At 43.2% G+C, this 144,179-nt stretch overlaps 1 protein-coding gene and 1 pseudogene across 1 annotated transcript; one reads left to right on the top strand and one right to left on the bottom strand.

The window, feature by feature from the left end:
* The first annotated feature begins 70,374 nt into the window (after positions 1 to 70,374).
* On the top strand, positions 70,375 to 79,233 carry LOC135554349 (neuronal pentraxin-1-like). The gene is made up of 5 exons (XM_064986612.1): positions 70,375 to 70,903; positions 71,328 to 71,535; positions 72,622 to 72,866; positions 73,167 to 73,346; positions 77,116 to 79,233. The coding sequence occupies exons 1-5, from the start codon at positions 70,442 to 70,444 to the stop codon at positions 77,335 to 77,337; spliced, it is 1,317 nt and encodes a 438-aa protein (XP_064842684.1). The 5' UTR covers positions 70,375 to 70,441; the 3' UTR covers positions 77,338 to 79,233.
* Positions 79,234 to 114,468: 35,235 nt separating this feature from the next.
* LOC135554348 (SEC14-like protein 1) lies at positions 114,469 to 137,143 on the bottom strand (annotated as a pseudogene).
* Positions 137,144 to 144,179: the final 7,036 nt, after the last annotated feature.

Here is a 144,179-nt window from a genome sequence, read left to right as displayed (position 1 = left end):
CTGCAAAGAAACCACTACTAATGGACACCAACAAGAAGAAGAGATTTGCTTCGGCCAAGAAACACGAACAAGGGACGTTAGACTGGTAGAAATCTGTCCTTTGGTCTGATATCCAAATTTGAGATATTTGGTTCTGTGTCTTTATGAGACGCAGAGTCGGTGAAAGGATGATCTCCAAATGTTTACTTCCCACCGTGAAGCATGGAGGAGGAGGTGTGATGGTGTGCAGGTGCTTTGCTGGTGACACTGCCGGTTATTTATTTAGAATTCAAGGCACACTTAACCAGCATGGCTACCACAGCATTCTGCAGCGATACGCCATCCTATCTGGTTTGCGCTTAGTGGGACTATTATTTGTTTTTCAACAGGACTATGACCCAACACACCTCCAGGATGTGTAAGGGCTATTTGACCAAGAAGGAGAGTGATGGAGTGCTGCATGAGATGACCTGGCCTTCACAATCACCCAACCTCAACCCAATTGAGATGGTTTGGGATGAGTTGGACTGCAGAGTGAAGGAAAGCAGCCAACAAGTGCTCAGAATATGTGGGGACTCATCCAAGACTGTTGGAAAAGCATTCCAGGTGAAGCTGGTTGAGAGAATGTCAAGAGCGTGCAAAGCTGTCATTAAGGCAATTCATTTTAATTTCATTTAACCTTTATTTAACTAGGTGTCACTGGGTGTGCACTGTAGGTGAAGTCAGGTGCAGGAGAGCAAAGTGAAGTGAACAGGCGCATACTTTATTCCGGAAAAATATCAAAAGAACAAACAACGTACCCAAAACTCGGAACACAGACAAATGTCTGGTGTGTAACAAAACACCAATAGACAAAATACATGTAACACAAACAATCTTACACGAAGATATGATGGGGAACAGAGGAATAAATACATGTAGATTGATTGTGGAATGAAAACCAGGTGTGCAGGGAACAAGACAAAACAAATGGATACATAAAAAAATGGAGCGGCGATTTCTAGAAAGCCGGTACGTCGACCACGGAACGCTACCCGAACAAGGAGAAGAGCCGACTTCGGCGAAAGTCGTGACTCAATGGAAGTCAGTTTACGGCCTACCCGTCAAAGGGTGGCTAATTTGAAGAATCTAAAATGTAAAATATATTATAACACTTTCTTGGTTACTACATGATTACATATGTGTTATTTCATAGTTTTGATGTCTTCACTGTTATTCTACAATGAAAAACATGTAAAAAGAAAAAGAAACCCTTGAATGAGTAGCTGTGTCCAGACTTTTGACTGGTACTGTATCTTTCTAGACACTCCTCAGACATTCCCAGACACTTGCAATCTTGTTTTTGCCTCTATTCAAGGTCATGTTCTATCATTGTTGCAGTGAAGTACTATTTGATATTTGTATATTATATACAGTACCGTGAAAAAGTATTTACCCCCTTTCTGATTTTCAAAATGTTTCCATATTTTTGATATTGAATGTGATCAAATCTTCAATCAAAACCTAATATTGGATAAAGGCAGACTGAGTTTACAAATATCCCCAAAAATGTATACTTATTTAACAACATTATACAACATTATACAACACCTGTGTTTCACATTCCCCTGTGTGAAAAAGTAATTGCCCGCTTACACTCAATAACTGGCTGTGCCACCTTTCGCTTCCATGACCACAACCAAATGCTTGCTGTAGTTATTGATAAGTCTCTCACATCTCTGTGGGGGGATTTTGGAACACTCTTGCATGCAGAATTGCTTTAACTCAGCGACATTTGTGGGTTTTTAAGCATGCAACTGTTCGTTTCAATTCCTGACACAACATTTCAATTGTGATTAGGTCTGGACTTTGACTAGGCCATTCCAAAACTTCAAATTTGTTGCTTTTTTATCCATTTTCATGTAGACTTGATTGTGTGTTTTGGATCATTGGCTTGCTGCATGACCCAGTTGTGCTTCAGATTCAGGTCACAGACAGATGGCCTGGCATTCTCCTGTAGAATTATCTGATACAGAGCAGAATTCATGGTTCCTTCTATTAAGGCAAGTCGTCCATGATCCATGGCTCATTGGAGAGGGAGAGAGAAGTCATATCCTGAAAGTCCATACCCTAAAAGTCCCTGGGGTAGAGAGAGAAAGAAAGAGGGAGAGTATATCTCACCAGCACAGATCAGGAACAATGAATACCTTTTTATTAACATTTGAGTTGTTTGGATTCAAAATCTGAGTTGTTGACCAATTGCATTACTGTTGAGTTAACTTCCAACCAGATATCAGACCTCCAGGATGTAAAGACAACAGAACTTCTGCTACCCAGAAGTGTGACGAAATGGAGGTTGGCAAGAGCAACACAAAGAATGCTGAATTCCTAAAACAACACAAATAAATTCCTGAATACAGTTGATAAGAGTCACTTTGGGGTCCTGGGTCGACCTACACTGTCCCCATGTTCAATATTAGCCAACGTCTGTAAGGACTCATGTCATGTCATTCTGATTGGCGATATAATATTGAGACTCAGAAGAATAACTTGCCTTTGAGCCCTTAGGGCCTTTGAGCCATTTGGCTTCTTAGGCATCTTAGTTTCAAGTTTTAATGTCACATGCACAAGTACGGTGAAATGCCTTTCTTGTAAGCTCTAAACCCAACAATGCAGTAATAAATAATAATGTAACAATAAAAATAACAAGGTGGAAAAAAACACAAGAGAAATAAAAATAATAGCAATTGTATCAGGTCCTTTTGGGAGGTTAAATACATTTTCTGAACATGATGACCTCTGTCTGAATTGTCTCTTTGTACCCTGGAGCCTTCACTATAGAGTATGCATTTGACCCGATTGTATACTATGGTCCCCACTTCAAACAGTGGAAGATACCTCTCTGCATCTTTAATTCTCTACAGGCACTAAAAAAGAGCTGAACCTTTTCTCCAACTGTCAGTCTATCCTTCCCTTTGTGCACACTATGCATAATCCATTTGTTTAATACATTACATTATTCCATGATAAAACCATTTAGCCCTGATGCATCTGTGCAAATAGGAGATTAGGAGAAAGGCAATACAATGGTGCATACAAAAGGCAGCCATTCAGCCCGCTACAATCGCTCACACAAAGCCAAGCTGTCAGGGTTTACGACCCTTGGCAAGGCACTTCAGCTCACATCTCCAGCAGTACATTGTTAAAAAGTCTGCTGCAGTTAACGCTGCGTAAACAAACAATCATGTTGTTGTCGGAGGTAACACAGTTCCTTCAGACCAGAATCATGGATACTGGCATTCTCTGGCAGAATCTGGGGAGTGATTGCTCATGTGTGCGGCCTGAAATGGATTTTAGGTTGAAATATAACAGTGTGAACAAGCATTCCTCTACCTGTCTCATGCTGCCTGCTCTGTCAGACCTCTTTTGATTTTAAGCTGTTACTGATAGTCAACTGAACTGGCTTTTGCCCAATACTCCTCTTTAATTCTGATCCCAAATCCTGACTCTTTTCCACACGAAGAGCTCTTTATCTGTGATGTGGCACAATTTAATCCTCGAAACCAGACGGTGTAGCAGGATTACCGCAATTTCACTCGTGTTTTCCATGTTGTCTGTTAAACGCCACAGAGAATAAAAGGCACGGATGGTTGGTGCGGAGTACAGCATGAGCAGACGGTGAACATCTGGAAAGGTTTATTTTATGCTTTCTCTTCCTCTCAGAGTGTTTCCGAGATCATCTACTACATTTTCAAACTTTCCTATCAATTATTAAAGTTGGCTGTAGCTATAAAGAGGATTTAAAAAAAGAGTACACAGAGGATGTTGGGCTGGAGGAAGAAGAGCTAGTGTGGAGTACAGGGAAGGGACACAAACCAAACCTTACCTTATTATTAATTCATCTGATTCCTACTGCGCAGATATTTAACAGGGACATAGAATGAAAACCACTCCAAAGTCCTTTTTCTCTACGTCAGCACATGTATTTGTGTCTCTCTCTCCCAGGACCTTTTCCAGGCATGTAGACGGGGAGAAAACACACTGGCTTCGGGGTTCACACAGTTCAACATACGTAGCACAGTGCCTGCATTGACGTTTCAATATATTTCATATGGGCTTAGAATGTCTGGAATTCCACTTTTTGATGGAAAACAGGAACCCTGAGATGAAGCCTTAACACCTATCTTTATCTCCGATTAAACACCCCATTGTGTGTTTCCCAGTGTGTACCTACCAGGGTTAAGATCACTTTTAAATGTCGGATTGAATTGTATTCCTGTGGAGAAATTCCCATGTTCAATTCAACAGACAATGGATTTGCCCTTAACACTGGTCCTTTGGTCAAGCATTCCCTCAACTCTCACAAACAATGTGCCTGTTACAAATTCAATCATCGAAACCATGCCCTTCAAGATTCTCATCTAATATTGCACTCAGGACAATACTTAAGCCAGCCCAAGGACAGAGGAGTGAAATAGAATAGAAATGGACCCAGGGGCCTCATCCAGTAATGTCTCCGCTGGTGGAATGAGGGTGGCTGGGGTACAGACTAGTCACAGATGGGGACTCTCTGGACCAGGCTGCCTCTGGCTCAATGACACACACAGATACAGAGGCTACAAATCCCTTCTCCACCTGCTGACAGTCTGTAACCTGTTTGCCCCACAGTCACATGGCAACAGGCCCCATCCAGTGCCTAATGGACTTAATAACCTGCTCTAGATTTGATACCACTGTTTGGATTTAATCACCACTGAGAGTTAACAACCCAGAGGGAAAAACGGGGTGGTTTTAATCTGGTGGTAACTATGTCAGCCTTGATTGTAGTGATGTCATTTGAACCAGTTTTACCAGCTGGGAAGTCGGTGCTAAGGCTACAATTCATTTCACCATATGTGTGTCATATCTGAGATCTCTGCAGTTAATTATGCACGCTCAATTATATAACAATAAATTCCTATTAGATAATAATTACAATGTAATGATTATGAGGGGCACTCTTAAATGTTTTTCCTGAGGTATACCTTTCCTGACCCTGTTATGATAAAGTGCCTGTAAGCTTTACCATTATTGTAAATCATGACACTTAGTACCCAGTACTATGCAGCTTGATCTAGGCTGAGCATCGGATCAATACCCTCTTGGCGAAGAAGCATGTTACCTGTCAAGGCTTTATGGGTGTCTTGATAATGTGCCGGAGGTGAGAGGAGCTCAGGGGGATCCCAGGGGAGGAAAGGAGGGTGGGGCATCCACATGCAGTGGTGGAAAAAGTACCCAATTGTCATACTTGAGGTAAAAGTATAGATACGTTAAAAGTTACACAAGTAAAAGTGAAAGTCAGCCAGTAAAATACTACTTGGGTAAAAGTCTAAAAGTATTTGGTTTAAATATACTTAAGTATCAAAAGTAAATGTAATTGCTAATTTGATTTGTCACATGCACCGAATACAACAGGCGAAAAATGCTTACTTTACAAACCCTAAACCAATAATGCTTAACGAAGTTTTAAGAAAAAATAAGTGTTACGTAAAAATAAATAAAAAATAGAAAATAAAATTAACAAATAGTTCAACAGCAGCAGTAAAATAACAATAGCGAGGCTATTACAGGGGGTACAGGTAGAGTCAATGTGTGGGGACACCAGTTAGTCAAGGTAATTAAGGTAATATGTACATGTAAGCAGAGTTATAGTGACAATGCATAGATAATAAACCGCATCAAAAGTAAAGGAGAAAGTATAAATAATTTAAAATTCCTTGAATTAAGCAAAGCAGATGGCACCATTTTCTTGTTTAAAAATGTACAGATAGCCAGGGCCACACTCCAACACGCAGACATTATTACAGATAGCCAGGGCCACACTCCAACACTCAGACATTATATACAGATAGCCAGGGCCACACTCCAACACTCAGACATTATATACAGATAGCCAGGGCCACACTCCAACACTCAGACATTATTACAGATAGCCAGGGCCACACTCCAACACTCAGACATTATTACAGATAGCCAGGGCCACACTCCAACACTCAGACATTATATACAGATAGCCAGGGGTACACTCCAACACTCAGACATTATATACAGATAGCCAGGGCCACACTCCAACACTCAGACATTATTACAGATAGCCAGGGCCACACTCCAACACTCAGACATTATTTAGAGATAGCCAGGGCCACACTCCAACACTCAGACATTATTTACAGATAGCCAGGGGTACACTCCAACACTCAGACATTATTTACAGATAGCCGGGGCCACACTCCAACACTCAGACATTATTTACAGATAGCCAGGGGTACACTCCAACACTCAGACATTATTACAGACAGCCAGGGCCACACTCCAACACTCAGACATTATTTACAGATAGCCAGGGCCACACTCCAACACTCAGACATTATTACAGATAGCCAGGGCCACACTCCAACACTCAGACATTATTTACAGATAGCCAGGGCCACACTCCAACACTCAGACATTATATACAGATAGCCAGGGCCACACTCCAACACTCAGACATTATTTACAGATAGCCAGGGCCACACTCCAACACTCAGACATTATTACAGACAGCCAGGGCCACACTCCAACACTCAGACATTATTACAGATAGCCAGGGCCACACTCCAACACTCAGACATTATTTACAGATAGCCAGGGCCACACTCCAACACTCAGACATTATTTAGATGCATTTGTGTTTAGTGAGTCCGCCAGGACAGCGGCAGTAGGGATGATCACGTGTTCTCTTGATAAGTATGTGAATCCGACCATTTTCCTGTCCTGCTAAGCATTCAAAATGGAATGAGTACTTTTGGTTGTCAGGGAAAATGTAAAAAGTACAATAGTTTCTTTAGGAATGTAGTGAAGTAAAAGTTAAGGGAGTCAAAAATAGAAATAATAAAGTAAAGTACAGATACACACCAAAAAATGACTTAAAAGTACTTTACACCACTGTCCACATCCCACACCACTGTAGAGCAGACAAAGTAGCCATCTCACTGGTCCTGGCTCCTAGCTATGGCTGGGGGTTGGGATCATCCCTCCCTGATACCTGACGCTTCAGTAAGGAAAGAAAACAGCGACACAAAGATCCTGTCATGGATCCCTCTGGAACTTTCATTGTGCACACCTGGCCCCTATTCCCACTGATTGTATTTATATATATGTGCCATTTGTTCACCAAGGTGCTGTTGATTATTGTTACTATGTCTGTTGGTCGTGTGAGTACCTGTTGCTGTGTGTGCTTTCTTGCCCTTGTGGATTGCGCAGATGATTATGGGTCTCGTCCCGTGTGTTTATTTATTCAAGGTACACCTCACTCTTTTGCTTTGGGTTTCAACCCTGTGTTTTTGTTATGTGTTTGTTTGGTCTTCGTCCCCGTGCCTTTAAACGGCACGTTGTAATTTGGGGCTTAATAAAAAAACTAGTACGCATTCCTGCGCCTGTCTCTCGAATCTTCATGCCGACGTGACAGATCCACAGAGTATTTATGAGTCATACTAGATTCAATATCCAAGGATTATACAGTAACTAGCAACATAAATATGATAAAGAGAAATCACAGTATTACCCAGACCTGACTTGTTTAATGCCCACCTGATGACACAGCTGAATGATAGTGATGGATGATGATGGAAATGGAATCAGCTGCTGAAGAGTTGAGTGGATAAGGGGATTGTAAAACCCATTCCCCCTCATGAGACTGAAAATATTTGGCATGGGTTCTCAGATCCTCAAATGGTTTTACAGGTGCACCATCGAGAGCATCCTGACGAGTTGCATCACTGCCTGATATGGCAACTGCTCGGCCTCCGACCGCAAGGCGCTACAGAGGGTAGTGGGTACAGTCCAGTACATCACTGGGGCCAAGCTTCCTGCCATCCAGGACCTCTATGCCAGGCGGTGTCAGAGGAAGTCCCTAAAAATTGTCCAAGACTTCAGACACCCTAGTCATAGACTGTTCTCTCTGCTACTGCACGGCAAGTGGTACCGGAGTGCCAAGTCTAGGTCCAAGAGGCCTCTGAACAGCTTCTACCCCCAAACCATAAGACTCCTGAACAGCTAATCAAATGGCTACCCAGACTATTTGCATTGTCCCCCCCTTATACGCTGCTGCTACTCTCTGTTATTATCTATGCATAGTCACTTTAATAACTCTACCTACATGTACATATTACCTCAATTACCTTGACTAACCGGTGCCCCCCACATTGAGTCTGTACCGGTACCCCCTGCATATAGCCTCACTATTGTTATTTACTGCTGCTCTTTAATCATTTGTTATTCTTATCTCTTACTTATTTGGGGGTATTTTCTTAAAACTGCATTGTTGGTTAAGGGCATGTAAGTAAGCATTTCACTTTCAGGTCTATACCTATACCTGTATTCAGTGCATGTGACAAATACAATTTGATTTGATTTGATTTGATTGGCTGGATTCAGATCAGAGGCATCAGCCTGATTTGTGTGATCATGCCGTGTGGATTACGGGTTCAGGTGGGAACATGTCAGGAGGGACCACAGAGAGAGAAGAAAGGAGGAGACAAGAGAAAGCAGGAGGGGTTAAATCAAAACAGATTAAACTGATATAATTTGTGAGATATAGTATGAAGAGTAGTGAAGCGAGGTAAAAACCCATCGTAAAGAGCAGTGAGGTAGACCTAACAAAATGCAGTCCCTATAAAACCCATCGTAAAGAGCAGTGAGGTAGACCTAACAAAATGCAGTCCCTATAAAACCCATCGTAAAGAGCAGTGAGGTAGACCTAACAAAATGCAGTCCCTATAAAACCCATCGTAAAGAGCAGTGAGGTAGACCTAACAAAATGCAGTCCCTATAAAACCCATCGTAAAGAGCAGTGAGGTAGACCTAACAAAATGCAGTCCCTATAAAACCTATCGTAAAGAGCAGTGAGGTAGACCTAACAAAATGCGGCCCCTATAAAACCCATCGTAAAGAGCAGTGAGGTAGACCTAACAAAATGCGGCCCCTATAAAACCCATCGTAAAGAGCAGTGAGGTAGACCTAACAAAATGCGGTCCCTATAAAACCCATCGTAAAGAGCAGTGAGGTAGACCTAACAAAATGCAGTCCCTATAAAACCCATCGTAAAGAGCAGTGAGGTAGACCTAACAAAATGCAGTCCCTATAAAACCCATCGTAAAGAGCAGTGAGGTAGACCTAACAAAATGCAGTCCCTATAAAACCCATCGTAAAGAGCAGTGAGGTAGACCTAACAAAATGCGGCCCCTATAAAACCCATCGTAAAGAGCAGTGAGGTAGACCTAACAAAATGCGGCCCCTATAAAACCCATCGTAAAGAGCAGTGAGGTAGACCTAACAAAATGCAGTCCCTATAAAACCCATCGTAAAGAGCAGTGAGGTAGACCTAACAAAATGCAGTCCCTATAAAACCCATCGTAAAGAGCAGTGAGGTAGACCTAACAAAATGCAGTCCCTATAAAACCCATCGTAAAGAGCAGTGAGGTAGACCTAACAAAATGCAGTCCCTATAAAACCCATCGTAAAGAGCAGTGAGGTAGACCTAACAAAATGCAGTCCCTATAAAACCCATCGTAAAGAGCAGTGAGGTAGACCTAACAAAATGCAGTCCCTATAAAACCCATCGTAAAGAGCAGTGAGGTAGACCTAACAAAATGCAGTCCCTATAAAACCCATCGTAAAGAGCAGTGAGGTAGACCTAACAAAATGCAGTCCCTATAAAACCCATCGTAAAGAGCAGTGAGGTAGACCTAACAAAATGCAGCCCCTATAAAACCCATCGTAAAGAGCAGTGAGGTAGACCTAACAAAATGCAGTCCCTATAAAACCCATCGTAAAGAGCAGTGAGGTAGACCTAACAAAATGCAGTCCCTATAAAACCCATCGTAAAGAGCAGTGAGGTAGACCTAACAAAATGCAGTCCCTATAAAACCCATCGTAAAGAGCAGTGAGGTAGACCTAACAAAATGCAGTCCCTATAAAACCCATCGTAAAGAGCAGTGAGGTAGACCTAACAAAATGCAGTCCCTATAAAACCCATCGTAAAGAGCAGTGAGGTAGACCTAACAAAATGCAGTCCCTATAAAACCCATCGTAAAGAGCAGTGAGGTAGACCTAACAAAATGTAGTCCCTATAAAACCCATCGTAAAGAGCAGTGAGGTAGACCTGACAAAATGCGGCCCCTATAAAACCCATCGTAAAGAGCAGTGAGGTAGACCTAACAAAATGCAGTCCCTATAAAACCCATCGTAAAGAGCAGTGAGGTAGACCTAACAAAATGCGGCCCCTATAAAACCCATCGTAAAGAGCAGTGAGGTAGACCTAACAAAATGCGGCCCCTATAAAACCCATCGTAAAGAGCAGTGAGGTAGACCTAACAAAATGCAGTCCCTATAAAACCCATCGTAAAGAGCAGTGAGGTAGACCTAACAAAATGCGGCCCCTATAAAACCCATCGTAAAGAGCAGTGAGGTAGACCTAACAAAATGCGGCCCCTATAAAACCCATCGTAAAGAGCAGTGAGGTAGACCTAACAAAATGCGGCCCCTATAAAACCCATCGTAAAGAGCAGTGAGGTAGACCTAACAAAATGCGGCCCCTATAAAACCCATCGTAAAGAGCAGTGAGGTAGACCTAACAAAATGCAGTCCCTATAAAACCCATCGTAAAGAGCAGTGAGGTAGACCTAACAAAATGCAGTCCCTATAAAACCCATCGTAAAGAGCAGTGAGGTAGACCTAACAAAATGCGGCCCCTATAAAACCCATCGTAAAGAGCAGTGAGGTAGACCTAACAAAATGCAGTCCCTATAAAACCCATCGTAAAGAGCAGTGAGGTAGACCTAACAAAATGCGGCCCCTATAAAACCCATCGTAAAGAGCAGTGAGGTAGACCTAACAAAATGCAGTCCCTATAAAACCCATCCAATAAGGCTGAGGATCTGGAGGAAAACCTGCATGCCCAACAAATGTTATGAAGCCCTTTCACACCAGGGTTTCCCATACCACTCCTGCATGGAACTCTTCCATATGGTTCTGGCTGAAGACTGTGGGTTGTTTGACCCTTATTTACACTCATATCATACCTGTAAACCCTGGGTTGAGAGGGGCAAAGCTGCACCAGACGGTGGACTTCAGCCTTCTGACACTGACTGGGATCTAGGTGCTCAGCTTAGTTGAGCCAAAGCAAAGAGCCTCAAACAGGGCCCTGTGTTTGTAGTGCAGCCAGGCAGCTATGGTAAGATGACTCTGTGGGTCAGAGCAGGGCTAGTGAAGATGGAAGTGCATCTATCAGATCCGTGTCAAACAGCTGAGAGAAAGAGTGGGAGAGATGACAGATCCCCAAAAAGTAGCTCAGCAGGGCAGAGGGCATCCCTTAGAGGAGAACAGACAGACAGAGGCTGGAAGAGAGAGAGGATGAGAAGATATTGGTTAAGTTTGTTAGGCACTTCTCTGGGTCTGTCTGGTCTGTGTTGTTGACTTGGATCAGATTGTCGGGATGGAATAGATAAACCCTGGCTAACAGAGGAGGAGAGAGGGAGGAGAGATGGAGGGGGCTAAGGGGAAGGTGGATGTGGTGGGTTAAAATGATTGATGATGGCCTTTCTACTGCTCTGCACAAACTTCACTTCAAATAAAAGAGGAATGGTGAATATTTTTTATACAACGGAGAGAAGTTGAATTCTATCTGATCTAATTTGTGACAGTATACAGACATCATGCTGACTTCAAACACACCCCTTGTCACACCCTGACAATAGTTTACTTTGTATGTTTCTATGTTTTGTTTGGTCAGGGTGTGATATGAGTGGGCATTCTATGTTGTGTGTCTAGTTTGTCTGTTTCTGTGTTTGGCCTGATATGGTTCTCAATCAGAGGGAGGTGTTAGTCATTTAGGTAGCCTGTTTGGTGTTGGGTTTTGTGGGTGATTGTTCCTGTTTCTGTGTTAGTTTGCACCAGTTTAGGCTGTTTCGGTTTTCACGTTACGTTTCTTGTTTTGTAGTGTTTGTGTTTATTTGTTTTATTAAACATGAATCTAAATAGCCACGCTGCGTTTTGGTCCGACTCTCCTTCACCTAAAGAAAGCCGTTACACCCCTCCTTCTCTCTGTCTCTCTCTATCTGAGCCTCTGGCAGAGCAGAGAGGTTTTTAATGGGATACAAATAGGTGGCTGGTGGGTGGCTGACTCCGTATCACATCCTCATGGAGAGCCACTTAGCTGGAATTGTTTCTCACTAAACCAATTGTCCTCATAGAGAGAACAATTAACACAAGCCACTGTCAAGGTCAGATCCTAAGCTGTGCTTTTGCTTCTGTTTCTGCCTCAGTAGTCTAGGGATTTATTAAGTACTGTACAAAAGCTATGACGACAGGCCCATGTCTGCATGTCCTGAATGTTAGCAGGGGAATTGGCATGTTTACAAAGTGTTGTTGTTCCACAGCCACACCTGCAGGTTGAGGGTGGTAGGCTACTGTACTGTTCTGTACCATTTCTGCACCTAACAATGTGTTCAAGCATTATTTTACTTGCATGTGCATTCAGTATATTAAGGCAACAACAGATCTAAATATAGCAGTTGCTTTCCCCTCCTTCTCATCTTTCACTGTGATTCAATATTTTGTGATGTGATAAATCACATGTTGCTTTCCCCTCCTTCTCATCTTTCACTGTGATTCAATATTTTGTGATGTGATAAATCACATGTTGCTTTCCCCTCCTTCTCATCTTTCACTGTGATTCAATATTTTGTTGTGTGATAAATCACATTACCCATTTAATGTGATTCATTGGTTTTTGCTCCTACTGCCAATAAGAATGCGGACATAAATGAAAAACATTTGTTTTCTGAAACTTAGACCGTCTTTGAAATCGAAGGCTCAGGACTGAAAACCAATTTCCCTTTGAGCATGTGAGAATCCCCCAAATAGCTGGGAAGTATCAGTTTTCACCTAGACAATCACATGCTCCCTTATTCTGTTCCAGCTCTAAGGTCCTCTTTCTTTGATGTTTGATGATAGAATGGACCATAGGGCTGGAAGGACCGTGTCCCTTATCTGTCCAATGGCAGATCAGTTGCTCAATCATGTCCATATCCTAGATTCTCTATAATGTTCTCTTAACCTTCACCTACAATGCCTCGTCCACTGCTGCTTAGTTGTACGGTACCTCTACTTGGAATTTTTCCATTACTACCTCCATTTAAATTTATTCTTTGCTCTGACTGCACTAATCTGATTAAGGCAGGCTTATCACAAATGCATAGACAATTTAGGAAATATGGGATGGCTTTATATTTCAGAATGTGTATACTGGAACAAGTAGAAAGTCATGCAGCCAAATGTCCAGTCTATTGAAAGTATTAGCAATCATTTTATAACTCATTAGCATGTACATACACACACACACACACACACTTCCATGCTTGTGCACAACATGCATACATGCACACGTGCACACACACACTTACGCACACATGCATACACGCACACACGTGTGTCTGTGCACAGCATTTTTAATCTATTACATAACTGTGTCACTCCAGCCAGTCTCCACAGTGATAGTGGAGGGGGGAGGATAGGGGAGGCTCAGGATTTGGTTCTGTTTAATCCAGGGTCTTAATCTAATACCTCCTGGCTGGCTGTGTGGTTGTTTGGCTGAGTGTGAGAGTCATCCAATAGAATCACTGACATGGAGCCAGACCCCCTGTTCTTATAGAAAACTCTGGAAATACGAGCCAGTGAACACGCAACCACACTCTCACATCCTAAAGAGACACACTCAATTACTCTCTCTCTCACTGTCACAGATAGGACAGTGGAGCCCTGCTGATACTGTCTACATGCCAGGGGGTTAATGTTACATCATCGGCTTACAGTAGGGCACACTGGGGGTTCAGAGCATACTGAAAAAGGCAGGGATACATTTTGTCATTATGGGTAATCCTGAGAGTGAACAGCAAGTCAAGTATAACACACACTATTGTCAATCTTAAGACTCACCATCACAAACAAACTACACATACATATGGAAATGCAGGTTATAAACTAAAGGTTATAAACTAAATCTATCTGTTTACTAGGAGACTCCTGCTGCTGTCCTTTTGATCACACGCATGGCAACTTAGAGTGGTGTCATGAGCAGTAAGCATTCCCTTATGACCTTTAACCTTTACCTTTTGACCTTGGACTTTGACATTTACCACAGGTCACATCCTCTCCCCTCTCCCACTCGGTATTTGTTATCTCAGCAGTGTGATTCCCTGAGCTCTTTATTCCTCCTGTCTGTCCCTGTGCAAGGCGGGGCCCTCTGAGAACCAGGCAGACTCATCAAAGGCTTTGGGAGCTGGGTGAGGCAGGGAACGAGAAAGGGGGGAACTCAATTTGGAGGCCTAATTTGGTCTGGTCAGGTCCATGTTAATGCCTGGTCCCTCCTCAGGTCCATGTTAATGCCTGGTCCCTCCTCTGGGCCGCCGCTAACAGCTCATCATAATCTCTTCATTCCAATTCCCCACCACGGCCCACTGCACCAGGCAGCACAACCACCTCCCTGTACTACCCTGCACCCAGCCCAGGGAGGCCCAGCAGGGGAGGGAGGCTACAGCAGCCAGGGCCCTGCCTGGGAGGCTGGAGGAACAGCTGCACAGACAGAAGTGTGTTTCTAGAGATAGTTAGTACAATAGTGTTGGGAGTACTGAGGGCAGCATTTAAAAGAAGGGCTCTAATAACCAGCATACAAGTAAGTGGCCAAAATGGCTATAGAAATGAACAGCTCCTGCAAATGAAAAAATACTTCAAATTCACATTTTCACATGTGAAATACCCGTTTTCATATGTTGAGCTTAAATTTCACATGAAACAATATTTTCAGATGTATTACATTTTGAGTTCACATGTTCCCTCGTCAGCCCACACAACTACCTCATCCCCATATTGTTATTTATTGCCTTTACCTCCCTAATCTTACTACATTTGCACACACTGTATATAGACTTTTCTATTGTGTTATTGAGTGTACGTATGTTTCACCCATGTGTAACTCTGTACCTCATCATCAGTGTACCTCATCATGCTGATGTCTGGGAGGGTCCTCGCCTGGGCTACGGGCCGCTTGGGAACAACAGTCGGCCGTATGCTTCAGTCTGGAGGGATTCGTGGCGGAGGTGTCTAGGAGAGATGCTGCCCAGAAGTTATTCTAGCTTCGGGCAGTACTCTCCCAGTTTAGCAGACTATGTGATGGATTTCCGCACACTAGCAGCGGAGGGTGCCTGGAACCCGGAAGCGCTGTTCGACACGTTCCTGCACAGATTATCGGAGGAAGTAAAGGACGAGCTTGCAGCCTAGGAACTACTGACGGATCTCAACTCACTCATCGCTTTAACAATCAAGATTGATGGTCGGCTACAGGAACATATGAGGGAGAAGAGGTCTGATTGCAGTCCCAATCACTCACTCAAGGATCCCACCTTGCATCTGATGAACTCCGGAAGTCCCTGGCGTCTACGTCCCCGAGAGGATCCAAGCTTACCCGAGTTCCCAGACACAGTCTGCATTTGGGTCTTACAAGAAACGTGTTAGTTGCAGTAGAAATGTTTCCACATATGGGATTGCACATTTTGTAATGCGATTCTGTAAATAATTATAATAAATAAAGTGTATTTCTGAGCCATCCATTCAGAGTGTTACTGCTGCAGGCACATGCCTCTTCTTCATATGTTGAATGTGGAATATATGGAAGAAGCCCAGTGAAAATAACAGAGGAGCTAGCAGCGGTCTATACTACTTAAGTCGTTTGTTTGGGGTATCTGTACTTTACTTTTATTTTTTACAACTTTTACCTCACTATATTCCTAAAGAAAAGAATGTACTTTTTACTCCATACATTTTTCCTGACACCCAAAAGTACTTATTACATTTTGAATGGTTAGCGGGACAGGAAAATTATCCCATTCACACACTTCAAGAGAACATTCCTGGTCAGCATTACAGCCAGATTCACTAAACACAAATGGTTCATTTGTAGATTTTTTAAACCATTTTTCACCTTTATTTAACCAGGTAGGCTAGTTGAGAACAAGTTCTTATGTACAACTGTGACCTGGCCAAGATAAAGCAAAGCAGTTCGACACATACATCAACACAGAGTTACACATGGAATAAACAAACATACAGTCAATAATACAGTAATACAGATGATGTCTGAGTGTTGGAGTGTGCCCCTGGCTATCCATACTTTGCAATTACATTAACCTTTAATACTTTTAGACTTTTACTCAAGTAGTATTTTATTGAGTGACTAACTTTTACTTGAGCCATTTTCTGTTAAGGTATCTTTACATTTACTTAAGTATGACAACTGGGTACGTTTTCCACATCCGCCTATGTCACACTTCCTCATCTGCGGTGAAAGGTGACAGAGCTAGAGGGGTGTTTGTCAGACCATGAGACATAGGTCTTCTCACAAAAGAAGACTCTGTAGCATCCAAACGGTTTGGCCTAAAAACGAAGACTCTCACAAGCACGATGGTGTTCTCCATTTTGCACTATGACATTAGGACTCGTCTGAAGTCTGTACAGCTGATCTGCCAACTTGTGTTTGTATCTTCCGAACAGTTTGGGCTACTCACCAATATGACCCCACTGTGCAGAGGTGATACTCTCACAAACACGTATATTTGTTTTGCTCTAGGATGCCCACAGGCCTCACAAGACTCATCTGTCCCGAGGTGCCAGTTAAAAACATTAGGGAAGTATTTACGGAGACTGTTTACTGCCAAAGGGGTTAAATAAATAAATAAAAACTAAAATAAATGTTTCCTGGTATTATATATCTCTAAGATATATGACAGACACTTCAGAACAAACTTCCTTAAGATATTTTGGTGGGACTATCTGTTGTTCCATGTAGGGAATATGGTTTTCAATGTGTTTGCATGCGCTTATAGCAGTAAAGCCAAATACATTTTTTTTTACGGGTCAACTCAAGTTAACTTTTTGTAATTTTGTGCACAATTTCTCTTTCCGGTTAATTGTGATTAATGACAGAAAATCCTGCGATGAACTCGATAAAACATTTTTTATTGTTTGACAACACTAGACATTAAAAGTGAGAAAATATACATGTGAAAGTGTTGTGAACATGAGTCGGTCATGGTTGCTCATGGTAACACGATGAGGTAGCCCCGCCTTCAACCTCAAAATTATTGTTTGCCCTCTTGATCGAATGGTCAAGACATTGCTCCCGTGGGAGACCTGGGTTCTAATTCCGCAAGTTATAAAAGCACACGTGTTTTTGACATTGAAAATGTCACGTGTCAATAAAACATAAAAAGTAAATGTAACATGTGAAAATGTTGTGATTTGTTCACACGTGATATTTTGTAAGGGAGGTGCAACAGATGCATTATTTCAATGCATTCCGGTGCAAGCACATGCTGCAGGACTGAACAACTGTCACGTGACTACAACTGAAAACCAAACAATAGAAAATTGGATTTCAATGAAAAGGTACTATGTGCTTGTCAACACATCAGCTCCAGGAAAAGCTATGGCTCGCTTCAAAGAATAAAAGGACATTTGAGTTGAGCTGTATTCCTTGACTACAGAGTATTTCTCAGAAACACAGTTGGATTGGTGACTTCACCTGGTGTTTATCTTTCCATCGCCCGCCCTCCCTCGCTCCCTCCCCTCTCTTCCTGTCACCATCCTTTCTCCTTCTCTCTCTGTCCCTCTCTCACGCAGGCAGGCAGATCGGCCACATGACAGCCCTGCTGAGTCGGTCAGGTTGTTGTGGCAGTTGGATAGGAAATGAAAGGAGAGAGGAGGAGAGGAAGGGATCGCAGGGGAGGAAAGGGGAGGAGAGGAAAGGAGAGAGGAGGAGGGGATTGGAGGGGAGCGGAAAGGAGTGGATTGGAGGGGGAGGAGAGGGGAGAGGAGAGGGGAAGAGTGGGGAAGAGAGGGGAAGAGTGGGGAAGAGTGGGGAAGAGAGGGGAAGAGGTAGGGGAAGAGAGAGAAGAGGAGGGGATTGGAGGGGAGGGGATGAGAGAGGAAAGGGGAGGAGGAGAGGAAACCGCCTGTATGCCATGGCTCAGAATCCAGGAGCAGTCTATGTATCCCCTGATGTACAGTAGCAATGCTTTGTGCTAAAGTCCTACACAGGGGTGTTTAAGTTGATTTGTGTTGAAGGCTGGGTTAGGGGAAGTTGGTTATGTTTTTTGTATATATTGCATTACATTTATTGTAGAGCCAGAAGATCTCTAGCTGTAGGCCCTGTTGACTCTAAATCAGAGTCACTGAGACAAGTCGTCCCTCTCATCATTCGTGACAGTAAGAAACAAACTCAGTGTTTGAAATTCAAGCTCAATATGAATCTTTTCTATATACACAGATGTACTAGTGGGTTGACTGTCGTTGAATGTTAAGACTTGTCGTCTTGACAGGCAATATGCAAAATCTTACGACAGCAGCAATTACATCTAATGGCCACCACTTCAAACTTAGTGTTCAGAGTAAAAAAAAAATAGAAATCACATGGACTCTCAACAAACACAACACTCCATAGATGGGTAGGTTGGCTGACAACGTCACAAAAATTATGTGTGCACATCGATGGGGCCCGAAGCCGTACTTTGTTATGATTCTGAACGGTCAGATGGCTAGAAACAATGACAAGAAGCTTCCATGTGGGGAATGGTAGGTGGCTTGTTTCAGCTAGTTTTATCTTGTTGTTAATACAGTGTCTTGTTTTGAGGTGTTTTGACTGATTTCATGTTCATGTGAATATGGCTAAAATTCACTAGCTAGCTAACCAACAACTGTAACGATGTATTTGAGAGACAACAAGTCCTCATTGTGCAAATGTTTTTATGTTTTCAATAAACATTCGTAGACTAAATATAGTTTACATGGTGTCAACAATCTAAGCCAACCCTGTCTGTTTTGGCCCATAGTTGCGAACGTGTGGGTTTTGTTGCTTAACAACCAACCTGTCTAGGGCACATGAACTGAGAGAGAATGACAACTATGAAAGTCTTTCAAGACAAATAAACAACTCTAACTCCTACCACACAGACAGCCATGGAGCTGGTTCCATCGTACTGTTCCATCCAGACTCCCTATAGACAATCGCCATCTGGGAGAAACAACACAGCTGACCCTTACCTAAAGGACTTCTGCTGCTGCCTACTCCACTTTCTATTAGACTGTTGTTCTTTGTCTTTCCCAGCCCAGGGAGAGATAGTACATGTCCTGACTGGACTGGGCCGGGCTCAGGACCAGGCTGTGTCTGTGTTGCTGACCATGCAGTGTTGATCAGGGGCATTCTGTAGGAAGGGAGCGCTAGGATAATCACAGACTGCAGGCTGGTGTTTAGAGGAGGGACTGAGGTCAATGGTCATGACCCTGAGAGTTCAGGAGGTTACTTTCAGTGTGTCCTTTCCGACCTGGTTAGAGTATTACTACTGATAAACAGACTACAACCTGAAAGGTTTTCTAGTGAGCTAAAGCTCTCATCAATTAAATCACAAAGCACCCAAAGACATTGCTCAGTAAACAGAGATAAGGTCAATTAGATTTCTTTTTTTAGGTTATTGTATTTCATCTATTGGTGCCTTTTCTCTCTGTTTGTCTGGTTCTTTCCCCGGTTGGTCAAGAATGAGTTGTCTCTACTGGGACCCAGTGACTTCACAGCCTCTCTTGATTTAAGAACTACTTTAATTAATATCCATGAAATAATTCACATCAGACAAATTAAAAAGAAAACTCCCACCATTTTTCTGCTATGTAAAGTTACTGCTGAACAGTTGATGTTTTTGAGAAGGTCACAGAGAAATAGGTGTATAGGTACAGTGTGTACCTTTATTGTCCCGGGTGATGATGACAGTGGGGTTGAACGACAGCTGACTGACAAGGACAGGTTATGTGAAGGTAGGAGAGAATGGTGTCTGTCACATACGTCACAATGGAGGACACAGGACAGGGACACAAAGTCACAGTGACATCAAACAGGTGATCAGCAGATCACATGTTTTTGTGTGTGTGTGTGTGTGTGTGTGTGTGTGTGTGTGTGTGTGTGTGTGCACGTACATGGACATGTGTGTCCCTTTCCCCTCCCTCTTCCACCAAACCTGATTAAACCTCATTCCATCACTCCATCTTTCCCCCGTATTTGAGGATTTTCCTAATCATGTTTGGATTACTTCCCCGAAAGAAATAACGTTTGATCAAGGCCCAGTTTCATCTGTGAAATTAGCCACAGGAGTTGAAGCTTACCAGTCTTCTGTCCATATGGTAATTTGTTACAATGAATAGAACACACACTTTTAATGCAACAGTCACAGGAACAATTATGGAAGTGTAGTGAAGGGATTCAATTGTGTATTATTATGGAGGGCCTGGAAAGAGAAGTGTGGTGAGCACGGGGTTAATGGCAGGCCAGAGGTGTGCTTAGAGAGATAGAGGTTGGACCATTAGTCTGCCTCCCTGGAGAACAGGCACGTAGCTCTGCTGTGGATGGAGTGAGTGAGAGAGCAGGAGATAGAGATATAGAGAGAAGAGGAGTGTGGCAATGGCAAACCATATCTCTAGGGAACCAAAGGGCAGGCAAAGGCACCTGGGATGTCCTGAGGTATGGGTCAAATCTCAAATGTACTGTACAACGTGAGGGAGGAGGAGGAGTACAGAGATGGGATAAAAATGCTGATTTAGGCAGACTGTATTCTTCATTAAGCCTACACTAAAGTAAACAAGTAAATGTTTCATATACTCACGGTCTAGGGCAGGTAATCCTTGTAATACATTAAAGGATGGCTACAATAAAATGTATTTCACAGTCTGAGATATATAATGAGGTCTCACAGTCTGAGCAGCACTGTGTGTGATCCCTTCCTCAAAGAAAGACAGACAATGTTGTGGACAGTCTCTGTCTCCCAGTGGGTATCTTTCCCAACAGCAACAATAACATGGTCTTGCAGCTGGCTGGTCTTCTACGCCGCCACCCTGATGACCATGCATGGTCACTTCTCATTACAGCTCCGTACCTGATTGTCTCATTTCCTGTGTCCTGCAGGGCCTCTGGACCGGCGGCAGCAATAAGCAGGCTGCTACAGTAATCCCTGCTGCTAGAGCCCTGACTCACACACACACACACACACACACACAACAAAGACCTTACAGCACATATGTCAGAGTCAAGGCCCGCGGGCCACATCCGGCCCGCGAGAAGGTTTTTTACGGCCCCTGGGATGATCTTGATTTATTATTAGAACCGGCCCGCAGACCGCAGCAAGCCGGCAGCCCGCAGATCTTTTACACGCACCAATACTACATTTCCCACAATGCAACGGTGACGCACCGAGCAGTAGGCTGCTTCATTTCAATATTTATTGGCACAGCAGTCGTCAGCATCACAGTAAAATTAACTTTCAGATACCCATCAAAAATGGCAAAACGGAAGGTGGACACTGAGAACCGGGGTTTCAAACAAGGTGGGAGTCGGAGTATATGTTCACGGAGGTAGCTGGAAAACCTGTGTGTCTTCTGTGTGGAGAAAGTGTGGCGGTACTGAAAGAGTATAATCTGAGACGACATTATGAAACGAAACACGCGGACAAAAACAAGAATATGGACATGGAACAAAGGCTACAAAAGGCAGAGGAATTAAAACGAGGCCTCAAATCTCGACAGGCTCTGTTCAAAAAAGCCAAATCACAAGGCCAGGCTGCTGTCAAGGCCAGTTTTATTTTGGCAGAAGAGATCGCTAAATCAGCCCGGCCATTTACGGAGGGGGATTTCATCAAAAACTGCATGATTAAAGTTTGTGACGAAGTTTGCCCAGAAAAAAGGCAACTCTTTTTAAATGTGAGTCTGAGCAGAAACACCATTGCCGAGAGAGTAGACCAGTTGTCCATCAATCTAAAAGAGCAGCTTGTGAAAAAGGGAAAAGATTTCATTGCATATTCCTTGGCTGTGGATGAGAGCACCGACATTTCTGACATTGCCCAGTTGTCAATTTTCATCCGCGGAGTGGACTCCAGCCTAAGCGTGACAGAGGAGTTTTTGGCTTTACGTCCTATGCATGGCACAACTACGGGGCATGATTTGTATGAAGAGGTGTCAAGATGTGTAAATGAGATGGAGCTGCCTTGGGAAAACTCGTGGGTTTGACAACCGACGGAGCACCTGCGATGTGTGGACACAGGAGCGGACTGGTGGCGAAGATACGGGAAAAGATGCAAGAGGAAAACGCGACAGGTGAGCTGACAGCTTATCATTGTATCATACACCAGGAAGCGTTGTGCGGTAAAGCCTTGAAAATGGAGCATGTAATGAGCATCATCACGCGCACAGTTAACTTTATCAGAGCCAAAGGTTTGAATCACCGCCAGTTCAAGGCATTTCTGACGGAGTTAGAAACGGAGCATGGTGATTTGCCTTATCACACAGAGGTGCGATGGCTAAGCTAGGGAAAGGTGCTTCAAAGATGTTTCGAGCTTCGTGAGGAACAAAGTGTTGTTTTTGATTAATAGATTTTTGCACTTTATTTTATTGTATTTCAATCCAATTATATTTTAAAAATATTTCAGTTGAGTGGATGATAGAAAATTGCTATTATTGTTTTTTTCTTTGAAGTAAATTTAGCCCACTTTTGCTAAAATAGAAAATATAGGCTACTGATGGTGCCTTGAATACCGGTTTCTTTCATTTAATGTTCATGTTATGGGGATTTTTATATAAAGGAAATTTGTCTTTTGTGTCTGTTGAAAATTAAAGATTACTGACAGAGCCATAAGAAAATATTGCTTTATTTATCTGATCATATTGGAATATATTTGTTAGGTTTTCAGTAGGTTCAATTAGGTTCACTAGACTATATGCGTCATTTAAAAAATTTTCAATGAACATTCGAACAGTCCGGCCCTCGGCTTGTAGCTAAAATTTTTATTTGGCCCTCCGTCCATTTGACTTTGACACCCCTGCCTTACAGGATATGGATAAAGAGAAATGGGAATAGCCTTATTTCTATCTCTGTTTTATGAGGTGTGGGAAGATTTGGGATGCCATTAAAAAAATGTTTGAGAGACATGACATGGGTGGTAAATACATGAATACACATGAATACACATGAATACACATGAATACACATGAATACACATGAATACACATGGTTTTACAGGATGAATCAGGATGATTTGGTCTCTGTACTTTTAACATGGGAATTTACAACTTGAAATTAACCTCCCAGTTTCAAGCATAGCATAATTTAATGTATGGCCTGCTGTTATAAGCACACTGTGCAGTTGATGCAATATTTGATGGAATTACAACTGCGGAAAAACATATAGGCCCACCGGCTCTGTTGTCAAACTATTTCAATGTCATTTTAGAGGCATTTTCCCCTCTTTGATTTGCTCTTCCCTCATTCCTCGTAATGTTCCCTTCTCATCTCTCTCTCTCTGTTCCCTTCTCATCTCTCTCTCTCTCTCTCCCACTCTCCCACTCTCTCCCACTCTCTCCCACTCTCTCCCACTCTCTCCCACTCTCTCCCACTCTCTCCCACTCTCTCCCACTCACACTTTTCAGCTCAAGCATTCATTATGTTGCAGTGGTGTCTCAAGTGGAATGTACGTTATTAGAGCAGTCGAGCTTTGCACTCCCCCAGGAGCCATCTACAGCACTGCACTCACTCTCTGGGCGGCACTCTGTCAGCACTGCTGCTGTACTGTGTGTGTCTGAGAGGGAAACATTTACAGCATCCATGAATATCAGAGAGAGGCGGGGGGTGGGGGGTGGGGGTGGGGGGGCAAAGCTTTGTGGATGAAGACGTGAGCATCAAGCACCATTTCTGAGGAGGTTAGGGAAAAGTGGCCTGTTTTGAAAAAGAAACAAACCAGCCAGACTGAGCGAGAGGGAGTATAACTTTTGTGCAATGGAAAAATGTTTGACACACATATTTTCTAAAACAACTTTGATGATGTCAGCATGTGTTTGTTGGACACTGAGAATAAACACATGAGTCACGGGTGAGATTGAAAAGGAACATCATTCAAGGTTGTGGATGGAAAGGTTAAGCCGCTTTAAAGTGCCAGCCCAGGACGATGTGTCTAAACCGCCTTAAAACAGCTCTCGACCTTAGACACAACCTTAAACAAATCCATACTAGTGTTTAGCTAGCAAGTAAACAACATGTCTATTTACAGAGAAGCAGAAACAGGCTACGGTGAACTATATATACAGGACAGTCGTTGAGTAATGGTACAAAATAAAACGCAACATGGACATCCTGTATCTTCAGCCCCTCTAGTCTCTCCAAAACACACACTTTTAGACCTTCTGACTAAACCATTGCCAACACACATAAACACAACAACACACACAGTACAAAATGAGAGATAATGTGAAAGTCTTCCCAGAGCATATGTAGTGGTATTCAGTCATTCCGGTATGGACACATTTGGTGAAACTGTTTTTGCATACAGACAATAGTAGTCATTCTTCATTGTACACTCTGCACCTTCAGTGTAATTCACTTCCAGAGCGAAGCGTCATAAAGATGATAATAGAACTATGGGCAGTGAGCATGTTATGCTACATCAAATTAATAAAGAAACACAGTACCCAGACAGGTGGAGGCCAGAGTGGTGGTGGAATATCAGAACAGCGAGCATAGTTAGTAACAGGCAGGAAGAGACACCAGCGCATATGACATCTGGCATTGAGGAAGCATGTGTAGAGCTGGTCAACTTAAATAGACAGCATGTACTGTAAGTAGAGTGTGATTCCAATTGGTGCAATATCCGCTGATGCGATCAGCTGATGACACCACACTCGCATGTCCCTTCTGTTCCGGTTTCGCTTTATTTCAGAAAGGCAACACCACCGTTTAAGAGCTCTCAATAGACCAGCGAAGGTCATCCTACCACACATGTGTTAATGCTAACTATGTGTAGCATGAGCTAACGCAGCCTTTTTACTTTCACATATGACACACCGTTGGGTATCCTCGATGAGGCAAGATGAGCAGTCATCTTGGTACATGGACAATATACTACCAATCTAATTAATCAACCGGAAGTAGTATGAACCTGCCTGCCGTAGTGAAGCCCTGCTGTTGCCCTCACTGAGGCATGATGGGCTGTCATGAGAATACTCTACCTATGAGCCCAGCCAACCACCTGCAAAATAGATGAACCGCTGGGTGCCAGTCAACCTATAGCCAGAAAACAGTGCTATATCAGCTTGCGATGCAGAAGAGAGATGCAACATAGCTACTGGATCAAGAGGCTGACACAATCATGATCATATTAGCAATTATTGCAGGAACTCACATAGGCTCCACACTCTTAGAATTCCAATCGAGTGTAACATTGTAGGCAACAGAGGATTATGGGCCCATAATCTTGAGAGTGAAGCCGTGAACGATTGAGAAGCAGTAGCAGCACCAATACAGTAATGGATGGCCCATAGCTCAGAACTACCCTGCAACGCGGATGAAGGAACCAGAGCTGTGAGGAGATCCAGTATCTTGTCATTGGTTGCCAGCATCAATGTTGAACAGTGCTCTAAAATGGCGCCGGAGCAGAAGACAGACATTTTATGTGCCCCTAACCGATTGTGTTTCTTGTTCGTTTATCTGCGTTGTTTGTAACTTATTTTTTTTACTCTTTTTGTACATAATGTTGCAACTACCATCTATTATGACTTAAAATAACTTCAGGACTGCGATTACTCATCACGGACTAAACCCCCACTTCCCTCAATTCTGCTTGCAAATGGGCAATCTTTGGACAATAAAATCGATGAGTTACGCTTAAGGTTAACTTTTTAAGGCTAGGTGGCAGTATTCGGAAGTTTGGATGACTGAGGTGCCCAAAGTAAACCTCCTGTTCCTCAGGCCCAGAAGCTAGGATATGCATATGCATGGTAGTATTCGATAGAAAAACTCTAAAGTTTCTAAAACTGTTAAAATAATGTCTGAGTATAACAGAACTGATTTGGCAGGTGAAACCCCGAGGACAATCTATCCAGGAATCAGGAATATTTTGTTTTTAGGTCATAGGACTTTTCAATGCTTTTCTATGGGAAAGTTCAATAATTAGGACCCAGATTGCAGTTCCTATGACTTCCACTAGATGTCAACAGTCTTTAGAAATTGTTTCATGCTTGTTTTTTGAAAAATTAAGAAGTAATCGCATTCTTTCGAAGTATCCCTCAGAAGGACTCTAGTATTTTGGCACACGTGAATGAGTGTGCGCTCCTTGTTCTTTTTCTCCATTATTGAACACAGTATATTCCATCTTAAATTTGATTGATTATTTACATATTAGGGTACCTGAGGTTGGATTAGATTCCTTTGTAGGCATATTGGGCAAGTTGGAACAGGGGGATTTCTGAATCAAACGCGCCAAATAAACGGGACATTTTTGGGATATAAAGAAGGACTTTATCGAACAAAACGGCCATTCATTGTGTAACTGGGACCCTTTGGATTGCAAAAAAATGAAGATCTTCAAAGGTAAGTGATTAATTTTAAAATATTTTATTTTTTAGTTTTGTGACACCTGTGCAGGTTATGAATTCATGTTAATGCAGGAAGTGGGTAAAGCGGTTCTCTTACCAAGATTCCAAGCTAAAGAATGGTGTATAACATTTGTATTTTTATGAATGTATAATATTACTGCTTTTGTATTTTGAAATTCGCCCTCTGCATATTCACCGGACGTTGTTGAGGTGGAACGTTAGCGTCCCAATGATCCGAAAGAAGTTAAACTACCAACGGGACATTAAAAACTGTAACGTCTTATGCTTCACGGAGTTGTGGCTGAACAACGACAACATCAACAAACAGCTGCCTGGTTATACAATGTAAAGGCAGAATAGAACAACGGCGTCTGGTAAGACGAGGGGCGGCGGTCGATGTATTTTTTAAAACAAAAGATGGTGCACAAGCTATTGCTCACCAGAGGTAGATTTTCTCATGATAAGCTATAGACCATACTACCTACCAAGAAAGTTTTCATCTGTATTCTTTGTTGCTGTTTACATACCACCACAGTCAGATGCTGGCACTAACATAGCTTTGAATGGGCTGTATTCCACCATAAACAAACAAGAAAATTCTCACCCAGAGGCGGCGCTCCTAGGAGCCGTGGACTAATGCAGGGAAACTTAAATAAGTTTTACCAAATTTCTATCAGCATGTTAAATGTGCAACCAGAGGGGAAATAACTCTGGACCACGTATACTCCACACACAGAGACGCATACAAAGCTCTCCCTCACCCTCCATTTGGCAAATCTGACCATAATTCCATTCTCCTGATTCCTGCTTACAAGCAAAAATTAAACCAGTGACTAGATGAATAAAAAAGTGGTCAGATGAAGCAGATGCTAAGCTACTGTTTTTCTAGCACAGACTGGAATATGTTCCTGGATTCCTCCAATGGCATTGATGAGTACACCACATCTGTCATTGGCTTCATCAATAAGTGCATCGATGACGTCGTTCCCACAGTGACCGTACGTACCCCAACCAGAAGCCATGGATTACAGGCAGCATCTGCACTGAGCTAAAGGCTATGAGCTGTCGCTTTCAAGGAGCGGGACTCTAATCCGGAAGCTTATAAGAAATCCCGTTACGCTCTCCGACAAACCATCATACAGGCAAAGCGTCAATTGGACTATCGAGACGTACTATACCCGGATCTGTCGCTCGTCGGATGTGGCAGGGCCTGCAAACCATTACAGACTACAAAGGGAAGCACAGCCGAGAGCTGCCAAGTGACACGTGCCTACACGAACTACTTCTATGCTCGCTTCGAGGCAAATAACACTGAAACATGCATGAGAGCACCAGCTGTTCCAGAAGACTTTGTGATCACACTCTCCGCAGCCTGATGTGAGTAAGACCTTTAGACAGGTCAACATTCACAAGGCCGCAGGGCCAGACGAATTACCAGGATGTGTACTGCGAGCATGCACTGACCAACTAGCAAGTGTCTTCACAGACATTTTCAACCTCTCCCTGTCCCTTTTCTGTAATACTAACATGTTTCAAGCAGACCACAATAGTGCCTGTGCCCAAGAACACTAATGTATCCTGCCTAAATTACTACTGACCTGTAGCACTCACGTCTGTAGCCATGAAGTGTTTTGAAAGGCTGGTCATGGCTCACATCAACACAATCATCCCAGAAACCTTAGACCCAATCCAATTTGCATACCGCCCCAACAGATCCATCTCTATTGCACTCCACACTGCCCTTTCCCACCTGACAAAAGGAACACCTATGTTAGAATGCTATTCATTGACTACAGCTCAGCATTCAACACTGTCATGACGTAGGCCTGGGGGTAGGTTTATGACAGTCATAAATACCTCTTCCCCCTTTTTCCTCTCTCTACCCTACTGAAGTTACATTTGCAAAACCCTTGGTTAACATAGAGATTCTCGGAACATCAGAAGGTGGGGGGAAATTAACTATATTCTGGTAATCCGACCAATTGAACATATGCGGTGGTACTTAATGAATATGATGTCAGTTCGGTTGTCATCTGAGACATTCTCATCAATGATAACATGACATAAACTCTACAGTGAAAAGTCTACACATCAGAGTTATCGGATTCACATGGAATTGTTGTTCAATTTAAATGTTTGAATAAGAAATTATTCGTGATGGGATGAAATGTGATTATAGCTTCTAAAATGTGAGATTTGGGTTTTCATAAGGTTCGGGCTCCGCTCAATCATTGGCCCGCCCCTGTGAAGGGACATGGGCTATAAAACCTTTCAAACACGCCCTCCACTCCCTTCCTAAATAAAGCCTTGACAACAATATAACCTCCTGTTCCGAGGACGTGAGGACGACAGTCCAATGTCAGAATGGTTCAGATAATAACTACAGAACGAAGCCAACATCAGCGTGCGCTTTGGTTGCGAAATGGTATGAACGTTGAACTCTTATTCACTACTGAAGTGATACCTCCTAGCCGTTGAGTTAGCAACAGCCGCTGCAAACGTGGGTTTGGAAGGAACAAACAGTGTATCCCGTCTACCACACAATGACGTTACTACAACGTATTCAATTTACCAGCAGAGACATTCTTCAAAGGACAAAGGACTCGGTTGGGCAACACAGCCTTTCATCTACCACCAACCTACCGAAGCGCAGCTCAGAGTAAATATTTATTGCATTTTCCTTTTCCAAAAGGGCGGTAATTTAGAATGCATAAGATACTGTATTTACGATAGCACAGCTTCACCCTTTGTTCCTCAGTCTTCCCGCTCTTTCACTCAAACCCATCCCCTTTTCTTTTGTGCAACCAGCTGTCATATCTGTTCCGCCGCTAGAGACGTTAACCTTTATTACGTAACTTGTAATCAAGTTATGATTTAAATATGTGTATGTGTATGTGTAATTCTGTGTGATTAGTTAGGTATTTAGTAAATAAATAATTAAACACAATTTTGTATTGCTGATTCAACTTGTTAGCCAGGGCTCGTGCAGATAACCAAGAATTTACAACTTTCAGACAAGAATGAATTAAGATGACGATTAATATTGACTGCTATTGATGTAAAATATTACTAGGTCTTTAAGAGTTTATTTGGAAGATAACAGCTCTATAAATATTATTTTGTGGTGCCTGACTCTCTAGTTAATTACATTTACATGATTAGGTCAATCATGTAATATTAATTACAGATAAATTATTTCATAGATTAGCATGTCATATCACTTAATCCGGCATAGCCAAAGACACGACATCAACATAGTGCCATCAAAGCTCATCAATAAGCTAAGGACCCTGGGACTAAACACCTTCCTCTGCAACTGGATCCTGGACTTCCTGATGGGCCGCCCCCAGATGGTAAGGGAAGGTAACAACACATCCGCCACGCTGATCCTCAACACAGGGGCCCCTCAGGGGTGCATGCTCAGCCCCCTCCTGTACTCCCATTTCACGCATGACTGCACGGCCAGGCACGACTCCAACACCATCATTAAATCTGCCGATGACGCAACAGTGGTAGGCCCGATCACCGACAACAATGAGACAGCCTATTGGGAGGAGGTCAGAGACCTGGCCGTGTGGTGCCAGGACAACAACCTCTCCCACAATGTGATCAAGGCAAAAGGAGATGATTGTGGACTACAGGAAAAATAGGACCAAGCACACCGCCATTCTCATCGATGGGGCTGCAGTGGAGCAGGTTCAGAGCTTCAAGTTCCTTGGTGTCCACATCACCAACAAACTAGCACAGTACATGACAGTGGTGAAGCGGGCACGACAAAACCTATTCCCCCTCAGGAGACTGAAAAGATTTGACATGTGTTCTCAGATCCTCAAAAGGTTCTACAGCTGCAAAATCGAGAGCATCCTGACTAGTTGCATCACAGCCTGGTATGGCAACTGCTTGTCCTCCGACTGCAAGGCACTACAGATGGTAGTGCGAACGTTCCAGTACATCACCGGGGCCAAGCTTCCTGCCAACCAGGACCTCAATACCAGGCGGTATAAGCAATGTGAACATGTAAGTGTCCATAATGAAACAGAATTTGAGATATCATGAATAATCAGCGAGAAAGTTGGACTCACAAATATCATATCCCCAATCTAAATGAACCTCTCACCATGACAATAACAGGGGATGTTAGCATTTTTTTAGGGGGGTATGATATGTGTGCCTCTGTAACTTTCTCACTCATTATTCATGATTCATTCAGGACTATCCGTAGTCATGGTAGCATCCACATTAATGTAGAAGTGTTTAAAAACATATTCTATCCTTTTTTACAATAAAAGTGACTCCAAAATGACACGGGCATTTTGGCATGAAAGAAAAACAGATGACCTAATAACTAAGGAAATGGTCAAGAAATGGGTGTCAGGTAGTCTAGCGATTAAGTGCGTTGGTCAGTAACCGAAAGGTTCATATGGTTCATATCCCCAATGTGCCCTTGAGCAAGGCACTTAACCCTAATTGCTCCTGTATGTTGCTCTAGATAAGAGCGTCTGCTAAATGACTAAAAGGTAAATGTTAATAGACCCCATAGATTACTAGAATGGATATAAGATTGTCTGAAATAAGCTCTCAAACAGAACGTTTCCATTAGAGGCAATGAAGACTTGATCGCCAACAGCTCATCACAATGTGGGTGTTTAGCAAGCCCACATAATGCTAGGTAATGCTAGTATCACCAGCCAATTCATCGTGGCTGGAAGCAAGTCTTGATTGGTCATCACACCACGATACAGCATCAGCTTCTCCACTAAGGCCAAGTGTGATAATTTGAAATCTGAGGAAAAAAGGTTTGGGTTATTGTTAACAGTAGTAATCAATCATGATGGAAAGATGAGCCGGTGACAGACTGACACCATCTGAGTAGCACAAGATATCACACTGCTCGACTGTTGAACAGTGCTTGTTGCGGCCCACAGCATTTGGGCCAGCATGATTTTGGTAGATAATAGTCACGCTCAGCTAAAATGATGAGCTGCATCATGGTATGCATCATGGTATAAGATGCGTATTAGATACCACTATTAGATAACTAGCTGGGGAGAAGCCAGAGAAGTGGCCACTTAATGTAAAAGACAGCTATAGATAACAGTACAACCAGATAATGCATTAGTAAATTAAATAAGATACTTATTAATAAGTAGTTATTAAATTTGATCGCACCAGCTCATAAATACACCACAATCAATACACAACAAAACACAGAAAAACAAACAGACACTAAAGCAGCACATCATTAATGAATGTAAACTAGGTGTTCATGCTAAAAAGCCTTGTGGGTAAAGAATCTGCAAAAAAGTCCTGTTTTGCACCTGGGTAAAATGAATCTGTCTGCCAAGCAGATGTGATGTTCCAAGCAGATGCTGTGGAAGGGGTGGCTAGTGTTGGCCTCTATGTCACTACAACCTCACTATGTGCTCTTGACAATAGCAATAATAGTAGCAATGCCATACGATGTGTGCAGACAATTTGCATTGACCTCACTTTTGTACACTGCTGATACTTGTTGTTTATTATCTATGCATAGTCACTTCACCCCCACCTACAAATCACCTAGCCTGACTCGGTACTGGTGCCCCCTGTATATAGCCTTGTTATTCTTATTGTGTTACTTTTTATTTTTACTTTTTATTTTAGTCTACTTGGTAAATATTTTCTTAACTCTTCTTGAACTGCACTGTTGGTTAAGGGCTTGTAAGTAATTTCACGGTAAAGTGTACACTTGCATTCGGCGCATGTGACGAATCAAGTTTGATTTGAATATCGGCCGCCATGCCATAATGCAAAACTGTGTTCAGATAATGAAGGAAAGAATATCAGCTAACACCTGAATGTCAGAGAATTCACCACAGTTGCAGCATAAAACACATGATAGAACTAGCATGTAAGGCATGAAGATAAGAAAATGCAAGCAGAAGATGAATTAATAACATTAGCTAATGACTACAATTAAGAAATCACTACAATACCATATGATGGATAAGAGTACAGTCACTATGCTGTCACTAGAATAATACTACTAGAACACAAAGATGGACCGACAACTGAGGGGCTACCTATGTAAAATGCATGACATATGATAGAAACATGGTTAATAAATCAGCCTAAACCTACTGCTGCAGATAAGGATGAAGTAAATATAACTATGTTGACTGAAATTATACTGTGAAATCTATGCTAATAAGTGTGACTCATTGCAACAGTATCCACTAATGAGTTAGCAAATACTTTGGTTTGCTCAGAACAGAAAAGCAGCAAAAGTGTAGCTATAATCCAGACCCGTCTGCACGTTAAATTGAATGCGTTTCTAGCTTAAAACTGTGTAAGGGAATAAGGTTCCAAAGAATAATAATAGATAGTTACTATCGATTGCCAAATTAACGGCCACATGAGACCAAAATACTACCAGATCACCGTGATAAACACCGTCTACTTGCTTATGTCATCAAGAAAACATTGCTACTCACTGTATATCAAAGCAGAGGCCTGTAAAGCTAGCCTAGCATAGGCTACTTCCTACTTGTATGGATGAGGGATGATTCTTGTCACGCCCTGATCTGTTTTACCTGTCTTTGTACTTGTCTCCACCCCCCTCCAGGTGCCGACCCATCTTCCCCATTATCCACTGTGTATTTATATCTGTGTTCTCTGTTTGTCTGTTGCCAGTTCGTTTAGTTTGAAGAACCTACCAGTGTTTTATTTTCCTGCTCCCGCTTGTTCCTTGCTCCTGTTTTCTGACCACCTTTGCCCCTCTACTCTGGATTATCGACCTCTGCCTGACCCACCTGCTGTTCCGATGCCTTACACCCTCTCTGGATTATTGACCCCTGCCTGCCTTGACCTGTTGTTTGCCTGCCCCTGTTTAAAGAACTCCTTGATGGGATGTAGGTTAATTGACAGACTCTGCCCAAAAGCTAGCATTGCGAGAATAGGCTACTCCCAGAGCAATTCTACTCAGCAAGCTAGCCAGTTTGTAGCTGGCAACTGACTGACAACAGTGAGCAGCAACATGATTGATAATCGTAATCAATGACATCCCCACAGCAGCCAAACACTGCAACATGAGCATATTGAACGATGCGAACGAGATTCAAACACAGGTAGCGAGCGTTCACAAAAAAAGTTCCCTAGCAGAAACAGCAAGCACAGCGAGTTACAGCAGCAACAGCAGCAATGGCAGCAAGAGACACCAGCACGTGTGTGCATGACATACGGCATTGAGGAACCATGTGAAGAACTGGACAACTTAAATAAACTACACGTAAGTACAGTTTGAATCCAATTGGTGCAATATCCGTTGATGTGATAAGCTGATGCCACCACACTAGGGTTTCCCTTCTGAGCCAGCTTCGCTTTATTTCTGTGGATTATCATGAGTGATGGTTTCAATCAACTCAACATCATAAAAACAGAATATTACACAGCCACAAAAACTGAAACCTGCCATTCACAATAGGAAAAGGAACACCTGCTATTCCATCACAATAGCAGATATCACAATCCATAAATGTGGAGATAGTGGTGCATCAATGCAGCCCCGGGGATTCCCAATCAATCAGATATTCAAGAACAGACAGAACAGAAAAGACGGATACACATGTGACAGACAAGACAGACAGGGTAGACACCAGACACACAGACAAACATTAAAGACACAAATAGGAAGACACACAGACTTGGAAGATACACAGACAGGGCAAGCAAAGGTGGACACAAAAGAGATCTGAGTACTCATCCTGTGTCCACCCATCTGAGTTGGACAGAAATAGCCTGTGTGTTGTTGCTTTGTCTCCCCTCCTCTGGAGTGGACGTGCAGGGGAAAGTTGGCTGTGGTCAGGTCACATGTTGCGGCCCATGTTAATTACTTGTAGAATAAATCGGCTTGGGAAGAGAAGACGGGCTTAGTGAGGGCAGAGCCACGCTTACAACTCCTCTCTTGTCCACAGTAACAGGTCACAGGTTAAAAGAGCTTTGCAATGAGGAGCCAATCCAAACAAACACAGGGTCAATCAGTGCAGACACAATGGGACAGGGTTGTTAAGGCAACATTTATTGGCTTTATGTTACACAGGAAGCTCCCTGACAGCGCAGGTTTTTGATTCATGATATGCCTAAAATTCTTTAACTTCCTGCTCTTCATACCAATATTGCCTATGCGATTGGGAATTGGCAAATACTGTAGTATTAAAACGGTAAATTAAAAAACAAATCGCCCCAAACTGCTAAGCAATAAATTGAGAAGCCAACACCAGCACTTAAACATGCAATACAAACGTACAATACAAACGTACAACAGCACTAGGCCACATGCAGACAATTTCTCCAAACAAACATTCTCTCATGGCTTTGTTTCATGTTTCCCAGAGCTCCAGATTTCACTAGTGTTCACAAAGATGCCATCCCTGTGTGTGAGCTGTGTAGCTGTCTTGTCCAAGGGCATGGAAAGGACCATGTTCTTTCTCTATCTTCACCATCTGCTCCAGGAGCCTGTCAAGCTGCCAGCCCAGGGAAACAGGAGAGGCCCGGCCTGCCAAACATGCTGTAATACCACAACAACCACCAGACACTGAGAAACACACTAACTGAGCTACACAACAACTACAGACGCTACCTGTCACATCTCCCAAAAGCCTGTGGTGTTTCAAGGTTGGCTGTTAAATATGTGTGAGCCAATGAGGAGAAGAAACTGGAGTAGGTCAAACAAACAGAGAAAATTAGTTCTGTGACTCACCTGGCTGAATAAGGATACATAAATAAGCATCATGCAACTGTGAAAGCCTATGAATCATGATGGGATATTCCAATTATAAATTATCTACAACAAATGTGCACAGAGGCTTGCGAAAGTATTCACCCCCTTGGCATTTCCCCTATTTTGTTGCTTTACAACCTGGAATTAAAATGTATTTTGTATCATTTGATTTACACAACATGCCTACCACTTTGAAGATGCAAAATATCTATATTTTTGAAACAAACAAGGAATAAGACAAAAAACACAGAACACTTGAGCATGCATAACTATTCACCCCGCAAGTCAATACTTTGTAGAGCCACCTTTTGCAGCAATTACAGCTGCAAGTCTACTGGGGTATGTCTCTATAAGCTTGACACATCTAGCCACTGGGAGTTCTGCCCATTCTTCAAGGCAAAACTGCTCCAGCTCCTTCAAGTTGGATGGGTTCCACTGGTGTACAGCAAACTTTAAATTATACCACAGATTCTCAATTGGATTGAGGTCTGGGCTTTGACTAGGCCATTCCAAGACATTTAAATGTTTCCCCTTAAACCAGTCAAGTGATGCTTTAGCAGTATGCTTAGGATCATTGTCCTGCTGGAAGGAGAACCTCTGTCCCAGTCTCAAATCTCTGGAAGACTGAAACAGGTTACTTTCAAGAATTTCCCTGTATTTAGCACCATCCATCATTCCTTCAATTCTGACCAGTTTCCCAGTCCCTGCCGATGAAATGCTGCCACCACCATGCTTCACTGTGAGGATGGTGTTCTCGAGGTGATGAGAGGTGTTGGGTTTGCGCCAGACATTCTGTTTTCCTTGATGGACGAAAAGCTACATTTTAGTCTCATATGACCAGAGTACCTTCTTCCATATGTTTGGGGAGTCTCCTAAACACCAAACATGTTTGCTTATTTTGTCTTTAAGCGATGACTTTTTTCTGGCTCCTCTTCTGTAAAGTCCAGCTCTGTGGAGTGTACGGCTTAAAGTGGTCCTATGGACAGATACTCCAATCTCCATTAAAATTGATTTAATGGTGCCCGTGTGATGTTCAATTTTCAATTTTTTATAACCCGACCCTGATCTGTACTTCTCCACAACTTTGTCCCTGACCCGTTTGAAGAGCTCCTTGGTCTTCATAGTGCCGCTTGGTTGGTGGTGCATTTTGCTTTGTGGTGTTCCAGACTCTGGGGCCTTTCAGAACAGGTGTATATAAATTGAGAACATGTGACAGATCATGTGACACTTAGATTGCACACAGGTGGACTTTATTTAAGTTATTATGTGACTTCTGAAGGTAATTGGTTGCACCAGAACTTATTTAGGGGCTTCATAGCAAAGGGGGTGAATACATATACATGCACCACTTTCCATTTTTTTCTTTTTTCTTTGAAGCCAGTTATTTTTTTCATTTCACTTCACCAATTTGGACTATTTTGTGTATGTCCATTACATGAAATCCAAATAAAAATCAATTTAAATTACAGGTTGTAATGCAACAAAATAGGAAAAATGCCAAAGGGGTTGAATACTTTTGCAAGGCACTGTACCTTTCTTTCTACAGCACAATACAAGGCCTGCCATTTGCTAATTTCTATAACTATGTCTATGCATGCAGTGGGATAACACTGGGTTGTGGCCAGGTGGTGGAGATGAGTGGACAAGGTGGTTGGCTGACTCAGGTTGACAGTGCTAAATCAGAGGGCCTGAGAGAGACCTAGATGACGGGGAAAGGGCTGCAGTCAGCTTATGTTTATGTCTCCAAATTGGCTTTGTTTCTGTTTGTGTGCGTCCATGTGCATACATGAGCACACACACACACACACACACACACACACACACACACACACACACACACACACACACACACACACACACACACACACACACACACACACACACACACACACACACACACACACACAAACACAGGTGTTTGCCAACACACAGAGATGATTTGTAAACACAACATTTTCTGTAGACAGGTGTGTATCAACACAGAGAGTTACGCAAGCAGCAGCTGTGAGTAAAGATGAAAACATACTCCCACACATGTCATAATCCAATTTACAAACATCAATACATGAACAGACACATAGCTGCTGAACAGATATGCTGTATACTGTATCTCATAGTGTGCAAAGAGTACAATTAGACTACCACATTTGGCCTAGATATCAGCTGACATTCCTCTCTTTGTAGAGGACATCCATCCATCCTGCAAAATGCCTTTAAGGCTGAAAAATTAATGGTTTGTCACAGTGTTCAATAGATACAGGCCTATGAACACTCCAACATCATGTGACCCCATCACGTGACCCCATCATGTGACCCTTACAGCTGACCTTAGAGGTGACTTTACAGGTGCCAGCTATTATTACAAGGCAGTCACAAACGCCAATGTTGACAATGCAGTGACACACAAACAAACAGAAGAAGATACACAGAGGGAAAATACACACACTCACACAGATATCCACACAATTTAAGGCTCTCTATTAGGGAACAATACAGCAGGAAATGGGTCTAACTGCTGTCCATTCGAGGCCCCAGCACCCCTTCAGCTACTATAGTATCATATTATGTGTGTGGCATCTCCTCTCTCCACTCCAGTGAGCCAACTAAAGCTAGTGTCCCTCTCTCCACACCAGTCAGCCAGAAACAGCTAGCTTACCTCTCTCCATTCCAGTCAGCCAGCTACAGCTAGCATCTCATCTCTCCACTCCAGTCAGCCAGCTACAGCTAGTGTCCCTCTTTCAATTCCAGTCAGCCAGCAACAGCGAGCGTTCCTCTCTCCACTCCAGTCAACCAGCTACAGCTAGTGTCCCTCTTTCCATTCCAGTCAGCCAGATACAGCTAGTGTCCCTCTCTCCACCCCAGTCAGCCAGATACAGCTAGCCTCCCTCTCTCCATTCCAGTCAGCCAGCTACTGCTAGCATCTCATCTCTCCATTCCAGTCAGCCAGATACAGCTAGCCTCCCTCTCTCCATTCCAGTCAGCCAGATACAGCTAGCGTCCCTCTCTCCATTCCAGTCAGCCAGATACTGCTAGCGTCCCTCTCTCCACTCCAGTCACTCCGAGCCCAGGTGTGTCCCATTTCGCTGAAGACCCTCCACCCAACGACATGCTATTAAGGAAAACAATATTTAAGAGAAAGAATTCGGCAGACAAAGCGGGAGGGTCATCACAACTTTCCACTCCGACACATCACTGTTTACTCAGACACATCACTTTCCACTCTGACACAAGACTGTCCACTCTGAGAAAACACTGTCCACTCTGCCCTTTGCACTATCCACTCTGACAAAGCACTGTCCACTCTGACAAAGCACTGTCCACTCTGACAAAGCACTGTCCACTCAAACACAGCACTGTCCACTCTGAGAAAACACTGTCCACTCTGAGAAAACACTGTCCACTCGAACACAACACTGTCCATTCTGAGAAAACACTGTCCACTCTGAGAAAACACTGTCCACTCTGCCACAGCACTGTCCACTCTGAGAAAACACTGTCCACTCGAACACAACACTGTCCACTCTGACACAGCACTGTCCACTCTAAGTAAACACTGTCCACTCTGAGAAAACACTGTCCACTCTGAGAAAACACTGTCCACTCTTAGAAAACTGTTCACTCTGAGAAAACACTGTCCACTCTGCCTCAGCTCTGTCCACTCTGACACAGCACTGTCCACTCTGAGAAAACACTGTTCACTCGAACACAACACTGTCCACTCTGAGAAAACACTGTCCACTCGAACACAACACTGTCCATTCTGAGAAAACACTGTCCACTCTGAGAAAACACTGTCCACTCTGCCACAGCACTGTCCACTCTGATAAAACACTGTCCACTCGAACACAGCACTGTCCACTCTGAGAAAACACTGTCCACTCTGAGAAAACACTGTCCACTCTGAGAAAACACTGTCCACTCTGACACAGCACTGTCCACTCTGACACAGCACTGTCCACTCTGACACAGCACTGTCCACTCTAACACAGCACTGTCCACTCGGACACAGCACTGTCCACTCGGACACAGCACTGTCCACTCTAAGTAAACACTGTCCACTCTGAGAAAACACTGTCCACTCTGAGAAAACACTGTCCACTCTGACAAAACACTGTCCACTCTTAGAAAACACTGTCCACTCTGCCACAGCAATTGTCCACTCTGCCACAGCACTGTCCACTCTGCCACAGCACTGTCCACTCTGCCACAGCACTGTCCACTCTGACACAGCACTGTCCACTCTAACACAGCACTGTCCACTCTAACACAGCACTGTCCACTCTAACACAGCACTGTCCACTCTGACACAGCACTGTCCACTCTAAGTAAACACTGTCCACTCTGAGAAAACACTGTCCACTCTGAGAAAACACTGTCCACTCTGAGAAAACACTGTCCACTCTGACAAAACACTGTCCACTCTTAGAAAACACTGTCCAATCTGAGAGAGCACTGTCCACTTTAAAAACACTGTCCACTCTGAGAAAACACTGTCCACTCTGACACAGCACTATCCACTCTAAGTAAACACTGTCCACTATGAGAAAACACTGTCCACTCTGCCTCAGCACTGTCCACTCTGACACAGCACTGTCCACTCTGACACAGCACTGTCCACTCTGAGAAAACACTGTCCACTCTGAGAAAACACTGTCCACTCTGACACAGCACTATCCACTCTAAGTAAACACTGTCCACTATGAGAAAACACTGTCCACTCTGAGAAAACAGTGTCCACTCTGATAAAACAGTGTCCACTCTTAGAAAACACTGTCCACTCTGACAGAGCACTGTCCACTTTAAAAACACTGTCCACTCTGAGAAAACACTGTCTACTCTGAGAAAACACTGTCCACTCTGAGAAAACACTGTTCACTCTGAGAAAACACTGTCCACTCTGCCACAGCACTGTCCACTCTGAGAAAACACTGTCCACTCAAACACAGCACTGTCCACTCTGAGAAAACACTGTCCACTCTGACACAGCACTGTCCACTCTGACACAGCACTGTCCACTCTGAGAAAACACTGTCCACTCTGAGAAAACACTGTCCACTCTGAGAAAACACTGTCCACTCTTAGAAAACACTGTTCACTCTGAGAAAACACTGTCCACTCTGCCTCAGCTCTGTCCACTCTGACACAGCACTGTCCACTCTGAGAAACCACTGTCCACTCAAACACAGCACTGTCCACTCTTAAAAAACACTGTCCACTCTGAGAAAACACTGTCCACTCTGCCACAGCACTCTCCACTCTGAGAAAACACCGTCCACTCTGAGAAAACCCTGTCCACTCTGCCACAGCACCTTCCACTCTGAGAAAACACTGTCCACTCTGAGAAAACATTGTCCACTCTGAGAAAACACTGTCCACTCTGAGAAAACACTGTCCACTCTGAGAAAACACTGTCCACTCTGAGAAAACACTGTTCACTCTGAGAAAACACTGTCCACTCTGCCTCAGCACTGTCCATTCTGCCACAGACCTGTCCACTCTGACACAGCACTGTCCACTTTGCCACAGCACTGTCCACTCTGAGAAAACACTGTCCACTCGAAAACAGCACTGTCCATTCTGAGAAAACACTGTCCACTCGAACACAGCATTGCCCACACATTTTCCACTATTGGACTCAAATCCACTCATGCACATCTCCTCCAGTTCTACATGACCTCTGGTTCAGCTCTCATTCTCTCTGGTGAGAACAAGAACTGAGCCTACCATCTCCTGGACTCTTGCACCTTCCATTGATATTTGATTACCCTGACCCTGCACTTCTTCTCATCAGCACAATGTTTACAGATCTGACACTGAAGGCCAGATAAATCCATACCAATCACGAACAATCTTTCCTCTCCCCCTCGGGTTGCAAATTATTTGGAAAACCCAACAGCGTACTGAGGGGTAGTTTGTGGAGCCGTCAGACCCACTTCACCATCTCCCCATTTCCCTTGACCCCTCCCCCTCTCTCAATCTGAGAGACCAAGAATCTCTCCAACCAGTCTAATTCTCTTTCCATATTGGTTGTGTGTGGATCCCCCCTCTCTGGCCTGTGTGTGTGCAGGTGTTTGGCTGGTCCCTCTCGCTCCCACTCTCCCTCCCCCAACCACCCCTCTCCCGCTCTCCCTCCCTCTCCCCATCCCTCTCCCTCTCTCCCACTCTTCCTCTCTCTCTCCCTCCCTCTCCCCTTCTCTCCCTCTCTCTCTCCCACTCCCCTTCTCTCCCTCTCTCCCTCCAGGTGCTCCTTCTTCCACCGTGATTTACACACCACCACTGTGCTATATATTTTGAAGAAAAACAGCAGTGGATTGATTGATAATTCAGGGGTGAGGTTGACAGCTGCGTGGTGTGGCTGGAGAAAATCCATGAGGCTACTCTGTCTCCCATTGCCTCCCTCACAGTCCTGTGGCAGCTAGCCTCCCTCCTAGTCTCTCCCCAGCCACACAGCTGTCAACCTCACAATGAATTATCAATTCACCGGCAACTCTCAAGGAAAATCTATTTGGAGGAATACGCTGCAGCACAAAAACCTGCAGGTTGTGGTCATGTGACACAACAGTAATTCACTCAACAGTGGGTAAATGTGGTCATTGGTATTCTGAGCGGTACTAGTGCTCCCACACACAGCAGAAGTAAGGGATGCTGTATGGGTGTATCTGTTTATTGCACTAACGTTGAACTTAATGCATCTGTGAGCACATTACAGTTGGCATGGACACAAGACAAACACCAAAATACAAATGAACCTATTTGTCACACAGTGCTACAAGCTGTGGTTGTCTTCATCTTGTATATATTTTTGTTTTGAGGTAGGGGCAATTAAAAGGGGATGTTTTTTTAGAAGTGGGATGAAAACAACAGGATTGAATTGATTCAATAGAAGCACATTAAAGAGTGAGAGTGTGTTCTTCACTGTGACCCCCACAAACACTCTTCAGCCCCAACAGGCAACCCGGCCTCAGGGCAATTTATAGGATTTGGTAAGTACATTTGTTTCCCTCCATTTAGTATGATATATTATGTTACGTTAGGTTACGTTATGAATGGAATAGCAGTCGTACAATATCCTACGAATTAGAGGATGTATAGTATCATACGTCTTACCCAGTCATACAATATCAAACGAATTAGATGATGTAAGTTATCATGCGTCTTGGAGGATGAAAAGTGTTACATGTCTCTGAGACCAGGATGCTTTTGCTTCACAACAACAAATGAGAATTAAACAAGGATAATTTTATGTTGCTGGATAGGAGAACTAATGACAAAGGGTAGGAGAATTTACATAAAAAGTTAGAAGCCTTAACAACTAAGGTTAGGATAATTTACGTAGCAGGTTATGTGAATACGGTTAAGCTTAGGAAAAGGATTAGGGGGAGGGTTAGCTAAAATGCTACAGTTGTCCCCGATGTGTCTCGAACAAACAAACTTTGGATTGCTAGACGTTCACTGTCTATGCCCACCCATTCTCCCCAATCATCATCCCTTTTGTTTCTGTCTTAAGTAACCATACCATTATTGCACGTGTAACATAACATATCATACTTATTGGAGGTACACACATTTATGTAAAATAGCCTTTGTCTGTCCAGTGAATCCAGTCTGCAACAGGGTGAATTAATGTGGGCTAGTCGCCGTCAAGCACATGTGGTATTGATGGATCCATCTTCATAAAGCTAAAAATCTGGTGACTAAACCTTCGTTCTGGTGACTGAACCTTTGTTGTGTTTCTCATAGGAATCTCACTGTGGGCCATTGAAGGCATACTGTATAGTAATTGGCTTGTGACTGTAGTGTATCCTTTGGCTGGGTCCGTGCTCATACCCATCTCCTAGGTGACAGATATGCTGATGATCTATGGAACTGCTTTGAGAATGGGCCAAGTCTCTCACCACACCTCTGTCATTGGCCAGCTACGAGACCTCATTCATCAGATACGAGGTAGTAGTGTAGTAGGGGCTGACCATAACTTGGCAAAACAAACCATGTCAAAGACTATTAGGATCTTCATCTACAAATAGCCCTGTCAAACACCCTGATCGAAAGAAGAAACCAGAACACAGATATACTGAAGCACTGTTGTTCATTTGCATGTTAATTGCTATAGCTCTAGTAATCCTCCCATCTGAATGGCTGATATGTAGGCCATTGATCCCTGCAGCTGGCTGGGGCCGCGTGAACATCTGGTGGCAGGGCCAGGCTAGAGGCTATAGCCACGCTGTACCCAGTTAGGATAGACTGGCTAACCTCAGCCTGTACCTTGCTAGGATAGGCTGGTTCAGACACCTGATGCATGGAGACTCGAGGGGGGTGAACAAATCTAAAGCACCACATGCTATTCCTCCCAGACAAAACCTGATAACACCTTGAAACTCGTTTGTTTTGTTGTTCAGGACAGAGCCTCTCTAGGTACATTAGGCTACTGAAGGGCAGAGCAACAGCAGGCAGGCTAACTCAGAGAATAAAAACAATCTACAGGGTTCTGTGTTTTTGCACTTTGGTTGATTGTGTCTGCACAAAGGATAGGCCGATAGAGGGAGAGATGCCTGTGATCACAGCAAACAGCTCACAGATAACGGGTGGTGTGTATGTGTGCGATCGTGTGTGTTTGTGCCACTCATTTTTCCTCCTCAGAGTACTTTTCGTCTGAAGGTCTCCCACCTAGCCTCAGACCAGGGCCATAGACAAACACTTTCTACTGAGTACCCATTCATTTTCTCTATACCATAGATGCAATGCAGTACAATATAATTTCACTTAAACTGACTGATTTTTATAAGGATGTGTTATTATGCTAATTAGATCAACTTTCAATGCAATTTCATCGACCTGAATTTGTGTGACATCTAAATAAACCTTCAATGACAAACTTCTTTATGTTGACACACACGCAGGCACACATGCACACAGACACACACACCAATCTACTGCCTATCTTTCTACTGTGAGACAGACAGATTGTAAATTCTGCACGGATCAATCCCCAGGTTTCACTGTGATGTCTGTATGAGATACTGCATCAGTATGTAAATGGACGATGGAAAAGGGGATGTTCTAGAGGTAAACTCAACAGTGGGTGGTTTAAATCACACAGCTGTGTCCCTGCAGACTGAGATAAATGAATTTGTAATCCTGCGTTTTGACTAAAATATATGCCTGTCAAAATATCAAGCTGAATCATTGGGACTTTTCAGACATTTTCTCCAAGTAAAAACAGCACATTTGTGCATGTTTGTTTTGCCTCCAGCTGTGTGTGCTTGATGCTTATGCATAGATGAAAGGTGGTGGAAGGGCGTTGGTCGCTATGGTGGATCAGAGTATCGGCAGAACACAGCCCACACACAGCTGTGCCGGCTAGGAGAACCCTGTACACAGAACATCCTCTCAGGGTGGATGGACAGCATGTGGTACAGACACTGCAGGGTCTCAGTCACAAGCACACACACACACACATACATACATACGTACACATGTACATACTGTACATACACACATACAGTCCCCATAATTTTTACTTACAAGTACTGTGAACCTTACAAATATAGCTAATAACTCTCTAAATATCTTTGGGGGAGGGGGGAAACTTTCTCTTACATAAACATGAAAATGCATAAATTAGATTTATGCTGCATGTGATTTCTTACACAACTGGGCACATACATGCTATTTGGAGTGTAGCTGACTTTCTATGGAAACTCTACGGAAAACTTCTGAAACCCTAAAAACAAATTAATTAATTTTCACTTTCATCACCAGAGGGAAAATGGCTTCAGTTCTAGTAGCAACATATTTGTTGAAAGGCAGTTAATTTCATGTGTATTCACTTGATTCAAATTTTGCACACAACGCACTGAGCATCAGGTTGGCTCAGCTCACATTGCGTTTTGTATTGATATTGACATCTAATCTCATACAGCACGTCTGCAGTTTGAGATGGCATATTCCAGGAATTAGTTTGATGCAGAACCCAAGAATAAGATGAAACATATTGTTATGAGTGTGATAATGAGAACAACATTGACAGCCCTTTCATGAACCATAAGACTAAAGCTCCAATTAGAGAGAAAACCTTGGCCCCGCAATAGGTTAGCCAGAGTACACTTCACATTCCTCCAATTAGAGAGCGGACAAATGTTCCAAGGACAAAGTGATCTCTGTCAACCTGTGCCATAAAGCCTCCTGGAAACAAGGTGTTCCTTTTAAAAACGGCTACAGTTGACGGTTTGAAATTTGACCTCGGTGTGCCCTTTGAAGAAGTACAAACGCTAAAGGTTGCAGTTAAAGTGCTGATAGCTTCAATTATTCTCCAACAGAACAAGTATCCTCACCTATTATACCAAAGCCCAGACATTAACTAGACCAGAGCAATGCCGTAACCTAACATAAGTCACATTCTCCAAAAGTCTAAGTGCTGTTTTCTTTCAAGTTGGCAATGTCTTCTGTCCATAGGACCGGAATGCCCTGTCGTTTTGAGGCAACAGAGACAGGACTGAAGTGTTCCTGTATCCGGTCTCCAGAGCCTAGGAGATCCAGGAGGTCCAGCAGGTCCAGTAAGTCAGACATACACAGATTGATAGGTTGGTACAAAATGGAGCAAGTCTTAGGTTTCTCCTTATCACACACAGGGTCTCTCTGGCACCCTGCCAGAAGTGGTAACACAAGCGCTCCCATAGTACTGCAGCACTTAAAGGCCACAGGCATCACCTCCACTCAGGGCATGGGGGACTAGTATGTCGTCTTAACACAATAGATCCACATTGACATTCAACAGTCATCAACAGCTCATCAATCAATCAAATGTATTTATAAAGCCCTTCTTACATCAGCTGATGTCACAAAGTGCTGTACAGAAACCCAGCCTAAAACCCCAACAGCAAGCAATGCAGGTGTAGAAGCACGGTGGCTAGGAAAAACTCCCTAGGAACCTAGGAAGAAACCTAGAGAGGAACCAGGCTATGAGGGGTGGCCAGTCCTCTTCTGGCTGTGCCGGGTAGAGATTATAACAGAGCATGGCCATCAGAGTTTTCTTACCATAGCTTAAAATACCCATCATTTTCACCAAGCACGATATCAGCCTATCATGCTGGTCTGTGTTGTTAGAGTGGGCAGTGTGCTGGCTGAGCTGAGGCTCTGACTCTCCTCCACATTCTCACTGTGACCCTGGACCAATGAGGGAGGAGCCAGGACCACCCATAATGTGTTTTCAGAACCAACCCTCCCACCCGAGACATGCCCTATGACCCCGCCTACTTAAAAAACATTTTGAGTCACCTACACTGGACTGGCAGAGTCAGTGATCAGGTAAAGATACTGAATAATACTTAGTTATAGAATTTGCCCCGCTGTATTGATCCTAGAACCTGCAGGCCTGTCCACTTCAGGTTTGTCTCTGGGTGTCCTACTCTTCCAACACGATCAATTCAATCCAACAAACTTTTATAAACTAGCTGGATCTGTGGGATGTTGATGGATGATAAAATCAGATAGGGATATTACGCTGTCACAAAACGGCAAGACTAAAAAACTTGCTAAGAGTGAGAGACCTCTTGACACACAAAAATGACTGGATGAACAAGATGGATGACTGGATTGAGTGAAGTATGCCATGGATGGATGAATCTCATGCTGACTGCTCAACCAATAGCCGCACAAGGAGCAGACAGGCTCTGTGCTTACTATAGTAAAACCACCTAGCCCTCCTCAATAGAACCAGCAGCAGTCTCTGTCGCTTTCTCTCTGCTGACTATTTCTTAACCCCTAATTCTGAGTGAGTCTCTGCTGAGTCTTTCATAACCCCTAACTCTGAGTGTGTCTGCTGTCTTCTTAACCCCTAACTCTGAGTGAGTCTCTGCTGAGTCTTTCATAACCCCTAACTCTGAGTGAGTCTGCTGTCTCCTTAACCCCTAACTCTGAGTGTGTCTGATGTCTTCTTAACCCCTAACTCTGAGTGAGTCTCTGCTGAGTCTTTCATAACCCCTAACTCTGAGTGAGTCTGCTGTCTTCTTAACCCCTAACTCTGAGTGTGTCTGCTAACCCCTAACTCTGAGTGCTGTCTTCTTAACCCCTAACTCTGAGTGAGTCTCTGCTGAGTCCTTCATAACCCCTAACTCTGAGTGAGTCTGCTGTCTTCTTAACCCCTAACTCTGAGTGAGTCTGCTGTCTTCTTAACCCCTAACTCTGAGTGAGTCTCTGCTGAGTCTTTCATAACCCCTAACTCTGAGTGAGTCTGCTGTCTTCTTAACCCCTAACTCTGAGTGAGTCTGCTGTCTTCTTAACCCCTAACTCTGAGTGAGTCTGCTGTCTTCTTAACCCCTAACTCTGAGTGAGTCTCTGCTGAGTCTTTCATAACCCCTAACTCTGAGTGAGTCTGCTGTCTTCTTAACCCCTAACTCTGAGTGTGTCTGCTGTCTTCTTAACCCCTAACTCTGAGTGAGTCTCTGCTGAGTCTTTCATAACCCCTAACTCTGAGTGAGTCTGCTGTCTTCTTAACCCCTAACTCTGAGTGAGTCTGCTGTCTTCTTAACCCCTAACTCTGAGTGAGTCTGCTGTCTTCTTAACCCCTAACTCTGAGTGAGTCTGCTGTCTTCTTAACCCCTAACTCTGAGTGAGTCTGCTGTCTTCTTAACCCCTAACTCTGAGTGAGTCTGCTGCCTTCTTAACCCCTAACTCTGAGTGAGTCTGCTGTCTTCTTAACCCCTAACTCTGAGTGAGTATGCTGTCTTTCTTAACCCCTAACTCCGAGTGAGTCTCTGCTGCCTGCTCAGCAGTCTACTACAGCACAACCTTCAGCCTGGTCACTTTGAATTTGCAGAAGTGTGCAATATTGCTTTTGTTTGAAACCTGGACAGCGGTTTCTTTGATCGATGCACGGAGGCTTAGGAGGCAGTGCTGCCTGGCTCCTGGGAAGAACATTGAGTTTGAATTGAGTGGTGCTGAGCCATGAGGTGTCTGTGTCTCAGTATCTCTCCACAGCATGGGTGAAAGGCTGGCTGTACCAGGGAGAATCACATTTTAGTCTTCAGGATGGGAGGTGTCAACTAGATATCACTGGGTGCAAATCTCATATATTAATTAATGCAAAATTAACCACAATGTCCAGGTTATGATACAATTAGGGGATTCAGCCCACAATGTAGGGCAGCCCAGTCACCAAAGTAACCCTTATCAACACTATGCAAGAAGGTTTATTGTCTGCTCAGGAATTCAGTCTTCTCCATGTTGCTCTTGCCAACCCCTATTCTGTTTTGCTGTGGTAACATCCTGTAAGTCTGATATCTGATTGGACGTTAACTCAACAGTAATGCTACTGGTCAACAACTCAGATTTTAAATCCAAATAACTCAGATGTTATAGTGTCTCAGACTCATTGTCTCTTTCTCTTTGTTCTTGACCTGCACTGGTGAGATATACTCTTTCTTTCTCCCTCTCTCTCTCCCTCTCCCATGAACTATGGACCATGGCACAAGCTATGGGTTCTTTGTTTCTCTCTCTCTCTCCCTCTCTGATCATGCCTACAATAATGCATTGTAACGATTGTTAATGCTTTGTAACTTAGGCTTTATGCTTTGTATATGATTTCATTCATTTTTACAAAGTAATTCAGTATCTGCCTTTGATATGGACAATTCTTAGTCATTTATTGCCCTTTCTCTTATTATAACTCAACACTAGTCTCTTGCATACTGCTAAGTCATCTTTATGGAGTCAGATATTCCGTTTAATAGCCATAATCATATTAATCGCAGATTCTTATTATGGGTTGCATGTGAGGTATAGATAATATTGATACCTACTTCCCCACTGCACAATAAAGCTGTGTGTTTGTGTAGTGCGGGCCGTTCTTGTACTGTGCTTAGATAATAGTCAGTGCCGGTGCTAGTGGGCAGGAATGTCCATAACTGAGGATCATGAGGTGAAGAGAGAGGCAGTAAAACACATGCCCTCCAGATCTATCGGCTGATAAAAGGAACCATCACAGGTGCTTAACCTCACTGCACCTTGCGACACATCACATGTCTGCTGCCTCCAGTCCCTAATTACAGCTACACTCAGCCCCTTTTACACCCCTTCACGACAGAGACTGTCCATGATTTACCAGTTAGCTTTCATCACTGACTTTAAATGCAATATTAGGATGGTTACAGAGTCACTTCTGATAACAGGATCTATCCCAGTGCTTAATGCACTTCCTCATAACTTGAGGAAGTGAGTGAACTGAGCTGAACAAAAAAGAATGTGATGCATCAAGCAGTATACACACAGGACTACCTGCCTCCTCCCCAACTAGTTCAGTGTACCCTGAATAAGGAACATAGCTTTTAAGAGTAAACACAGTTTTTATGTGTGCACACAGATGCCCCAGGATGTTTATGACGACACAGTGCTGAAGTATGGATACGCACTGTAAAGGTCTGTAGGGACCATATAGCTTTTAGCATTCTGCAATGTAAAACATCAAAGAACTAGCTGAAATAGCGTAAGACTGTGATGAAATTCCTCGCTTGCAGCTACCGTTGTCAGCTAAGCCTCTTCAGAACCTATGATGCAACCTGAGCTGATGGTGGGTCTGGTTTGGTGAATTTACAGTAAGTAATGTCTAAAGACAACAGAACACACTGTCAGTGCCCAGCATACTAATAGAGCTGTACTTGTTTCCATGTCAACAGCACAAACAACTGTGTCCTGAGAGATGAGAGAGGGAGAGAGAGAAAGACAGAGAGAGAGAGAAAGAAAGATTGAGTAGTGGGGACAGATGAGGTGACTGTGCTGCTATGCTCATTACCTAATGAACACACACAGGTGTCAGAGGTCATGACCTTTAACTTCCATTTAACTGGTTCCCTGCACCCCCAGATTGATAGGCAGTGATCATTCGGCCTGCTCCGGTCATTAAGGCCATTACCACTGTAGTCTCCATTGATCGTGGACTTCGTCCCCTGTATCCCCAAGAGACGATGGATGTCCAATGGACAAAGTTAACACTCTCTCACCCTCCACGCCTCTGCTGCCTCTCCATCACACAGATACAAGGACAAACAGAGATACTCACAGCAGGTTGCAGGCCACAGGGGCCAATAACAATCAGACACTGGGAAAACATTGGAGAGAGACAAGCACTGGTTTAAAAGTATTATTCAAAGATGTAGCTGACCCTTAAGTTTCATGCTTTTGAAAAGAGGTTGGTTCAGATATTCTGTTAAGGCAATGGGTTTTTTGAGGGTAAAGTCAAAGTGCAACATGGCTATGTTTAGGTCTGGTTAATAGTTTGGACTTATACTGTAGAGCTGAGGTCTGTCAGGCAGTTATGATTGATTCCACTGTGGGCAGAGGTTACTGGCTACAATGCTCTGATAGAAAAGATACAACTCACATCTGAAGGACACAGTGCTATTTTTACCTTGTTACCAAATAAATAAAGTACAATCTCACAGGAAAGATAACTATTTCAAACGTATGCCAGAAGAACAATTTGGGATTAGTAGTATGTCATGAAATACATTAAGATTTATTCAAGCACTATTGTCTTTCTGTCACGACTTCGGCCGAAGTTGGTCCCTCTCCTTCTTCGGGCGGTGTTTGGCGGTCAAAGTCACCGGCTTTCTAGACACCACCGATCTGTTTCATTTTTGTTTCGTCTTGATCATACACACCTGGTTTCTATTCCATTAATTATGTTCCTTATTTAACCCTCTGATTTCCCTCTCTGTTTTGTGCGTTATTGTTTGTCATGTGGGTTCTCGTTGTTAGTGCTTGGGATTATTGTATTTGTTCCTTGTTGGAATCTTACTTATTTTGGAGTAAATTTTGGATGATTACTCAGAACTGTGTCCTGTACCTGACTCTGCATTTTTTTTATGTTACCAATTTCCTCACACTTTCAACATGATTTTTCTGATTCCACTGTAACCTTGAATTCTAATTTGAAAAACATATGTATATTCATATGTTCACTAGTTTTGTCTTATTTGATCACTTGATCACATTAATCCTAATTAGAGAAGGACTATTGTATCATATTAGCATGTCCAGGTAAAGCCCCTAAACCGAACCCGTTGTCTGAGGAACCCGTTGTCTGAGGAACCCGTTGTCTGAGGAACCCGCTGTCTGGGGAACCCGCTGTCTGAGGAACCCGCTGTCTGAGGAACCCGTTGTCTGAGGAACCCGCTGTCTGAGGAACCCGCTGTCTGAGGAACCCGTTGTCTGAGGAACCCGCTGTCTGAGCCTGCGTCCCATTATGACAGACATGGTAAACAGGAGAGAATCATCTCAACAGTACTTTAATCCCTTCTCCAAACATCATTATACTGCACCTTTGGGATCAAATAAGCAAACAGAATAAAATAATAAACAGCTATATCTGGAGAACACTGTGTACTAATGTTGCTTTGCTTATTCTACTGGGGTTGGAATGTTAGACGCAACAAGACAAACATAGTCAAATACAGTCAGCCTATAAGGTAATAGTGGGGGTTCCTCCTTGGGCTCTGTAGTATGGCGGTTTCAGGTTGAACTCGGTTGAGGGTTGGCCTGCCTCCTCTGGTGTCACTGTCCAGGGTGGTGCAGTACTGAGGGGACAGCCCTCTCACAGTCAGCCTTTGGAATATTGAATGAAAAAATCTTAAATACTGCTTAAATACAGCCTTCAACTCTCAGCAAAGCACTCTCAGCAAAGATAGGTGAGATGGACCCAACAACCCTAAAAGCCTCCACATAAAAGGCCGAGACTATTTTTACCCAGTGAATTGCTGATATGGAATGAATGACCATGTGACGCACGAATGAGTGTGCTTTCCATAGACATCATCCCCTCCTTAAACACTTACACTGCAATTTCCACTCAGTCTATATTATGCCTCTCTTGATGATGAATGAGAGTCCACTCACATTGAAAAACATGAAGTGTCCTGGTTGAGAAACTATTATGGAAGTGGAAAGGTCATGGAGAGGTCAAATGGAATATTGGTCTTTTGTGGAAAGAAAAACCCTGATGATGCAAAGTGCTCCACCATTGTGAGTGTGTGGTCTAAATAAAATGGACCCCAGCGAGAGTAAAGACGATAGATATGGAGAATAAATTGGCTGAAAAATGTGACAGTAAAGCTTCATTTCTTTAACACCTAATGTGAGTCACAGCTCACAAAGAATTAACCAGATTCGAGGGTGACATACACTCACAACGAATCACATGAAACGAAAATGTGCAGATACTGTCTGCGGGTAAATCCAACTATAGAAAGAAAGTGTGTTAAGCTCAGCATTCAGTCAACTAATTACACCCTGTCATTACTGAGCCCAGCATTCAGTCAACTAATTACACCCTGTCTGTCACGACTTCCGCTAAGGTTGGCTCTCCTGCCTGTTCGGGTGGTGCTCGGCGGTCGTCGTCACCGTCCTACTAGCCACTACCGATCCCTTTTAGTGTATCTGTTGGTTTTGTCTGATTGGTTTCACCTGTGTGTTGTTTAGTTAATTAGTGTCTGTATATGTAGTAGGTTGTCCCGCCCGTGTTTTGTGCGGGATTGTTTATTTGTTATTCATGTCAGTCGATGTATCTTGTGTTCATATTCTCCGGTTCGTCTTTATCCTGTGTTGGATTGTTCACCCTGTGTGTGTTGGGTTGACCGTGTTTCTTGTTCACCGGAGAATAAACTGTCATATCGCTATTTGCTCTCTGCGCCTGATTCCACCCACCTTGATTAGACGTGACACTGTCATTACTGAGCCCAGCATTCAGTCAACTAATTACACCCTGTCATTACTGAGCCCAGCATTCAGTCAACTAATTACACCCTGTCATTACTGAGCCCAGCATTCAGTCAACTAATTACACCCTGTCATTACTGAGCCCAGCATTCAGTCAACTAATTACACCCTGTCATTACTGAGCCCAGCACCAGACTTGCAACTGCACATGGGGACAAAGATTGTACTTTTTTGAGAAATATCCTCTGGTCTGATGAAACAAAAATAGAACTGTTTGGCCATAATGACAATCGTTATGTTTGGAGGAAAAAGGGGGAGGCTTGCAAGCCGAAGAACACCATCCCAACCGTGATGCACGGGGGTGGCAGCATCATGTTGTGAGTGTGCTTTGCTGCAGGAGGGACTGGTGCACTTCACAAAATAGATGGTATCATGAGGAAGTAAAATTATGTGGATTTATTGAAGCAACATCTCAAGACATCAGTCAGAAAGTTAAAGCTTAGTCTCAAATGGATCTTCCAAATGGAAAAAAGACCCCAACCATACTTTCAAAGTTGTAACAAAATGGCTTAAGGACAACAAAGTCAAGGTATTGGAGTGGACATCACAACGCCCTGACCTCAATCCCATAAAAATGTGTGGGCAGAACTGAAAAAGCGTGTGCGTGCAAGGAGGCCTACAAACCTGACTCAGTTACACCAGCTCTGTAAGGAGAAATGGGCCAAAATTCACCAAACTTATTGTGGGAAGCTTGTGGAAGGCTACCCGAAACATTTGACCCAAGTTCAACAATTTAAAGGCAATGCTACCAAATACTAATTGAGTGTATGTAAACTTCTGACCCACTGGGAATGTAATAAAATAAATAAAAGCTGAAAGAAATAATTCTCTCTACTATTATTCTGACATTTCACATTGTTAAAATAAAGTTGTGATCCTAACTGACCTCAGACAGGGAATTGTTATTACGATTAAATGTCAGGAATTGTGAAATGTATTTGGCTAAGGTAAACTTCCGACTTCAACTGTACTGTATTTTATACCGTCTATTGCATCTTGCCTATGCCGCTCTGTCATTGCTCATCCATATATTTATATATACAGTATATATTCTTATTCCATTCATTTACTTAGAATTGTGTGTATAAGGTAGCTGTTGTGGAATTGTTAGATTACTTGTTTGATATTACTGCACTGTCGGAACTAGAAGCACAAGCATTTCGCTACACTCGCAATAACATCTGCTAACCATATGTATGTGACCAATAAAATTTCAATTCATTTGTTTTGACAGCATCCAACACACATTGACTGGGCATATGGAGAGATACTGGGAAAGTGGAGATGAGATGGATGGACTGAAGGACATGGGAGAAGCCAGCTAGACTTTGGACGTGCAGAGCATGGATTATTTGGGGAACATAGAGGGAGGGTACATTTGAGGAGGGAGGTCGGGGTGGGTGGTTGCATCCATTTGTGAGATTGTTGTTTCTTCAACCTGGCCTCCCTAAAAGCCCCTCTTTCTCCTCCGTAAAGTAGATAAAAGAGAGAAGAAGAGGGGGGAATGAAATATTCAACAAAAAAGAATATCTGTTTTTAGAAGCAGGGGGAAAGCTTGAGTTGTATTATTGATGTTGGAGTGTGAGTGGGGCCTCTCGGGCTCTCTGTCTGGTGTTGGCAAACACCTGTGTGTGTGTGTGTGTGTGTGTGTGTGTGTGTGTGTGTGTGTGTGTGTGTGTGTGTGTGTGTGTGTGTGTGTGTGTGTGTGTGTGTGTGTGTGTGTGTGTGTGTGTGTGTGTGTGTGTGTGTGTGTGTGTGTGTGTGTGTGTGTGTGTGTGTGTGTGTGCGCGTGTGTGCATGTTTGTGTGCGCATGCACTTGTGTGCACTCATGGACAGAGGACGCGAAGCACAGCATGGGTTTTGGCAAGGAGGCACTCCTTGGAATTGAGAAGGACAGAGTGAGATTTTTTTTTAAAGATGTGGAGAGGATGGAAGAGATAAATACTATAAAATAAGAAAATATTAATAAGGAAAAATTAAGAGAGTATGAGAGTATGAGAAAGAAAAAAGAGTCAGATAGAGAGTAGAGAGAGACAGTGAACATGGGAGAGACAGACGAGAGAAAGAGAGAGAGAGAGAGAGAGAGAGAGAGAGAGAGAGAGAGAGAGAGAGAGAGAGAGAGAGAGAGAGAGAGAGAGAGAGAGAGAGAGAGAGAGAGAGAGAGAGAGAGAGAGAGAGAGAGAGAGAGAGAGAGATAGAGAGAGAGGGAAAGAGGGAAGAGAGAGACGAGAGAAAGAGAGAGAGAGAGAGAGAGAGAGAGAGAGAGAGAGAGAGAGAGAGAGAGAGAGAGAGAGAGAGAGAGAGAGAGATAGAGACAGCGCAGGGGCCTATAATGCCTGAGCTGCATTCCCTCCAGACAACACAAGTGTATAAAAAACATCTGCCTCTGCTTTCTGCCACAACATTGTGATTCCACACAGTAGTGGAGTGGGATCGCCTGGGTTCCGCTGGTGGTTTGGGGAGACGGGTGTTTCATGTGGAGACATTGATCCTGATCTGTTTTCAGACCAGCCATCGGAGCTGGAGGGGGGAGGTTTTGGGCTTCTACAAGAGAATAGACAGGTCTGGCTTAATAGCACTACTCTGAGCACAGTCTGAGGACCAATGGCTGATAAGGTCAAGATGTTGATGGACAGACTAAGTCACGATCAATTCTAACCCTACTTCCATGAAGCCTTCTGTATTGTGCCGACATCTATTTAGGGTAAAACCATTATCCTTCCCACAGTTATTATCATGTTTTCCAAGCTCAAGGAAGTGAGTGTATCTGTGTTTCTTTCACTCTGGGGTGTAAAGTACACGTAATGTATTTCCAAAAGAGTTAGGAGATACAGTGGGGCAAAAAAGTATTTAGTCAGCCACCAATTGTGCAAGTTCTCCCACTTAAAAAGATGAGAGAGGCCTGTAATTTTCATCATAGGTACACAAAATGAGAAAAAAAATCCAGAAAATCACATTGTAGGATTTTTAATGAATATATTTGCAAATTATGGTGGAAAATAAGTATTTGGTCAACAAAAGTTTATCTCAATACTTTGTTATATACCCTTTGTTGGCAATGACAGAGGTCAACCATTTTCTGTAAGTCTTCACAAGGTTTTCACACACTGATGCTGGTATTTTGGCCCATTCCTCCATGCAGGTCTCCTCTAGAGCCGTGATGTTTTGGGGCTGGGCAACACAGACTTTCAACTCCATCCAAAGATTTTCTATGGGGTTGAGATCTGGAGACTGGCAAGGCCACTCCAGGACCTTGAAATGCTTCTTACGAAGCCACTCCTTCAATGTGATTTTCTGGATTTTTTTTCTAATTTTGTCTGTCATAGTTGAAGTGTACCCATGATGAAAATTACAGGCCTCTCTCATCTTTTTAAGTGGGAGAACTTGCACAATTGGTGGCTGACTAAATACTTTTTTGACCCACTGTATTTACCATATCATATGGAAACAGAAACATAAACTTTTTACATTATCATAGGTAGACATAATTGCAAGTGATTAAATCCTTCCAATAGATTTTTTTTTTTTAGTTTAGGAATTGAACTTTAATTAAATGAGTTGACTCTTCACATGGAATGATTTCACTGAACAACAAATGAAAGGGAACATTGAATGATCCCCAATGATCTATAGCATCCCCCAAAAATGTTTTCAACATTCATCTGTAAAAAACAAAAGCTTTGGTTGTCTTCCTCTCATGCTTCCATGTCCTCTCCCTGGACCTCCTCAATGTCCACCACTTGAACATCAGACTGAGAGGGCTCATCTTCACTTTCACTTTCCAACCATGTTGAGGATGGCTCGTTGTCAGGCTCAAAAAGCCTCAAATTTGCCCAGATTGCCACCAATTTTTTCAATCCTTGCATTAGTCAGCCTGTTGCGTGCTTTGGTGTGTGTGTTCCCAAACAAGGACCAGTTGTGCTCTGAGACGGCTGATGTTGGTGGGATTTGGAGGATGATGGAGGCAACAGGGGAAAGAGCCTCAGATCCACAAAGTCCCTTCCACCAGGTGGCTGGTGAGATATGTTGGCACGGCTGCCATATTGCATCTCCATCCCAAATCCCTTGCTTGGATGTGTGCTTCACCAGACTACCAAGAACCTTGCCCTCATCCAGGCCAAGGTGGTGAGACATGGAAGTGATGACACCATAGGCCTTATTGATCTCTGCACTAGGCAGGGTGCTCTTGCCAGCATACTTGGGGTCTAACATGTACGCTGCGGTATGTATGGGCTTCAGGCAGAAGTCTTCACGCTTTTTGATGTATTTCAGAACTGCAGTTTCCTCTGCTTGGAGCAACAGTTAAGTGGGCAGGGCAGTACGGATTTATCTTCTTACATCTGCAAGCAGAGTCTGAACATCAGACAGGATGGCATTGTCTCCTTGCAATGGCTACTGCTATAGGTTTCAGGAGATTCAGGCTGCTTACCACTCTCTCCCAAAATACACCATCCAGGAGGATCCTCTTTATGGGGCTGTCCATATCAGCAGACTATGATATGGTAATTTCTTGGAGAGGCTCCTTCCCCTCCAGGAGAATGTCAAACATGCTGACAACACCACCACAACGGGTGTTGCTGGGCAGCTTCAATGTGGTGCTCTTATTCTTCTCACTTTGCTTGGTGACGTAGATTGCTGCTATAACTTGATGACCCTTCACATACCTAACCACTTCCTTGGATCTCTTATAAAGTGCATCCATTGTTTTCAATGCCATGATGTCCTTGAGGAGCAGATTCAATTCATGAGCAGCACAGCCAGTGGGTGTGATGTGAGGGTTGGACTCCTCCACTTTAGACCAAGCAGCTTTCATGTTCGCAGCATTGTCTGTCACCAGTGCAAATACCTTCTGTGGTCCAAGGTCATTGATGACTGCCTTCAGCTCATCTGCAATGTAGAGACCGGTGTGTCTGTTGTCCCTTGTGTCTGTGCTCTTGTAGAATACTGGTTGAGGGGTGGAGATTATGTAGTTAATTATTCCTTACCCACGAACATTCAATCACCCACCAAAGATGATTGTAATACAGTCTGCTTTCTCTATGATTTGCTTGACCTTCAGTTGAACTCTGTTGAACTCTGCATCGAGCAAATGAGTAGATAAAGCATGTCTGGTTGGATGGTTGCATTCTGGGCAAAGAACATTCAGAAATCTCTTCCAATACATATTGCCTGTGAGGATCAGAGGTGAACCAGTTGCATACACAGCTCGAGCAAGACATTCATCAGCATTTCTCTGACTACGGTCCTCCATTGAGTCAAAAAAAGTCTGATTCCAGGAGGACCGTGAGTTGTTGCCATCGATAAGGTGTCTGATTCATAATTTTCACCTCGAATAGACGTAGAGGGACTTTTGTCAGAGGTTGCTTGTTGTGAGTGCTGAGGGAACTTTATGCACTTGGCCAGATGATTCTGCATCTTTGTTGCATTCTTCACATATGATGTGGCACAGTATTTTCAAATGTACACAGCTTTCCCTTCTACATTAGCTGCAGTGAAATGTCTCCACACATCAGATAATGCCCGTGGCATTTTCCTATAAAGATCAGAAAAAAATTAGTAAAAAAACAAATCAAATTCCATGTACAGAGTTAGATTAAACAACTCCTTTGTATGATACATTTTTTGAAAATTAAACATTTATAGAAACAGGTGAATAAACACTCCTCAGTAGGAGGCTCAAGCAAGCTAAAACCCACATGGGTGCAAATACTAACTAGCAGAAATTGTTAACAAGTTTGAAATTATTTAAACACACTTTGCTGTAGGCTACTTTTTACTAGTTAACAAAACATATTGTATGTCATATAAAATATATTCACCCCACCCAGAAAGCATGTAGTCCTTGGCTCTGACAGTGTAGTAGTGTGGGCTCAATAGCATCTCGTTAGTGTGCAAGATCTTGAGAATCAGCTGTACATGTGATGGAAGTGTGCACTGCACCTGTAATGGAAGAATGCATTGTGCATGCAGAGGGTTGCATTCCATTTAAACACTTTGCAACCCTAGTACTGAGTAAAGGGTCTGAATACTTATGTAAATGTGATATTTCCGTTTAAAAAAAATAAACACATTTGCAAAACTTTCAAAAAAAATGTTTTTGTTTTGTCCTTATGCGGTATTGTGTGTAGATTGATGAGGGGTGAAAAACAAGTTCATCAATTATAGAATAAGGCTGTAACGAAACAAAATGTGCAAATGGTCAAAAGGTCTAAACACTTTCCGAATGCACTGTATACCATCTGAAAAAAACACTGTAACCTTCCCATGACCATCCACTTCTCTTGGTCCTCCAGCAGCTACATAGTAGGCCTGAAATAGAGCAAAGAACTTGAGACAATGCTTTCCAAGGTAACAATGTGCACTTCCTGCATTTCATCCATTGCCGCCTCAAGCAGAAAAAACCTTTACTCTTACCAGAATATAATTTTGAATAATTGAGATGTAGCGGAAGTCATCCAGGTCAGAGCAAAGAGAACTCTAGAGAACCAGAGACACAGGTTAGTGGAAAACACATTTCAGAAGCATTTCACAGAATCTTTAAAGCTACTCTGAATACATTTGTAATCTGCCATAATGAGGAAAACACCCATATGAGCTCTGTGCATTAGAAATCTTTATCTCATCAATACAGTATGGGTGTTTTTGAATATCAATTACTTTACTGTGAAACAAACTTTGTTCGACATCTTTTATTACTTTTTTCCCATCAGACTTTGGAACACAGTTTGACGGACATGACTTCAGCAATTCCATCACATTGGGCACAAGTACCAGACAGAGTGCTGGAGGAAGCCAGCTAGTTTCATTTTGTCTGTCTACATCCATTCATTAAACCACTTGACAGCTCTGCATGCTTCCTCTGTCTCTCTGACAGGAGACTGCTACATGCCCAGACATGAGATTCCCACCTACACATAACCTGCTGCCAAGAGTTTATATGAGTCATGACTGTATATGTGTTTTGAAAGCATAGTATACAACTTTACATTGTGCATACTGTGTTGACGTGAACATGGATCCAATACCCACAGAAACCCACAGTATTGGAAGTATTTTTACTAATATCTCTTTTTGTCACGTTCTGACCTTAGTTCTTTTGTGATGTCTTTGTTTTAGTATGGTCAGGGCGTGAGTTGGGTGGGTAGTCTATGTTCTTTTTTCTATGTTGTGGTTTTGTGTTTGGCCTGGTATGGTTCTCAATCAGAGGCAGGTGTCATTCGTTGTCTCTGATTGAGAATCATACTTAGGTAGCCTTTTCCCACCTGTGTGGGGTGGGTGATTGTTTTCTGTTATGTGTATGCCACCTTACAGAACTGTTTAGTTTCGTTCTCCTTTGTTATTTTGTTTAGTGTTGTCTGTTTCATAAATCTAATGATGAACACTTACCACGCTGCGCTTTGGTCCTCACCTCATTTCAACGATGAGCGTTACACTTTTCTGATATCCAAAAGTGTAAGAGATTCAGAGGCTGATAGTGCCTTGAGCTCTGTGCTTCATATTCATGTGATGTGTTTACACTGTGATCCACCTTTGCATATACTGTACATTACGCTGAACTCTGACCTTAGTTCGGGCGCTTCATATGCAAAATCCAAAACCAATCGAGGATTACCAGGGTTTGAGCTAAAACTATTTGTGAGCTGAGCGTGAAACATTGGCACGGCTGGATTCATCTGGATTTATATGTCTTTATAAAACATGCAGTTATGCTTAGGTTGTCTCATTAGTAGCTGTAGGATAGTACTTACACCATAACCTGGCCTACAGGCCTGTAGTACTACGTAGTTAAAATATTTTTACAACATTTTTGATTTAAACCAATATCTAACAGAAGCTGCTTATGCGATTCTCCAGTGGCAGGTTTCATCTTTGTTTGAGAACAGTATGAGATTGAAATATAACACCCCCCGGCTATGAGAATGAGAGAATGCCTGATGCGTAATTCAAATCATACCTGCAGCTTTAGAAAGATTATCTGACACGGTGTAATCATAAAAAACAAACATTACACAGCAGTTGTTCAAGTTTCTGACTACACTGACTGCTTCAGGGGTGTACACTACCTACAGACAAATCAACTCGTTTACATTCCCTTAAAGGAATATGGGCAGGCCAGGGCCATATGATAAATACATTTATAGGGGTACAAGCATATGCCCAATCTTCGCTACACCAGGAAAAGGATCAGTCATGAAAGTTAATGATCCATAAAATCAAATCATACACAACAGCCAAGCATGTAATCTACAGAGGCAAGCTGAGAACATTACTGGAAGCCTGTTTGCTTATTCATGTCAAAATACCACATCAGAAAAATGGCAATGAATAACTGAGTGCTTTGTAGATCATGTACTGTACATGTCAGCATTACAAGAGAGGGAGTCAAGTAATGATTGATCATGGCATAGTAAAAGGAATGCATCACACCAGAATACCTAAACATTTAGATAACATTCTGCATCCCATCATCAAATTCCAACACGGCAATCAAACCATTCTGTCTTCCTCATCCAAGTTTGAGTGCATGGCTTAATGTTTCCTACTATCTCCAACAACCCCCCTCTGCACCTCAACACAGAAAGAATAATGTCGCATCAGCATGGAAACGATTCCAATGGCAGATGATGCATTGGATCATTTTCAGGTGGCCACCTTGCGCAAAGGAAAATAATGAAATGTTAAGCTTTAATAAAACATAAGGGGATGGGTGTATGAAAAACATCTTCATCTGAGTGCAGACCATGGGGGAAAGACCAAACAAGAATGAGAAATAAGTGATAACGGCAATGGCTTACAGTGCTTTGCGAAAGTATTCGGCCCCCTTGAACTTTGCGACCTTTTGCCACATTTCAGGCTTCAAAGATAAAGGTTTAAAACTGTATTATTTTGTGAAGAATCAACAACAAGTGGGACACAATCATGAAGTGGAACGACATTTATTGGATATTGGGACGGAGATTTGTCTTCCAACAAGACAATGATCCAAAACATAAAGCAAAATCTACAATGGAATGGTTCAAAAATAAACATATCCAGGTGTTAAGAATGGCCAAGTCAAAGTCCAGACCTGAATCAATCTGCACTGTGATAGTCTCAGAGGTCCGTTAAAAGCGCAGAGAGCATCATGAAGAACAAGGAACACACCAGGCAGGTCCGAGATACTGTTATGAAGACCTGGCCGTCCCTCTAAACTTTCAGCTCATACAAGGAGAAGACTGATCAGAGATGCAGCCAAGAGGCCCATGATCACTCTGGATGAACTGCAGAGATCTACAGCTGAGGTGGGAGACTCTGTCCATTCATATATTGATCCTCACTGAACTTCTGGAGAGAGTTTGCCAGGTGTTAGAATGCACTGAAAGTAAAGGGGCTGAATAATTTTGCTGTAATCGCAGCAAAACGCTACCAATTTTTCAGTTTTTGATTTGTTAAAAAAGTTTGAAATATCCAATAAATGTCGTTCCACTTCATGATTGTGTCCCACTTGTTGTTGATTCTTCACAAAAAAATACAGTTTTATATCTTTATGTTTGAAGCCTGAAATGTGGCAAAAGGTCGCAAAGTTCAAGGGGGCCGAATACTTTCGCAAGGCACTGTAATTAGCTTCTCCAAGGCTATTCTTCAGAGTGTGTTACTACAGACTGTCATTTCCACTCCTCCCATAAGAGGCTGGAAACTGGAGCACCGGTGACCCCAAAATGACTGCTGTTTTACCTAGTTGGCTGTAGCCAGGTAACTGTCGAGGCAGCTTTAATTCTAGATTGTATTATAATAATGTAGTCATGAAATTTCGCTGTCTTCAAATTGCTGAGGGTTTTCTTTTCAGTTCTCCACGCTCCCCAGCTGCCTGGAAGCCTGGTTCACAGCTAACTCCTCCGTTTCCCCTGTCATCATCTGCTACAGTACATGTTGTAAGTGAAGGCATTCAGTAGGGAATGGTGTGGTACCCTTATTATTGTATAGAACATGAAAGACTTGATGCAAAATAGATAACGTCACTTAGCAAGCTGCCTGGAGGAAACTGTGGGGTCAGTCAATGTCAACCCTAACCTGGGTACCAGTCTGTGTCATATGCCACAGAGTACAAGCAGTGGAATGTTAGCTAGACAGACTGGTACCCAGGCTATGCCAACCCTCCAAGGCTCAGATTCACGATCTGTTACACTCAGTTACCCAAGGAGCTGTACAACGCATTGTTTCCTCCAGTCATAGGGGAACAGAGCGCCTCCGATGGGCCCTGAGGACTCACAACTAAACAGAGCACTGAGGAGGATGAAGATGAGGAGGAAAGATAGGAAGGGCCCAAGGGGCAGTCAGTCTTGAATGTGGTTCATGAGGGTAGAGAGGCAAAGAGGAGGCAAAAAGCTGGGGCAACACAATGCCCTTGCCAAGAAGCAACTTACCACAGTGCTTACCATTCATCATCACCATAGACTGCCATCTTATGCACATCAACGTCCATTTAAAAATTGAAAAAAGTCAGAAACGTTGTATGTGGTGGAAATAAAAACCTCTGATAGCACTGGGTGTGCTCTTTTTAAATCTAATGGCCTCCACCACAGCAGAAGGTGGGAAAGTAAGAGCAATGTGAGGCTGGGTGCCAACATTTGAAGTTACAGCTATTGATCTCCTGCATTCCAGAATGTGTCCACTGTGTGTGAATGCATTATTGAGGAGGTGCAGCCTAACAGGTGGATGGCGGTGCGCTGCTCTGGCAGAATAAGGCTCTATAGTGGTTCTCTACAGGGTGAAGGGAGGTGCTGAAGGATGTGGTATGAAAGCAGTGAGCATATGTCTGTATATCTGTATGATATTAGCATATCCAATTCTATGCATGTTATGCCATGTTATGTCTGGCTCAATAAACTGCCTTCCAACAACACAGTCAATTCAAATGAGCCCATTATTATTGCATGCACTAGTGGGCCATAACTAACAGCATTATAAATTCAACAACTGTTGTAAGCGCTTTTCCTCTGTTAAGAGGAGTCAGGATGTTGGCAGGTTTAACTTGATCCACAGGATGCGTTGAATAGAACAGATGAATTATTTTGGAGCAACACAGCACTTAAGTGAAGGTATTGTACGCCTGCAGGAAGGAAGGGATGTTAAGACACGGGAGGAGGTCAAGTGATGAAGGGAGGGAGGGATGGATGGATGTGTGTTTTGGGGATACCTGGAGCACGGAGGAATGGAGGAGGATGTGGACATTACATGTAGGTGTGGATAACAATAGTGTTATACATTTGAAATAGAATGGGCTGTGTTTACCCTATTAACTAAAGAATTTGACATTTCTGCAAGTAGCCTAATGTAAATTGAGTAAACAGTAATCAGACTTAGATACACCAATCAGCTTTTATTAATTTTTCAACCTATTAGATTAAATTGAGTCACCAAAATCAAATCAAAATTAAATAAAATTGTATTGGTCACATGGTTAGCAGATGTTAATACGAGTGTAGCGAAATGCTTGTGCTTCTAGTTTCCGTACAGTAATATCTAACAAGTAATCTAACAATTCATCAACAACTACCTTATACACACAATGTAAAGGGATTGTAGAAAAGGCCCATGGAGTTGGTGGAAGAATCCTTTAATGCATGGCCACTTGCTCAGCTGGGCCAGGGGCGCTTTAATTAGGTCAGGTGGAAATGTCCGATAGATCTCAAATCATTAAAAGGAGGAAATCGTCATCGCCCAACCTCGCTGCTTTCTCTTCCTAACTTTGTTTGTTATGCAGCACAGAAAGACTACTCAGTAAATATACCACTTTATGGTTAAAGGAATTCCTGCCTCAGTCTCATCCATTCCTCTGTCACCTGACCTGTGACCACCTGTTCACCTTCATTGTCAGTCATCCTACCTGTCCAGCTACTCACACAGATTCCACTAATCTTTACCCACACAGATTCCACTAATCTTTCAGGGATGGAATAAGAACATGTACATATAAGGATGAGCAATGGCCGAGTGGCATAGGCAAGATGCAATAGATGGCTTGTCATTGCCAACAAAGGGTATATAATAAAGTATTGAGATAACCAAATTGACCAAATACTTATTTTCCACCATAATTTGCAAGTAAATTCATAAAAAATCCTACAATGTGATTTTCAGGATTTTTTTGCCCCACTGTATATGTTTTATTATTACATACACCAGCTAGGTGCAGTGAAATGTATTGTTTTACGGGGTCAGCCATAGTAGTACGGCACCCCTGGACCAATTAGGGTAAAGTGCCTTGCTGAAAAAGACAATACTGCACTCAAAGTTTGAAAAACATTTGGCTTTGGTAAGAGGCATTAACGAGACTGTAAAATATTTACCTTGGCCTAGGGCTAGTTAACAGAAGAGGGTTAGAGATAGTTTTGACTTTTGCTTGAGCTCACATGAGGCAGAGCAGAAAACATGATCCGTCTTCCAATCCATAAAAGCTTGGTGAAACATTTTACATCATCAACAACTGTAAATTGTGAATTCCAACCATTTCTTATGACAGCATTACTTCACCCTTTCCAGGTTTACCCCGGACAGCCTGTTATGAAGCACTCAGGCAATTACATAGCCATAAATGTAGTCGTCCATTCCATCTCTTGAACGCCCCAGAAGAGCTAAGAACAAATCATTTTCCCTTGGCTTTTTTTTGGTGGCAGGAATCAGTGGACACAGACGTTATTTTTATTATGGCCCCCTAGCAAACCTATGGTTACACACAGTGCTTAGAGTCGATAAATCTCCTCCTACCCATTTAATTCCTTGTACACATCTGACTTATTTTCATCTAAGAACAGAATAATCTGATCAGAGAACATCCCGCGATGGTCAATGAGGATTGAATAGAGGCAGGAATGTCACATTTAGTTCCATGTGCAAAACCAAGAACCACTTGCCCTCAGTTCAGCCATTATACATATACACTACAAAAGTATGTGGACACCTGCTTGTCGAACGTCTCATTCCAAAATCATGGGCATTAAAATGGAGTTTAATATGGAATATTGCTGCGGGGACTTGCTTCCATTCAGCCACAAGAGCATTAGTGAGGTCGGGCACTGATGTTGAGCGATTAGGCCTGGCTCGCAGTCGGTGTTCCAATTCATCCCAAATGTGTTCGATGAGGTTGAGGTCAGGGGTCTGTGCGGGCCAGTCAAGTTCTTCCACACCAATCTCAACAAATGATTTCTGTATGGACCTCACTTTGTGCACAAGGACATTGTGATGCTGAATCAGGAAAGGTCCTTCCCCAAACTGTTGCCACAAAGTTGAAAGCACAGAATCGTCTACAATGTCATTGTATGCTGCAGCATTAATATTTCCCTTCAATGGTGCTAAGGGCCCTAGCCCGAACCATGAAAAACAGACCCTGACCATTATTCCTCCTTCACCAAACTTTACAGTTGGCACTATGCATTCGGGCAGGTAGCGTTCTCCTGGCATCCGCCAAATCCAAATTCGTCTGTCAGACTGCCAGATGGCGAAGCATGATTCATCACTCTAGAGAACTTGTTTTCACTGCTCCAGAGTCCAATGGAGGTGAGCTTTACACCACTCCAGGCTTAGCATTGTGCATGGTGATCTAAGGCTTGTGTGCGGATGGAAATCCATTTCATGAAGTTCAGAGGCAGTATGGAACTCTGTACTGTTGCTACCGAGGACAGACGATCTTTACGAGCCCCGAGCTTCAGCACTCGGTGGTCCTGTTCTGTGAGCTTGTGTGGCCTACCATTTCGCAGCTAAGCTGTTGTTGCTCCTACTTAACATTACAACAACAGCACTTACAGTTGACTGTGGAAGCTCTAATAGGGCAGAGATTTGATGAACTGACTTGTTGTAAAGGTGGCATTCTATGACGATGCCACATTGAAAGTCACTGAGCTCTTCAGTAAGGCCATTCTACTGCCAATGTTTGTCTATGGAGATTGCATGGCTGTGGGTTCAATTCTATACACTTGTCAGCAATGGGTTTGGCTGAAATAGCCAAATACACTAATTTTAAGTGTTGTCCACACACTTTTGTATATATAGTGTACCTCATGGTAAGACTATCTAGGAATGTCAGCTGATAGGAGGTGAAACGCTTTGGCATTAAGGTGCAGCCCTTACAGCATTCAAAGTAAGCACTAAACACGTATAGAACCTTCATTTCAATAACTTGGACTGGGATCATTGCTCAGGGAACAAGTTGTCTGTAGGCAAAAATCTAGGATCACTTCCCCATTAAAATGTGTTAGTGGCATGAGTTTCCCTGGGGATAGTAGGTGTAATTTGTGGAAGTCAGTGAAGGTGTTGTAGGTTTAATCAGTCCTCCATGTCCTTCCATCACATAGACTCATATTGTCCATTGTACTGTACACATTCTGCAGTTGCCTAAAGTGAATCCATTTTAATCTAAGCTCCAATATGTTTTCATCACTTATTCAAGTTGTTTTCATTTGATTTTCAACACTGATATAATTAATAAAGGCTGAGTAGGCAACCAAAAAAGTAATATTGCTCTCCCTGAATAATTGAAATAGCAAAAGGCTAAGGGATAGATTAAGTCCTTTTTATGGACTGAATTATTGAGATGATTACAAATACTGCATTCAAATACTGCAGACTGTGTTGACACTTTGCAGTATTGTTTTGCCCAAAGGGCCAAAACAGGCTGGCACCCCATGGGTGTCCGAAGGCCTCATAGACAGACATCCCATGGGTGCCCGAGGGCCTCATAGACAGACACCCCATGGGTGCCCGAGGGCCTCACAGACAGACACCCCATGGGACATCATTCTGGGTATTTCCACTGAGTCACTTACAAACCACCATGCCTGTGTGAGGGGGCTGACTTAAGGTGGACCAGCTTGACAACATGTAACAGTATAACTTTAGACCGTCCCTCGCCCATACCCGGGCGCGAAACAGGGACACTCTGCACACATCAACAACAGTCACCCACGAAGCATCGTTACCCATCGCTCCACAAAAGCCGCGGCCCTTGCAGAGCAAGGGGAACAACTACTTCAAGGTCTCAGAGCAAGTGACTTCACCGATTGAAACGCCACTAGCGCGCACCGCTAACTAGCTAGCCATTTCACATCCGTTACATACAGACGAAGAAGATTAGGAACATATTCATTTAAAGCATTCAATTATTTTCAAGTTTCAAAAAAATTATACTGTACAATGAGAAATACATGCAATGTACCAAATAAAGAAAACCACTTAACAACATTCTAATAAGCCTGGGTGTGACAGTGAAAGAAGTGCAGCTATTGATGATAAAACAACTGCTACTCGTGTAAATATATTGATGTTAATGGCTGTGCTGGCTGCTGTAAACATGCAGACCATGTTATCTATTATAAATATTGTAACATGAGAAAATGTACAGTGCTGTGAAAAAGTATTTGCCCCCTTCCTGATTTCTTATTTTTTTGCACATTTGTCACATTTAAATGTTTCAGATCATCAAACACATTAATATTACACAAAGATAAGCCAATTAAACACAAAATGCAGTTTTTAGGTAATGATTTTATTTATTAAGGGAAAAAAGCTATCCGAACCTTCATGGCCCTGTGTGAAAAAGTAAACCTAATAACTGGTTGTGCCACCCTCAGCAGCAACAACTGCAATCAAGCGTTTGCGATAACTGGCAATGAGTCTTTCACATCGCTGTGGAGGAATTTTGGCCCACTCTTCTTTGCAGAATTGTTTTAATTCAGCCACATTGGAGGGTTTTCGAGCATGAACCTCCTTTTTAAGGTCACGCCACAGCAACTCAATCGGATTCAAGTCCGGACTTTGACTAGGCCACTCCAAAACCTTAAATTAGTTTTTTTAAGCCATTCAGAGGTGGGCTTACTGTTGTGTTTTGGATCATTGACCTGCTGCATAACCCAAGTGCGCTTCAGCTTGAGGTCACGAACTGATGGCTGAACATTCTCCTTCAGGATTTTTTGGTAGAGAGCAGAATTCATGGTTCCACAGCAAGTCGTCCAGGTCCTGAAGCAGCAAAGCAGCCCCAGACCATCCATCACACTAGCACCACCATATTGGACTGTTGGTATGATGTTCTTTTTCTGAAATGCTGTGTAACTTTTACCCCAGATGTAACTGGACACACACCTTCCAAAATGTTAAACTTTTGTCTCGTCAGTCCACAGAATATTTCCCCAAAAGTCTTGGGGATCATCAAGATGTTTTTTGCCAAAAGTGAGACGAGCCTTTTATGTTCTTTTTGGTCAGCAGTGGTTTTCGCCTTTTTTTTGTTGCCCAGTCTCTTTCTTATCGTTGAGTCATGAACACTGACCTTAACTGGGGCAAGTGAGGCCTGCAGTTCTTTAGATGTTGTTGTGGGTTCTTTTGTGACCTCTTGGATGAGACGTCTCTGCGCTCTTGGGATAATTTTGGTAGGCCTGCCACTCCTGGGAAGGTTCACCACTGTTCCAATTGTTCCCCATTTGTGGATAATGGGTCTCACCGTGGTTTGCTGGAGTCCCAAAGATTTAGAAATGGCTTTGTAACCCTTTCCTGACTGATGTCAATTACTTTGTTTCTCATCTGTTCCTGAATTTCTTTGGATCGCAGCATGATGTCTTGCTTTTTGAGATCTTTTGGCCTACTTCACTTTGTCAGACAGATTCTATTTAAGTGATTTCTTGATTCAACAGATCTGGCAGTAATCAGGCCTGGGTGTGGCTAGTGAAATTGAACTCAGCTTTACAAAAAATGTGATTAACCACAGTAAATTCACGATTAAACAAGGGGGGCAATTACTTTTTCAAATAGGGCCATGAAGGTTCGGGTAGCTTTTCCCCTTATTATATAAAAGTATCACTTTAAAAACTGCATTTTGTGTTTACTTGGGTTTATCTTTGAGTAATATAAAAATGTGTTTGATGATCTGAAACATTTAAGTTTCAAATGTGCAAAAAAATAAGAAATCAGGAAGGGGGTAAATACTTTTTCACAGCACTGTATATGGGGCTATCAATGTCACAGGTCACAGGGGAATCAACCATGCTGTGGAGAGTCCCTGAACTTCCTTCGATGTGAATTCAGTTCTGTTGGTTTTTCCTATATGCACAAAACGAACACAGCTGACTCTCCTGCTACCCAGTAAGGCCATTGCTGTTTGCCAATCCGCACATTTTAAATGAATAATACACGTTAAGAAATGACTAATTGTCGTCGTGAATGATTTAGCATCCGGGAGCCTTGAGTTTCATCTTTGAGCGTGAGGCTCCTTCCATCTTGACGTCGAGAGGCGATTAAACCGCGAGAGTGAGATTCCTCCCCTCCTCTCCGTAATGGGGTGAATCTGATCAGCGCAGACCACGCGCGCTATATAAACCGGGCGCGCGCCACGGACGGATTACAACAAAAAGCTACAGCTCCGTGGTCCTGATATCACTCGCAACACACCACCGCTTCTCCTAAACCAAATGCAACACAACACACACGGCGAAATGCAGGCCATTAAGAAGGCAATCTCTTGGAAACTTTTTATACTTTCTTACTTATTCGTGGAGGGTTCGTGCCAAGACTTTGGTGGTGGACAGACTCAATTTATTTGCACGTCGGTGCCCAAAGATATGGACATATGCGCCGCTACCTTGCAAAACAGTATGCCTGGAGAGGATCTGAAGACCACCGTAATGCAGCTCCGGGAGACCGTCCTACAGCAGAAGGAGACCATTATGAACCAAAAAGAGACTATCAGAGAACTGACTTCCAAGTTAACTCGCTGTGAGGGCCAGAGTGCGCCCGAGCCCGGACCTGGGGGAAGGAGAAAAGAGACGGGGATCAAAAATACTATGGGGGATGTATCAAGGGGTCCCTCGGACACTTTGGCGCAACTATCGCAGACTTTACAGTCTCTAAAACAGAGATTAGAAAATCTCGAGGTATGTGGAGAACCATAATCTTAACGAAATAATAGCCTTTATACATTTCACCAATCATTTTGGGTGAAAAACGACATGTTTACACTATGGGCTAAATCACGTTACACTGTCCTGTCCAACTCGCACTGCCGCCCTCGTACTTTGTTTATCACATTTACTTCCAGGGGTGAACAGCCCTCAACCATGTAGGTTAATACTCTGCACTAATCGTGAAACTTAACAAGTCATGCTGAGGACAGACACTTTGCCGGAGACGAATTTAGTTGCTTGATGTAGGCTACCATGTTGCTAACTCCACAGGGCAATAAACCTTAAAGAAGTTAATCTGGCATTAGCTTTGCGATGTCCCTCTGCATATGGGTTGTAAATGTTTCTCAGTATTTTTTTAAACGTTTTCTTAACTAATCATTATCTCATTCCACAGCAATTCAGTCGGAACAACAACTCGGTCCAGGCGAACAGTCTGAAAGACCTGCTACAGAGTAAAATCGACGATTTGGAGAAGCAGGTGTTATCCCGCGTGAACAGTATAGAAGATGACAAGCCTGGGCTGCGGAACGAGACGGAGCAGCGCGGTAGAGTGGAGTCGACTCTCACATCCCTGCACCAGAGAATCACCGACCTCGAGAAAGGTGCAAGCTCAAAAACGCGCCAAATTCTTGGCCAGCATAGTTTAACTAATTAGTATCGTCATTTAAAAAACAAAAAGGAGCTATTCCGAAAGACCTTTCAAATCCAACTGAATTGGTGGTTTATTACTAATGAATAGATTCATGTCAATATACGAATTCAATTGGTAATATGGCTGGTGTCCATTGCAACGCAGGGGAGGGATGGGATCCGGCGAATAGCTGCATTGCTTTGCATATCCAATTCCACAAATATGTGTGGCTTTAGGGGTGATTTACTTTTCAAGGCATGCGTAAAAAAGGATGGTGAAACCATCTGTATTCAGCACTTTTCCCTTAATTCATGCAGATCAAAATGTTTAAATTCTATTGAAACAGCCGTCTCCACTTGCACCACTAGCCGTTTGAGCAGAGCAAAGTTCGCCAGGACCCTATGGCATAAAGCTCCAGCTCCTTATAGCGGGCAACAAACATGGTTGTAAAGTTCCGCCGAGGGAGGGGTGAGGAGAGACCAGGACCGCTATTCCAACCCCTATGCTCATGTGATGCCTATCATGCCGCAGAAAAAAACGTGTAACCACAAGAAACACGATTTTGTTGTATAACTACATTAATCAGTCAACCTTCAGCAGCAATCCGCTGCAAATCTCCCCTGCGCATTACGTGATGCTCAGCGACATATTTTACAACCTTCAAAAAAATAAACTCAAAACCTCACGTTCATCTTGACCTGACAATCACAGTTGATTGTTAAAGACAGGACAAATGTCCAACAAATTGGTGTCACCCAGATAGCCAATGTAAAAGGCTCTAACTTCTATACAGTGCTTGACTTGGAGTGAAATATGTTTCTGTACTAATTTTGGGTGCTGGCACTGTTTATATTTAGGTTCAGGAGCGCCACAATATGTCTTAGCTAATATTCTATAAGAGGAACAGGAGCTCAAGCAGTAGAACATTTGAGGTGCCAGTACTCAGTACCGATGAGCTCCTGCCCAAGTCAAGGACTGCATCTATAGGCCTAGGCTAGCCCACAATAATTATTGTGACAGGTGACATCTTTAACCTTGTCCTCTGTTTTGTTTACAGGTCAGAAAGAAAACAGGCCGCTGGATAAATTCCAGTTGACATTCCCGTTGAGGACCAACTACATGTATGCCAAAGTGAAGAAGAGTCTCCCTGAGATGTATGCATTCACTGTCTGCATGTGGCTCAAATCCAATGCATCCCCAGGGGTGGGCACGCCGTTCTCCTACGCAGTGCCAGGGCAGGCCAACGAGCTGGTGCTGATTGAGTGGGGGAATAATCCTATGGAGATACTCATCAATGACAAGGTATACTCACATGTTATTTTACATGATGCATATATCACCAACAGTATACAAAATATTATTTGAAAGCAGAGTATTGCATTGAAACTATTCTTATTGTATGTTCATGCTAATTGGAGCATGAAGGCCTGCACTGAAAACTACAAAGAAATATGATTTTTGAATTAGACCACACTGACTAAAAAGCCTCAAGCTTTTTAATAAGTATGCAAGGTTTTTTATTTTAGTTTGCTGCAGTGATAAAAATGTTTAAAAAACTCCACCCATGCATATACTAAAATAAAATACTGAAATCCATTCCAGGTAGCTAAATTACCATTCATTATCAACGACGGGAAGTGGCATCACATCTGTGTCACATGGACGACTCGAGATGGAGTATGGGAGGCTTTCCAAGATGGAGTCATGAGGGGCAGTGGAGAAAACCTTGCTCCATACCATCCAATCAAACCACAAGGTGTTCTGATATTGGGACAAGAACAGGTATGTCCATTACAATTTTAATGGTCCGTTTTTAATCAATACACTTTGGCACCTTAGGTCATAATATCAAAAGGGACATGGCCTATAGCATAAACATAGCATCAGTCAGACCTTGAGAGAGGAACAGGCTTATGTATCAATTAAAGACCTGAGCCGCTGACTCTCAGGTTCCATAATAAGATGGAGGAATTATCCCGTTTAGGCATGAATTTGGATCAATTATCAAATTAAATCAATCAAATAATATTTGTCACATGCTTCGTAAACAACAGGTGTAGACTAACAGTGAAATGCTTACCTCCAGGCCCTTCCAATCAATGCAGAGAGAAAAAAAGAGAAATAATAGAAAAATAGACAAATAATAACACAAGGAATAAATACACAATGAGTAACGATCACTTGGCTATATACACGGGGTACCAGTACTGAGTCGATATGCAGGGGTACGAGGTAATTGAGGGAGATAGTGTGCGTTCGGAAAGTATTCAGACCCCTTCTGCTTTTTCCATATTTTGTTACGTTACAGCCTTATTATAAAATGGATTGAGAAAAAAACGTTCCTTATCTACACACAATACCCCATAATGACAAAGTAAAAACAGGTTGAATTTGGGGAGTTTCTCACATTCTTCTTTCCTTCAATCCTGACTAGTCTCCCAGTCCTGCCACTGAAAAACATCCCCACAGCATGATGCTGCCACTACCATGCTTCACCATAGGGATGGTGCCAGGTTTCCTCCAGACATGACGCTTGGCATTCAGGCCAAAGAGTTAAACCTTGGTTTCATCAGACCAGAGAATCTTATCTCTCATGGTCTGAGATTCCTTTAGGTTTAGGCCACTGTGTTCTTGGGGACCTTCAACGCTGCAGAAATGTTTTGGTATCCTTCCCCAGATCTGTGCCTCGACACAAACCTGTCTCTGAGCTCTATGGACAATTCCTTCAACCTTTCTGTTTTATATTTTAAGACATTGGCAAACATTCTAAAAACCTGTTTTCGCTTTGTTATTATAGGGCATTGTGTGTAGATTGACAGAAAAATCTATAATTTAATCAATTTTAGAATAAAGTTAAGGGGTCTGAATGCTTTCCAAATTCACTGTATGTACATATACAGTAGGTAGGGATAAAGTGACCAGGCAACAAGATGGATAATAAACAGTAGCAGCAGCATATGTGATGAGTCAAAAGAGTTACTGCAAAACGGGTCAATGCAGGTAGTTGAATAGTGAACCAATAGCTCCCAGGACTAACTATTTAGTGAACCAATAGCTCCCAGGACTAACTATTTAGTGAACCAATAGCTCCCAGGACTAACTAATAAACAGTCTAATGGCTTGTAGTAAGCTGTTCAGGGTCATGTTGGTTACAGACTTGGTGCATTGGTAGCGTCTGCCATGCTGTACCAGAGAGAACAGTCTATGACTTGGGTCTTTGACAATTTTTAGGGCCTTTCTCTGACACAGCCTGGTGTAGAGGTCCTGGATGGCAGGGAGCTCAGCCCCAGTGATGTACTGGGCCGTACGCACTACTCTCTGTAGCGCCTTGTGGTCAGATGCCAAGCAGTTGCCATACCGGTGATGCAGCCAGTCAAGATGCTCTCAATGGTGTAGCTGTAGAACCTTTTGAGGATCTGAGGGCCCATGCAAATCTTTTCAACCTCCTAAGGGGAAGAGGAATTGTCGTCCCCTCTTCACGACTGTGTTGGTGTGTGTGGACCATGATAATTCCTTAGTGATGTGGACACCGAGGAACTTGAAGCTCTCAAGCTGATCCACTACAGCCCTGTTTATGTGGATGGAGGCATGCTCAGCCCTCCGTTTCCTGTACCCACAATCAGCTCCTTTGTCTTGCTGATGTTGAGAGAGAGGTTGTTGTCCTGGCACTGCATTGCCCCTAAGGTGCAATGTTGAGGGTCAGAGTGGTGGATCTCTTGTTCCCTACGCTTACCACCTGGGGGCAGCCCGTCAGGAAGTCCAGGATCCAGTTGCATAGAGAGGTGTTTAGTCCCAGGGTCCTTAGCTTAGTGATGAGCTTGTTAGGCACATTGGTGTTGAATGCTGAGCTGTAGTCAATGAGCAGCATTCTCACGTAGGTTTTTATTTTTGTCCAGATGGGAAAGGGCAGTGTGGAGTGCAATAAGATTGCATAATCTGTGGATCTGTTGGGGCGGTATGCCAATTGGAGTGGGTCCAGGGTGTCTGGGATTTCAGCCATGACCAGCCTTTCAAAGCATTTCATGGCTACAGATGTGAGTGCTACGGGGTGATTGTCATTTAGACGGGCTACCTTCGCATTCTTGGGCACAGGCACTATGGTGGTCTGCTTGAAACATGTTGGTATTACAGACTGGGTCAGGGAGAGGTTGAACATGTCAGTGAAGACACTTGCCAGCTGGTCCGCGCATGCTCTGAGTACACACCCTGGTAATTAGTCTGGCCCTGCTGCCTTTTGAATGTTAACCTGTTAAAAGGTCTTACCCACATCGGCTACGGAGAGCGTGAACACACAGTCGTCTGGAACAGCACGTGCTCTCATGCATGGTTCAGTGTTACAAGGCTTGACGCATGCATAGAAAGTATTTAGCTCGTCTTGTAGGCTCGCATTACTGGACAGCTCGCGACTGGGTTTCCTTTTGTAATCCGTGATAGTTTGCAAGCTCTGCCACATCCGACGAGCATCAGAGCCGGTGTAGTAGGATTCGATATTGGTCCTGTATTGAAGCTTTGCCTGTTTGATGGTTCGTCGGAGGGCGTAGCAGGATTTCTTATAAGCATCAGGAATAGTGTTCTGTTCCCAAAAAGCGGCAGCTCTAGCCACTGGGAGTGTGAGAAATTATCATTTTTACTCATGAAACCAACATAGTCTCTGGGCAATTCGTATTATTCTGTAGGTAAATCTGTGACACTCCATTTAGTAGGATATATTACGTTACATTATGAATGGAATAGCGATTGTACAATATCATACGAATTATAGGATGTATAGTATCATATTGTACGTCTTACCCGGCCGTACAATAGCATATGAACTGAATGAAGTATATTATACTACACTTTGGGGACGTATAGTATTATACGTCATTCTCTGGGACCAGGTTGCTTATTGCGCCATAACAACAAAGGAGAATTATGGGGAGAATTTATGTTGGCGGTTAGGGGAACTAACAACAAAGTTAGGATAACTTTTGTAAAAGGTTAGGAGAACTAAAATGACAAGGGTTAGTAGAATTTACGTAGCAGGTTAGGTGAAATTGGTTAAGTTTCAAAAAAGAGTTAGGTGAAGAGTAAGTTAAAATGCTTCAGTTGTCCCCAATGCGACTCGATCACACAACCTTTGGATTGCTAGACAGTTGCAGGTTACTCCCATCCATCCTCCCCAACCAATCTCCCTTTCTAGCTAAAGTAACTACACCATTACTAGGTATCATATGTCTTGGAGGTGCTCAGAAATACATAAAGTATGAGGCATAGCTGACAAAACAGGACAACCCCAATTCTGATTTATCAACTCACACTGCAATGGCAAAATTGAAAGCCGTTTGCATGGTAATGTGATTCATTAGTCAAAACAATAATCTGGATAAATGAAAAAGTCTACTAATTTGATATATGGGTTATCCTTGGTTTCCTCTAACAAGCTACATGGATGGAAGCATGGATACATTATTTAACGCACAAATTAACTCCAAAGGTTAACTTGAAATAATTGTTTTCCTTTGTGTTAGCACAATATCCATCTTCATGAATTCAATATTATTTCCCACAGGATACGCTTGGAGGGGGCTTTGATGCTACACAAGCTTTTGTTGGAGACCTGGCGAATTTTCATATCTGGGACCGGAAGTTGTCTATTGGAGAGATATACAACCTGGCAACTTGCAGCAGCAAAGCGCAGATAGGCAACGTGTTTTCGTGGTTGGAGAGCAGCATTGATATTTACGGAGGAGCCTCCAAGTGGACATTTGAGGCTTGTCGTCAACTGAACTGAACTGCAGGGAAAAGTGAAAAGCCAATGAGAAATGCGTGTGGTAAAGCCTCTGTTGATAATACGTCTGATTTGATAGATAAAGAAGCATTTATTTCAGTAAATGACATCTGGATTTGTTATAGATATTGAGTACTTTGTGTGGACACTTACTAGATTTCTACCTGTCTAAAATAAGACTCTTACCTTCTTGTTCATCTTGGATATTTCAATTGGATAGTTTTGGCATCTGGTTGGATGCTTCAAAGCGCTTCGTTCAACTGGCCGGTTTGTTATCTCATGGTCTTCAGAGCAATTGACACATACAGGCCAGCATATCACCACAACGCAGTGCAGATGCAGACAGCACTCCCCGACAAAGGACCACTTAGAACGTCCACCATAAGTAGAATTGGTGACCATGTAGTTGTCCCCAACGAGGAAATCAGGGAGGGGACTGGGGATCTGTCTCCGTCCGTTAGTACATTAGTGTGTTTGTACATTAGTCCCACGTGACATCTCAGACAGCACTGGCCCGGTTGTGACAAAACTTGAATGATGCGTCTTGCGTTAGATATCTGGCATTTACAAAATTACACTGATTGGCCAGATGATGGAGCTATAACAAGAGATGTTAAATATTTAAAATACAAACTTTGAAAGGTCACACCCATTACCCCGTTTGACCTAAAGTCATAAAATTCGGTGTATATGTCCCTCTGCTAAAAAATAAACAAATTTGCCTCAGGGACCAATAAGCTTCACCATTCTGGATTTCCGTTATTTAGAATTTGGTGAAAAACACTTAAAACGCTACTCTTCTGGCACCGAATGAACAATCTTCATGAAACTTGATATTTGGCATCTATGACAATATTTTCCAGACTAGTACCTAAAACAACATGGCCACTATTGACCAATAAATATTCACTTGGGCTTGGTCGGTCAAACATTAGTCAAGGATATTTGTATTGTAACAAACACTGTCAAGACTCAACATATGACTCAGAGTGATGAGTCTAGCTAACCCACAAGATATCTCAGACACCATTGGCCCGATTTTGGGTGAATGATGCCTCTTGCCATAGAGATCCAACATTCACAAAATTACACTTATTGGCCCAGGGGGGGATGCTATAGTAATCAACTGTATGTACGTTAGTCACAAATGATATCTCAGACACCACTGGCCCGATTTTAACGAAACTTGGGTGAATGATGCGTCTTGCCATAGAAATCAGTCTTTTTCAAAATTATACTGATTGGCCCAAGGGGCGTGCTGCATCATTTGTGGGTGACGACATGCTTACTGTTGCCTTGTTTTTATTGGACTGGGGACACGCATTTCAACCAATCATGCGATTTTGTTCATATTCCCACTGCCTGGGATTTTCACTGTGAACGACGGGTAGACTTGAAAAGGAATGTATACTTAAACGGTTATGAAACAGGCACAGCTTTCTGCTCTATCGCTATATGATCACCACCTGCTTGACGCAATTTTGTGTAAAGAATCTTTTTTGCCAACATACAAGCCTGGGTGCCTTGGGATGTTGAAATAACTCAGCACATTCATTATGATTTGCAAAGTATTTTGTGTCGTATATATTTTCCTGTAGGCCTACAACGAGATTTATTTCCAAAAGAGATGTTTATTGTCATAACACATTGCGTTGGATAATAACATGATTATTGTACTTAAAAGCAATTCATTGAGGTGTTTGTACTTTAATGGGAATGTTATCTGTACAGTAACAGCATGACTTAACTAATTGCTGCAGCAGCATCAACAAAATCTGCTTTTACTATCCTCCTTTTGGGTTGAGATTTTATACTGTATTGTTATATGCTCAAAGCATGGCAACACTGAAATATGAAAAAGTTCTAATTTTTTAAATAAAATTGTGATACCTGAATCTATCCCTGTGTGAGTGTGACATTACTATCACAGAGTAACCCATGCATATCACAGGCCTTCAAATGTTTTTGAAAGCATATGAGAGTCCTCTTACATTTCTCTATAGTCACAATTAACATTGTGAAACCTATTGTCAAGAATCAATGGCAGGTTCAGAGACCTCTGTACACCACTCCCTTTATTTCTTCTTACTTGATATGCACAGACTGAGAGGCATTGAGAGGCCTGAGTTTCAGTATGTGGCATCAGTGGATGAACCGGGTCGGTGGTGTAACATCACTCCTGCTCTCTTCTTATGAGAACCCTATAAGTTGAACCCTAAACGTTGTGGCCAGGACCCGAAGAGGATAGAGAAGGTCAACACTATCTGCCTCCTCCTTAAAAGAAAAGCTAGTCCTCATTACCACTGGATAAATCTCCCGGCCACGCGACCCAGACAACATCTCAAGGTACATTCCATTGCCACCAAGGTTGAGGGGTACCTGGGAAATATTCTGTCCTCCTGACATAAAAATACACACACACACGTAAGAACACACACACACCAGTATTCCCGAAGCTTGATGTCTATTAGCAATAGCTTTGAGTCGACGACAGGTAGAGAGGAGTGTAACTGAGATACACAGACGACATGCCCATTTCCCTACATACATTCCTTACATACAAACACTTGACTGACGACGTGAGAATAACGCCCAATTATAGTAAAGCATGACAACAGGTGTTCAGCAACATACCAAAGTGTAGAATAAACCACTCTATCAAAATAGCACTTGGTTGTTACACTTTGCATAAGAGGGAGTGAAAAACTACAAGCGAAACATTTAAAAACGGATATATCTAAAAACAAGGGCCCTCATAATAGCTTTTTTTTAAACTAGGCAAGTCAGTTAAGAACAAATTCTTATTCTACAATTACGGCCTAGGAACAGTGGGTTAACTGCCTTGTTCAGGGGCAGAACGACATTGGTCTTACCTTGGTGGAGAACAGCAGACAGGTTATCTATCCCCTGAGTGACCTCAGCCTCTGCGTGGCCCATGGACCACTGGCTAGAAATAGACCAGAGATATAATAGGTCAACCTTGTCTTCACCTCTGGACCATGTGTGTCTGGTCCGGATCAGGCTTTCTTTGGTCTGACCCAAATCCTGGCCCAGATGTTTTGAGGTGTATTTTTATCCTAGCTGGACAGGAGGGACTCTGGTCAGTACTACGTGGCCAATAGCACTACTATTCTGATGTAAGGTTCCTATCAGGGTCATCTCCTCCACGTCGGTTTGTCCTTATTATATCATGGTCTGAAATCGAACAATCAAGTCCAGTCTTTCACCATATTCAGAAACCCTTATTCTCTCTCACTTGGCGTGATGCAGTAGGAGCAATACGAATAATGAACAGGTAAAGGCTGGTAGCTGGAGGCTCCTGGATAACATGCTCACAGTGCTGCACTGGGAACCCAACATCTTACTACAGGTGTATTTTAGCATCTCATTGCTTGAACTTCAATCCACAACTCGAAGGTAACTGGCTCTCAACAGACAGTCAACAAACCAGTAATATCTACCCTGCTCCACACAACATTACTACATATTCAACTATATTGTACATTATAAACTGAGTGGTTTGAGCCCTGAATACTGATTGGCAGACAGCTGTGGTATATCAGACCGTATACTACGGGTATGTCAAAACAGTTATTTTTACTGCTCTAGTTACATTGGTAACCAGTTTATAATAGCAATAAGGCACCTCAGGGGTTTGTGATATATGGCCAATATACCACGGCTAAGGGTCTAGGCGTTGCGTCGTGCCTAAGAACAGCCCTTAGCCGTGGTATATTGGTCATATACCCCCCCCCCCCCTGTGCCTTATTGCTTAAATATACCCTGTCCCTGACCCTTTGACTCACACTCCACACAAATCATCCCATTCACAGCTAATAAAGCATTTGACAGGTGATGTGTGAGGACGAGTACTGCATACAGTTGGCCCACTCAGAATGATCTGCCCTAAATTATGAATTGTATTTGTGTTTGTATGTGTGTCCATAGCTCTGACCACTATGTTATTCTCACAGATGCCTGGTCCGGTTGACCAGCTTGACCGGTTGGCCTGTGTGACCTTGCCGTCTGTATCCAGCTAGCTATGACTGTATGAAGGTGGCAGCTAACAAGATCTCTCTCTCCTGCCATCTTCCACCTGCTTTGAATACATAATGAGAAAAGGCCAGGCACTGTCCCACCAGTGACCAGAGCCTGATGAAAAATGCATGACCAGGGTGGGTAAACAGCCCCTCAATGTGGGTCAGCAGAGAAGAAAGGAGAAATTATGCAAAGGTCATATTGATGTTGAATATGATCCTCACTTCTTGTGATATTTAGAAAAACCTTGGGAGGTGCGTATTGGATTGTTGATAAGAATGTTGGTCCGTGACAGTACAAGTGGTTAGAGTGATAGCGCTTCTGATAGGTCAGCTGCAGAGCTTGGAAAAACATGACATCATCAGAAAGAGGTCATAGAAGCACTATATCCAGTATGACTCAATGTCATTAGTCAAAGTATCAATATCCCATGTGGGTGGGAGTGGCCTTAGACCAATGGGAGCGTTTCCTAGAGAGGCTGAATGAAGGGTGACCCTGAGAAGTCCAATATCACCAATTACCATTGATGTAAACCCTACCATTAAAGGCCTTGTGAAACTCCTTTGTAGTTAGTTTAAAACTCCTTCCCAGCTCATTTGAGCAAGCACAAGCAGTAGATCACTGTTCAAATCAAATCTTATTATGCTAAGCATTTCTGGTCAGCCTTATTAAATATGCACCCTATTCATAATTGCACAGCATTAGCAAACCATTCCCATTAATCTCTCCGGTAATTATTTCATGTTGGATTACAGCAGGCAGAGCTACAGTGGATCCCCTCTGACTGTCCATAACAGAGGCCAACAGAGCCCTGTGGTAGACTGGCGGAGAGACAAGACAAGAGGCGTTTGTAAGGCGAACTGAAACAGAATATACATGAGACACATCCATATTCGCCCATAATCTCACAGCCTTCTCTATGGCTGTCAGACTCATGCTCAACACTCCATGTCACTGAATGAATAATTTATTTCATCCCGGGAAGCAAAGGAAATTCTCCTTCAGATTTCTCTTCTGCCAGTGCACCATCCAGCCACTCAGATTCACTACTTCTTCCACCGCCACAGTCGACGCTTTGCCTCTCTGGGGAAATACAAACGCAAACATTAGGCTGGGCAGATTCCTTTGAAGAAAACTCCCCAATAGGCAGGCATCTGATAACTTCTCTCAGTCATTTTGGACCAGTGCTTTTAAGAGAAGAAGCTAGTTCAGCGTGCTTTACATACAAATGATCTGCTCTTATCACCAGGGATGAATATCACTGCAGGTTGTATGAAATCATCAGCACAAATAAAATGTGGGGAGTGTATAGATGGTAAGTATCAAACTGCAGCACCCTCAGAAGTCACCATTTGAGCAGTTCAGTGGGTTTTGGGTCATGGCATTTCTGGGGGCCCATACAGTTTGTCTTGTCTAAAGGATGACAGTGCAGATTAATGGGCCAATCCAGCCAACTTCCTGTTGGCTCTTCCTCCCCTGGCGCTGTGCCACACTCTGCAGCTCAGTGCCTGCTGGGAGGCCACAGCCCCCTAGAGGGGGTGGCAGAGTGCTGTTGCCACCAGGGATAGGGGAGGGGAACACATGTTATGTTGTGTGTGTGTGTGTCCCATCCCACCCAGTAGGAGTAAAAGGGACTACTGGGATGGGTGTTTAGAGACCAAGTGTACTGCAATACAATACACTGGCCTTGATCAGCTTTGCAGAAGCCCCCCCCCCCCACACACACACACACCTTCTGGCTGCCTGCCAGCCACTGAGAGGCCTTAGCCATGGGAGGTGTATGACAGAAGCCGACACCACAGGAATATTATTCAAGACGTTGCCACAGTCTCTGCACCCTCTGGGAACGATGCCAGGGGCTGTGTTCCATAATCAGGTCAATCAGAGACAGAGCAACGTCCCACCATCTCCCACCCCCACCCAGCACACCACCCTGCACCTCCTCACCATTCCTGGGTTTGGGCACAGAGCACAGCCTACTGGTGCCCTGCTATGTATGTGAACATACAGAGAAGGTGTGACAGGGCTGGTGCCAGAAGGGGGGAAGAGGGGGGAAGGAGGGGGAGCTTCACACCTAACCAGACGGAAACAGAAAAAGGTGAGCTATACTGACAATTCTATGTGTCTGGAAAAAAAGGAAATCAACAGCAACTCTCATGCATACAAATAAAACAGCAACTATAAATTAGTGGCAGCAGACAGAATGTGAACAAAAGTTCAACATCTGCTAAGTTGGGCACATTGGTCATTTTCATAAGAACCAACAAAAATAAAATATGAAGATAAGAACAAAAGCTGCAACCTTAATCATTTTTCTAGGATTGAAAAATTGGGATCTCACTCCAAAGGATTACAACTTCAAATGAAAACATATTCTGTTGGGAAATGTTTTCTAAAGTATGACGAAAGCTAGCTGCAAAGCCAAAAGAGAGATAAAAGAAGTACTCTAGTCTCTAGAACACAAAGGGATGTATGTATCACAGTCTCTTCTGTACTGGATGGAACTCTTTGAAAGAATCTAAAGAATTTAAAGATTTCATAGGGCTGAGTCACAATCAAACCAGCCCAGACAGTGTTGACAACTTGGATTAAATAGTGGCCAGGAGAAGATGTTGGCCCGAACCACATACAGTACCACTTCTACACAATGGAGGACAGACACATAGATGGAAGTACAGGGCAAGCAGTGTTAAAAAGACCCGCCTGTAGTTTCAGCACCCCTGAACCATTAATTAGCTGTACTCTCCCAACACCCCTTATTTTCTTATTAGTGGTATCTACAAGTCACCCCACTTGTATCAGCCAATCATAGTTCACCATTCCAATGCAGCTCACTGAACTCCATCAGAGTGAGATCGTAGTCAGACGAGGATGAACGTCTTGGACTGTTCCTCACCAATCTGTATTTGACCTGTGTTTTAGTGCGTCCATCTAAGTGTAAGTACTGTTGACATGTCATTGGTATTTTAGTTGGGTGTGACAAAGGCAGTCGAGATATTTACCAGGTATTCCTTTTCCATGTGTGTCATGCTATTCCTAGCCAGCTAGCCTAGTCATGCTAGCTCGTCTACGCTCTGTACCACACGCCTCGTTTAGGATAGCCTATTCATATTATTATGTTCATATTGTCTGTGTACTTGTAGTCATATTTATTGAGTACTTGTAGTCATATTTATTGACATGTAGAGCCTTTATGTTGTGTTCCTGTGCACTGTATTCAGCCTGGTCTAACAAGTAGCCTTTGCCTTCCTCGTGGTGCAGTTTCTATTCCACAGTGGTCGTGGTCTCGTGCTCATGCAGAATCTGGTTGCATTACGGTCATGTTTTCAGTTATTTCCTTACCAGTATTTTGATCTTTATGCTGTAACTGCATTCCATTGTTGTTTCTGTATTAGTAATCAGTAATTGAACATTGTAGTGCATAGATGTGTGTATTGATGTGCATACTACGCTAAGCCAGTCTATTGGTTGTATACAGGCCATACTACTATGATAAGATAGGACAGGCCATAGTATATGCTAAGCTAGTTTACCTATTAGAGGCCATATGTATCTGTGTATGATATTGTCCAACTGTGCTACTGCCAATGCTCTGTATGGTCATTACTGGAATCTCTTATACACTCTTATACACACTCACTTTTACTGTGAGCCATCATTACATGTGGTGTGTTGAACCCAATATCTGCAATAAACCTGTTCTGAAGGCATCTGACTTGTTCTTGCCGGACAGACCAGTGGCTGAACCTTATCAACTGGCAGCTATAGCTCTCTACTAGTGCCCAGTTCTAGCTGGTCCTCCCGGATCAGACATTAGCATGCCCTCATGCCCTCATAATACCTGCTAATTTCTTGGCAGACATAAATTAGAGTTAAGGTTACATGAATGCATTCATGTAGAATGCGTTTGAGAGTTAACCTTAACTCTAATTTCTGTGGCAGACATAAATTAGAGTTAAGGTTAACTCTCAAACGGCATTCATGTAGAATGCAGGTATTATGAGGGTATGCTAAATAGACATTCATGCAGAATGCAGGTATTATGAGGGTATGCTAAATAGACATTCATGCAGAATGCAGGTATTATGAGGGTATGCTAAATAGACATTCATGTAGAATGCAGGTATTATGAGGGTATGCTAAATAGACATTCATGTAGAATGCAGGTATTATGAGGGTATGCTAAATAGACATTCATGTAGAATGCAGGTATTATGAGGGTATGCTAAATAGACATTCATGTAGAATGCAGGTATTATGAGGGTAATGCAGGTATTATGAGGGTATGCTAAATAGACATTCATGTAGAATGCAGGTATTATGAGGGTAATGCAGGTATTATGAGGGTATGCTAAATAGACATTCATGTAGAATGCAGGTATTATGAGGGTAATGCAGGTATTATGAGGGTATGCTAAATAGACATTCATGTAGAATGCAGGTATTATGAGGGTAATGCAGGTATTATGAGGGTATGCTAAATAGACATTCATGTAGAATGCAGGTATTATGAGGGTATGCTAAATATACATTCATGTAGAATGCAGGTATTATGAGGGTAATGCAGGTATTATGAGGGTATGCTAAATAGACATTCATGTAGAATGCAGGTATTATGAGGGTAATGCAGGTATTATGAGGGTATGCTAAATAGACATTCATGTAGAATGCAGGTACTATGAGGGTAATGCAGGTACTATGAGGGTATGCTAAATAGACATTCATGTAGAATGCAGGTATTATGAGGGTAATGCAGGTATTATGAGGGTATGCTAAATAGACATTCATTGGAGGTAAGAATTGTGAGATGGATAGAAAGGGATAGGACAAAATCATTCGAAGAAATGACTTTATTTTGGAGAAAGAAGTGAAGGAGACATTATTCACTCCTAACCTCATCAAAGCACAGAACCATTCTTCCTTATTCATACTTCTGATTTCCAATAGTCAGGAGACTTAAAACAATTTCTGTATTGCAGTAGTGGTGTGTTTTATAGAATGTAAGACTATCGAGAGGGCCAGTCAATGATCGACCAGAATAGACAACCTACCTTGAGACATTCTTCTTATCTGTAAAGTGGAAGAGTAATGCATAACCATTCTGAATCACAAACCACAGGAAATTGTGGCATTTGTACTGTTGGGTAACCATGACTGTCTAAAGGATATAATTGTGAATCTTAATAACACAGGGATATATTTTCAATGAGTTTCATCATGTAATTATTTTTAGATGAGTTTCTTCATCTTCTGCTGAAAGCCTGGTGCTTATTTTTGAACGGTGAGAGTAATGCAATCATTGAGAGATTAAAAAGTTCCAAGAAGCTTACTGATGTTTCCAAAATATTAATATGCACCACAAACATCCACCGAGTGATACTTCACTTCTCTGAACTCTGTGCACACAACTGCCTTTTCGGGTGACTTGACGCAACCGGCATCATCATCGCCAGTCTGAGACACGCACAGACTGCGTCATCACTGTCTCTCCTCTATGAATAATCCATGTCCTCAGAGAACCATACTCCCCCCCATGCTACTGGAGTGGATGTGAAAACAGTCAAATTTACATTAACCTTAAAAGTTATATAACAGTTTTAGAGTTTACAGCAGCCCTGAAGTTATCTACGTCAATAGGAAGATAAGAGTAGAAGTGGCTGAATAATTGTTTCCTTTTTTCTATGCACACAGTAGCACGCCACAGGCCATATCAGGGTCAAGGACACCTGGCCTTATGAGACAGAGACGGTGGCCCTACTTAGCACTTGACTCCTGGCCTGGTGATGTCTCTGTTCTCTGATGGGAATTAGCAGAACACAGGCATAGCTGTGATCAACACTGACTCCCACAGACTCAGAGCAGGCCCCTATAGTCACAGATCCAGAGCTGGCCCCTGCAGTAACAGACCCAGAGCTGGCCTAGAGCAGGCCCCTGTAGTCACAGATCCAGAGCTGGCCCCTGCAGTCACAGACCCAGAGCTGGCCTAGAGCAGGCCCCTGTAGTCACAGACCCAGAGCTGGCACAGAGCAGGCCCCTGCAGTCACAAACCTCAGTGATCCCATTGCTCCAAAGGGTCAGGGGGCAAGACTGTCACCACCATAGTAAATATAGGCCACTTATGATCCTAGCCTTGGGACACTGGATGGCTCTGGAAAGTCTCATTACTAACTTCCCAAGTCAACATACTTTTTTTGTCACGCTATGTGGAGACCATTATACGACATCCAATGGTATGCTTCTGCTGGAATGGAAAATTATTTTAACAATGTCCCCTCCGTCCCTGAACAGTCTCTGCAGCTCTGGACAGGCTCACACACCGACTAACTGTAACACAGCTAATGAGAGTCCTGCAGTCTGACACTGGTGTGTGCGTGTGTGTGTTTGAAAGAAAGAGTGTGTGAGAAAGAGAGTGAATGTGAGTGTACCTACCTGCAGCTCCTCACAGACACAATGATTCCATCTCTCCTTGTCAATCCCCCCTCCCACCCTCTACATCTCCTGGCTGCATTCCCTCACACAGTGCTCCTTTCCTCCACTGTCATTCTGCCTCCTCTTCATACAGTCGATAGGACAACATGGCTGCTCATTATGGGATTGCAATGGTAGAGAGTCTCTGGCAGCATGGACACATGGAACACCAGCCAGCTTCACAGATACAGCAGGTGAGCCTACATGATGTTTACAGTGATGATGCTATATGCATTCCAAGACAATGTGGACACACTGGACAGGGATGTATACAGTGATGATGCTATATGCATTCCAAGACAATGTGGACACACTGGACAGAGGTGTATTGATCGGTCTATAGGCTTGAGGACATGATGACTGCCTGGTCCCATTTCTTAACTTAGACCATTTACTGTGTGTGGATAGCTATTGAGAGCCTGGGTGAAGTGATCCATTAGAGTGTAACTAGACTATGTCATGTCCATTTAATTGTCAGTTCAGTGGGAACCAGGATGATCATTTCACTAATGGGCTACAGCCATTAGTGCACCACAGAAATAATCAGCTGCCAATTTATGCCTCTAATGAAGAAGGACTGGCACCACTCGAAATGACCCCAGGTCAGCTCATTGGGGAAGAATACTGGGTAACATCAAATCAAACTTTATTCGTCACATGCACCGAATACAACAGGTGTAGACCCTACCGTGAAATGCTTACAAGCCCTTAACCAACAGTGCAGTTCAAGATGAAAATATGTAACAAATATAAAATGACAATAACGAGGCTATATACAGGGTGTACCGGTACCGGGTAGAGGTAATTTGTACATGTAGATAGGGGTGATAAAACAGTGAGTAGCGGGTCAGATGCTGAGCAGTTGCCTTACCACGCCGTGATGCAAACGGACATAATGCTCTCAATGCTGCAGCTTTGAGGATCTGGGGACCCATGCCAAATCTTTTCAGTCTCCTGAGGGGGAAAGGTGTTGCCGTGCCCTCTTCACGACTGTCTTGGTGTGTTTGGACCATGATAGTTTGTTGGTGATGTGGACACCAAGGAACTTGAAACTCTCGACCTGCTCCACTACAGCCCCGTTGATGTTAACTTCTTGAAACTCCCCATACCGGATCCGGGTTTGTGACTAAAGCCTCAGGCTCATTAGCATAACGCAACGTTAACGATTTCTGAAAATCGCAAATAAAATGAAAATAATGCGTCTGCTCTCAAGCTTAGCCTTTTCTTAACAACACTGTCATCTCAGATTTTCAAAATATGCTTTTGAACCATAGAAATGGACTAATTTGTGTAAGAGTATGCAAAGCTAGCATAGCATTTTGAGTAGCATTTAGCACGCAACATTTTCACAAAAACCAGATAACCAAATAAATAAAATCATTTACCTTTGAAGAGCTTCTGATGTTTTCAATGAGGAGACTCTCAGTTACATACCAAATGCGCAGTTTTTCCTGAAAGCGTCTGTGTGTAGGAGAAATCGTTCCGTTTTCTACATTGCGTCTGGCTACCGAAACGAACCGAAAATTCAGTCACCTACAACGTAAAACTTTTTCCGGATTAACTACATAATATCGACCGAAACATGGCAAACGTTGTTTGGAATCAATCCTCAAGGTGTTTTTTCACATATCTCTTCATTGATATGCAGTTCGTGGAAGCTTGCTTTCCTCTCTGTATCCCATGGAAAAATACTGGCAGGTGACTTTTGCGCACCAATTTCGGCGCAGGACACCGGGCGGACACCTGGTAAATGTGGTCTCTTATGGTCAATCTTCCAATGATCTGCCTACAAATACGTCACAATGCTGCAGACACCTTGGGGAAACGACAGAAAGGGCAGGCTCATTCCTCTCGCATTCACAGCCATATAAGGAGACAATGGAAAACAGAGCCTCAAAAATCCTGCTCATTTCCTGGATGCCATCTCATCATGGTTTTGCCTGAAGCTCACGTTCTAGGGCACGCACAGAGAATATCTTGGTAGTTCTGGACACGTCAGAGTGTTTTCTTCCGAAAGCTATCAATTATATGCATAGTCGAGCATCTTTTTGTGACAAAATATCTTGTTTAAAACGGGAACGTTTTTCATCCAAAAATGAAATAGCGCCCCCATAGATGTAAGAGGTTAATGTGGGCCTGTTCGGCCCGCCTTTTCCTGTAGTCCACGATCAGCTCCTTTGTCTTGCTCACATTGAGGGAGAAGTTGTTGTCCTGGCACCACACAGCCAGGTCTCATCGTTGTCAGTGATGAGGCTGCTGTCGACACTGTTGTGTCAGCAAACGTAATGATGGTGTTGGAGTCGTGTTTGGTCACACAGTTGTGGGTAAACAGGGAGTAAAGAGGCACACACCCCTGAGGGGCCCCAGTGTTGAGGATCAGCGTGGCAGACGTGTTGTTGCCTACCCTTACCACCTGGGGGTGGCCCGTCAGGAAGTCCAGGATCCAGTTGCAGAGGGAGGTGTTTAGTCCCAGGGTCCTTGGAGGAAATGTCATTGAGTGATGGTATGTTTGGCTACTGGAGGAGTCAGACAAGGAGAAATGTCATTGTCTGTCCTTCCTATTGTAACAGTGTCACTCAAATAACGTCTGTGTGAGTACAGTATACTCCACAGTCATTGTCCTTGGGATATGGATTTTTGGTCAGCAAAGAAACATCATCCAGACATTAGTCATTCTAAACAAAACCCCATTAATGCTTTTCTATACAGAAGACTGAATCACTCACATTCTCTCAAATATACAAAAACACATTGAAAACCATCTTGTAAATGAATGAACACATTTAATCTGCACCGTTATGTAAGATGAATGGTGTGTGTGGAGTCTAGTGTGTCAGAGTGCAGATGATTGGTGTGTGTGGTGTCTCGTGTGTCAGAGTGCAGATGATTGGTGTGTGTGTGTGTGCAGATGATTGGTGTGTGTGGATAGTGTGTCAGAGTGCAGATGATTGGTGTGTGTGGTGTCTAGTGTGTCAGAGTGCAGATGATTGGTGTGTGTGGTGTCTCGTGTGTCAGAGTGCAGATGATTGGTGTGTGTGGTGTCTAGTGTGTCAGAGTGCAGATGATTGGTGTGTGTGGTGTCTAGTGTGTCAGAGTGCAGATGATTGGTGTGTGTGGTGTCTAGTGTGTCAGAGTGCAGATGATTGGTGTGTGTGGTGTCTAGTGTGTCAGAGTGCAGATGATTGGTGTGAGTGGTATCTGATTGGTGTGAGTGGTATCTAGTGTGTCAGAGTGCAGATGATTGGTGTGTGTGGTGTCTAGTGTGTCAGAGTGCAGATGATTGGTGTGAGTGGTATCTAGTGTGTCAGAGTGCAGATGATTGGTGTGTGTGGTGTCTAGTGTGTCAGAGTGCAGATGATTGGTGTGTGTGGTGTCTAGTGTGTCAGAGTGCAGATGATTGGTGTGAGTCCAGTGGATGATTCATTAGAAGACTTAATTACTTTGGTGGTTAGACACTGGGACTGGGCTAGAGCGTGAGACACTATCTGTGTCACCGCCACTTAAGCAATAAAGACAGGATAACTGATCGTGAAGCCTGTAGACGTCATTGCCGAGCAGCGCTGGGGGACCTGTGACAAGGATGGAAGGAGAGGAAGAAGGATGGCAGCTGCTAACTGTGCCTCTCTTAAGAGCGTACAGGACAGATGAGAGAGAGGACTGTGACATGAGTTGGTAAAGAATGAAACCGGCTTGGGTTGTTGGACCACGGAATAATTATGTACTACTCCTCATCCCCATTCAAACTTAACGGCCTCCCTGTGGCACATGGGAAATAGGAGACTTGAACAACCACATGCCCTGTTTGCCCTTTTCATCAGTGACTCTCATAGGGCCATCTTTCTAGAGCAATTGTCATTGTCAAGGAAATGTCAATAAAGTTAGGTTTCTATTGAGTACAGACCGAAGCCCCTGTGTGTTTCTCTGCAGTACTGCATGGAGCAAAAGATCAGTGCAATTAGGCATAGTCTCTGACACAGGTGGATGGAGAGAACACACGCTGGACTAACGATCCAGGAAAAGGGCCTTTAGTAAATGACTGTATGTGTGTATGTGCGTGTGTGTGTCCAAACAAGGTGACTCAATCTATCCAAGCACCACCCTGCTCTGACAGCAATACCCTGGATAGACACAGAACATATTACATCTCTCCCGGGCCAGAACAAGAGCTTCCCACCAACCAAGAGAGACATCAATCATCTGGAGCCACTGGGCCAAATCCAACAGAGACTCCACAGCAACTCCATTACAGGAATATGGAGCAGTCATAGTGTACCTTGCTAAACCATGCAAACCTGCACAGGGATGACCTCAGCAGAGTAGAAGTACCAGTTCTGCCCCATAGTTCTGGTGGACACATCCTGTAGCAAAACATCTGGCTCCTGACTAAGATACATACGCCCCGTTTATACCTGGTTCTAACATGCGTACTATGTTCTGCTCTTTTCCACATTCTGATTGTACCAACTTTTTCTTTTTAGAAAGGTATAGATGATTAAAGGGTAGAACTAACCTGTCTCAAGACAGTCTAACCCCAGCTCACGTTCCCTGTTAGAGGGTGAACAATCCAACGCTTGGTGAATTCTGCTTCACAATTGTTTGATTGTGATCAGATCTTATAAGTGTAAACAGACTAGATCAGGTCAAGATCAGGACAAAGGACGCATTTTAGCGGAAGGTAAACGGGACTGGAGTGTCATCAAGGCTAACACAACGGGGTACATAACTGTTATAACATAACCAAAAGGTATAGGTCATTCTGTGATTCATGACGTGGTACAATATGATGTCATGGGACAAATGTATAGGCTGTACTATGAAGTGGAAACATGTTCATCTCTCATCCCAACAGAGTAAAACATACAAGAATCCGCCATAAAGGGGCAGGTATAAAATAACAGTTGAAGCAGATAGCAGCTGTATTTTTCTGTGCTGTTTAGCCATACTCTCAGGTTATGTGGTTGAGATCTGATCTTTGTTGCAGGGCAGGTGGAGGGTTATCAGGATTTGGCAAAATCTCTACCCTGGACCTGTATTTATAGACCAGAGCTAATCATACCTGTCACATCAAAGAGCTAGCATTTCTACTGTTTCCCTGTTCAGTGCTGACACCTGGATAGGAATGTTTATTTGTAGGATTTAGCCTGGCACACCTCCACAAGGAGCACACAGAACCACTCAGTCATTACAGGAGTAGAGTGCAGGAAGTGTGTACTGTGTTTAAATGGGGAAAACAAACTGTAGTAGAATCAAAGTTCAGTAGGCTACGGCAGGTCAAGGTGAGTTAAGTTCGAAAGACGTGCCATTCAAATCAAAAAGTGAGCTGAATACATATGAGCAGCCTTTCTAGGGGTGGTGCCCAGTAGGAACCTGGGAGTAAACAGTGTTCTTGTAATGCACAAAGAATGTGTTTGCAGTGACAACACATAATCTCCATTGAAAATATTGTAGTCAAAAGCATGTGGCCTAAGACAGATTGTTCTGTCTGATCTCAGTCAGCACTACTCCTGCTCTTCAGAAGCCAGGCTCTTGGACAGCCTCTTAGTTCTGAGAGGGACTTGACTGCCAGTCTCAGCCCACCAGAGGAATAGTGACAAAGCTGATGAAGGCTGCTGAGAGCTGAGCTGCTGATGAGACAGATGCTGAGGGCGTCAGAGACCCAAACTATTAAACACAGCTTAGAGATGCTCACATGGCTGCTGTGGAAGACAGGGAGAGTGGCACGAAGGCTCTTTCTAAAAGGAAAGTTAAAATATATGTAATAAGACAATTGAGTATCTTTATTAAAGAGGATTTTACAATGAATGACTGACCCATTTGTGTTACGTCCATAATGATTACATATGATCATTGAACACATTTGACATCAACCCTGCGCAGGTCCTAAAACCTGGCACAGTGATATTGAATAATCCCTGGTATGACACAGGCAGAGGAGTGGTGTGACACAGCAATAATCCTAGGACGTGGCTCTCACCCCAGGTCAATTTCTCAACCAACCAGTCTGGTCATAACATTATAACTATGTTACCACAGGACAATAACTGACTACATGGGGAAATGGTCCATTAAAGTGCTATTTGTGTCCTTATTTTTCTTGGATTGTAGAGTTTGTTTACAATATAAGGCTACATACACTACAAAATTGTTATGATAGGCTAAATCCATTTACAGCAAGACAAGAACACATTCCTCCACAGATTTATTGTGTGAGTCAAACTGTGAAGATATACTGGACTTGAAAGTGAGAGAACGTGCTATAAAAATGCAAATTCAAGGTAATTGTAGAGAAGAAGCAAAACAAACCAGATTATTTCATTTTTGGACAGAGTGAACTAATTCCTTATTGATGTTACAGAACTGACATCCCTGTGGCCTTTTACCAAGTTATGTATTACTACTTGATGAAAAATTACATCTATCACTCGTTGAAATGTTCAGTCCTTTTGAGGACAACTAGTTTTGCTTTATTGCATTTATATTAATGTAGAGTATGAATGGGTAAGTAAACCAGCTCCAGCAAGACCTGTGAAGAAATAACAGGCACCACAAGTACTGAGGATCTGTCCATAGCCCTGCCTAGGCAGTGTGGTGCTGAAGGACAGTCTTGACACTCATTGCTGTCCATGGTCCTGTGGAGGTGCTGAAAGGACAACTCTAAGATGAGTCACTGGGCATGTCCTCTCATGGTCCCACAATCACAATTAAACATTGTTTTATTTTGAGTGACTCAATGTGTTGTTTATTCAAGGTCAAAGTTCTGAACACCCTCCTATCTTGATCCTGCATTAGTGCATAATATCAACATGTTTATCAGATTGGATGGGAAAAAAGAATACAAATGTAATCCTGTAAACAACTATTTTTTTTATGGGGTCATGCAGTGTGTTTGCTGTATAGAGACAGAAATTCAGAGAGCTGTTATTTCATTTCAATAAGATCAAACAAAGGCCTGATATGAAACCACTCTCTCATTGTGGTAAATATCATTCTTCCCTGCCTTACAATCCATTGCAATTCACTTTCTTTGATGTGTGCAACACACTAACAAGTGTGTCCTCACCTCAGCCCCTCCCCAGCTCAGTGCTAAATTGTGTCATGACTGATCTAATCTCCAGCTCATAAATCAAATTTTCATGAAAAAAAAAACAGGTCAGCAACGGCCGTTCCAATTTCTATGGACGTAGGTCTGTTTTGAAAATCCCACAATGGCTACAATAATTTGATATCGAATTGACACACTTATATGAAAGGCCTCGAATGAGTCGGTGTTATGGAAAGTGTATCCTTACAGGCTTTAGAAAGTAAACTGAACAGTGAAAACAATTTAAAGCTTTTAACTAATAGTGGGTTTATAGAGATACAGACTGCCTTAGCTAGTGGTCTTATGACAGATAACCAGGCTTTGATACAGGTCCAGTAAGACTAACGCAGCGCTCTATTTCACACAAGACGAGCCCTATGGGCTGGGTCAGGGGCCCATTTAATCCCTGATGGCGTGACTCGCTCTGTAATTACGTTATTGTCTCATGGTGCCTGCGATGCCACAGCTTAACACTAACACAGGGATTATTGTTAACGTTATTTGATTCTTTCATCATTATTTCCCCGTGGGAAAAGCCTGACATGCCCTCCAACCTTGACTACCTAGGTCAGCTTTCGGTAGAGTAGTTAGAGAAGACTACCATCTGCATTTCACACAAAACTAAATTATTTAGAAGAAATGGTTCCATTTGAATCTATTTGCATTATATGATCTAGTAGAGCAAGTTGCAAAAACAAAGACATAGAATCAAACTCAGTGAATTACTTTAAACTGGACTTCACTGGCTCACAGACAAAGCACTCACAAATGGCAAAGTTTGTGCTGATATCAGCAAATGCAGTCGATGAAGAGCAAACATTTTCCCTCCAAATCCTGGCAACCAATTTTGAGGGAAGGCAAAAAATATCATGACCCCACATAAACATTTACCTGACATGTTTTCCTGCTGCAGCATACCTGACATATCTAGCCATTAGAGGGCCTCTGCTGCTTTAATATTGATAATGCTCTGCTGAGGGGAAAACTCATTTTGCAGAGATGGAGGCGGGACTGTGCTCCCCAGGTGCCTGTTTGGAGGAGAGTGTTTGACCTTTAAAATGGAATATGGCAGGCCTGGTAATTAAAAGAGCTTCTCCCCTCACTTAGTTTGGACTACAGAGAACTATACTCCACTCCTGACTGGAGTAGGAGAAGTAGAGTGGTGATGAGGAGTCTACCATGTCTGGAAGAGACTTCACCATACATTTTATGGATTCAGTTTCACTCAAACATAATTTTAAGCTTTGTGTAACTAGTTATTCAATTTGCTCTCCTTAAATATTTGTCATCTGAAATATTCTTTTCAGTCTCTGAATTGTTTCAACAAACTTGATCATGTAACTAAGAAATTCACTGGAAAGAGACTTGAAAATGATTTATTGTTTTGTGGAATAGTCATGACTGGTTCGAGCTATCTGTTGTGTCGTAAAACAATGGTGGGGAAGGATATCGTTGTTACTTAACGTGGATCCAAGTACAGCTTTGCGATCCACCGGCCCTCTCCCCGCTCGGCTCCATGGGATATGTAGTGATTTTGCCAACAGACAGTCTTGTACCCTTATCTTATTTGTTGATTAAATCTGACTTTATTAATATAATGAGCAATCCAGGAATGTCATGAGTTCATTGACATGAGAAAACTAGAGAAAATAGAAACTCTACAGAACGCCAATGGCTATAATGAATGGCTGAATTACTTTTGGACACGAAGGAGCTCCAGAGCTCCTCCACCTCACCACTCTATGCCAGCCTGACAGAGGGAGTTGTTTAGGGTCAACTTCTAGCTCGTCTAGAAAACAGACATCGGTCACTGAGAGGACATGGAAGGCAGAGAGCTTGAGCTACAGTAAAAGAAAAGTATGTGAGGAATTGAATGAATCAGTTAAAGCCTCTCAATTAGATTGTAATTGTTCATACTTTCTCTCTGCCATTTTCTTCTCCCAACCCTTAATTCAAGACAACTCTTACAAGTTAAGGTGAAGTAACTTTGCTGGCATGTGATGGCAGGCAAAGGTAACGAGGAAAGGCTGTGGGATCCAGAGACGGACAGCAGTACTGTATGTTAACCATGACACACTGTCAGATGCAATAGTCATTGTAGCCCTCTCTGCTGAGCTCTTGTTTTCAGAAGTGGGACAAAATGCGAGTACTGTCCAAGGTAACATATCCGTGCTTGATAAACACTTCATGGCGCTCCTCATCAATCAAAGCCATTCTACCGTGTATTCACTCATGTTATTCTTCTCTTCTCTTCACAAAACAAATGGGAGTAGTGCTCTAACAAATGAATCTAGGCTGCAGAGGAAGGTGTGCTGTAAAATAATGAATCATACCGACGCCCACTAGACGTTACTTGTGCAATCACACTCAGACACATGCAGACGCACACACGCACACACACACACCTAGATACATGTGCATGCCTAGATACATGTATGTTAAACCATGGAAGTCATTGGTAGAGGAATAGCGTGAGTCCAGTGCCTTTAACTCACAGGTGACTCATACTGTACCTTGTAGGAAAGAAAGGGTACACATGCTGTTTTCCTTACAAGTGTAACAGATTGTTATTTTTCCCTTGAACCAGGCTACTGTGTTGTGTTGTGTAGTGTAAACTAGCTGTGGGTAATGGCACGTGTGGGAGGCCTTCTGAGTGGCAAATTGAGTGGAGGCTGGTTACTGATACATAAAGAGGATTGCAGAGCGTGAATGTGTTCCTGGTGCCTCGTCATGGTGTTTGCTCATCGTTATGTCTGTGGGACTCTGATCCCCTGGCATCAGTCAGCCCCCTCTCTGTTCTGCCATTCAGACCCTCTGAGTAATGGCCTGGGTGACAAAGCCTGTCTGGGTGCCATTTGTCAGCATTTGTGGCCAGCTTCACTGACTGGAAGAAGAGTGAAGAGATGATTCATCCCGAAGTGGGGGATATTTAAAGATCAGAGCTGGCAACACAACCCATGGCCTGGCCAAAGATGTGGGCAAGCCAATGTAGGGTACGTATGAAATCTACTGGGAGTTTTGTAAAGTTGTTTTGTAAATGATTATTTATGCACTGACCTGTAAGGCATCTGAACCAGTCAAGTGTTACTAACATGTCAAGGAGAACCCTTGAGAGTTCACCAGTCCACATACTTTGTAAAACATGGCATCTCAGCAAAGTCAGGGTAACTATCAGTTCTAATCTCTAATGGTTCTAATGTCCACTGACTTTCTATCCAGTCATTAAGCCATATACAAAACATTAGAATTGGTGGTGTTTCTTGGATTGAAAAGCAAGGCAAATACATACTGCAGCTACCCTGGTGAGAGTTAAATGTAAGACACAGGTAAGGGAGATCCTGTCTGATTGTATAATATTTTTCAAAATGCGAATAGATAAGGACTATTTACTTGGACTGAAAGAGATGCTGGTGCTCAGCTCCGGTGAGCTCCTGCCCAAGTCAAGAACTGAGTATTTACCTGTTTATCATAAATCACATGTGCAAATGATGTAGATAACCAGAATAACAGCAGGTGTCAGCTGCCAGCAGTGTTCTGAAAGAGAGGTTTGACTCTTATATACCTAGAAGACAGCAAAGGTAATCCAAAGCATTCTGTTTACATCGCAGACGCAACTGTTTGTGTCAGGTGGATGAGACAGGTGGCTCCAGACATGTAGAGAGGGAGGTGTGTGTGTGTGTGTGCGCGCGAGTGTGTCCGCAGAGGGTAGAAAGTTCTGCTACAATCATGCAATGTCATCTGGGTGGAGCAGAGCACACACAAAGCATCTGGTCCTCAGCACAGAGAAACGTTTGATAGCGATCCCAGAGTCCCAGAGCAGAGTACAGCCTAATCTCTACCAGAAGGTACTGCGCCTGGAAACAAAATAACACAGATTGCTCCTCATGGACCCTGTATATACAATTTACCCGTTCACATACAATACATGAATGGGAATGAACAAAGATCCCTCCCATTCACACACACAGTTTTCCCTTTGACGATACACAAATCACAATCTTCGGATGTGATGGAAGCACTCATCATAATAGACAAAGGGAACTTTCGTAGCTACACTTAGCATGATGGATTTTAACTCCACATTCATGAATAGAATGGCTGAACATTGTCACGCCATTGTAATAACATATCTGCCGCTATTGTGCCAATTTAGTTACAGATATGCATATGTTATTCTAATGCCTTTAGAGGCCTTGGATCTCTCTTTCTTCACCTCTCAGTGTGCAGCCCTGTCCTCCCCCTCATCGTCTCATATTGGCATTCCATCTCATGTACTTCAGATCTTTGCTGTTGTTCTTTTTGTCACGGAAGATTCTGACGCAATGCTATTCACAAAGGCTCCAACAATGCAGCCGAGGGGGAGGGAGGGTGCGGCGACAGCAGCCTTCATCTGTAAACTACTCAAAAGCCCAGTCCCTCATACTTACAAGTGCTGAAAACATCAATGCGTCCATCTCTGGTTTGTGATAAACATCAAACATGTCCAAAAGCAAAATGTACAAGTTAATTTACACTTTGGTCTTCTATAAACAACGCCCTCACGCCCGTCTCTTTCAAATGCAAACATGATACGCGCTCGTACGCACACACACAAAGAAAAACATGTTAGTTGATGTATTTCTATCTGGTTTACCCATCTGATGTTTTTTTTGTGTATCAACCATGTGCCATTTACAGTGTCTTTATGCGATTGAAAATTCCCAACCATTTTGAATTCTGACTTGTTTCTATGAGAAATGTATAAATGCGTATACAACGGCTGGTTTGGAATTCCCATTGTTAGAGCCTCTCCTGCCCATGATATATGAGACAACATACACATGGCAGCGTTCATAGTGGCATCGTTACCTAGCAACGCACTAAGCTACTACTTTTACAACTACTAGTCTTAGCACCTGTAACTCGTCATGGATGATTTTAAAGTGACTTTTGATTTGTTTTATCGACTAATATTTAATGAATGGTGCCAACAAGAAGAGGAGGACATTAAAGAAATGAAACAAGAAGAAGAGTTAGTAAATGTAGCATCGCCTTTTGTTGAAAAATTGATGGTTTGGGAAATAATGTTGATTTTAATACTGGTAAATCGTTGTATAAAAGCAGTAATGTCATAACTCATGGCCTCTCATGTATTATTGCTTAAATAGATCATTTCTAGTAATAGTTTCCAGTAAATGTTCAGATAAATTCTGGTAATATTCCCTCCTATTTAAAACCCTACTCCGTGAATCCTTCCTGACCTTCTACCGTTGTCCTCAGGTACCCTGTACTTCTCTCACTGCTGGCCTGGGTATTTTAATCAACCATCCCATTTACACTCCACCATCCATCCATCCTGTTCCCACTCCTAATGCCATTATAGTTGAAGACGTAGCAACGCTGGATCAGTAGAACAATCAAAAACAACCCAGGCAGGAGTTAACCTAGGATGTCTATCTTCTCCCTGTCCTCTTCCTCCCAACACCACGCAGCCTTAACACTACTCCACACAGTCCACCCAGTAGGATCTGCCCATACAAAGAAGACATCTGGCCAATTACTTGCATATAGAGGAGTAGAACTAGATATGTGTTTGTTTCCACACACTGTGCTGAGCAGAGGGATGCTTTCTTTGCCTGGCTGGTTGGAGGTGCAATATTGATCCATGGGATAATACGGCAGAAGGATACTGTGTAGGAAAACATGAGATGGCTCCCAAGTCAATAAAGCACCACCTTCTCCTCAGAAGGCTATTTACTGTGTAATGGTGCTGAAAGACACCTGGTTCCACACCTCATAGAGAGGGTGATGTGTTTTATAGGCTACGCCTCAGCCCTCAATGGGTGAAATGAAAACACATTCAACTGACCCACATTGAAATGCTGAAAGTGTTTCTGGGAAAAGCCCTAATGTAATGAAAATGCTGAGTTCATCACGGGTTTGAACAACAACTAATCAAACAAACAGCAAGCACAGCTTATAAATAATCATGATGAACAAGCATATACTGTATGAGAGCAGTCATACAACCACTTTTTCTTCCATTAGTCTTGTTTTTGATATCAACAAAAGTGAGAACAGAGCAGGAATAATATTCTGTAATAATCTATACCAAACAAATAGCACCTGCTATGATGGAGCTCAGTTCAAACACAGAGGGTGTATTAACAATGCTAGGACTGGTAAGATAGAGTTCAAACCCAGACTCTACATACCACTCTATACCCTTGACAAGTCTTTAATATTAAGTCCCCATTCATCCATTGATATAAAGCAGTCTCCACCCCTAACCTGCACTGATCAGCCCTGGACCAATAGTTGGAGAGGTCAAAGTAACATCAATTAACCAGTGTGGATGGAACAGAGGATTATCTGCAAGGCAAGTTATTCCCAGAGTTGTAACCTTAACAGTACACTCTTACAAAAAAAAGGTGCTATCTAGAACCTTAAAGGGTTCTTTCAGCTGTCCCCATAGAACACTTTGAAGAACCCCTTTTGGGTTCCATGTAGAAACCTTTCCACAGAGGGTTCTACATGGAACCCCAAAGGGTTCTACCTGGATACCAAAAAAGGTTCTTCCTAGAACCAAAGAACCCTTTTGGAACTTGGTTTTCTAAGAGTGTAGCTGTGAGAGCAAACATCACAGCCAGCCACAGAGCCAGCCCGGCAGTAGTAGCAGGCAGGTAGAGTTTGGTACTTAGACCTACCATTAGTCAGGCAGGCAGTCAGTCAGCCAGTGTGAAGAAAGTGAGCTGGGCACTGCCCTCAAACTGCCGCCCCAGCCTCACCCCACTGACCCTCTTTCCCAGACTCGCCCAGGTGCCTGCTTGCATTGCTGTGCAATTGAACCCTGGTCTGACTAATTTGGGCCACAGGAGCAAAACCCATAAATCACCTTCCCCCGCTCTGTCTGTCACTAAAACAAAAACTCCCCGCCAGCTGGGAAGCACAGCTTGGCTCGCAGGTTAGCAAGAGAAGGTTAGGGAGAAGAAAACAATAACTCCAGCAGGTATTACCTCGTTATAGACTTGATAGGCTGGCAGGATTCAGAGGGAGGGCAGCAAACATGGGCACCACTGATTGTTTTATTAATAGCGAATTGATTGTAGCTCATAAAAAAGGATTTACAGCAGAGAGAGCATGGCTTTGATTGATTCAGGTATTAAAAAGGCAGTTCACTATCCTCAACACAAAAACAATATGCCTATTTTTGTTATCCAAATCTTGGTAAAGTATCTGTTAAACATCTGTATATTTGGCACATGGTCTTCAGTCTATAGGTGTGAGGTGGGAGCCACAAATAAACAATATAGGGCTAACATAGATAGGAAGCCCAATGTAAGTATAGAGAATACAGACCCATGCCTGATCAATTCTAACATCAGTCACATCTTATCAGTAGATTGCACCTATGATTCCCACATAAGGCGCAAATTATGGCTCATGCTCGACTAAGTATGATTCATATGTGCACACTCACACCTACACTCCCCTTGGACACTCGTACCTACACTCCCCTTGGACACTCGTACCTACACTCCCCTTGGACACTCGTACCTACACTCCCCTTGGACACTCCCCTTGGACACTCGTACCTACACTCCCCTTGGACACTCGTACCTACACTCCCCTTGGACACTCGTACCTACACTCCCCTTGGACACTCGTACCTACACTCCCCTTGGACACACACAGCACGGTTAGATGCACACAATAATACAATTATTGTGGATAGTCACATTCCTATATTAGTTTGTATACAATGTTTGCATGCTTGGAAGAATAACACTTTCCTTAATATTACTGTTTACATGGACACATCTGAAATCAGGCTACTGATGGGACTCTTGATAAATGCAGAAAAAAAACGACAATCAAAATAAACGTTCTACCACAGTGACCATGATATTTTTTGGAATACTATTTGATTCTGACTTTGGACATACAAACTTTATATGTGAAAACTATTTCTAAGAGAGAGAGAGAGAAACTTTCAGCTTTTCCGAACTCACTTCACTCGCCCATAAGAGGGAGGCTTGTGTTACCGGTGCTGGCACATGTACAGATCAAATATACCACAGGAACCACAACCTAGACTCACACATGCTGCTATGAGATCCTGTGGTATAATGGCAAAAAAAAACATACTTAATTCAAACAGATGACAGTGCATGGCATGAAACCAGCAATCCAAGCACTTGTTGTTAAGCAGACTGAACGTGTGTCATTCGGACAACTGCGATGACAGCAGGGGGAGAGATGGGGCTTCAGATCGGAACGGACACCTCAATAACATCATTGATTTAGTGACACTTTATTTTAAGGGTCCGTAATAAACCATTTATATGGCATGTATAAAGTGTGTGTTCGCCATTTATTAATCATTACTCCCACATTTATAAACAATTTATTAATCATTAGTAAAGTATTTTTGCAGCCCCTAATCTAAAGTAAGCGCTGTTTATGCTTCATTAATACTTTATAAATGTATTGAGTGACCAGTGTAATTTCTCACAAAAATATGGGCATGCTATTGGTAGACAGTCCAGCAGCACTGGTCAAAGAATAAGCACACAACATGGGATATTTAAGGAAATATATATACACATTTGTGAAGTACTGTCACGACTTCCGCCGAAGTTGGTCCCTCTCCTTGTTCGGGGGCGTTCGGCGGTCGATGTCACCGGTTTTCTAGCCGCCAACGATCCACTTTTCATTTTCCATTTATTTTGTCTTCATTGTACACACCTAGTTTCCATTCCCATACTTATGTTCCTTATTTAACCCTCTGGTTCCCCCATGGTTTTGTGGGTGTTTGTTCGTTGTTAGTTGGTCTGTATTTGTGAGCTTGATTATTTTCCTTCTCAGAATATTTGTTGTTTTGAGTAAAGTTACATGAATTACTCCTCTGTGTCCTGCGCCTGACTGCACCTTACCTGCTACACCTAGACGCCTTACAAGTACCTTACTAACTTTTACAAATGCAGGAGTAATGAATAATTAATAGTGAGCAAACTGTTGGTAAATGCCTTATAAATGGTTTATTATGGACCTTTAAAACAAAGTGTTACCATTGATTTTCAGTGAGCAACAAACTGATTGGATTCGTATCTGAATCTTCAAATCAAATGGTTAAACGAGACAGGTTGTTAGCAGTGAACTGGCGTAGTTACACAGCAACATGTATTGAATGGCTTGAACACAAAGGGCTGAAGTGGAACACCCAGATCAGGACACAACCTTAGTGTAATGGGGCTGGGCTAGATAATAACACTGGTAACTGCTCCTTTCTATTGCTCTGCACAAGGCAAACCTCATAGGTCTGAGGAAACTATTCAAACTGAAATTACATTTTAGCACTGCAGCCCTCAGGAACATTACAATGAAATTCTGCAAATTTCCAACACTCACCTGAGGCAAAGACCATAATGAATGTGTATTGTTCTGTGCAGGCAATCAGTACAGCATTGAGTGAGGACTGTGAGCATTTAAAGCCGCAATGGAGAATTTCCATTACTGCAGTCAGAGAGAGGGAAAAGGACAGTGGGGGTCCATTTTGAATCATCTCCGTTATCACACAATTGGACGAATACACTAAGCTCAGCACAGTTCAAGTCGACCAGGAGTACCAAGATGTCCCAAATATCCAAACTCTTTATCAAAATCATCTCATATATCAGGTGTACATCAGTAGTGTGCTCCATCAGTCACTGTGCATGCGCCACTTTGAAGACTTCCTCTCTAGCTCTAATCACGTTGAGTAAGGGAAATCCCCAGCCTTGGCATGAGCACACCGTACGCCGGTCCCTGCCACAGAGGGCCAGTCTGAACCCTTTCATCTACTGAGAGTGTGAGATGCTTTTAATCCGGACCCGGCTGCCCTTGATTCTAACTGACGCTAGGATCAATCAGATTACACTGAAGCATATGCTGGAACAAAGGAGAGGAATGCCAAGGCATCTTGTCATACTATTCACTTTACAAGTACAAGTTATGGGATACAATTCTGACTGTACTGCTAAGAATAATGTAAACTGCTGCTTAAGTATAGGTTACAAACTTCCATCAATTTAAAGGGATGGTACTCTCTTTCTCTGTTGTGATTAACCAGGCATGGTCTAATTGTCTCAGTTGAAGATCCAACAGACTGATCTAACCATAAGAGATCCTTTTCAAATGCTATTATTATCTAAATCCTAATTCTATGGTTCTAACCATGAACTTGTTGAGTCATGCTCAGAATGATTAAAATGCCCACCAATGGCACCCAGTCAGTTTGTGATCCAAAACAATATATTAATGCAGTGGATGACATGACAGGAGTGAGAGAATCCTTCCTGTTTGGCCCTGTCCTGACCCCTCCTGTCTCAGCCTCCAGTATTTATGCTGCAGTAGTTTATGTGTCGGGGGCCAGTTTGTTATAGGGTCTAACAGCCAGACAGAAACGTTTGCGTCTGTAAGATGTGGATAATAAAGTGGAGATAAAAAGCTTTGTTTGACTACGTGGAAAAAGAAACAATGGAATATGCATGAGGTTTTTGGGCTCACTGCTCAAGACATTTCTTATGAAAAGACTGAGGGCTTAGAGACGACAGAAAAAGATAGATGGAGAGAGAGAGAGATCATGAGGACATACAGTATTGTACAGACACAAACGTGGGGTATGGTTGGCTGTGATGTACACGGGACTCCTGTCTGGTGCAGAAAAGCAGAGGTGACATCTGGTCCAGACATTGCTGCAGTGCAGAGTACAGAGCTGCTGATAAGGGAAACAGCACAACCAAGTGGCTGAAAAACAGCTTAGCAGCTTGCTCAACCACAGAGCTGTAGTTGCTCCCAAACCCTAACACAACGATGGCATATCAATATTTGGCACATCTGAATTATATTCCTGTACTATCCAGTATATCTAACTGTGGCTTAAAAGCATAGATTAAAGTGGCTAGTTTAACAGTCTGATGGCCTTGAGATGTTTTGGATTAAAGCGTTGATTAATGCTGATCAATTATTTCCTCAGTTAGGCTATGTCCTACATCCTACCAATAGATATCACTCTGTCGAGCACTCCATCGCTACAGTTTCCCACGTTGATAACAGGGGGATTCACTTGAAACTTGACAGGTGAGAGCATGATCTTATTATGCTATTTACAAGGTCACCTCGTCCTCCTCAACACCGGACGTTAACGAGCCTTTTAACTCCGTTTACTGTAATTCCTCAGCACTCCTGGATTTACAGCACATCATAGAAATCAATTGTCACGTCAGACGTTTGCTCTCGATAACCTGGACGTGACCTGCACATTTCATAGCGAATTGCTTCCAATAAAAAGACAGAAAATGTGGTTGAGTGAAGCAATACTGGGGTATATTAATGTACTCCCTGTTTAGTGCAGTTCACCACGTTGTTGTGTTGGCCTGAGGAAGGAGGACTGGGAGAGGAGGTCTGAGAGAGGAAGACAGAGAGCCCATTTGGATCTGCTTAGTTTTATCAGTGCATCAGGGTGTAATGGCAATTCAATGGAACAGGCTTGAAAGCACTTGCCTTGAGATGCTGACGGTGCAGAGGTTCATCACTCAATACGCCCAGCCACAGAGCCGAGTGATGTCCAGTGAGCACACGCACAGGGTGTCAACGAAATAGAAGTAGCAATGTGTTCACTCAGATCAATTCAGTCAAGTAGTTGAGTTATTTCACCTGATCCAGAGAGCAAATTGAAGATGACATGGGAACTTCATACATTGAAGATTGGTCATGAGGACATACCATCCATAACAGTCCCCTGGCTCTATCAGTGCTCGTCTGCTAGACACACAGGCATGTTAACCATCAGGTTAACCATACTGCCAGAGCCATCGGACAGATGCTCCATGTCTCCTATGACACCTGCAACATGAGTACCACTAAATGCTCACCACTAAACCACACAGTATTCATCATGTCTGCTGTGGAGAGCCACTCCTCCTAGCCCGCCTGCTGAGAGTGACTGGGGGAATAGTAAATACTACGTACACACACACACTGACAAAAGGCCATTTCCCATGATCCATCAGACTTAGACAACTTCTTTAGATGGGATGCATGAAAACATGGAGTATCCAGACTAATGTTAAAATCAGCTTTAAAGAGAGCCTGGCAGCAAGATCAAGTCTCATGGGTAATTGTCTGAGATGTATATCTAGCGGTAAGCCCCTCTCTAGTGAAAAGAGCTCTCCATTGAATGCAGATTGTGTTGACAAATAACATCTAATATAGATTAAAAGATTGAGCCCAGCTAAACAGTGATTAAACATGTTGAATAGGCATGTGAAGTAATTCTGTCTCCTCCACCAGATCAATAATTAGACAGGATTGTCCTTTCCACAATAAGTGCATAATAGGTTTAGCAGATCAACACTGCACAAAGACTCTGGATGTACAGTCTTATCCTATCTTGACAGGCTATTTACAGCAGCCCGTTCAGGCTGCATGGTGATGGGGCTCAAGCCTTCAACCCTGTCAATAATTCCCAGCCAGCCAATATGGGTAGTTATTGAGTGTGGGGCTTGTTCATTTCCTAAACAGGCCATTACTGGCAAGAACATGGTGGCACAAATCTAATGTAATGTAATTCTGATGACATTTTCCCTTCAAGCACTGTAGGGCCTGTCAGACTCCATCTACTGTCAGTCTGCTGTCAGAACCACTCTTCTCACAGTCCCCACGGACAGACAATAACAACAGCTCCATCTGCATCTCTGGGAAGAACCACTGTTCCTCTTTTGGACAGCGGAGGAAACGTTGGGTGCATCTCAATTGTCTACAATGGCTTCCTCTGTCCATCTCCGTTCCTTGCTTTGCACTGATTAGAATGAGCAGGCAGGTGAAGCAAATCCCCAACAAACACCTACCAGGTTGCTTTCACCTAACCTGTGTTATAAGATTAGTTCAGATGAAGGAGAGGAGACGAGGGAAGGAAGCCTCTTTAGACAATGAAGATGTCCCCCCTGTCTCTGAATGTACAGCCCAATAACCCTTCCTGACCAGAGTCTACCCATACCACTACCCTGGGCTACAGCCCCTCAACCAGATGGACAATTAGTGTCACAGTGGATAGCAAATTGGGCCAACGGGCCTATCAGTCTCCTCCACTGGCCTTAAAGGTGTGTAATCAGGCCTAGACTGATGGTGTACTTACTGTCAGTGGCCACATAAACACCAGAGAGGAAAGGCATCCCTCCAAGGCCTGAAATGAATGATCTTAATCAACAGTTATGATGAAGCAGTTTGTTCATACGAGCCAGGAAGACACACGGGCCACAAACACAGACAGATTGAGTTGGTTGCCAGCGTGCATCATGGGAGCGGTTACGGCCTGGCTTACAGTAACGACCTCATCAGTATAGTGAGAGGGTGCGGACATCATCGCTGCCAAAAAGCGTTTACCTCACAGAGCTGTGCTGCTTCTACCTTCTCTCACTTCTCCCTCCCGGGTCTCTGCTTCATTACAGCTGCATGGAAAGTGCATCTAAGGGCTCAGTACAGGTACAGGTAACTGCCAAAATAAAGGAAACACCAACATAAAGTGTCTTAATAGGGCGTTGGGCCTCCACGCGCCAGAACAGTTTAAATGCACATTGACATAGATTCTATAAGTGTCTGAAACTCTATTGGAGAGATGTGACACCAATCTTCAATGAGAAATTCAAACATTTGGTGTTTTGTTGATGGTGGTGCAAACCGCTGCCTCAGGCGCTGCTCGAGAATCTTCCGTAAGTGTTACATTGGGTTGAGATCTGGTGACTGAGAAGGCCATAGCATATGGTTTACATCGTTTTCATCCTCATCAAACTATTCAGTGACCACTCGTGCCCTGTGGATGGGTGCATTGTCGTCTTATGGGGGCATAGCCATGGTAGCCAAAATAATGGCCTGCCCAGCATTTTTATACATGACCCTAAGTATGATGGGATGTTAATTGCCTGTTCACCCCTCTATCATCCAGAAGGCGAGGTCAGTACAGGTGCATCAAAGCTGGGATCGAGAGACTGAAAAACATCTTCTATCTCAAGGCCATCAGACTGTTAAACAGCCACCACACTGGGGGGACCACACTGACTCAACTCCAGCCACTTTAATGATGGGAATTGATGTAAAATATATCACTAGCCACTTTAAACAATGCTACTTAATATAATGTTTACATACCCTACATTATTCATCTCATATGTCTACGTATATATTGTACTCTATATCATCTTTATGTAATACATGTATCACTAGCCACTTTAAACACATACTCATCTCATATATATATACTGTACTCGATACCATCTACTGCATCTTGCCTATGCCGTTTTGTACCATCACTCATTCATATATCTTTGTACATATTCTTTATCCCTTTACACTTGTGTGTATAAGGTAGTAGTTTTGGAATTGTTAGTGAGATTACTCGTTGGTTATTACTGCATTGTCGGCACTAGAAGCACAAGCATTTCGCTACACTTACATTAACATCTGCTAACCATGTGTATGTGACATAAATTTGATTTGATTTTAATTGTCTAATTAACTCAGGAACCACACCTGTGTGGAAGCACCTGCTTCAATATACTTAGTATCCCTCAATTGCTCAGAATTTCTGTTATTTTAGCAGTTACCTGTACAGAACATTTCCAGAGGTTGCAGAACACAGTTGAATACTTTTTACCCATAGAGACTGAGAAGGAGAAGAGTACTTTTTACCCATAGAGACTGAGAAGGAGAAGAGTACTTTTTACCCATATAGACTGAAGAGTACTTTTTACCCCATAGACTGAGAAGGGAAGAGTACTTTTTACCCATAGAGACTGAGAAGGAGAAGAGTACTTTTTACCCATATAGACTGAGAAGGAGAAGAGTACTTTTTACCCATATAGACTGAGAAAGGGAAGAGTACTTTTTACCCATATAGACTGAGAAGGAGAAGAGTACTTTTTACCCATATAGACTGAGAAGGAGAAGAGTACTTTTTACCCATATAGACTGAGAAGGAGAAGAGTACTTTTTACCCATATAGACTGAGAAGGAGAAGAGTACTTTTTACCCATATAGACTGAGAAGGAGAAGAGTACTTTTTACCCATATAGACTGAGAAGGAGAAGAGTACTTTTTACCCATATAGACTGAGAAGGAGAAGAGTACTTTTTACCCATATAGACTGAGAAGGAGAAGAGTACTTTTTACCCATATAGACTGAGAAGGAGAAGAGTACTTTTTACCCATATAGACTGAGAAGGAGAAGAGTACTTTTTACCCATATAGACTGAGAAGGAGAAGAGTACTTTTTACCCATATAGACTGAGAAGGAGAAGAGTACTTTTTACCCATATAGACTGAGAAGGGGAAGAGTACTTTTTACCCATATAGACTGAGAAGGAGAAGAGTACTTTTTACTTTTTAATTTTATTTTTATTTAACTAGGCAAGTCAGTTAAGAACAAATTCTTATTTTCAATGACGGCCTAGGAACAATGGGATAACTGCCTGTTCAGGGGCAGAATGACAGATTTGTACCTTGTCAGCTCAGGGGTTTGAACTTGCAACCTTCCGGTTACTAGTCCAACGCTCTAACCCATAGAGACAGAAGGGGAAGAGTACTTTTTACCCATAGAGACTGAGAAGGGGAGTTCACTGGATGAACAGACAGAGGGCTAAGGGAGAGTGGGACAGAACAGTGGTACTGTTGAGACACCCAGCCACTAAAACAGACGTAGCCACAGGCTCCAAAACAGAAGCCCCTGACAGGAGTCCTGCAATACACCCTTCAAAATAACATCTCACCACAGCATGAGACAGGAGAGAAAAGGCCCAACAGGCAGCCTGCCAATCCCCAAGGATGCCCAGAAGCTAGCTGTCCTGAATCTCTCTGTGTCTCGGTCTCTCTCTTTCCCCCTCTCTTTATCATCCGACCTCCAACCCTTTCTTTTTCTCTATTTCAGTCATCCACCTTGTCCCAGAGTATTGAGGGCTGCCATGCTGCTCTCAGCCTGCCGATACAGTCAGCCTGTGTTCACGGAGGCTTGGCAGGTAAGCCGGGGGAAGAAGGATGTCTTAGACACCGACCTCCCCTCCCTCCCCACGGTGTGATTGGCCCCACTGGCAGAGACCAATCTGTCCAGGTAATCACAGCAGACTTTTCCCTCCTCTGCACCAACCATGGTTCCATCTAGACTGGGCTCATTCTAATGGGTCAGGGAACACAGACTGAGAGCAGACTTCTCTGAGCTACACAGCTGGGCTCTCAGTCTACCCATGCAGTCCACGTACTGACTGTCCTCATACACAGGTAGCCAATAGCTGTTCAGCCACTGTTTTGTTACTGCTTCAAATTGTGCTTTAGAAAATCACTCATCTGTTTACAGAAAATCATCTGCAAAATAATATTCTAGCTATATTGACTTTCATGTCTTGTAGTAAGTTCAGAATGTTTTTCAGTTAGTCAGTACCTACTGTAAATCAAGAGTGTGCATTCTCTATTGCTATTTCACAACATACCAACCTGAGCCATTAATAATTGAAGAAACAAAATATATGAACAGAGCCTGGCATTCAGGCTGAAATTGATGGGTGGCCCACGTCAGGGAAAATGGATGGCTTGATGTTCTCTAAACATTTAGGAAGGGCCAGCCTATACCTGACGCGCCAGTCCCGCCCCCAGTTTAAGGGGTTATGGAACGGAAATGTGAAGTCTGGACGGCGGTCGGCCAAGAAAAGACACCATAGAAATAACACCAGGATTGATCTTCAGGAACCAATAAAAAAATGTACTTAAACATAAGAGAGAAAGATAGCTGCAAACAAGGGCAATGCTTGGAAAATTGCCCTAAATTGATGGCACTATTGTTCCAGGGAATGCAATGCAGTAAGATATGAGAGAAAGGATGAGGAATCACAGAGAAATAGACTTTACTGGATCTATCTTGTTGTGGACAAATAAAGCAGGCCACCATAGTGTATTACAGAATATGAGTTTGGTTATTAGACAGCTTTTAATACAACTGAGATACTCAATGTTGTCTGAGAATATGTTCACATGGCTAAAAACTGTGATCAGCATTCTCTTTTAGACTAACCTCAATCAAAGCGCTGAGGCACTGAGTCAGAGCTGTAGAAACTTTAGACACCGAATACTAACATGGCACATGCATTACCTCAAACGTTTCTGTTCAACTTCTTCTTCCCTAAAAATGATTTACCAGACTCATCCGGAATTCTCCTTCTCAATAAACAGGAAGGTCAGGCTTTTCAGATGGAAGCGAAGGAAACACATCCCTGGTTTTTAAATGAGAAGCCACACTCTGGAGCATGACTTTCTAGCCGTCTGTCTGGTTACACTGTCTTAAAATGGTCACATGGAGCACAGGACAGAGATGGAGAGAATGTAGCCTGGGGTGCTGAAAGAGAAGAGAGAAAGAGACAGAGAGGGACATAGAAAAGCAAACACATACAATGAGATGCCCTATTGACATCAAACAGAATGAGGCCCAGTAAATCAGGTATAGCGAGCTATTCAACATGAATAGCACACAGCATACAGGAAGTGCAGAGTGGCAGCAGTGACATGACAGCATCACTCTACTCCATGTCAATGGCTTCCTAAGAGATGTACATTTCAGACAACTCTGGAAAGTGGCACATGGTATGGAATCATCCCTTGACTTCAGGAAATAATCTTCACCATCTCTCCCATTTGAAATCAATGGCTCAGCTGTAAGCATGGCTGATACATTCAAATTCCTGAGGTCCATCATCTCCCACAACCTCAAGTGTGAGGACAACTCCACAGCAATCGCCAAGGCGGCACACCAGATGATGATTTAGATCAATCATGACCCAAACCTCCCACCACCTGGTTCATGATGATCTTCTCATTCATGGACTATGTACCCTGCACTATCATCCTAGCACCCTGCACTATCATCCTAGCACCCTGCACTATCATCCTAGCACCCTGCACTACCATCCTAGCACCATCATCCTAGCAACCTGCACTACCATCCTTGCACCCTCATCCTAGCACCATCATCTTAGCACCTTGCACTATCATCCTAGCACTATCATCCTAGCACCCTGCACTATCATCCCACCCTGCACTACCATCCTAGCACCCTGCACTACCATCGTAGCACTACCATCCTAGCACCCTGCACTACCATCCTAGCACCCTGCACTATCATCCTAGCACCCTGCACTATCATCCTAGCACCATCATCCTAGCACCCTGCACTATCATCCTAGCACTTTTGTTATTGACCAAATACTTATTTTCCACCATAATTTGCAAATAAATTCATTAAAAATCCTACAATGTGATTTTCTGGATGTTTTTCTTCTCATTTTGTCTGTCATAGTTGAAGTGTACCTATGATGAAAATTACAGGCCTCATCTTTTTAAGTGGGAGAACTTGCACAATTGGTGGCTGACGAAAAACTTTTTTGCCCCACTGTATATATAGTTTACTCTGTGCTTCTACATTGAGGCGGAGCTAGTTTGTCAGCCTGTATATTGTTTATTTTGGCAGCACCATTTCACCAAGTTAAATTCATGTACATGAAAATGTGTTTGGAAAATAAAATAAATAAATGTTTATCAACATATCTCTGTCATATCCAAGCTTTGGTCGACCCCAACTCAATGCGGATGGTTACCCGATCAAGAGAACGGAATTAGACTGTAAAGGGCACAAAGTTCAATAATTAACTGGCCAATGAGACTTGAGGAAGTGTGGCCCCGAGTAGGAGTTTGTGGACAACATGTGTCCCAGCAGGTCATTAGAGCGGAATGATATATTCAGCAAACATCCTCCTGGTAACAACAGACAGCACACTTCCTGTTTTACCAACACTGACAACCCAGCAGGGAGCACAACAACCAAGCACTGCCAAGCAGGCCGCCTCTCAACCAAGCACTGTGGCCGCCACTACTGTATAACACAATACAGTCAAGGGCAATGGAACGACAAAAGGAAAAATTAATTAGACGGCTTTATGGAAATTAAAAGTTATGTAAATCACAGCCGACTGCAAGGCCTCGCCGCACAACCACAAGGCGGGCGAAGGAACGCAATACTGCATTTAAATGAGCAGGGAATAATAAACATGGAACAACCCAGTAGCCTGTACCACCTCGTTGACGCAAGGTCAAATAGTGTTTTAGAAAAGACATGGCAGAGGTTTAGGAACCTCTCACAGTAAAACCGCTGATCGCCATATCAGTTATAACTTATGCCTTTCTCCATTTCAGCAACACAACTGTAAAAGGTTGAGTAAAACGGAAGGAGTGACAGAGTGGCTGGTAAGACACTCACTGGCTGGAGAAGGGCTACGGTAGTATGGTTGTGTAGAGCACCGTTCCCCATGAACACACTGACATCCTATGGTGAATAAGGGTAACTTCAACGGTACCATCTGAAACAGTAGGCATCATTGTATTACACAAATGCTGAAAATAGGCAGTGCTTTATTGTTCAGTTTCAAAAAAATGGGAAACATTTCACTTCCCTTAAAAAATAAAGAATAATGGTATTGAAAGAAAGAAGAGGATGATGATGGTTTGCAAGACATCTCCATATGCATTTATTCATTCAGCAGATGCTCATATAGCAGATGTTCCACTTCCAGAGCAATCTTAATGTCACTAATTATAGATACAGATAAAAAAAATGTACATGTATATTTTAATAATATATTCCAGTGCTTTAAATGCAAGTACTAGAAGGTGCTCACAGGTAGGAACTCCAGTGTTCCTCCATATGGCATTAAGGACAGGCGATCCTTGTTCCATACAGTTCATAACACTTCTTTCATCCCAGTGGGTAAGGTTAAGTACTCATTGGCAGGGGTTGGTACAGCACTGGTTATTCTTTAAGGCAACAGGGCAGAAGTCAACAGTATCAGAAGTCAGTTAGATCCTATATGGGATCTCCATGTAGCAAAACTCAAACTCCTTCACCTCCTACTGGCTGGATGCTACCTTGATACGGTGGAGCTGGACTGTGATTGGCTAGAGGTGGTGGTGGCGGCACTCAGCTGGGAGAAGCCACTGTGACTGGACTCCAGACTGGTCATAGAGCCCCTAGACAGACAGACAGGCAGGCAGGCAGACAATAGATTAAATATCCATCAAACACCTTTTCTTAGAGCACTGCTTCCCTAAGAATCTTTATAAACACCCTTATAAATTAGCACAAATACATTTTCCCCACACAACTACACACTGCCTAAAAAACAAGCTGGCCTAAAACATTTACTCACTGACATGCAGCAGCCCTACACACTAAGCATCACCATAACAATACACTGCGTTATACAGTATAGTATAGTGAATGGTGACTGACCTGAAATCTTCGGAGCCCAGCACCTCGGTGTAAAACATGACCTTACACTTGTGGGAGGAGACCTGCAGGGAGGCCAGCACGTCATCCACCCGGGGCAGGCTGGAGGTAGAGCAGGCCGGCGAGCAGTGGAACCGCCATTGGAGGATGTAGAACCCGGGCCACCGCGTCACATGGGAGCCCTGGGGAGAGGAGGAGGGACAGGTGAGGTCAAAGGTCAGAGGCAGGCTATAGCTAATAGCACATTCAATATCTAAACAACAGACTTTATGTAATAGAAACCCATTAGAATTCCCTCACATGTAGGCAAATACTTTTGAAGGCGTTGCCCACTGCTGAATGACACCACATGGAAGGGACTGCAATGATTATTGAGCTACGCAAGGAGGAGGAATGATAGCCTACACATTGAAAGTCAGCTCCTTGCACATCTCCCTCTGTCCCTCTGGCTACTGGACCAGGCATTAGATTAGAAGAGGGAAACTACATGACTTAATCTAAATTCTCCTCCTTGGTGGACTTGTATGACATCTCTGTAAATGGTCTATTAGAGAAAATCATCTAGCAAAATGTAATAAAACACTTGAATATTTATCTTCTGTATTCACACAGCTTTGTCTGTTAGACTCACTGGCACGGGAAACTTTGTGGGATGGTACCAGTTGATAAAATGTTGCAAGTTTTCTAGTGAGAGTGTGAACTGAAGACAGACAGCCGGAGTAGACAGATGATGGGATTGAAAGACAACCTGAACCAACTTCCATGTGTTGCAATGTTTTTTTTGTCAGCTTTTAGAGAGAGATCTATAGATATAGAAATAAATAAAACACATCCAAAAGCAAGTAATTACCAGCTAACAGAAACACTGATCAGAGACACTACATAGGGATAATATGTAAGTCGCTCTGGATAAGAGCGTCTGCTAAATGACTTAAATGTAAATGTAAATGTAGGGATGAAGAGACCAGATATGAGCACAGCACAGAACTCCCATTGACATCAGTGGATGTTTCAGTTACACTCACATCTTAGGATTCAGCCCTAAGGTTGGTGGTTAGTCTCCGTAGTGTAGTGGTTATCACATTCGCCTCACACACAAAAGGTCCCCGGTTCGAAACCGGGCATTTTTTTTACCTGAACACTCTCTCCCTCCTTGCAGGTGAGTGCTGTCTCCACCATGCTGTAGTCTTGCCCCAGAATCCAGGATCTGTCAATCAGCTGCATGTTGTTGGTGGCTGGCGACACGATGCTGCCGTGGGCCCCCTGGACGTCCCTCTTGGGGGGCTGGGGCGCCCTCCTGGAGTGGTAGATGTTGAAGATGACATCCCCTTTACACACGTCAAAGTCCCAGGTGATCACAGAAGAGGGCTCTGAGATTTCGATCAGCAGCTGGAACAGGATCGGTAGTGAGTGAACACAGTAGGACAAAACTACAGACAAATGATCATTATGGGTTTTTACAGCTTTTTGCTGTAATGTTGTATTTCTCCACTAGAGGGAGCAACCTAACCCACTGTTTAAGTACAGTCAACTGAGAAGCTGGAAAACACATACTGTAGTTACTGTTTAGATCAGGTTACCTCATGTGGGGCCCCCTTGAAGACACTGGCAGTCTTGTAGATGGTGTCTGTCCACAGCCGCAGCTCCTCACTTTCCAGCGCCTCTGCTGTCCTGTACAGAGATTTGGGGACCATACCTCCTTCAGGGATCTCACACTGATATGACATGACAGAGGACACAAGAGACACAATCAGCCCCCAGTTCTATCAGCACACACAGCTAGGAAAATGTCTAATAAGATGACCCACAGTTAACTATATTATGTACTAGCAGCATTAGTCCATATGAATTCATATGCATGTAGAAGGGTACTGTCTACAACAGCCAGATGAGACTCCGGTCTGACAGACAGACTCACCAGGCAGTCTCCTCCCAGGAAGTCGGGGATGACCTCTCTATCGATGTAGTCCACCAGACCTCCAGGCCCCTGGTAGTCATTCGCAGCATACACCAGGAACTTCTTCCTGGTGTTCTCATCAATGAATGGACTGACCTGAGAACAGACACTCAGGGTCAACGGTAGTCTCATATGTTTTCTCTGCACATGCAATTGAATACAACTGAACATGATCAAGTTGGAGAGAGAGAGAGAGCGAAAGCACTGTACAATGTAATGTACACTGCAATGTGTGATGTTAAAGGCTCTCACCAGGGTCCAGAGCACAGGGAAGACCCGTGGAGCCCTCAGTATGAGCAGACATCCCAGGGTCTCTGGGTAGTTGGCCTCCACCACCTCTATGATCCTCAGCAGGGCTTTAACCCCCGGACGCCACAGGTGACGCATGTTTAACCCCTCCAGGTCCACCAGGCACGTCCAGCAGCTGACAGACACAGGAGGGAGGGTATCATTTCAATCATTTTAGTCAATAAGATTCTTGCTACGTAAGCTTAACGTTCTGAACATTCGATAAGTGTAGTCCACTTGTCATTCCAATCTCCTTTGCATTAGCGTAGCCTCTTCTGTAGCCTGTCAACTATGTGTCTATCTATCCCTGTTCTCTCCTCTCTGCACAGACCATACAAACGCTCCACACCGCGTGGCCGCGGCCACCCTAATCTGGTGGTCCCAGCGCGCACGACCCACGTGGAGTTCCAGGTCTCCGGTAGCCTCTGGAACTGCCGATCTGCGGCCAACAAGGCAGAGTTCATCTCAGCCTATGCCTCCCTCCAGTCCCTCGACTTCTTGGCACTGACGGAAACATGGATCACCACAGACAACACTGCTACTCCTACTGCTCTCTCTTCGTCCGCCCACGTGTTCTCGCACACCCCGGAGCTTCTGGTCAGCGGGGTGGTGGCACCGGGATCCTCATCTCTCCCAAGTGGTCATTCTCTCTTTCTCCCCTTACCCATCTGTCTATCGCCTCCTTTGAATTCCATGCTGTCACAGTTACCAGCCCTTTCAAGCTTAACATCCTTATCATTTATCGCCCTCCAGGTTCCCTCGGAGAGTTCATCAATGAGCTTGATGCCTTGATAAGCTCCTTTCCTGAGGACGGCTCACCTCTCACAGTCCTGGGCGACTTTAACCTCCCCACGTCTACCTTTGACTCATTCCTCTCTGCCTCCTTCTTTCCACTCCTCTCCTCTTTTGACCTCACCCTCTCACCTTCCCCCTACTCACAAGGCAGGCAATACGCTCGACCTCATCTTTACTAGATGCTGTTCTTCCACTAACCTCATTGCAACTCCCTCCAAGTCTCCGACCACTACCTTGTATCCTTTTCCCTCTCGCTCTCATCCAACACTTCCCACACTGCCCCTACTCGGATGGTATCGCGCCGTCCCAACCTTCGCTCTCTCTCCCCGCTACTCTCTCCTCTTCCATCCTATCATCTCTTCCCTCTGTTCATACCTTCTCCAACCTATCTCCTGATTCTGCCTCCTCAACCCTCCTCTCTTCCCTTTCTGCATCCTTTGACTCTCTATGTCCCCTATCCTCCAGGCCGGCTCGGTCCTCCCCTCCCGCTCCGTGGCTCGACGACTCACTGCGAGCTCACAGAACAGTGCTCCGGGCAGCCGAGCGGAAATGGAGGAAAACTCGCCTCCCTGCGGACCTGGCATCCTTTCACTCCCTCCTCTCTACATTTTCCTCCTCTGTCTCTGCTGCTAAAGCCACTTTCTTCCACTCTAAATTCCAAGCATCTGCCTCTAACCCTAGGAAGCTCTTTGCCTCCTCCCCCTCCCCCCCCCTCCTCCCTCTCTGCAGATGACTTCGTCAACCATTTTGAAAAGAAGGTCGACGACATCCGATCCTCGTTTGCTAAGTCAAACGACACCGCTGGTTCTGCTCACACTGCCCTACCCTGTGCTCTGACCAATTTCTCCCCTCTCTCTCCAGATGAAATCTCGCTTCTTGTGACGGCCGGCCGCCCAACAACCTGCCCGCTTGACCCTATCCCCTCCTCTCTTCTCCAGACCATTTCCGGAGACCTTCTCCCTTACCTCACCTCGCTCATCAACTCATCCCTGACCGCTGGCTACGTCCCTTCCGTCTTCAAGAGAGCGAGAGTTGCACCCCTTCTGAAAAAACCTACACTCGATCCCTCCGATGTCAACAACTACAGACCAGTATCCCTTCTTTCTTTTCTCTCCAAAACTCTTGAACGTGCCGTCCTTGGCCAGCTCTCCCGCTATCTCTCTCAGAATGACCTTCTTGATCCAAATCAGTCAGGTTTCAAGACTAGTCATTCAACTGAGACTGCTCCTCTGTATCACGGAGGCGCTCCGCACTGCTAAAGCTAACTCTCTCTCCTCTGCTCTCATCCTTCTAGACCTATCGGCTGCCTTCGACACTGAACCATCAGATCCTCCTCTCCACCCTCTCCGAGTTGGGCATCTCCGGTGCGGCCCACGCTTGGATTGCGTCCTACCTGACAGGTCGCTCCTACCAGGTGGCGTGGCGAGAATCTGTCTCCTCGCCACGCGCTCTCACCACTGGTGTCCCCCAGGGCTCTGTTCTAGGCCCTCTCCTATTCTCGCTATACACCAAGTCACTTGGCTCTGTCATAACCTCACATGGTCTCTCCTATCATTGCTATGCAGACGACACACAATTAATCTTCTCCTTTCCCCCTTCTGATGACCAGGTGGCGAATCGCATCTCTGCATGTCTGGCAGACATATCAGTGTGGATGACGGATCACCACCTCAAGCTGAACCTCGGCAAGACGGAGCTGCTCTTCCTCCCGGGGAAGGACTGCCCGTTCCATGATCTCGCCATCACGGTTGACAACTCCATTGTTTCCTCCTCCCAGAGCGCTAAGAACCTTGGCGTGATCCTGGACAACACCCTGTCGTTCTCAACTAACATCAAGGCGGTGGCCCGTTCCTGTAGGTTCATGCTCTACAACATCCGCAGAGTACGCCCCTGCCTCACACAGGAAGCGGCGCAGGTCCTAATCCAGGCACTTGTCATCTCCCGTCTGGATTACTGCAACTCGCTGTTGGCTGGGCTCCCTGCCTGTGCCATTAAACCCCTACAACTCATCCAGAACGCCGCAGCCCGTCTGGTGTTCAACCTTCCCAAGTTCTCTCACGTCACCCCGCTCCTCCGCTCTCTCCACTGGCTTCAGTTGAAGCTCGCATCCGCTACAAGACCATGGTGCTTGCCTACGGAGCTGTGAGGGGAACGGCACCGCAGTACCTCCAGGCTCTGATCAGGCCCTACACCCAAACAAGGGCACTGCGTTCATCCACCTCTGGCCTGCTCGCCTCCCTACCACTGAGGAAGTACAGTTCCCGCTCAGCCCAGTCAAAACTGTTCGCTGCTCTGGCCCCCCAATGGTGGAACAAACTCCCTCACGACGCCAGGACAGCGGAGTCAATCACCACCTTCCGGAGACACCTGAAACCCCACCTCTTCAAGGAATACCTAGGATAGGATAAAGCAATCCTTCTCACCCCCCTTAAATGATTTAGATGCACTATTGTAAAGTGGCTGTTCCACTGATGTCAGAATTTGTAAGTCGCTCTGGATAAGAGCGTCTGCTAAATGACTTAAATGTAAATGTATAGGACATACTGAATACATACTGTATTCAGGGATGAGAGACATATGAGGAGTGAGTGTGAAATGGGAGCTACCTGATGGGTCGGCCAAAGACTCTGGTATTCTCTTCACAACGCCTCAGACCTTCCTCGTTGATGGACAGGACCTGGGAGAGTGAAGAGGTGAGAGGTTAGGGGAAGAGAGAGCATTTGCGTATAGTATGTGTTTATGTGTGTGTTTATACCCAGCATCTGGGTGTGTGTGTGTGTGTGTGTGTGTCATACTCACTTGTCTCAGAAGGGACTCCTCGCCCAAGGCGCGTACTAAACCCTTGGTATCCATTTGACCGAGTCGCAGAATATACAGAGGGCGTCCATCTATAGACAGACATGGACACAAACACGTGTTAAAGCTACGAAGGATCAGTAATGATCATGACATTAAAACAGACGCAGACAGTATTCAGTTAAATCAACAGAGAAACAGAGTCAGATTGTGTTGCTACAGTGTATCCATTTACAACTCACATTAAAGTCATTCATGTAAATATAGGTGTTTTACGACCAGCTGTATTTGCTTTTAGGTGGGGGTTATTGTTATTATGGTTACTATGGGCCACTTCCTGGTCCTAGATGTCCGATTGGCTATCAGCTAAATGGAGATAATGGGTCCTTTCCTCTGCCCAGACGTTTCTGACACATGCCAGATCTTACAATGCCTGGACGGGTATTTTACGTCTCTGCTAACCACATCATATGGTATAGCAATCTGTCAGTTGCTGATACATGCCAGATCTTACAATGCCTGGACAGGTATTTTACGTCTCTGCTAACCACATCATATGGTATAGCAATCTGTCAGTTGCTGATACAGCAGGAGAACGCGACCAACAGCTGCCCGTCTGACTCATGCCCACAGACTGGGAGATTTCCCTTGACACAGTAGGCAGGTTTCCATTGACCCAGGTTTATACAAATATAAAAACCTTGTGGCAGTGTAATGGAAACAGCAGCTGTAGGAGAAATGTTCTAAAGATCAACAACATTGTATCATCTGTTGGACAGGGGTGGATTTTTATTTTGTCCAACATTCTTTATTGCGACAAAGGATGGAAACGGTGCTTTCGAATAAATAAATGATTGCCCAATCATTTTGACAGTTCGCAGGTCATGTGACATCATCATGTAACCATAAAGCTCCACTCCACATGTAATTCTAAATGCCTACTGCTTGCTAAATCAAAATGTTCAACTATACAAATAATGTTTCTTTGCAGGACAAGGATTGCCCTGACTTTCAAGAATGCCTGAATTGCTTTGCCTTGCTTTTCTGGTTGTTTCACCATCCAACTATTACTGAGCTAGATGAGTGCAAGTTTCACCATGGCACAGTCCGTGGCAAACATCGGCACATGAGAAATGTCATTTCTTGCATTCTATCCATGCTGACTTTTGCAAGCTACCTGAGACATGAAACGGATCGGTGGGAGTGGGCATACAGGCTTATTAATGCAAAATTTGCCAAAATGGATAATGAAAACACTTCAATCACTTAACTTTGTGTTCAACACTTGGTTTTTGCAAAAAAATCATTTTATTTTTAGGTGTGACGTCATTACATCCAGCTGTTTTTATCAACACAAAACAGTTCAACAGAAATGCACCGTAGCAGGCAATTGTTCCAACTATTTTTTATGCAAAATGTTTAAAAAAATACAGCTCGTGATTTCACTTCCAGAGAAGCAACCAGACATTACAGTTAGTTATTACCAATACATATAAGAGCTGGGATACATTCACTAGAAACCAAGCGGAAGAAATCATTGTGAAACTGGTGGTGCAGTACTTCCTGAATTTGTGCAATAAGTAAACTACTTTCACATTTCAAAATATATTTTCATCTTCTGTCTGTGCCCGTTGAACACAACCCTGCCGTTAAACCCCTATCCTGCTCCGAGAGGTACATACCTCTGTCGTGGTGGTGCCAGCCCCCGGTGTAGTAATCGTGTAGCAGCTGAGGTCTCTCCCAGGAGTCCAGCAGGAAGTCCACCTGGTGCTGCTTCCTCCAGGAGAGCGACTGACACAGGATCTCCCGGGCCTTCTCCAGGTTAAAGTCCCGGGCCCGCAGGAAACGCAGCACGTGCTGGTCCTTAGGGATCTAAGGGAGGGAGAGGAGATTGTATTTATTCAGATGTTGTGGTGTGTGAGAGTCGGATGTGAGTTTTACTTACATCTATGTTCTTTGGATTCAAGTTTTGCTCTTGCTTGCAGCTATTTGAGTCAGAGTTTGAGTGTTAGGTGTGTTCATACACGTGTCCAACCTTGCCCTTGTGGGTCTCCTGCAGCCACTGGCGTAGTCTTATAAGACAGCTCTCCTGCAGCGGCGTCAGGTCTCCTAGGTAACGCCTGATGTAGTCTGCATCCAACTTGTCTGCAATCGAAACACAGACATTCAATTCACACACATACCCAAATGCATATTCACAGTCTACCAGCCCAATGCAGCCAAGGCAAGGCCAGAATGTTTGCTTTCAGAGCCAGTGGATTGGGACTTCAGCCATAACAGATCCCTCAGATTGTGTGTGTTTATTATTGTGTTGATTCGGACCCGGAACACTGACCATCTGGGGAGCCAGCCGGTAGATCTGTGGGACTGGCAGTGGGTGGGGGGACCTGAGGGGGCTCCAGCGGGGGACGTGGGTCACGCCCTCATCCTCCAACTCCTTCAGGTAATACTCTATGATCTCTTTGCCCTGGAGGACAGAGCACATGACTGCATAAGGACAGTACAGATAGCGAGTGTAATGAGCAAACACTGTGAGCAAATACTGCAGGTTTGTTTAGACACGCGCCTGGCCGCATACGAGCACAGCCCATTGTGTGACAACGCTGAGCAGGATGTATGGCCCAACAAGCAAATGTCAGACGATCCTGGTTAACACACTCAGTTTACACAGAGCTGCCAGACTGGATCACAGAAGGCCTGGAAATAGACTGCACAAGCATGCTCATGTAACACTGGGTCTATATGGGGGAGCAGCATGCTGGATGATGGTATATCCTATAGCCTCATCCATCCCCCACACTGACATGCATACTGTACTCACATGCTCACAGACTAACACATGAACACACCTTTTTAATACTGTTGGCATATTGCTTCATGGCTAGCTTCTCGGCTGCGTTCTCAAAGCCAAAGAAGGACTTGATGTCTAGACTGGCTGTCTGCTCGAAACACGTCCACTCCTCATTCTCTGGGTGAACCTGTGGAGGAAGCACAACTCATCACAAAACAGACACCAAATGGATGAACCTTTTACACTGGTGGGAATTGGCCTATATGGATAGGGCTAAATTGAAATGTTTCTTACATATGAATATGAAAAGCATAAGCGTGAGCATGGTAGCAATTGAAAGGGAACAGTTTGGAGAATATGGGAAAATTGTTAGGCCACAAACATTACACATTTACTATATTTTTCGGCACATTTGTTGATCAAATCTGTAAATACTCTGGATACATTCAGTAACATGATGAGACTATTCCTGGAAAATGTGGGTTGGTGCAACATAAGAGGAAAAAAGTGACAAGGGTTTGAGTGAGAGGGCTAACTGACGTCTCCAAGCAGCCACACACCTCTCCACAGTGTGCAGTCCCTACGTAACTTCCATGCACTTAAGACTCAAATAACAGTCCCCAACTGAGGCGCTTTATTTTGGCTCTCTTGTAGTTGTTATGTAAGGAACACAACCCTGCATTCCTACAATCACAATGACTGTTGTTGCTTACACAATTCAAAATGACCCATTATAAATCGCAATCTGGGTCAGATGGGCATCGATTGAAAGCTTGTTCTATTGCCATCATGACAAGCTAAGTTATAAAATAGGATTGTACAGTGTTCGGCTTTCACAGGGTAATTCCAAGAAACAGATGGTAATTTTGGTGCACATAGAAAGGATTGCATTAATGTACACGTTCCACTGAGACAAACACCGTCTCATTCTGTTCAGAACAACCAGGGTATGATGCCATGTCATCTGGTAACTGTACATCAAACATAGTGATCATAAACTCTGACACTGTATATGACATGACTTTTACAATTTGGAAATGTGATGTGCACATTCGGACTCACGTGTGTTTGGCTTGTATGACATCAAAGCGGTATTTATTACCATCTTCAACGTCTCATCCTTAAAAATACACAGAGTCCTCTTAATTTACAGCATTTTCCTCACTCAGGCAACTAAAAATTTGCACAAGTTGTCCAATTATCAGGAGGGATGGGGGCAACTTCCTGTCTCATGCTGTGCTCAAGTTCAAAACCCATTCTGAGCTGTGAAGTTCAGAGCCTGAGCTCTGTCATTAATAGGCGCTTATCAGTCCCCAAAGCTGACTTATTCAACCTATATATGGGTACAAGTGGAAAGGCTTACAAACCCTGTTGCAGTGATAAGAGAGTATGGCTGCATTTACACAGGCAGCTCAAATCTAATATATTATAAATCACTAATAGCCTTCACACATTTAAGAAAATAAAGAGCGTCAAACACACACAACTACTATATTTTGCTAGTCTTTTGACCAATCAGATCAGCTCTGAAAAAGATCTCATGTGCAAAGACCTGATATGATTGGTCAAAAGACCAATGAGTGTACAAAAGATCAGAATTAGTCTGCCTGTGTAAAACGCAGCCCATGTAACCGATGATTATTATAGTTGTGGGGCACACCGTGTAGTTGCAGATCTCATGGACGATGACTCTGTTGGAGAAGGTCTCGTTGACGACCTCGATGTGCAGCGCCCTCTCCCTGCGGTCCAGAGTGTTCTTATGGATGAAGTACAGGTAGTCCACACCAGCCATCTAGACACACACAGTAGACCACGGTCAATCAACTCTGGACAACACTACCACAACAACACAACATCAACACCCCTACCAGGATATTCAGGTCTGAGGGGAAATAATCACTAATAGCATTCACATTAGAAAATAAGAGAATCAAACAGACACTATTATACATTGCTAACTTGAGTAGCTTCACTGTTCAAGAGAAAAGGTTAAAGGTAAGATACCCTTTTGAACAGCCGGGGGGCGTCTGCCTCCACCTTACAGCGCCTCTCAATGAACACAGTGGCTCCGTCATCACTGTGCTCCTCCTTCACCACCTCACTGTCCACAAAGATGGGGATCAGGGGGCAGTTTGGAAACCTCCGCACATAGGCCTAATGGGAGAGAGGGAAGGAGGAAGAAAATATGCAATATTACTCACATGATGAAAACAAAACGCAATCCATGACATACAGTGAAAGTATTTTCTGGGTTATAATCACTTTGATAAAAAAAAAAGGCCACTGTTACTGTTTTTGATTCCATGGCGAAGCAGCAGAGGTGGGGGGAGTTGCGCATCAAGGTAAAATAAATTGCATTACAAGCTGTTGTTCTATCACACCTGCAATTACGTCTGACAGAAAAACAGCCTGCGTTGTTTGCAGAAACGTCTTCGTTGTTGTAATATTGCAAACGGACGTGGCAGTTTCACCATTAAGCAGTCATCTGGCAAGGACAGGGTCTTTTATACAAGAATGACTGTAGAGTCTGAATGGTTTGAGCTACAAACTATTAAAAGCTATATATGAAAAGCTGAGACTCAAACATGTTTCGCCCTATGATTCTCGAAAGCTGCACAAGAGTCGAAGGTAAAGGGTTCTTCTACATAGCAGATCCCAGTACATTTATTTTATTTAACCTTTATTTAACTTGGCAAGTCAGTTAAGAACAAATTCTTATTTACAATGACTGCCTCCACTGGCCTAACCCGGCCAACGCTGGGCCAATTGTGCGCCGCCCTATGGGACTCCCAATCACGGCCAGATGTGATACAGCCTGGAATCGAACCAGGGTCTGTAGTGACGCCTCCAGCACTCCAACAGTGCCTTAGACTGCTGCGCCACCCGGCAGCCCAGTGTCTACATAATGTCTATAAACTGTAATAAGTTCACAGTGTTGCTGTCCAACTCCAGACTCCACACAGTTGTCAGTGACCTGTTGGATAATCATTTAAGTGCGCAAAGAAATGCTGGACGTACATCAAATTCATTTGATCAGGTGTTTGTTTTGGCGGACCAACGATGAAATTGGGGACTTTGGATCAGTCTCTGTCCAGCCGTCTGTACGTACGTTAGACACACGTGATCTCGACAGCATTGGCCCGATGTTGACTAAACTTGGGTGAATGATGCGGCATTTACAATGCATCTTTCGTGGAGGACAACATGTTTACTGTTGCTTTGTTATTGACATTTGTCAATAAAACTCATGAATGCAACTGTTTATTTAAAATTGTTTAGTGTTCCACTTGTATCCCTGGTTGTCCTAAAAAGAAAATGGTCAAATACTTGACTGCGAGGCTGGACATGATTCAAAGGACATGCAGATAAATGAAAGTCAGATAAACAAAAAGCTGATTTTTGCTGGAATCTGATAGGGTGAAAACCAAATTAGCACAATGGTGCAGAGTACACAGAGATCAATCTGCTGACACACACATAAAACACCCACCCTGTTCAGAGTCACTATCTAGGTTTCCATCCAATTGGCGACAGATTTTCATGCAATTATTAGAATAGAACATTTCCCACCAGTGGTGTTTCCACCAAACTGACTTGCGGATAAAAATCAGTGTGTGATGACATGGTGCACAAAACATGTATTTTTGCTTAAGTTTTAATGTACCAAATAAAAATCTAAAGTTCAATGGGTTTCCATGGCATTTTCTACTCTGGCTATAGTTTTGTCACAAAAACTGTCCAATTGGCAGGAGGGATGGGGGCAATTTATTAAATAGAAAATGTGCCAACTCTGGTCATGACACGTGCGCTCTAGCCAACAGCTCACAGATACAGTGAGGGTCGTCTAGTCTACAGGATGAGTTTACTATGGATAAGACCGAGAATATTTATATTTGTCAAATGGCAGTCAAGCATCGATCATGTCACCAGAATAAGACCCTCAATATTTATTGGCGAGGAGCATCAAGTTATTCACTGTGCACTTTCACCACCCTGTGAAGTTCATCATAACTTATTTCATTTGTAGCCTAATAAACTGCATGGTTTCCCGAGTCGTAGTGGGAGGACCACATACTATAACATGGCGTGACTCCAATTTGCTGGTTATTTTATAAATATTTACGCATAAAAGGAATTGCCATTTCTCACATAATTAATTTCACCGATACAAAAAGATCCCAACAAACAAATGATCTGGAGGCATTTATAAAATTGGACCGGTACTTCCTATTTCCATCACAACATGGTTAATGACTTTAGTCTTTTTGGATCACACCAGCTTTGTTTGCAGTCTGATCGATAAAATGCCGAGGCACGAAGACATCATCCGTGAATATTGATTGAATAACATGACAGAAGGATATACATTTGACTACAGTTACACAACCAAGACATGTAACTACTATCTTCCAATGCTTGGGACCATAAGATACGGAGTTCATTTCCTTCTTCCCCATTACCAAGCCAAAACACTAAAGTAGTAGTGCATAAACCAAGAAGCTTACAGTTAGATAGTTGGGTGCATTGTCCATCGTGCCTGCATTCAGAAAACCAAACTGCCTCAGATGTTCTGAGCCTACATGGATATTCTAAATATTGAGGCCTAAATCTTGCTTTAGGATAGATAAAACATATCCATTATTTTGTGTCTGGATTTTGTTATTAGCCAACGATACTGGCTTCTTGTTAAGGCTCGGGCTGATTTCAAAGTTTTACTGGTAACCTACAATGCATTACATGGACTTGCTCCTACCCATTTGGTCCTGTTGTACATACCTAGATGTACGTGACATTCACAAGACACAGGCATCCTTATTGTTCATAGAAGTTCTAAGCAAACAGCTGGAGGCAGGGCTTTCTCCTATAGAGCTCCATTTTTATGGAACGGTCTACCGATCCATGTGAGAGACGCAGACTCGGTTTCAACCTTTAAGCCTTTACTGAACACTCATCTCTTCAGTAGGTCCCTATGATTGAGTGTAGTCTGGCCCAGGGGTGAGAAAGTGAACTGCAAGGCATTGGCGTGGTGAACCACCCTTGCTGTCTCCCCTCTCTCCAATGGGATTCTCTGCTTATATTGCGGGGGCTGAGTCACTGGCTTGCTCGTCTCCCATGCCGTCCCTAGGTAGGGTGCATTGTGCCAGGCTTTTTTACACTCTACCCTACTTGAGTAGGTTGAGTTACTAAAGTGATCTTCCTGTCCAGATCTTCCTGTTTTGCGCCCCCTCAGGCTCGGGCGGTGTGGGAGATCTTTGTGGGCTATACTCTGCCTTGTCTCAGGGTAATAAGTTAGTGGTCTGTTGATATACCTTTGGTGGTGTGGGGGTTGTGCTTTGACAAAGTGGGTGGGGTTATATCCTGCCTGGTTGGACCTGTCCAGGGGTAACTTTGGAGGCCTTCCGGGTGGCGCAGTGGTTAATGGCACTGTACTGCAGTGCCACCAGAGGTTCTGGGTTCGCGCACAGGCTCTGTCGTAACCGGCCTGATTCCAGGAGGTCCGTGGGGCAACGCATAATTGGCCTAGCGTCGTCCGGGTTAGGGAGGGTTTGGCCGGTAGGGATATCGTTGTCTGATCGCGCACCAGCGACTCCTGTGGCGGGCCGGGCACAGTGCGCGCTAACCAAGGTTGCCAGGTACACGGTGTTTCCTCCGACACATTGGTGCGGTTGGCTTCTGGGTTGGATGTGCGCTGTGTTAAGAAGCAGTGTGGCTTGGTTGGGTTGTGTATCGGAGGACGCATGACTTTCAACCTTCGTCTCTCCCGAGCCAGTACGGGAGTTGTAGCGATGAGACAAGATTGTAGCTACTAACAATTGGATACCACGAAATTGGGGAGAAAAAGGAGTAAAATTCAACAACAAAAAATAATATTAACTTTGGATGGGTGCCAGTGTCCCCTGACCCCCCCTGTCTCCAGTATCTATGATGTAATAGTCTATATGCCAGGAAGCTAGGGTCAGTCTGTCCTAACGGGTGTACTGTGTGATCTTAGCTATGATCCCTCTAAAGCCTCCCCAAAATCAACCACACCTCAAAACAAGATATGGTATCAACAGCAAGCTGAAATGAGCCATTTACGATTCCCCACATGGCAGCTTGTCATTCTTGCTAACAAATCTGGCCATCCAGAATCACAACAACACGCTGACTTCTGCCCCACGGAAGCACGCACATCGTTTTCGTGACGTTGACAGCTAACCTATCTATGGAACCCTGACCTGTTCACCAGATGTGCCATCTTGTCGTGCTGCTGATCCAGTTTCTGCTGCTCTGCCTGCGGCTATGGAACCATGACTTATTCACTTGTCATGCTACCTTGAACTGGACCTGCTGTTTCCATCTTCTCTCTCCAACACCGGCCACCCCTCAGAGCCTGGTTCCTCTCTAGGTTTCTTCCCAGGTTCCAATCTTTCCTGGGAGTTTTTCCTAGCCACTGTGCTACATCTGCATTGCTTGATCTTTGGGGTTTTATTTTTATTCATTCCTTTACACTTGTAAAAGGTGTAAACGGTAGTTGTGAAATTGTTAGATTGTATGTTAGATATTGCATGGTCGGAACTAGAAGCACAAGCATTTCGCTACACGCGCATTAACATCTACTAACCATGTGAAGGTGACCAATAAAATGTTATTTGATTTTGATTTGAATATGAAAAACAAATCTGTTTACATAAACGTTCCCGAGAATGGAGGAATGTTGTCAGTGATAAGCGGTAAACCAACATGCCAGGTTTGGTGTGATGATGGTGTCAGGACAGGAGTGATACTGTAATGGCGGTCAGTGGGCCAAACCAAGGATCAGTTAGTGGGATAGTCAGTCAGAGGACAGAGGAAGCCTCTAGTCTGGCTAGGCCCTCTATCTAGTGTGAACTGCTGTCATTAGAACAGGCTTTTTACAAACAGGCAGCCCCGCAACCTTTAAATCAACTGACAATCTTTGAAGTGCCTTTGATTCACGCTGACAGTGTGTGAATGGAAGTAGAACAAAACATTCCCAGACATTTAACAGATGTTGCCGAGACTAGAACTGAGATAAGAACTGCTGGGTGTCAAAGGTTGGGTTTTTTGGTATTTGGTGAAGCAGAGCCACGGCTGCAGTTAAAGAGAAAGAGAAAGAACAGAGCACCTGACTTCCACTGTAATCAGGTTGCGTAACACAGGACACTTACAAAATAAACAATTTCAGTGTTTTTAACAAACTAAGCTTTTGTTCAGTAATGACCTTTTCCAGCGCTGGCCTTCTTATTATACAATGTAACTTGCTTCTGACTTAATAGATAACCCCAAAGAACAGGAAGTGGCACAGCGTCTCAGAAAGAGCAGAAACAAGGTAAACAGATGCCAAGAGCTTAAATTCAAGAGTTTAGAAAATAAAAGTGGATATACATTTTAAGATATAATGATTGCATTTTAATGGATTTTGGGCCAAGCTATTCACCTTAAAACACAGTTAGGCCGTGCACTGAACAGATGTGGTGGTTGATATGATATAAACAACCCTTCATACAGTGTGTTTTGTCTGAGTGAAATTGTACTAAGCCACAACTTCCCCCCACCTCGGATGGAGTAGTCTTATCAGCCCTAACAGGGCAGACCAGCTGTGGCGGTAGGCCAAGCAGCAGACGGGCCCAAGCACAGCGAGGAGAGGCCTAATGACACCCAGGGCCTAGTTCTGAGAGCAGCCAGTCAAACACAGCTAAGCAGGAAGTCACAGTGGGAGCAGCAGACACAGACAGTACTATACAACTAGGCCCAGGGGAGAGACGAGAGAAGATAAAAATTAGAGAAGAAATGATATGGAGGAGGAGCGGCGACTGGAGTACTGCTTGTTCTGTGTCACAAGCCAGAATGCACCCCATATTGGCCATCTGGGTGGCGCAGTGGTCGAACGATTAATCGGAATGGCCGATTAATTAGGGCCGATTTCAAGTTTTCATAACAATCGGAAATCGGTAATTTTGGACGCCGATTTGGCCGATTATTTAACTAGGCAAGTCAGTTAAGAGCACATTCTTATTTTCAATGACGGCCTAGGTACAGTGGGTTAACTGCCCTTTTCAGGGGAAGAACGACAGATTTTTACCTTGTCAGCGCGGGGATTCAATCTTGCAACCTTACCTAGTCCACCGATCTAACCACCTGCCTCACGAGGAGCCTGCCTGTTACTCGAATGCAGTAAGAAGCCAAGGTAAGTTGCTAGCTAGCATTAAACTTATCTTATAAAACACAAATCAATCAATCATAATCACTAGTTAACTACACATGGTTGATGATATTACTAGCGTGTCCTGCGTTGCATATGATCGATGCTGTGCGCATTCGCGAAAAAGGACTGTCGTTGCTCCAACATGTACCTAAGTATAAACATCAATGCCTTTCTTAAAATCAATACACAGAAGTATATATTTTTAAACCTGCATATTTAGCTAAAGGAAATCCAGGTTAGCAGGAAATATTAACCAGGTGAAATTGTCACTTCTCTTGCGTTCATTGCACGCAGAGTCAGGGTATATGCAACAGTTTGGGCCGCAAGGCTCGTTGCAAACTAATTTGTCAGAATTTTACGTAATCATGACATAACATTGAAAGTTGTGCAATGTAACAGGAATATTTAGACTTGGAACGGTTCCGTATTTCACTGAAAGAATAAACGTTTTGTTTTCGAGATGATCGTTTCCGGATTCAACCATATTAATGACCGAAGGCTCGTATTTCTGTGTGTTATTATGTTATAATTAAGTGTATGATTTGATATTTGATAGAGCAGTCTGAGTGGTGGTAGGCACCAGCAAGCTCGTAAGCATTCATTCAAACAGCACTTTCATGCATTTTGCCAGCAGCTCTTCACTGTGCTTCAAGCATTGCAGTGTTTATGACTTCAAGCCTATCAACTCCCGAGATTAGGCTGGTGTAACCGATGTGAAATAGCTAGCTAGTTAGCCGGGTGCGCGCTAATAGAGTTTCAAACGTCACTCGCTCTGGGTCTTGGAGTAGTTGTTCCCCTTGCTCTGCATGGGTAACGCTGTTTCGAGGGTGGCTGTTGTCGATGTGTTCCTGGTTCGAGCCCAGGTAGGAGCGAGGAAAGGGACGGAAGCTATACTGTTACACTGGCAATACTAAAGTGCCTATAAGAACATCCAATATTCAAAGGTTAATGAAATACAAATGGGAAAGAGAGAAATAGTCCTATAATTCCTACAACCTAAAACTTCTTACCTGGGAATATTGAAGACTCATGTTAAAAGGAACCACCAGCTTTCATATGTTCTCATGTTCTGAGCAAGGAACTTAAACGTTAGCTTTCTTACATGGCACATATTGCACTTTTACTTTCTTCTCCAATGCTTTGTTTTTGCGTTATTTAATCCAAAATGAACATGTTTCATTATTTATTTGAGGCTAAATTAATTTTATTGATGTAAAATATTAAGTTAAAAGTAGTGGTCATTCAGTATTGTTGTAATTGTCATAATTTTTTTTTTTTTTTTTTTTTTTTTTTTTTTTACAATTGTCCGATTAATCGCCATCGGCTTTTTTTGGTCCTCCAATAATTGGTATCGGCGTTGAAAAATCATAATCGGTCGACCTCTAGTCTAGGGCAGTGCTAGCTGTGTCACCAGAGACCCTGGGTTCGAACCCAGGCTCTGTCAGAGCCGGACGCGGATGCACAATTGGCCCAGCATCGTCCGGGTTAGGGAGGGTTTGGCCGGTAGGGAATCCTTGTCTCATCGCACACTAGCGACTCCTGTGGCGAGCAGGGCACGTACGGGCTCGGGAGAGACAAAGGTTGAAAACCATGCGTCCTCAGAAACACAACCCAACCAAGCCGCATTGCTTCTTAACACAGTGCGCATCCAACCCAGAAGCCAGCCGCACCAATGTGCTTTTCTTTCAAAAACAACGACATTTCTAAGTGACCCCAACTTTGGAACAGTAGTGTATGTATGTATGTATGTATGTACAGTGGGGCAAAACAAGTATTTAGTCAGCCACCATTTGTGCAAGTTCTCCCACTTAAAAAGATGAGAGGCCTGTAATTTTCATCATAGGTACACTTCAACTATGACAGACAAAACGAGAAAAAAAAAAATCCAGAAAATCACAATGTAGGATTTTTAATGAATTTATTTGCAAATTATGGTGGAAAATAAGTATTTGGTCACCTACAAACAAGCAAGATTTCTGGCTCTCACAGACCTGTAACTTCTTCTTTAAGAGGCTCCTCTGTCCTCCACTCATTACCTGTATTAATGGCACCTGTTTGAACTTGTTATCAGTATAAAAGACACCTGTCCACAACCTCAAATAGCCACACTCCAAACTCCACTATGGCCAAGACCAAAGAGCTGTCAAAGGACACCAGAAACAAAATTGTAGACCTGCACCAGGCTGGGAAGACTGAATCTGCAATAGGTAAGCAGCTTGGTTTGAAGAAATCAACTGTGAGAGTAATTATTAGGAAATGGAAGACATACTGATAATCTCCCTCGATCTGGGGCTCCACGCAAGATCTCACCCCGTGGGGTCAAAATGATCACAAGAACGGTGAGCAAAAATCCCAGAACCACACGGGGGACCTAGTGAATGACCTGCAGAGAGCTGGGACAAAAGTAACAAAGCCTACCATCAGTAACACACTACGCCGCAGGGGACTCAAATCCTGCAGTGCCAGACGTGTCCCCCTGCTTAAGTCAGTACATGTCCAGGCCCGTCTGAAGTTTGCTAGAGAGCACTTGGATGATCCAGAAGAAGATTGGGAGAATGTCAACCAAAATATAACTTTTTGGTAAAAACTCAACTCGTCGTGTTTGGAGGACAAAGAATGCTGAGGTGCATCCAAAGAACACCATACCTACTGTGAAGCATGGGGGTGGAAACATCATGCTTTGGGGCCGTTTTTCTGCAAAGGGAACAGGACGACTGATCCGTGTAAAGGAAAGAATGAATGGGGCCATGTATCGTGAGATTTTGAGTGAAAACCTCCTTCCATCAGCAAGGGCATTGAAGATGAAACGTGGCTGGGTCTTTCAGCATGACAACAATCCCAAACACACCGCCCGGGCAACGAAGGAGTGGCTTCGTAAGAAGCATTTCAAGGTCCTGGAGTGGCCTAGCCAGTCTCCAGATCTCAACCCCATAGGAAATCTTTGGAGGGAATTGAAAGTCCGTGTTGCCCAGCAACAGCCCCAAAACATCACTGCTCTAGATGAGATCTGCATGGAGGAATGGGCCAAAATACCAGCAACAGTGTGTGAAAACCTTGTGAAGACTTACAGAAAACATTTGACCTCTGTCATTGCCAACAAAGGGTATATAACAAAATATTGAGATAAACTTTTGTTATTGACCAAATACTTATTTATTTTCTACCATAATTTGCAAATAAATTCCTTAAAAATCCTACAATGTGATTTTCTGGATTTTTTTTCTCTGTCATAGTTGAAGTGTACCTATGATGAAAATTACAGGCCTCTCATCTTTTTAAGTGGGAGAACTTGCACAATTGGTGGCTGACTAAATACTTTTTTGCCCCACTGTATGTATGTATGTATGTATGTATGTATGTATGTATGTATGTATGTATATGACATTGTGGATTGGTATATCTGCAGAACTACTACTGTACCAGTACATCTATGCAGTGGTGATCGGTGACTGAAATCAAGAATGATGTATATTACAGCAGGGCAGGTAGAAAAGCTAATATATGGTATTGCATTTAACAGAGAGCATCGCTTTCGTCAAGGTGCCTGCAAAAATACTAAAGGCAAAAAGTTACGAATTAAATCGTACTCTTACAGTTTGATACTCAATAAATATGGTAGTGTGTTATCTGCTGCCACGACTAATTAGGTTGGGTGAACAGAAATACTGCAGACTGTGTTCTGAAAACAAAAAAGGTGGATAAACAATGATCTCACCAACAAAACACTAGAATATGACATACAGTGCCACTGTAATACAGTGTATAGAGATATATTGTATGAGATGAGAGGTTTCTATGCAGCCAAACCACACTTTGTTCCTGCAGCACAAAACACTGGCAGTCTGACTGCATGGGTCCATTTTGCACATGAGCACTGCAACCTCTCACAAGCATCCCACACTACCCACCCACACATATATGCATAGACAAAGCAGCAGCCTAAACACACAAATGTACAGAACTTACCGCCATTATCAGCTCAAAGGGGTGTTTGTAGACCCTTACAGGTGACTGGTATTGTTGCACCATGGCTGTAGCTCAACCTCTGGAGCTCTGCCCTGAAATGCACAATAGACAAACCCTAGTGTTAGTTAGAGATCACTTGACACAGCACTGAAGAACAGGAACTAACAAAACATCCTCTGCACATCATAGGTTCACATCATCATGAAGCAAAGGTCAGAGGAATGGGATTTGTAAAGACAACAAAGAGAAATGCTGGATCATCAGCTCTAAAACCAACTAGACAGCTGGCTTGATGCAAAACGCTTGATTGTCCTCAATTGCAAAGGCACTATTCTTTAGGTCATAAACTGTAGTAGCTGATTTGATTGGTTAACATGCTGATATCAACGGTAATCACAGGATGATGACCATAATGATACAATCAGCTACTGAGCCAGAGAAAAGTGGCATCTATCATCATCTAGGCTGAGCCTACAAACTCACAGTGGCATTGTGTTATTTTCTTAGTCCATTTTATACAGTGAACAGCTGACGCAGATACAGTAGACTAGCTGTAACTTGGACTTCAAAATAAAGAGTGGTTTTGATGGCATAGATTTCTAGTTATAAAAACAAAAAATGCACAGGAGTACATTATCACACTTTCAGGAAATTCGCTTGTGCAATGACACGTTATTTCCACTAATTGAGTATATGCATAAATGTATTATAGATCATAACTATTACAATCCACAACACTAGCTTGCTTGTTTCTCGATACGTAAGCGTAAGTTATGTATGTCTCTTGATTGACAACTTCATTTTGATGACAGTCAAATCGTCAACAAAAAAATATTTAGAATGGTCGACATTTTCAGAGCGAATTCTACTCCCTCAGACATTTGCGAAATGACTAGGCCTTACACGGCGAAAAAATGTACCTACAACTTACCAGATAGATGATTTTCGGAGACAAGTCAAGTGAAGTTTGTCAGTAGACGATCTACTTATATTAAATCCATGGTACGCTCCAACAAATACGTAAATAAAGCGACTTTCTGAGACGGGTTTGACGTTGAATCCAAGGCAAGCGTCCGGCGTAGCTAACGCCGCCTCTTTTGACTACGTCACATACTTGTGTAATATATTGTCATGGAGCAGTGTGTTTTTCAAGTGAGGATAGGCATTACTGGGAATAAGCTAAGGTACCAGTGTTGAAACCATTGACAGAAAAATAAAAGGTTGCAACATTGTATATGATGTCATGAATGAATGAATGAAACCATCATTGTAGCCGAAGGAAATAAACTGTGTGAACTGGTTACATTTTAAGAAAACGGTCTGTAGATGGCGCTAGAGATTCACTATTAACACTGCATCAAGACAGTATAGCTGTTTCCATTAACTTGTCCAGTGATTTTTTTGTCAACATTTAAAAAGTTTGCATAGAAAATACACTGAACAAAAATATGAACAGGAACGTGTAAAGTGTTTTTTCCATGTTTCATGAGCTGATATAAAAGTTCCCAGAAATGTTCCATACAAACAAAAATATGATTTCTCTCCAAACCACACGTGTTTAAGCAAGTCAGCCATATCAGCTACAGTGGCAAGAAAAAGTATGTGAACCCTTTGGAAATACCTTGATTTCTGCATAAATTGGTCCTAAAATTTGATCTGATCTTCATCTAGGTCACAACAATAGACAAACACAGTCTGCTTAAACTAACAACTATATGTCTTTTTTATTTTACTCAGCAAAGAACATATTCTTATTTTCAATGCCGGCCTAGGAACAGTGGGTTAACTGCCTTGTTCAGCGGCAGAATGCCAGATTTTTTACCTTGTCAGTTCAGGGATTCGATCTTGCGATCTTTCGGTTACAAGTCCAACGCTCTCACCACTAGGCTATCTGCCGTTATTTATTGAACACACCGTGTAAACATTCACAGTGCAAGGTGGAAAAAGTATGTGAAACCTTGGATTTAATAACTGATTGACCATCGTTTGGCAGCAATAATCTCAACCAAACGTTTTCTGTAGTTGCAGATCAGACCGTCACAATGGTCAGGAGGAATTTTGGATCATTCATCTTTACAAAAATGTTTTAGTTCAGCAAAATTCTTGGGATGTCTGGTGTGAACTGCTCTCTTGAGGTCATGCCACAGCATCTCAATCGGGTTGAGGTCAGGACTCTGACTGGACCACTCAAGAAGGCATATTTTCTTCTGTTGAAGCCAATCTGTTGTTGTTTTACCTCTGTGTTTTGGGTCGTTGTCCTGTTGCATCACCCAACTTCTGTTGAGCTTCAATTTGTGGACAGATTGCCTAACATTCTCCTGCAAAATGTCTTGATTAACTTGGGAAATCATTTTTCCATCAAAAAAGCAAGCTGTCCAGGCCCTGGGGCAGCAAAGCAGCCCCAAACCATGATGTTGGGATGAGGTTGATGTGCTGTGCCTTTTTTTCTCCCCACATAGTGTTGTGTGTTCCTTCCAAACAACTCAACTGTAGTTTCATCTGTCCACAGTGCCAGTAGCACTGTCGAACATCCGGGTGCACTTTTGCAACCTTCAGACGTGCAGCAATGTTTTTTTTTGGACAGCAGTGGCTTCTTCCGTGGTGTCTTCCAAAGAACACCATTCTTGTTTAGTGTTTTACGTGTCATAGACTCATCGACAGAGATGTTAGCATGTTCCAGAGATTTCTGTAAGTCTTTAACTGACTTCTTCTTAACCTCATTGAGCATTCTGGGCTGTGCTCTTGCAGTCAGTCATCTTTGCAGGACTGCCACTCCTAGGGAAAGTAGCAACCATGCTGAACTTTCTCCATTTATAGAGAATTTGTCTTACCGTGGACTGATGAACATCAAGGCTCTTAGAGATACTTTTGTAACCCTTTCCAGCTTTAGACAAGTCAACAATTCTTAATCTTAGGTCTTCTGAAATCTATTTTGTTCAGGCATGGTTCACATCAGGCAATGCTTCTTGTGAATAGAAAACTCACATTTTGTGAGTGTTTTTATAGGGCAAGGCAGCTCTAACCAACCTCTCCAATCTCATCTCATAGATTGGACTCCAGGTTAGCTGACTCCTGACTCCAATTAGCTTTTGGAGAAGTCATTAGCCTAGGGGTTCACATACTTTTTCCAAACTACACTGTGAATGTTTAAATTATGTATTAAATATAGATAAGAAAAATAAAATACAATAATTTATTAGTTTATGTCTATGTTTGTCTATTGTTTTGACTTAGATTAAGATCAGATCAAATTCGATGACCAATTTATGCAGAAATCCAGGTAATTCCAAAGGGTTCACATACTTTTTCTTGCCACTGTATTTTTTTTTATAGGAAGTAAATGAGGCTGAATGAACTGTTTCGCTGCCAGACATGGCTCCGCTGATAGCCAGGTGTGGCAGTGGTAATGTGTTGGGACTTATGTAGGCCCTAACACTTTGTGGGCACCGCTTGTCACCATTATAGTGCAATTAATACACTGCTCAAAAAAAATAAAGGGAACACTAAAATATCACATCCTAGATCTGAATGAAATATTCTTATTAAATACTTTTTTCTTTACATAGTTGAATGTGCTGACAACAAAATCACACAAAAATTATCAATGGAAATCAAATTTATCAACCCATGGAGAACTGGATTTGGAGTGACACTTAAAATGAAAGTGGAAAACCACACTACAGGCTGAAACCAACTTTTATGTAATGTCCTTAAAACAAGTCAAAATGAGGCTCAGTAGTGTGTGTGGCCTCCACGTGCCTGTATGACCTCCCTACAACGCCTGGGCATGCTCCTGATGAGGTGACGGATGGTCTCATGTGGGATCTCCTCCCAGACCTGGACTAAAGCATCCGCTAACTCCTGGACAGTCTGTGGTGCAACATGGCGTTGGTGGATGGAGCGAGACATGATGTCCCAGATGTTCTCAATTGGATTCAGGTCTGGGGAACGGGCGGGCCAGTCCATAGCATCAATGCCTTCCTCTTGCAGGAACTGCTGTCACACTCCAGCCACATGAGGTCTAGCATTGTCTTGCATTAGGAGGAACCCAGGGCTTACCGCACCAGCATATGGTCTCACAAGGGGTCTGAGGATCTCATCTCGGTACCTAATGGCAGTCAGGCTACCTCTGGCGAGCACATGGAGGGCTGTGCGGCCCCCCAAAGAAATGCCACCCCACACCATGACTGACCCACCGCCAAACCGGTCATGCTGGAGAATGTTGCAGGCAGCAGAACATTCTCCATGGCGTCTCCAGACTGTCACGTCTGTCACATGTCCTCAGTGTGAACCTGCTTTCATCTGTGAAGAGCACAGGGCGCCAGTGGCGAATGAAAATGTTGTCAATCTTTCGAAAAATGATCCTATATCGCAATGTTTTTTTGTTGCTGGGTCAATGGAAACCTGTTGGACTGCCTACAGTACACAAAATACTAAACCCTAGTACCTACCTTTCGACCAGTCACAAAACATGTAACCTATATTATTATTTCATATTTTCTTCAGTTATTAATTCAATTGTTTCAAGACAATACATTCACTTACTGGCTATGTCCATTGATAACCTCTTTCATTGAGAACTGCTAGAGGCACCATTACTGTACCTGTGTGTTTAGTTAATGTACGTAGACTACGAAGACCTCTCTACTGTCTTCTCTAAAGAGTAACAGTAGTTTTTGTTGATATCACTGACGATTGACCCTAAAGTTATATTTTGTATTTTGTTAGGTTTATTTTCTTTATTTTTTTTCCTTCTTAACTTGGCATAGATTATGGGAAGAACACAGCTGCAGATATAAGAACTGGTTTATGTGGCAATAGCACTTATCTTGTAGTGCTGCCTTTTACAGCTTGTTTATATCTCTTAATGAGGGTAGAGAGAAATACACATAAAACCTCTGATTTCTGTGTCTTTTTTGCCAAATACACTGACTAAACAGCCTCAAAGATGACATAGGTCAATAGTTCATTGCATACCATTCATTTTGAGGTGATGAGGGTTCCACGTCCAGAAATGATCTACCAATGATATCCTGCCGAGCAACCAACCTTGTCCAATCCTTTGTAAATTAAATAAAAGCCTGGCACAGTGAACCTCTCTGCAGAGCTGCAAATCCCGGCACCTTTTCACCATGTCAGTGGTCTGGCCAGGAGGGAAAGCTTTTCCAGGGCTCCTGCTCCATGGGCTGGTACAGCTCTAATGGCAGTTGCTTCAAGTACATTGCCATGCGTGTTGACTAGGCCAATGCAGAGTCACACTGAGTGTCTCAGAAAGCTAACCTGGCCTCTGTTCACTACCTGGATAAACACTACATTATAAACAACCTGATCAAGAGCTACGACCCTGCTGAGAGTCTCACCTGGATCGGACTGAGTGACATCCACAAGGAGGGCAGGTGGATGTGGTCTGACGGCTCCCAGGTGGACTTCCTCCACTGGAACGGAGAGCAGCCGGATATTGACCAAGACACTGAAGACTGTGTTCTCATTAACTGGCCTGGTGGAATGCAATGGAATGATCTCACCTGTTCCAACCTGTTTGTCTGTGCCAAGCGACTCAACTAGATGGTCACAGTACTGGAGGATACTCAGTCAGACTGTGTACGAATTCTGCCTTGATTTTCAATAATAACCCCCTTTTATTGAACAAATGTGGTTTGTGTTGTTTGTCACAATAATGTCTTGAATTATATAACCCATTGTTTAAAATAGTCCTCATCATCACATTGCACTCAGTTGTAAAATCAGAGCTCACCAAAAATGTACATTGTTTTTTTCTGGCTATGGTGGCAGCTGACTTAACTGTGTGTCTGGACATCCTTTGCCTCAGTCTGGCTGTGGCCTTGGTTCTGGTTCTGGCTCTGGCCCTGGCCCTGGTTCTGGATAGTAAAATGACCCCTAAGGCAGCATCTGCAGAGGGATTCAAAGCTGCTGGATCAAAGATGTTCTGGCAGAAGCAAAAAACTAATTTGCATAAAGCAGGGCCAGGAAGGGGAAATTGAGTTAAAACAATTAGAAACTCTCTTCCAGTCAGCTCAAGTCTAAGTGTATAATGCCATCTTGTGCCACTTTGCCCTCCCGAAGATCTTCTAGACAAAAAGAGACTGCATCATAACATAACACTGTTTTGGCATTGAGGGGCTTTTATCTGATAACACAGCCCCTGGTCTTAGATCAATTGAGTGAAATTGTGCCATCTTTGGCATCAGTTAAGAATGCTTTAAAATACAAATGGCCAAACAAAAGGAAGAATATTACTTCTCGCCCAGCTAGCACATAACGTTCTGAGAACCATATGTTTCTTAGAGCTTGGTGAGAGCGTGTTTGTCCTATGGTTCTTTTGCATACAATCTTCCCACAACTTTCTGGGAATGGTGAAGGAAACTTTTGTGGCTTTGGAACATTCTCAGCACATTTAAGGAACATGACAAAAAAAGGTTATTTTCTTGGTATTTCATTACTTTAACAGAACGTTTCCTAAAAGTTCAAAGATGGTTACATTTAATTTCAATTTGGAAATGGTCTAGGAAGTTTGTCCAACTGGAATGTTCTAAAATAGTTCAGAGAACATTAAGGAATAACGTTCTTCTGTGGAAGTTTCAGTACTTCAGCATAACGTTTCCTCATGGTTCTATTTAAAGGCATATTCTCAAATTGTTCCTAGAACGTTAAGAAAACTTTCCATAAAAAAACACTTTTGTCACGTTCTAAGAATGTTATTTAAAAAGATACACATTCCATTCTTCTCAGCATCAACAAAACTCTATCCTTTATCTTGTTAAGTGTGTTCTGGTTTGTTGGCTGAGCCCACTAATTGGCCACACCTGATCCTAATGAGTGCTTGATTCCTTTGAAATGGGATCTGCTTGAATAGACTAAAATTAACAACTTTGTACGAGTTAAAAAAATAAATATCATGCTAGCTCCATCCTGGAGGCAAGGTGGACTAATTCCATGGATAGAGAACAGAATATTATAGGTTCGAATCTTAAACAAAAAATAAAAATTTGTTTGCATGATTAATGCCTAAGCAAATTCATTTCCATGTGTCCTATATGTGCATGGAGGTTAATCCAAACTAAGCTAGGAGTTTTATTAAAAGTCTTATTGAAACATGTTCTCAGAAAGTAATTGAATTACCTTCAAGTAACCTATAATTTCTGTTCTCAGTACAAATAAAACATCTCAGGAAACCTTTCAGGGAACCACAGTAAAACATTCTCACAAACTCCCTGCAACCTAAAAATGTACATTCCCAGAACAGCTAAAATGTTCCCTTCCATTCTCAGAACGTTTAAAAAAAACTTTACGTTTTGCTGGTCAGGAACCATATGGCTTTGTTCCAGAACTAATGGAAAAACTCAAACGTACGTTCACACAACTTCCAAGAAACCAAATATTCTAACTGGGGCAATATGCCATGGTTTTCTGGAGGATCCTGGTTGGGTTTGTGTGTTAACAGATCTCCCTTCAACATACTGCACAAAATAAATTAATGGAGGTTACTTAACAGCTGGGACAGCAGAGGAAAATGCAACAATGTATTTCACAGTCCTGTTTCAGACTCTATTGACCTGGTACTTAGTCACAAAATCACGTGGTACAGTAACAGTTTGTACATTCAGTTATTTACCAAACGATACAGAGGGCTATTTCCTCCATGAATCCCAAAGAAACCGAAAAGGTAATTATAATAATCATAATTTTGACCTACTAATTTCAAAGAAAATTCCAGGTAAATGTCAGACTGTATAATAAAACACCAATGCATAAATGTTATTTTTAAACACCACTGAAGTGCAGAGCTGGAGCCTGTGATGGGCTGGCCATGCCAATATTTGAAGTATGCTTCCGCATTTTTCTGCTATTACTCCCACAACTGCTGTTGCTTGTCAACATGGATAATGATCACTAAAAGACGACAGTCTGAGTAAACAATAAAGCTCTATATCTCTAGAAATGTCATTAAGGTAGCCACAGCACCAACAGATCTATTCTCTTTCTCCAGCCTTCCTGTATTAACCCTTTCATTGCACACATATGGGTATAGCCCCCATCCGTTGTTCTCTTTCATGTCGGGGTTACTGTTTCCTATCCCCATTTTGAAAGCAATTCAGTGAGCAT

The sequence above is a fragment of the Oncorhynchus masou genome, chromosome 14 (assembly GCF_036934945.1).
Source record: "Oncorhynchus masou masou isolate Uvic2021 chromosome 14, UVic_Omas_1.1, whole genome shotgun sequence".
Lineage (NCBI taxonomy): Eukaryota > Metazoa > Chordata > Actinopteri > Salmoniformes > Salmonidae > Oncorhynchus > Oncorhynchus masou.
This window is presented reverse-complemented; position numbering and strand designations above follow the sequence as displayed.

Bases quoted from the DNA above. Each gene is read 5' to 3' on its own strand.
- LOC135554349 (XM_064986612.1), top strand. From the start codon at position 70,442: ATGCAACACAACACACACGGCGAAATGCAGGCCATTAAGAAGGCAATC. The intron at 70,904-71,327 runs GTATGTGGAGAA...CTCATTCCACAG, and splicing joins AGAGATTAGAAAATCTCGAG to CAATTCAGTCGGAACAACAA. The intron at 73,347-77,115 runs GTATGTCCATTA...TATTTCCCACAG, and splicing joins TGATATTGGGACAAGAACAG to GATACGCTTGGAGGGGGCTT.